The sequence below is a fragment of the Molothrus ater genome, chromosome 12 (assembly GCF_012460135.2).
Source record: "Molothrus ater isolate BHLD 08-10-18 breed brown headed cowbird chromosome 12, BPBGC_Mater_1.1, whole genome shotgun sequence".
NCBI classification, from domain to species: Eukaryota; Metazoa; Chordata; class Aves; order Passeriformes; family Icteridae; genus Molothrus; species Molothrus ater.
The window spans coordinates 16,428,703-16,533,043 of record NC_050489.2 but is presented as its reverse complement, the minus strand read 5'-3'; the positions used below and the strand labels follow the sequence as shown (position 1 = coordinate 16,533,043).

Genomic DNA, 104,341 nt, shown 5'->3' with positions numbered 1-104,341 from the left:
GTGGCCTGGTTACTTGAAAAGAAAGAGACTGGTGTGTTTCCCTGGCACCTGCACAGATTGGTACAGAAGCAAACATTGTTGCATTTCTGGTTTTTAACCTGTCCTCGTAAACACTGTTTCTGCTTCCTCCTGCTGCCTAGGTGGGGCAATGGGACAAGGTGTAACAGATAATATCCAGTTCCAGAGAACAAATTCATTGTTATACCTTGTTATTTGTTCCATTTAATGAAAGCATTAACAAAAAAAACCCCACCAAACCAAAACAACAACAAACCAAACCACTCTATCAAGGTCCATTTGTAGCATCTCTGAGGTAATTAATTATATGTATGCATACCTGGGGCCTGGTTCTCTCACTCAACTATGTATTTTTCCTTTAATGGAGATACTTATCTTTACTATTTTTTATTTGCACTCACTCCATCGAGATTTGTGTTAAGCCATTATTATAATCATTCCATGAATTCTGTGGGGCAAATTTATGACTTAAATTGGTGCAAAAGAAGAATCAAACCTTTCTGGCCCTTGAGATTTCATTCATAGCAAAGGGTGTCAGAAGCAAACCAAATGACACTCATTACCACGTGCCATGTTACCACATCAAAAAAAAACCCACGAGCCTTGCAGCCACTTGGCAAAGCATATCTGCATTTCCCCTTGCTTCTGTCAGCCTGGAAATGATAGTGTGTTACCATATTCAGGGCAAATGTTTCATCAGATTGGTATTGCAACCACTAAACACATTCTTGAACAAATTTGTGATTAGCTGTATGGTTTTATTCCTATTGTCTCTGCTACAGGAGGATACTGGGATTAGCAAATGCAGAATCATTTTACATCACTGTTTTTCTCCTCAGGTTAACTACAAACTTAATGCTAATCAAATCCTGTGTAGTACTGACCAAGGGAATAGGGCACATCTCATTTGAAAAATCATACCCAAGACAAGTTCTTATCATTTATTTTCTGCATTATTTCTACATGAATGTAAATAACACATTTCCTTGCTTAGACTACAGGTTGTTTTTATGATGAGTGTGTCCTCTATCCTGCCATCTTTACCAGTAAAAATTATCTCCTCAGAAGTCAAGTAACTCCTGTATCCAAACCTATGATTATCCAAAAACAACCCTGTGAGTACTACAGAAGAAATTCTAGAGACAAACTCTTAGAAGAAAATCTGTAACAATGGTTAGACTTTTGATTGATTGCCACCTTTTAATTCTAGAAATGTATTTGTGGACCTTTGTTAAATCCAAACTTTTTCATATGAAAAGAAACAACCCCAGAGCTGATGTCTTTTGCCAATATCACAAGTCAGTCTTCTCTTCCAGTACTGGTTCTATATTATTTACAAAAATGGAATTAAATTTCTTCTTTAGAAGATAAAGTTCTATTAAATACTAACGGTAATATGCCTTGGAAACACTAAAAGTGACTATTTCTGCAGACACACCTTACTGCTGAAGTGTTTATTTCCATTTCATGGAACATGTAAACATTTGAATGCCCAAACCTGCATATGTTAACTAGATCTGACCACAGTGTTTGGGTTTTTTTACATTAAAAATAGCCTGAATATCTATATCCTAACAAAGTGCAAAGACTTAAGCAGAGGAACAGAGGTCTGGTTGTTACAGGAACTGTGGATGATGTTGGTTCAGTTCCTGCTCTGCCACAAACACGTTAAGTAATCACAAACAGTTCACCAAGCACAGATTCTCATGTGGTGGGGAGGTAATAAATGACAATTTCACTCTGTTTCCTTCCTGTGAAACACTGTGAGAGGTACCTGAGCTGTGTGGTGATACAGACAGACCAGATGAACACCCAAAATGGATGGATGTGCACCTGGTTTTCTCCATCAGTAAAGATGCCTCCAACAGCAAAGATATCTACAATGAGAAAATAAAATTCAAAGCAAAAGAATCTCACACTTAAAGAAAAGTCAATAACTCAAATCAGGAATACAGTGGCAGGGGAAGGGGTAAGAAATACAATTTCTGTAACACAACCAGTCACACTGTGCTTGGCACTTCACTTTGTGTTGAAATGTGCATTTTAATTGTGACTGTGAGTCAGAGTTGTGCACTTTTATTAGGAAGCATCTGGTACAGACAAGGATAAAAACATGTGAGAACATGGGTGCTCCTAAGCAGACATAAAGGAATGCTCATTTATGGCAATAACAGCTCCTAGTTTCAGCTGCTGTGGGGTTCAGATGAGGCCTAAATTAGATCTTTCACTCTTTCCCTAAACTGTTTTTCACACATGTGTGTCTGAGTTCTGCTAGGAATACACCGCCCTCATTCACATACACACTGCTATTAACAGAGAATAGTGGCAATAGCAAACAATTCTTCTTATCTTTTACACAATGTAATCATCTAATCACATGAAATGCCATGGCAGATATCCTGCCAAGGAAAACTGATTTAAATAATAAAATAAAAACTGCTTAATATTGAATGTCACTATAGTATAATTGAATGCTACATATAACCATGTACTCCATTTCAATAAAGTTACTTGGTTTTGTCAACATACAAGCTAAAAATACACCATGAAATTATTAGAAAAGCTGGAGGAATGGGTTAGGTTCTGGATAAGAAAAATGTAGCACCTCAGGATAATACTTTGGTTATGGTAGAGTTTAAGAAATCAAGCACCAAGAGAATATATTGCCATGAATTATTGGTATCATGGTAGATAGTTTAACATGAGGTTTTCTGGCAGGAGACAACTTTCATTGTCAGCTGCAGTCTTGCAACAGCCCATGGAAGTTACATGACCTGCAGACATGAGTGACTCATGCCATGTGTCAGCCTATGAATACAGTACTTCATTTGCTCAGAAAGCTTTGTTCTACTCAAAGAAAACATTTCTTGTTACCTTTCTCTCCTATTCCTTGCCCCACCAGCTGTATTCAACATTAGCACTTCAATATTGATAATTCTTCTTTTGGAATAATGATATACCAGTTATGCACACAATTATTTGTAATAAAGTCATTTCTGTCTCTTTTAAGAGATTATATGTAGATATCGAGAAGGTTATAATTAGTCATTTCTTATCATAAGAGAAGGCTGTTCCTGAAGGATATTTTCCCACATTCAGTAGAAGGTTATGTCAGTCTGTGCAATACAACAGATTTTACTCAGTCTCAGTTTTCATGTCTTGCTGTGGTATAAACACTCCGTGCAGGTCCATATGCATTTCCACATTCACTATGGCTCGACCCAGCTCTGTGAATGTTTTAGCATCCAAGACAAGTAGGAAGGGTGGGTCCTTTGGATCAGTCTTCACAACACAGGTCAGAACAACACCTGTGACACACAAATGAAGAATTAGAAACATAGGAAAATTTCACTAAGCAGAAAAGATAACCCCATCTCAAAGTGGAAGCATTAACCCAACTTTCTTGACTAAGAATCTTGTAAGATTTAATACAAAACTCATGTAATTCCAGCTTTCAGAATGTTGTCATTATTTTACCATCATCCTCTTCTTTTGCATCAGGGCTGGGAACAAAAACAGGCTCGGATGGCCAGCAGTCATTCTGTCCCCACTGGAGCATTTCCTTTGTCTGGGTATTAAATTTTGCAATCTACATGGTTGTGACAAGAAAAGAAAAATGTCAGTGACCCTGGCAGTGGCTTTTTCCAAAGGTACAACATGAACACACTGCTGGCAGTGGGGATCAGTGCTGAGTTAAGGCAGGTATCATCACAAGAAGAAACACCTGGAAAATGTTACATTTTGGAGTCACATTTTATGGCTGCATAATCACACAATGTTCTTTTGATTTCATTCCACTAGATTACAATTGCACCTTTCATTTATGGGTGTTTAATAGTTCACAAATGCTAACAGGCCACAAGAGAGCCTTCACTGTCAGTAATGCCCCTCACTGCAGAGAGTCCAAGACACAGAATATTTAAGTGACTTGTTCCAAATCACTGAGATTCTGTAGTAAAGCAGGAAACAGGATTTGAATTGCCATTTTCTAATCCTGAGAATTATTTTCCTTTTATTGCTACTTCCATATTGCTCAAGGCCTTCTGCTGCTCAGTAGGGTACATGTGCCAGAAGAAAGGCTGTTCCTAGTGAGGTGTAGAGATCAAAGCAGTGAGGCAGACACTGGTGCTTTCTGAAGGAGCAGAGGGTGGATTTTCATCCCACTGAGTGGCCAAAGCAATGGCCAGAGGGGGTCCCTGGCATTTTCAGTTCACTTACATTAAGGCCTTTTCTCTACCCATAGAGATGCAGTTCTATTCTTTTCCATTTTGATCTTTAGTCAAAGAATATGTTTACACAAAAGTGAAACTATTCAAATTACTGGAGGAAGAATTAGAAAGGATTCTCTCTTCTAGCCAAGATGACAGCACTTTCACTGACAGACTTTACCTAAGGATTAGGTTGTTGTTCTTGCATTCATTAAACTGCAACTGATGTGAAAAAAGATCTTCCTACCAGTGTTTTTTATTATATTTGAGTCAAGCAGAGATTATCTACACTGTAAATAATAACCTTGCAGAATTGTTTGAGTTATTGTCAGATGTGCTGCAATAAATTTTCTTGCATCATGCAGAAATCCAGCTCTATTTTGTAATCAGTTGTGGAAATTATATGCAAGAGCCAACAGTGACTGCAATTTGTGCTGCCTTGTAGTCACAGAACAAGAATTGTAAAGAGTGAGTTTGTCCATATAATACTCATACATTTAAATCTGTAATTTATCTTAATTTTATTTAATCTTTAAATCTTAATTAAATACTTTCCCTGTTAATCTATTTGTACTCCAGGCTGTCTCCTAGAATCATGCACATGTAAATAAAGCATTTGCTACCTCTAATAGAGACCTAGCCAGCAAAATATAAAAAATAGATATTGTTTTAACATTTAAAATTTATTAGGTAGTATTACAATATCTTATTTTTCTGCTAGGTTTCCTAAAGGGAAAAAAATAAATATATACATGTAAATAATACTTCTTTTTCCTACTCTCTTCTTTGTAGTTCCTGGCACATCACAGAAGGTTCAGCCCAGTTTAGCAGAAAAATGAAGGTCTCAGTAGCTATTGAAGAGATTTTCATGGAACATAAAGCTGGAGTAAGAAGCCTGAGTTTATGAACACTTTATGAGGGAAATGGTACAACATGAAATTATCCTTATGAGAATTTAGGCATTTAATGTTTCTTTGCATGTGAATGGCCCACCAATGGGAAAACACTGACTTTATAAATGTTAATTGTACCTTTGTGGGAATTGGACTCCACTGGACTCGTGTTGCAAAGACATATTTGTATTTTTTGCCATTGTAGTCATAGTTGATGCGAGGCAGTTCTATCCCTGCATAAAATAAACTTCAAGACTTAGAAACAAGACAAGAGAAAACCTCAAATGTACATCTATAGAGACACAGCAATCTTCAGGAGGTTTTGCCCTGTAAAAAAACCTTGGAACTACTTAATAAAGGTGTTGTATAGACTTTGAATGTCTGAATTTCTAAGAATCTGAAGATGGGTACTAACATAAGTAAGCCAGGGCTGTTAGTTCAAAAGGCAACAATTTTTTATTCTTAGGGATTCATTAGACTGGAATTTATGAGGCCTTTTCTGGTTTGGGGTTTTTTTTCTTTCTTTATAACTGGGATAGAATTGGAGGCTACCATTCTAAGAAATTACTTCCACCTTAGGTAATTTTGTATTTACATATTTCTGCTATTATCCCCTGATAAAAGGTTAAAAATCCTCTTTCAATGGCAATCTTTATAAAATGCAGCTAAACTTGAAGTACTACTTATAACAGACTTATTTAACTAAAATTACTCTTTTAACAAATAGATTAGCAAACCATACTAATAGTTGCAAGATCAGACTTGGAATCCTGTATTAATATAAAACTGATGTAGCATCAGATATTTAAAGGATGTATCTCACCTTCACATAGGATTTCAGATTGGCAATAGATGCTTCCATCTTTCTCCTTTACAGCAGTTGCAGTAGAGGGAAGTGTCACTAAATTAGAATCCACTACAGCATCCTGAAAGAGAAAAATGCTGGAAATGTCATAGATCTCTAAAAATATGCTTCTAAGTTAGATTTTTCCTGAGTATGGTATTAATATTAACAATTTATGGCATTTTAGATTCTGAGGTTTTCATTAGAAATCTTGTTGCACTCAGAGTATTTTATTATAACATAGAATAATTATTTTGAATCACACTGAGTCCTTAGAAATGTTTAGATGCACATGGCTATGGTCCAGAAGTACCATAAATTTGAGAATTTAATGAATGAAGATGGGTTTCAAGGAACAAGGTGTCAAATTTTCACTGCAAGTCACCAAGGTTAGGTTTTTGCATCTGCTAAAAATCAAGTGCAAAAATAGGTGTGATACACTCTATAATGTCCTACTGCTGAATTCTTAAGATTGCAGAACAGCTGGTGTGATCCATCACATCCTTTGTCATTGCTGCAGAGCTGTTTCTGAGAAAAGAACAGAGCAGCAATGTTCTAGGATGCAGAAAGAAAAAGGTAATATCCATTCCAAAAGTATCAGGCAGAAACTTGCCCAGGTTGCTGGGCAGTATAAAATCTTCCCTGCAAACAATGATGTAAAGTGATGCTTTAAATTAAACTAAAAGATAAAATCTTTTCTCTTCCTGCTATATATCACACTTAAATGATATCTTCTAGTTTTAATTGAACCATTGCACCAGTTGGGAGCATGCATGTATTTTATGTGGGCTTCCAGTGAAGTGTAAGAAACAGATTGTGCAGAACCTGCATGCCCTTGCAGTTAACAGCCAAGTGGGTCTGTCTGCTTCTGTTTGATGGCATATAACAATTAATCTCATTGGGAAGAAAATGACATCTTCTTCACAGCTCTGTTCTCCAGAGTGGATGGTGTCAGCACCAGGATCCAATCCACAGAACCATGTGCAGCTGCCCACTGCCATTTCCCACAGGACATGCAGAAACCAAACCTCCTGCAAGCTCTGGGTATCACAGAATCAGAAATTTACACACGAGGGCTGGCAACTAATAATACACCAATTATTCACACTGATGTATTTTAAATTACCAATCAGAAAACAGGTTAAAAAGTAATTTTCTTTCTACCTTGTCACACTGCAGAGGAACCACAAATCTTCTGCAGGTTGGTATGGAGGTGAGTTTGACATTCTCTTCAAAGTCTTTAGTCAGGTTTTTTAAATAAAACATGTCATATAAGCTATTGTCTGTATAGGCAATAATATCAAAAATAATGTGGCCATCCTCTTCATAAGCATTTATATGGTGAAAAAACACCATAGCATCAGTGTAAAACTTGGTGGACACTTCTTTTTTAGTCCTCCTGTCTATAAAGTGAAACCAAGTCTGAAAGAGAGAAAACATTATTTAAAGCCATTCAGAATCAGCAAATAGTTATTAAGAAAACTGTTCTCTAATGGTAGCCATCAACATTCTAATCCCTGTGTATTTTTACTGAAGGATATTAAGAACTCAGGGTTTGCTGCTAGCAGACAAGGGGTTTCAACCTGAAGAAAACACAGCAGTAAAATGAATGTGGAACAACTTTAGCTCATTTTACTGTTGCAAATTACTATTTGGGCTAGGCTGAGGATTAAAGTTTTCCAGAAAAACCTGGAAAATCCCCTGCTCTTTTTTAAGTTAAATAAATCTGCCTTGGTTGAGAGTTTCTGTGGTGCTGGTGCCCTGTACCTCAGCAAGTCCCATGTGTTGATGCCCAAAGCAAGTGGAAATAAGATCCTCAGAAAACAGTTTTCCCCTCAGTTCCCACAGTGGAAGACTCTTCTTTTGTTCAGTGCAGGCTTTTCCACCAGTGGGGCTCTCCAGCACATGCAATGCAGCTGGAGCAGATCTCACCCACCAGACACAGAATTTTGTTTGGACCAGGAGCAACTGGATCTGTCTCAGATGCTAGAGCAGATTGGAATTTCTCTACTAGCACACAGTATTTCTAGCAATGCCAAACAATCCTCTCTCTCAAGAGCTTCAGCCTCAGATATTATTTGAGCAATTTCTGGATATGGGAGACAGTATTCCAAAACATACAGCTTCTAAAACAACTGTGCAACATGAAAATTAAGGTTTGAAAAGAAAAAAAAAAAAAAAAGAGTGACAACTGAAATGAATGAACCAGAAGAAAAACAGAACAGTGTGGAAGAGGTCACTGGCCTGCCTGATTCCATTGCTCAGCAGAAAGAAAAGTACCTTATCATCCTTGTTAAAGGCAAGGCAGGAAGCCCAGCTCACACCTCGCATGTAAGCAGTTGCCATTTTGAGGATATCCAGTCTGAAGGGCTGCTCTATGAAGATAATGTAGTTCTCTGTGATTCCAAAGCTGTGGTAGTAGCTGGGGTGGAGCAGAGAGCGAGAAGGGACAGAGCAAACCACTTCCAGGTGCTTGAAACAAGATTTCTTCTTTTCGTGTTCTGAAATTAAATGATAAAAATTAAAATTATATTCCTAATAAATTCCATTCCAAACTTGTGCTTGGATTTCTCCCAGGCAGGGAAGAACTGGTTCCTTTCAGTTTTATTTGCATTTTCCTGTTAAGAAAGTGTTTGTTTACTGCTGTATAATTAACATAGAACTTTGCATGCAGGAAGCAATGCAGTGAAGTCACTGCTGCATCCATTCAGGCACAGCCCCCTTGTCCTGGGCTTTGATTCCACTGATTACTGTCTTCAGAAATTCCAGCATGGAGGAGAAATACGTTTAATTAAATCAGCAGCTTTAAAAAGGGGTTCAAATACGTCTGTGGTTTTTAACTCCTAAGGAGACATCCCCAAATTTGAGCCCCAGTTAAAAATTGCAAACTGGGGAGACTGTGGAAGGCCTCTGGATTGTTCCAGAAGGGACAGACAACACAACAGAAGCTGGTTTTCAACAATACACACCAAAAACTGATCTTGAAGGAAAAAGAGCATGGGATTTGCTCTGTGAACAATGGACAGCATTTCAGCAAGGGCCAGTATTGGCCAGGCTAGAGAGGAATTAACTCTATATTAGGTTTTATTTAGTCTCATGCTTTCACTATAATCATAGTATCAGCATTTGCAGAGAAATTTCATTTACAAAGAAATTAAAATTTACAACTTCAAATTATTTGTACTGCCCTATAATTGTTTTAGAATCTTCATCTACAAGTAAGTTTCTTCTTACTGAAACACCCTGTTTACACAGTACTCAAGAAGAGCCTTTGTAACAGCACTTGCCCAGACAGGCTAAGCAGTTAATATGAAGTTCACAATAAGTTGAAATTAAGAAAATGAACACCATTGGTTACTAGAATAGATGTATCACCATCCCTGCCCTTTGAAGAAAAGAAATTGCTAACAAAGTTGCTAGAAAATATCAATAACACATATTTCTTACCTGGTACAGAGGAAGGAATCTTAAATAAAAGGTATTTTGTCTTCCCTTTATCAACTATTGAAGTGCCCATGTTGAGAACATTTCCTGCACTGTCATAGTGGGGGTGAGAAGTTGCCAAATTTACAGCTACATATTTGTTGTAGTCAACCTGGAAAAGGATACAATAAGAGATTTGAGAGATGTGTAAGAGAATGAAAATTGATCTCAGCTAACAGCACAAAACCACCAGACTTTTAGCCCTGGCAGCCTTATATTGGCACCCCATTTACAAATGGCTTTGAAATTTAAATAATTAAACCAAAACACTTCTGTAGGTATTCAAATGAGCTCCTTATTCAAGGCTAAATCAAGTTACAGAATCTGAATTAGAGCCACCTCTCCCTTGAAGCCACATAACATCAGGGAGGATTAGCTAAGCAAGTTATTCTGCAAATGCCCATTTCACCCTGAAAGCACTTTATTTAACAGAGCTGTCTGGCAATCTGCTGGAGCTAAAAGATTTCTATCTTATCTAAAGTTTGGAAATTGGACTCAAACTGTAGTGTGGGCTAGAAAAAAAAATCTTTGTATATATTTCAATATTTCAAGTTCTCGTTTTAATAATTAAATAAAATCTTACATAAGGTCCTTGAAAAGTAGTCATATAACTGACCTACTGATTTTTTAATGACGTAAATAATTTTATAACTACAGATACATAATAATGGCAATCACCCAAAATAATCATGTAACTGTGCAATTATTCCTGCAACCTTCCTAGATTATGTACAAGTGAAATTGCTCAAAGCCCAGCTTTTCCCAAACTAAATAAGATTTAAATTTCAACTCAGGAGTTCTTAAAAGATCTCTTGTATCTTTTGGTATCTTCACTATTTCACTTTACCATGATTTCAAAAGTAAGACAACAGTAGAAGAAAAGCATTTTGTGTCCTGAACATGTTAAAGCATCTTCATGTGTCAGCCTGAAATTTATTCATCAGCAGACAAAGAACCAGAATGACAGATGGTGGTTTGTACCTTCTCCAATGTCTCCAGAGTCTGTGGATTAATTTTCCTGATGAAGTTAGTCTCACCAGTAGCATAAAAATCATCCCCAGCTTTCATAATGTTGATGAGACAGTTGTCTGTGAACTCAGGAATGGTGTGAGACAAATAGGAGAATGCCCTGTCCAGAGGAAATTTCATTAGAGCCACAGAAGCTGGAGCTGCCTTTCCCCCACAAGGAGCACAAGTGACCCTGCAGTGCCACAGCCCTGGGGCTGCCCGTCCCTGCTGCCCCAGCTCCCTGGAAAGGCTGGGAGAGCAGAGGAGATGGATTTCTCCAAAGCCCATGGCCTGGGGGAGGGTTAAGGACATGCAGGTAACTGGTTTTGACACACACATGGGCATCCAGGCCCTTTCCTGCTGTCAGCTCTAGGACATGCACTGGTTTATCAGCATGGATTAATTACTCACTCTTCTGTCCTATCTTGGGAAAATTTGGCCTACCAGTTCCTACCTAAAAGCTGGTAGGTTTTTCAGCTCCATTAAATAGATGGATTCATACACTCCCCAATGGAATACTTTTGTTATCAGTGTTATTCCACATCACAATTAGGATTTCAAAGAAGATTGGACATCCTGTAGGCTTGACAGTTTCCTTTATCAGTGTATGATTTCATCACAGTCACTAGAAGCCAAGACAAAGTTGCTATAACCTTTTTGAACCTCAAATGCCAGAGTTCCTCTATTGCTATTGGAAGAGGGAAGAAAATCTCATGTCAGGGGAACAACTTACAACATATCAGCTCTTTTGCAATAACTGTCTGTGTTTGTGTCCTTACCAAATATCAGGTTTGAGGTCACCAGAGAAAGCTCAGTGGCAAGGAGAGAAGGGTGACCTATTTGCACTATTAGTGAATCCCTACAGCCAATTTTACAAGACCAAGGATAACATGATGGCCTAGACCTCACCTTTCTGTTAAACCATGTTTAATCAAAAAGTTTTTCTAATTTTTTGTAGCTATTGATGCTTCTCTTTTTTTTTTTTTGTTGAATAGACTTTGTATTAATACCTTCTCCATCTCTAAGTCTTTTTCTTTCTTGTTGTTTCTCCCCTTACAGAGTATCAAAATGTTTCACTAGCTGGAGAAAGAAAACATTTGTTTTTTATATAATCCAATTCTGTTACTGAATAAAGCAGCAAATATTGGTGATAAAATGAATTTAAGATATTTGCCTTAGACTAAACCATAAACAGTTCATACCTCTTGGCCTTTTCAATATTTAGCAATTGTAAATTTACAAATCAACTGTTGTATTTGTACATATGTGTCAAAGGTAAACAAAAAGACCTCTGTGCTGAAGAGAGAAGTAGATAGAAGAATCTTGTTGGGAAAAGCATTGCTTACTTGGCAAATATGTTTTTGCATGGATCTGGATAAGCCATAGTCCCAAACTCAGACACCATGATTCTGTTTGCTTCTATGTTACAGTTGTACGTGTCACTTCGGAGATATTTACTTCTGTAGTAAACTTCACCTGAGGAGGAACAAACAGGTCTCAATCACATTTTATGCTTAGTCCTTCAAAAAATCAGCACAGGTAGAGCCAGGGTTTCTCAAGCAGCTGTCCTTGAGCCAACAATAGTTGGGAATAAAACCAACAATACCCCCAGCTCCCTGTTTTAAAGGCTCTATGGCTGCTGAGACTGGTAACAATTTGTCAAGATTTCCTGACTTCCACTACTAATACTGGGGAAATTTTGAGGGGAAAGTAGGGATTTGGATAAACTGTTCCAGCAAATAAAACAATGTGTGCAAAAATGATTAATTATACAATCCATTTACAGGTGGTGAAAAAATCTCCTATATTGGCAAAAATTTAGTTATGGGAGTAACAGATTGCTTGAAGGAATCAACAGTTTAATGAATCTCCACTGTACTTGAACTAAGTGAGCTGTGTTTGCTTTAGGTAAGTAAGACATATTGGCAATTTAAAAAACACTGACTATTTCTTTATAGTTTATTTTTGAAGGAGGTAGAGCTAGACAGGCTAGAGATCCTGCAATGGCATTAAATGCTTCCAACCACAGAAATGGGAACTAAAAAGTAAATACTAGGATTAGAGGATAACAGGAGTAAATCCCATTTTTTAAAATAGATACATATTTTCTGCCACAAGAATCCAGGTGTAAACCATCCTGTCTCTCACTGTGTAACAGCTGAATGGGTGAAAAATGTTTTAACTGAAAAAAAAAATGGAATTGAATTGTTTAGGGTAGAGAGCTGCCTGTCTTTCTTCCATAAGGATGACAGGCAGGAGGAGGGACTGTAGGGTGTCAAATACTTTAAGTGAGGTTTGACATGTGAAGTGACACAGTGGCCCAGTTTCTCTCCTGGCAGCTGTTATAGCTGCAACTAAATCCCAAAAAGGGGAGTGCTGGTCCTCTCTGAAACTGGGCTGTTCCTGCACAGCAGAAGAGCCTCTGGGCACCACAGTCCCTGGGGCTGAGCCACTGGAACCCAGTGAGGTTTTTGTGGGATGGGAGGCAAAGGCTGCCCTGCAGTGACCTGCCCAGGGCTGGGTGTGTGCTGGGCTGGGGTGACAGCAGCACTGAACTTCAGCACTGCAGAAGGAAGGACAAGTAAATCTCCCTGCAAACAGCCCTGCAGAGACATCCCAGCTGCTGCTGTCAAGCGTGGGGTGTCAGGGGGTGTGTGGAGAGACTTCCCCCACAGCAGTTCCCCCCTCACACACCACTCTGCAGACAAAACCCACAAGACCCCAACCCAACTCCGAACAGAATTAGCAACCCAATTCAGAACAGAATGCCAATTAATGTGGCAAATTGGTGCCACATTAAGGCACCAAAATGTGGCTTGTTGAGTTCCTTTCAATCCAATGTGCAACAACTTACCATTTTTAAATGTAAAGCTGTGCAGCAGAGCCATGCCATCGAACCAGTGGTTGTACTTGCTGTCCCCTATGGTGTGCATCCCTGGGCCATTTCGGAGCAGCACCCCTTCCAACCAAGTGGGCAGCTGCCCTGTAACCAAAAAGGAGTTATCAGTATTCATTTAGGCAAGGAGAATGTTCCAGGATATTTTTCTTAAAGGCAGAGGCTTCATGCAGTCAGACAGACTGTAGGTGTGTTGAGATTTCCAGTACCATATAATTATATTGGACTTTGGGTTAACTAAAATTTCCCCTACTCAAAAATGTGGCACTAGTGACAATCTGCATGACTATTGCTATTGGAGATTATTATAACAAAATGAGACTGCTGGAATGTAATTTGTTAATGATCAGGAAGCAAATAAAATTGGACCTTTCTTTCCTGCATTCATATTTTACAGTGATCCATTTAACCCCCTCTACTTGGGCCAGAAAAAGCTCAAGCTTATCAGAAATAAATATATTTTATAGGTTATATGATTTGCACTGGCTTTCAGCACATCAGCTTAGAGTTCAGGCTAAATTAATTCCACTAAAATTTCATTAATTAGATTACACAGCATAATATCATGTAATTTGGGAAAGGCTTTTGTGACACTAGTCATAATATAGTGTTTTGTACACAATAAAGTATATGAATATTGTACTGAAAATACATAAGTGCTGTTGAGACTTGAATCATAAATGTTCCTCATCAAATCCCTGCAAGAGATGCATCACCTACCACTTAACTGACAGAATAATAACAATTAAAGAATGTCAATAGGTTTAAAGAGATGAACAAAGGCATATCAGATATTATATAAAAAGCTTGACTTGCTTCTTTGTGCCTGTGACTCCTGAGGGAACATTTAGGATCACACACTGCTTCTTCACACAATTCCTGCTCTGGGTATTACCTGTGCATAAAAAAGCTCTTCAGAACTTCTATTTCTCCTTATCATTTAGTTTGTGATCCCACATTGATTATGCTGACACACCTTCTTGCTAAAACCCCTTTACAACAGCTAGAAATGCCCTCCTATGGACCTTAAAAATTAACTCGTTCCAACCCCTGCTGTGGGCAGGTCCACGAGACCAGTTTGCTCAAAATCCCATCCAACCTGGCCCTGAGCAATTCCAGAGATGGGGCACCATCATTAGGGCATAACTCCATCAGGGTTACAGCTCTGGAATACATGAGGTACATTAAAAATTGACACAACTGAGGAACTTTCATTATCATCATCATCATTATTGTTGTTGTTGCTATTTTCTAGAAGAGCCCAGAAAACTAAACCTTACTTTCCTTTCTAACACAAGAAACTCCAAGGCAATAGCTGTAGTATATTTTGATATATGATAATTTTGCTAGGAAAGATAAGAAAGGGAAAAAGATCTTTTTAAAGCACTGTGGACTTAATTTAGTTTCTGAAATTTCTGGTGCAATTCCTTGTAATTTCTGACATAATTTCATTATGAAAAACAAGGAGCAAAGGGCCAACTAGTGAGGTTTTCAGATAATTCATCTTAGCAGGAATTAAGCATTTCTGTAAATCACACTGGGGCCCCAAATCAACAACCAAAAGTGCTTATATAGCTTTAAAAATGTGGACCTTATTCTTTTCTGTAATGGGTGAGGACACATTAGTGACACAGTGAAATCCCCAAATATTTGGACGTTTATTAACTATGGTAACAGCATCTCATGCCTGTAAAATCACATGCCTGTAGCAGAGCATGGGTTAAATGGCAGATGATTTTAGAAGTCTGATAGATATTTACAGTGTACATATTGAGTAACAAGGAGCCAAAATACTGGCAGAGTTCAGGACTACCAAAATATTTGAAGGGGTTATGGTTCTCTTTTATTTTCTTTCTCAAAGAAGGAATGTCTTGTATGTATTACGTTACCTTCTGAAATATGCAGTCTTTGTTCAAATAAACTATTGCATAATACAGATCAGGCCTGATAAGTTGTTTGTTTGCAAATAACTTCAAATGTTTTTATAATAAGTTGTTTCCTTGAGAAAAAAAAACAATTGAAAGGCATAAACCCATCAAAGCATGAAATAATTCAAAGGCATTAAAATAAAACACTTTGTCTGACTTGACACAAAATCTTTTCCAATTCAGCTATGAAACTGAACAGGAACAAAGCCCTGCAAGTTTTAAGTTTTGTACTTGGGAATGGCAGATTCCTACCATTTCTTAGACTACATATCACAAACAACACGGCCAAGATTTACTAAGCAGGGGCTCCCAGCAACAAACCTCTCACGTAGCTATTGGGAAAAAAAGTCTTCTGTAAAGTAAAAGAAACCGGGAAAAAGAACGAGTTGGTCGAGTGCCACCCCTAGCCTGGAGAGCCACTTTAAACTGCGTCGCCGAAGGACACTCCCCAGTTTCTCCTGGGTTATTTTCTTTTTAACGCTACCCTGTGGATCCTGTCCTGGTGCTTTGCTGCTTAGGAGTGCCAGGGGTGAAGAGCCCCGATTCGGGAGCCCCGGGGAGCGGAGGGCAGGGAAGGGTTCCAGGGGAGAAAGCGAAAGTGGGAGCGGAGCCATGGAGGAGGGGGTGGCCGAGATGGAATCCCGGGCTCTCCCTCATCACCAGCTTCAGTGAGTCCTGTTCAAACAGACTTTCGAAAAGTACACAGAAATGCTCATGGAGTGAGAAAAATCCCTCAGCAGGGTCACAAATATTATCTGAGATCAGTCCTTTAAACAAATTTCCCTTGCGCCTCTCTCTCAGTTTCCTTTCCAGCGCTGCCTCGGGTGAAGAAGAGTCACGATTTTTACGCATCAGAAAACACCAAAATAGCGGCTGGTTTTACCACAGATTTTCTTTCACTTACCCTGCACCTCAGCTTTTATGGGCTCTGGATGCTCTTCCTTATTCCTGCCATAAAGCGTGTCCATGTCCGCTGGAATCCCCGGTGCGTGCGCTCTGCCCGGCCGCTCCCGCAGGCGCCCTTGTCCCCCCCAGGCTGGGCTCAGAGCGGCTCTTTCCTGTTACATATAAAGATAAGGTCAAAGTGCAGCGGGAGCTGGTGGCCGCTGGCTTATAGATTGACTATTTATAATAGCTGATCTTTAATCCCTAGAACATACACTCTAATTCTTGCACATTCGTATTAAAATTAACTCTTTCGCTGGCTCGAAGGGGAAGTAAGAAATGCGTTGTCTCTGCTGTTTGCTCCTTAGGAGCCTGGCAGAGGGAGGCAGGCACAGCCAGGGGACAGCTGGAGAGGCTGAAACATCTCCTGCAGCTTTCCTGGTCCGTGTTAGACACTGCTGGGGATGCTCGTACCATTTCTGGTTGGGAGAGGAAAGGAAAAGAAATCTCTGCTCACCGTTCTGGATTTGGCACTTTGGGAATGACAAACACTTCAGAGCAGGGGATCATCCTTTTCTTTTCATTCTGTGATTTTAAATTGGGCTGTTCTGTAAATTAACAAATTATCATCACTGAATAGTCATGGGATGTACTTCTTTATGTGCAAGCTGCTCCTGAGTCAACTGAGTGGCACATCTTTGAACTAAATATCTTTTCACTCTACCATATTCTCCCATATGTGACCCAAATCCACCTATGAAAGTATGGCAGGATTCCATAAAACTAAGGCAGATTTTTAACTTCATGCTTTTGTTTCTAGATAAGGTACTTAACTGAATTCGATGTTGTTAATTTTAAAATCCTCTGGAAAGAGAATTATTTCAATATAAAGCATGTGATTGCAGAGTAAATCTTAGGCTCCATTGATCATGAAGGATAAAGAAAATCTTTGCACAATTATATATTATGCAATTTCATATGGGGTTACCCTAAAATCCGATTTTTTTCAGCTGAATCACCGTTGTTCCCAAAATGTTTAACATCACTTCTTAAGACTGACTGATCTCTTAGAACTATAACAGCTATTTTATTCAAAACACAATTTGTGCTACAGACTCTTCTGACACATTTATTATATATTGTTCCTCTTCTCCAAACCTCCTGTCTTTTTGATGGCTGATCTTCACTCCAGGAGATCACCAGGACAGCATGCCTTGGTCTCTTTTTGGAAAGCACTGACAGAAGCACAAGATAACAAAATAAAGAGCCAGATTAGAAGAGAAAATATAAGGTCTTTGTTTGAATTAGTAATACTAATAAACGGCAGGATTGATCCAGAAGGCTGTAGGAGATGAAGGTGATCAAAATCCACAAATATCTGGAGATACAAACATAGACAGGCACATCCACTGTACATATGCACATGGGTACTTGTGTATATGTGAGAGTGTGTGTGTGTGTGTGTGTGTGTGTGTGTGTGTGTGTGTGTGTGTGTGCATTCAGATGTTGATTCCCTTCATGCACAAAGCCAAGGAAGTGATTTTTAAGCAATGTTAGGGACTCAAAAGGATCTGGCAAAAAACCAAAGCTGCCCAACTCTACTCTCACTAAGCCATGGGGACTTTTTCTCTCTCCACAAAGTTCTGTTTTGCTTTAATATGTTTGTTTCAGTGTATCCTCATCCATTTATGTCTGCACTCTTAATGCTGCAGTTTTAATTATCTGACATGTGAGATGTCTAATCTGTAGTGATATTAAGATTTCCATTGAGCAAGCAAGCAATGGAAAGATTAATTCAAACCTCTTTTGCCTCCTCCACACCAAGTGTTCATGTAGTTTAAGGTTCAGCCATATGAGATAGCTGGAAACTGTGTTAAAAGTTGTCTGAATGGAAGAACAAGGAGCTGCAGATATCCAACAGCTTCTGAAATCAACCTAAATGTGTTTGGTAGCTAATTTTAGGTGTCTGTGACTGAAAGTTTTGTCTCATATGTTGGACAACTTAAATAAAGAAGCTTTATGAAGTTAGTTCTTCCTGCTTGTCAGTAAAAAATACTTCATTTACCAGCAAAATAATTTTTTTTGTTGTTTTCCTCACACTAATGACAAATAAGCAGTTTAGTACAGTATGTGGAGATTAATTTTCTTGCCAACTGTGTGATTTCCCCCCTTTTTACATTGAAATGGCAACATATCAAAGCATTGATTTACAATTATAATGTGCAATTCTCAGCAGTAGAGGATGTGGATTAGGTGACTTTTCTAATTTTATTATTTCACAATGTTTCTTCTTGCTGCAAAACCCTTCAAATAGAAATCTTCCCCCAACCAAATCTCACATTTCTCTCCACAGTTTCCTCTCTCTATTCACCCTCCATGATAATATTTTTGAAGTCACCAGCTCCCCACCACGTGCAGATTTGCTTATTTCTCTCTGCCCTAAACAGCTGTGGTGAAGGCCACAAGCTGCTTCCTCTTGGGCTCTTTCTCCCTTTCACTTCCCTCCAGTCTCTGCATGCCCTGAGCTTCTCTCCCAGAATTTAAAAGGGCCATGAAGACATTTTTGGAGCCTGGAGTTTGCATTTTGGGTGTGATCTCTGTGGTTAATCTAAACAAAGCCTTCCAAGGCAGCAGAGCCTGTTAACTGCATTTCTAGTACAACAATAATGTCATTGACCTGTGCCTACCTTTGTACTTTTGGTTCACTTAGCAAGAAGCAAGTTATTGCCTTACAAATCACAAAGAGACCAATTAAATTCCTTATCTACATTGTACTTAATTTATTTTAATCTCAATCTTTTGCTTATAGAAATTAAGTTCTAAAGAAAGCCCATTAACAAAGGTCAAATTGACTTGACATATATCACTTTAAGCTATGCTAAGAACTTTAGCTATCAAGTTATCTATTACTAACAAATAAAACTCCAATAGCAAAACTGATAAGAACTTAGGAGTTGTTTTTGCTGAAATCACACTGATTGCTATCTCACTTTCTAGAAACACAAGTTCTTATCTTTGTTAAATACTCTTTTATTGGCACGATCTCATTTCACAAAACTGCCACCAGACTGCTTAGAACCACATCTCTTGCACTGTCCAGATATAACTGCAAACATAAATTACTAATGTAGTTTGTTCAAATTTAAATAACAATGGTTTTTCTATATTATTCTGACCAGGTATTATTTGGGTCAAAACTGCTTTATCATATACTATTTTGCTCATGATTTGGACAAAAATAATTAATTTCCTTTATAAGATTTTAATTTTGGGGAAGGGGAGTTTTTTGTGGGATTTCATAATTTCTTTGATAAACAGAAGTATTGCTTTCTTTTTTACAGTCATAGTTTTAATACCTACCACGAGAAATATTGAATTGTTCATTAAAATAAATACATAAAGTAACTTAATATTAAAACTCTTCAAGTACTGAGGCATGGAACTGCTGGCCTACCCATACTGAGTACCCATCAGACTGAGCCTCCCCAAATATTTAAACACTAGACATTAAAACAAATAAACAACCACAGTGCCCACATAAACTTCCTTGCTGTAAGACTTCTATAATCCTATTTGCACGTTTCAACATCCTTATTTACATGTTTTAATATGTAAATTATACAGTTCAGTCATGTGTTTTCAAGTGGGCAGGATGTCAATGTGAAGGTTGGCATTCACTTCCATGACTGAAGGTGTAGAAATGGGGTTCACAAATGGGTACAATGACAGAAATTAATGTTGCTGCTCTGTCCTACCTAGTAGCCTACTGTACATCTTTGGGGGAACATAAAGAAAACTCAAAAGGACTCTGTTCTGGTTTTTGTAAATGGCAACTGAGTGTAGGGGGCTTAGCACAAAAACAGCGTTCCCAAACAGGGAGGCTGCTGAGCCTCCAGTCCTCTCATGGGGATTGTGAAGCTGATCTCTTTTGCAAGCTGTTGAATATCTATTCATAAGAGACATTATCAATGAAAAAAACTTGTAATAGAGCTTTTTTCCCCTCTCTGTTTCCATGCCCTGTAAGCTCTGAAATAGCTCATAATAAGCAGAAGAAAAATGTGTAACCAAAGATAATTAAGATAATAATAACCAAATTAAATAAAACAAACAAGAGGTGGAAACTGAAACACCTTGGAAGTCTGGCCAGCTTTCCACTTATGGAAACCTGGAGAGACTGCAGAGACAGTGGCTGTAAATGATGGCTGTAAATTCAGATCCAAGCAATTTATTTTACCTCTGTGTGTGGTGGGCAAAGTTCAGTCCATTAGTATCTACCAGTTAATGTTTTAGCCAAAGAGGGCACCTTTAACACTCTATCAGTTCTCTAATTAAGATATTAAAGCAATGGCAGATCTAAATTGTGCCACTTAGTCAAGTATGATCACAAGGACACATGAGGTGTCATCAGGTTCTTGAGATAGTTCTGCTCCTTTCTGTGTGAACTTGGGGCTCAGTTTGGCCATCAATAACTCCAGCTCAATAAATGTTCTAAGGGGCCCACTCATCCTTTTCTTCCTGACAGTCAAAGTTCTGCTCTGAAGGCAATAACACAGGGGAAAGAGCTGGGAAAGAGGCAGGGACTGAGGCATCAACTGTGGCAGTGAGGGAAGGCCAGCAATGAGCCCAAAGGCAATGCCAGACACTTCCAAGGGGACAATTCCTATGGGAAGACCCTCAGGGACTTATCTAGGTGATGAATTATCCAATTAACCATACACATCTTAGAAACAGAAGTGATGTTCAAACCAACAGCTCCTGAAGTAATCCTACTTATCTTTATCCTGACCCCATCATGCCAGGCATGAAGGTCTAATTTAATTCTTGCACCCTGTACAGATAAGAATTGTTTTCCCTGTTTTTATAAACAAGATAACATCAAAATTGCAACTTGGCAGGGATCACTGGTAAGTTCAGTGTGTTGCCTCATGGAAAATTAGACAGTAGAAGCAACAACAAGACCAAACCCTTTTCAGTCAGCAATAGCTGGGTCTCACCATCAGGATAAACAGCACAGGAGAGCAGCAAGGAAGGAAGTGGGGTTGTGATCCACCTTCTTATACTAATTGGCAAATGGGCATTTTTAAAGCCAGATGAAGAGATGGAAGGTGTAGATGTAGAGTCTGCTCAGGACTCAGTACCTCCTACCTATCAGGGTAACAATGTTCTTCACACTGCACAAGTTTACATGACACAGTCAAATGAGGTACTCATAACCTTGTCTCAAGTTCATGATACCTGAAAATAATCTTTTTTCTACCTCAAAGTCAAAGCAATAGAAATAAATTTTCCATTTTTATGTTTATTCAATTAATAAATTAAACACAGAGATGTTTATATTCCTGATAAAAATCAATATATTACATTCAGTAATATTCAGGAATGTAAAGATGGTAATATCCTCCTATGGAGAGTAAATTTACTTGCTCTTCCTCAAGGCAAATGAACAACAGCCAAAATGAGCAGGGGTGTGATTTATTCCTTCTCTTTGGCAGCTCTTCACTTCCTTAATTCTTCAAATCTAGCATTTTCTGGTCTCTATTATGGATTGTCAAGCTATTCTGCAGTGCTGCAGTTTGAATCCCAGGCCATTCTCAGGCTGTCATGATGCAGTTTGATCTGTGATCTGCACTGGGGCACAGATCAGGACCACTCCAAAGCCAATGACTTCTGGCATAAGAAAGCTATTTTTAAAAAGAAGTCATTCTGTTGAGGAAGAATGCAAAAGACATGTTTCCCACAAGAAGGTAAATTCAAGGAGCACTGTTTCCTTGACATCAAGTGAGTTCTCACTTATGAGTGAAAAGGGTTTTCAGAAGTTCCTCTCTTCCTGGAGACCCTAGCTGCTGATTTTGATGCTTTAAAAGCAGCATTTTCTTTTCATGTAAATGCTTTTCTCATTCTTGTGGCAAACAATAAACTGACAGAATGCTTTCCTGGCATTAAAGTATAAAAAGTCAACAAACTGCCAAAGAGGGAAATTGTCTTTCTTCCACTCCCCATCTGCTGCAGGCAGCTGAAGGGTAACTTATAGCAACCGTAGATTAGGAAAAAAATGCATATTGCTATAGAAATTGCCAACAGTAGACTCACTTGGAGAGCTTGGCTTTATTTGTAGACATTTCCAAACATTATTTGTTCTTTTTCAGGGCCTATTTCAAATTCCATCAAAGCCAGAGACAAGACTTCCATTAATTTCAATGCCTTTGGAGCAGATTCACAGGGGAGAGCCTGTGGCACCCTCAGCCCTGGCATTTTTAGTATGTTCATGTAGTCAGATTTCCAGCAGCAGAGAAAGAATTGGACAAGGCTACAGAACACATTCACCATAAAAGTGAGCTCCTACTGGAAATATCTGTATCACCAAGCCAGTACGTTCAAGTACAGTCTCCTTCATCATGCCTGTGCTTTCAGAAACAGGCTGTGTTTTTCTTAACTAGAAGGATAAAGTGGCAGGGCTGGATGCCAGCTGCTGTGAAGCCTGGCAAGTCAGCAGGGCCCAGGAAGAAGCAGGGAGTCTGAAGAAAGCATCATGCAAACATACAGTGGCCAATTAACTTAAATGCAGCTGCCCTCAGCTTTGGCTGCTGCAACAGCTTGAATATAAAACCCTTGGACTGGGTGTTCCCAAACTGAAGCCTGTGAAGATTTGTATGGGGCCTGAAAGGGACTCCTAATTTGCAGACACCCCCAAGAGAAGCAGCTGATAATAGTAGTTACACAGTCTAATCTGGGAAGGGGATGGGTGTCTGGGCCAATTAGCTAATTAGAATATGGATTGGCCTCCTCCAGAGCTGGGAAATCCAGTCAGAATATTCACATCTTAGCTTCTCCATAAGCTCTCCCTATTAATCAGTCAGAAATTCATGTGGGATCTGCTCCAACAGTTCCATAGCTGAACTCTTGATTTACAGGTATGGTGAGAAGGAAGACATCCAGAATAGTGTATTTTCTTCTCCTTTCCCCTCATCCCCCATTAGTTTTCTACCCATTAAACACTTTCCAATTAACTTTATCTTGAAAACCCTGATAACAGTCATGCTTTTTCCTGCTGAGCAAGACAGCCATAAACTGGAGATCCAGAAAGGTCTTGGGATTGAAGTGCACTTTCAGATATTGACTGGATGCAGTGCATGCACTTGGCTTTGGCAGAAAGCTTTGGAGCTGGACTGGCACACTGCAGGGGTGGGCACTGCCTTCAGCCCAGCAGTGCAGGGCAGGAGGAATTTCTGCACTGCAGGAATCCATCAAACATCAATCCATGCTGACTCCTCTGTGCTCTGCTAACTGGCTCACTAACCCATGTCTAAATATAAGTGCCTGTTCTTCCAGTTTTGGGTTATGGTGGTATAAATTAATAATAATGGCATCAAACTCAATGGAGTTAATGCCAAGGACAGGAGGATCACAATAGCTAAAATCCTTATTTGTACTGTGCTTCTACTAAGCTGGTGGCTTTGTAAACCTGATGGATATCTTTTATAAGGAAGCTGAGATGCATTTAGAGATTTCAGCTCCTAAATGTTGCTGGGCTTGCTTCCCAAAGTCCATCATCAGCCTTTGGAATGTGCTAATAGGGCTCTCAAGTAGTTCTGATGATTAAAGCAATATTTTCATCTTTCCTAAATCATTGATTTAAGTTATGGCCTTCTCTTCTGCCTCCCAGCAGGTATAAATACTGCAGCTCTGAAGAGCTGAGCAGCTTATCTTTTAAGGGATGATGGGAGCATTTCACTTGGGGTGTGGAATTCTAAGCAGACACACCAGTCCAAAATGAAGCTTACTTGGAACAGCTGAGATGAATCTGCACATGCGTAAACAGGAGGGCAGGATGGATCTGATACAGTAATTATAGACATTGCATTAGCATCTAAAGAGGCACCTCAATAATTATTAAAAATAAAGCAATCCAGACCAATTAAATGTATCTAGAGAAGCAGTGTGTTTTCCCATCTCATAACTCCTTCTGTTTCTCTTTTTTTTTATTCTCACTATTTTATCTCTTTGCTGTTGTAAAGACCTCCCAACCTCAATGTTCACACAATGAAGCCTTTGATGTAGGAGCTTTATCTCACTTTTCCACATGTCCAACAGTAGCATATATCAACTTTATCTTCTCTGCTCACAAGGAAAGCAATGATTTCATGTCTTCTCCTCAAACTGATCTAACATGGGATGTGACATTTGTACAATAGAGCTCACAAGGGTCAGTGCAGGGACTCAGCATCAGCACAACACCCCCCAGGCACAATCACAATTATATATTAGAAGTTCTGTTCTGTTCCATGTTCTATTGCTGCTGTTGTGGCAAGCAGCAAAGAGGAAGGAGAATGCTGATGACATGAGAAGGATGACATCTCAAGCTTTTGAAGAAGGGAGCAAAAAGAGTGGTGTCCTGGTAAGCAAGACCAGTGTAATGCACAGCTCTGGGCTGAGAATGTGGCTGGGAATCACAATTCTGATTTCTCTTGCTGTGAGTTTGGCTGTGGAGGAAGCAACTGATGAAGGAATACCTTGTTCAAAGTACCAGCAAGCTTTCAACCATTCATGCTATGAGTTTGTTAGACTTCAGCAAACCTTCACAGGTGCCCAGAGCTGGTGTGAGAGAGGAGGAGGGCATCTTGTCTTTATTCAAAATGAAGAAACTCAAGAGTTCTTGCAAAAACATATTGCTGAGGATCAGGAATGGTGGATAGGTTTGATCTCAAACTCCTTGCTGAATGAAACTGATGGTAAGTGGTTTTAAAATCTCATCTTTAAAATTCTATCAGCTCATGATGCTTTCTTAACATGGTAGAAAATGCAGTAAGTCCCTTTGTAGAAATCTGCTGAAAAGCCTCTTTTGTTGCTGTATCTTCAGGTTTATATTAAGATGTTTAATTGCCTGCTTCACTTCCTTGTTGCATGTTATCACCCTTTCCATTGGCTCTTGTGGTGGTGTGAACACTTGGTGAGTGAGAGCAGCTTGCTGAACCCAGTGAAACAAATGTGCTGGGTTAGGTCTCCAGTGGAAGCCAATTCATCCCACTAGGAAGTGCTGCAAGGTCTGATGCAAGGGAAATGGTGAAATCTTGAGGCGGGGAGGCTGGGAGCACAGCTGGAAGTGGCAGTGTCTCTTTTCATGATTGTATCAGGTTCAATATAAAATGTAATTGAAGATCATTACCCAGACTAAACCATCTCTGCTTCAGCAGGAGCAGGGCTACAATCCTGCTCTGCAGGCTCTGCCTCTAATTGTATTACTGTGGAAAATAAACATTCAGGACACAATTTCTCTGCTTGCAGGGTCAATAACTTGGCTGGACACTTCAAATATCATCTACAGTAACTGGTACAAGGATCAGCCATCTTCCTTCTCATCCATGTGTGGGTACATCCTGAAGAATGCCAAGTATCAGTGGGGTGTGACTGAAAATTGCAGCCAAGAATTTGACTTCATTTGCGAGTTTGGTAAGATGCACAACAGCTGGAACAGTGAAGTGAGTGTGCTGTGATCATGATGGGGCATAAATTGCCTTGTTGCTTTCAAAGTAGCTGGGAAATAACTTCATGAATCTTACTAAATGTGAACAAGCAAAAAGTAATATAACCCCAGCTGGTGCTCTTTTTCCAGTGTGCTGATAAAATCTGATCCAAAGATCTGACCCACAAATCACTGGGAGATGTAGGTGCTCAGCAACCAGACAATAAGGTCCAGGGTTCCAGCAGAGGGTTGATAAAATAGAAACAGATCTGAGAGTGAATATAATGTGTAGCTGTCCACATCTTCAGTGGACATAAGCTGGCTATGTTAAAGCATGGCTACAAGAATAAACTCCCACGGGACCATAATACCTGGGGCTAGGTAGGACCCGTATGGCTGTACCATAAAAACACTTTTTAATGTGTGCCAGAATAATTTCCATTTGTAACTGAAGCAAAAATACAGGCAGGCTTCCAGAGGCACCACTCCTTGCAGCCTGGAGTCAGCAAAAGTGAGAGCAAGTTTTTCTTGTTTCTTCTGAGACCCTTCCACCATGTGAAGTTCAAGGTTTTCCCAGGTTAAGGAAGCAGACAGAAACCTGTACTTCCTGTGCTCAGACAGAAAATCCACAGACATTGTGTCACTCAAATTGTGACTTGGAACAAGCAGTTCTGGAAAGGAATGCTGGCAATATCATCCCTTAAAACATATACATATGAGGGGAATTTGTGTTCCTCCCACTTTGCACAAGAGTACTTTCAACTGCAGCTACAGCTGTGGTCACAAGCACTAGAAGGACAGTCTGGCTGTGGGCTCACTAATGTAAAAAGGCTTCCAATCAAGTATGTAAGTACAGGTTTCCACAAGCCCTAGAACTGCTACTGCCCTGTCCAGCAGTCTGCTACTACTGACATAAATAACAAGTTGTTCTGCAATGAGCAAAGGTAATAAAGTTTTGTTTCCTATCCTGAATTTCTGCTCCACATCCCTTCTCTACTCTCCTCAGCATTCCCAGTTCACCTCCATATCCCCAGCAGGTCCTACCTCTGCAAATACTTTTCAGTGCCTCAGCTCCCTCCCCTACAGCTACTCCAGAGCTCCAGCTGTATGTGCTGGTCACTTGAATTCCATGTCCATGGTATTGATGTAGCTCTTTCTCTTCTCCCTAGATATTGCATTTCATGAAATTTTAGGGTGTTGGAGGTTTATATCTATACATCAAATTTAGCTGAAGATGACTAACATTAAAAATGACTGGGGGAGAGGAAACTGGCAGACAGCACAATCCCTTAAGCTTATTTTTCTTGCAAAGACAGACTAAAATTATTTTTCCATTACAGCCACAGTAGACAACTGTCTGTTTGTAAGGAAACTATCATCTGTTACCACAGGATCTGACTGAGATCCCATTAAATTCAAAGAGCAACAATATCCTACACTACATTCATCATTCCACTACCCAGGAAACCAAGACCAGATCAAGGCAATTCTACCATTTGGTGTTCTGTAGGTTAGCAGTTTATTATAGTAAATATATATGTATCAAAGCAGGCTTTTTACCTAGACACAGACTAAGTTTTGTCCATCTTTCCATGTAAAAGTTGCGGAGACAGCAAATACTGTGAGAAACCTGCATATAGAGAACAACAAAAAAAAAGGCATGAGATAATGGTCCATACTAGAATTTACCAGCAAGTTATTTTTCAAGCTTATTTAGAGAGCTCTAATCTGCAAACTGATCATGTTGCTATAGTTACAGCCAGGCTTAGCTTTAGCCTTTAAATAACAATAGCACACAATTATTGCAGTGTGCACACACTGGCACTGTTAATCAAGGGACTTGAGGGGAATGATCCAAACAACAACGGGAGGACAATGTATTTAAACCTGGAACAGCTGAAACAAAAACATCCTTTTGCAACACTCCCATATGAGAGCAGTTATTCACATCCTCCTCTTCAGGGTATTAAGTATCCTGATTACTACACGAAACTAAGAATTCTGAAAGATAATTAACTGTCCCAGATTAATCAAAGAATGAGGTGTATGTATTTAGAGCTATGACCTTACCCATCTGAGCAGTCCTGCTGAATGAAGTCAGTCAAATATCACACAGGAACAAAGGAGTCTCTGTAGGAGAAATGGGATCAGCTCCCATACTTAATATGCAAACTATTCTCCAAAGCAATTACCTGGATATTATGCAATCCATACATCTCTTTCGGAAGTAAGGAGCAACTTGAAACCTTCCAGTATTTCAGGTCAAACAAATGCTAAGAGTTTTTCACAAAATAATATCTATTTTTATAATTAAAATATTTTTGCTTATTGAAAATGTCCTCAGTATTTAGAGGCGGTAAAAACATAAATCTATTAATTTTTACTATTTTGTAATTTTCTTAAATTTTCTTAATTGTTTAGCTTAAAAGGGAGAAAAAGAAAGAAGGACAAACAAAACAAAATGGACATAGAGTAGAATTGTAGCAAGATTTTTCAGAAATTCAAAAAGGTAATATTTGGGTTTTTTTCTCCTATTAGAATCTGGCCAGAGCATTGCTTGTGATAATTCCAATGCCACTGTACAGTGTGGATCAGGAGAAGTGATTCACATTGAAGAGAGCTTCTATGGGAGGAAGACCCCTCACTACTGTGTGTCAGAGACTCCTCTGCAGTTTGACAGAGATGAAGGCTGCAGCTGGCTCAGGGTCAAGGATGAAGTAGCAGGTGGTATCTCACAGCATTGCTTGTCAGAAACACAGAGCATGGACCAAAGTTCCTCGTGCCTCAAACACTTTATCTGTTTTCCCAGCAGAGTTAGCAAATGGGAAAGTGGATTATTCCTAAAATTAAGGGAATCACAGAGAACTTCTGATGGGGAGGAGGTTGCTACAGGAGGCTGGATAGAAAGGAGGGGTTTTGTGAGAAGTTTCAGAGAAGGAGAGGAGGAGCTAAAGGAGGGATTTTTGGGAAGAGCAAAGATTCACAGGAGGGGAGGAGCAAATGAAGGGCAAGGGGTGTGCCTGACCAGGGTGTGGCTGGCTCCTTAGTGTAGGAAGAAAATATGTGAACGCACCGATTCCTTGACAAATTCAGTGTGATACACAAGGTTTGGCAGAGATGGAAGGCAACACATCCAAACAAAGCTAACTCCAAAGCAGGGGGGGGTGACAAGGCTGCCACCCACGGGGACATGAGGGCAGGAGGGACCTGCTGCTCCCTGCCACCTGTCAGGCACCCACCCTGCTGGAGCCAAGGGCTTGGATTCTAAACAGTGACTGCGGCCGGTCCCCCGGGAGATTCTTAGGGCTTCCAGCCAAAATTAAACGAAACAATTTTTTTTTTTCTTTTTTCTAACCGTACCTTTTCAAATTCAGCTTTGTTCCAATAAAATGAATTGTTGCTAAGAAATGCCACAAAATAAGCAACACACTAAAGTCAAAGTGATGTGGAAATTTGTCTAGAAATCCTTTTTGTTTCTCAATCATCTTTCATCTGAGCTGTTGTGGCAGTAAAGGCAAAAGCCATGTGCTGATCTGAAATGCTCCCTTTGCAGGCCAGTGTCACGGGCTGCAGGCCTGCCAGGTGGCAGCAGATGGCACTTTCTTTGGAGACCCTTGTCCAGCTTTGGGAAGCTATTTGTCTATTCAATACCACTGCAAGGAAGGTAAGAGGGAGGGGGATGCCCACACAAGAAGCCTGTCCTGTTTTGAGCTGTAACACTGAGACCACTGATATTGATCTTAAAAATCACTGTTCCATCCTCAGGGAAGAAACTGGAATAGTGGTGGTCACTGAAAATAGGCACAAAAATATAGATTCCCTGTCCTAACTGAGGGTTCTGGGTAGAATACAAAGCCCAGAAATTCAGACACATAAAACATATTTAAATGAAATTATGTTCCAACAAGAATTTTGATTTCTAGTCATGGAAAAGAATCAGCTCCCTGTCACACCACTAATGCACACAAATTAGCAGCAGTACCAGCTGTGGTTTGGAGCATGCTGGCTCTCAATGCCTGAAAATAAATTGAATTTTGTAAGGAAAGTAGACAAACACTGGCACTGAATTGGGATTTCTGCTTTGCAGGTCTGCAGCTGGTTATGAAAGACACATGTTTTGTCTTTGAAAATATCACGGTCACTTTGATCTGGCTGCTCTCACCGTACTCTGGGAACCTTTCCTGTACCATCAGCACTGGAGATGGTCACACCATTGATCCTTACTACCCTCTAACGTAAGATATAGCCTTCAGTTCTCTTCAGACAAACAGTACATTTCATTGCTCACACTTTACTGAATGTGCAAAGTCTCACAAATGAGATGTTAAAAACTAGATAGCTCAGTAATAGAACATACCTATGAGAGACTTGGATTCTGCAAAAACCTGATTAGAAATCAATACAAAATTTTATATTAAGCTGCCAACCACAATCTTTCTTCTATTATAACAAGTGTTTCCTATTTCCAAGACTATTTATTCCAGGTCTTAAGACTCAAAATTACTGAAAACATGTCAGTAATTGCCAAACTACAAGCAAATATTATTTCCTTAAGTTTAAAGAGTGGGTTTTTGATAACAAAATATAACAAGGACAAATTCTGTAGTTTTTATTTTAATTGCATAGATATCCTGTCTTTAATAGATTAAACATTTTTCTGATGGATTTAAAAATCAGATTTTGTCTTAGTGGTAGGAATGACATTTAAATTAATGAAATTTGGGGATGTGTTATCATGTAAGGTGAAAGACTTCCCAGGATGATCTTTCACAACAAGTTCTCTTTCTATTCTAGACTGGTCAGCAACCTCACATACAGGTACTCGTCTCCTGGGGAGTTTAGTGTTTTTGTGGAGTGCACCAGCAGTGAGTGGCACGTGATGGCCCAGAGGCAGGTGACAGTTCAGGAGCAGGAGGATCAGCTCAGCATTACTGGGTGCTACAGCCAGTACGGGGCAGGGAACAGCTCCTGCTGCCGAACGCTCTATGGGGAGCTGCTCTGGATCCAGGTTCAGCACACTGGAGGTGAGGATCATTGCTCTGCATGATTTAAAGGGAAGGATTATTATTGCTATCCATCAGATAGAAGCAGGATTGTCATGATGCAAAATAATAATTCTTTTTAGTCAATGCTTTCCCACTAATTGTATTCCTGTATTCTCTCAGTTCCCTTGGAGGGGTCCTTTCTCAGAAATATTTCACCCCCTAAAGCATAAGTATAAACCCTTTTTTCCTATTGACAAAGCTGACATGTTATGTACAAGCATAACTTTAGTCACAAAAATCTATGTGATGCCAGTCAGAATATTTCTATATTTGAAGTCAGAAATTTATGGAAATGCTCCTCTGATTAGATTAAGAGGATTCCACTCTGAGCTGGACACATTTGCTGGTGTACATTTCTTTCTCACTTCAAGTTCCTGGAAGCCACATATGTGCTGAAAAAAATTAAAAATGAGTAGTGTATGTTTGAATTCTCTTCTCAAAACATTCCCAGCAGAAAACACGCAATAGATTTGCATTAAGTCACCTTAAGTGACTTTATTAAAAATGACTGCATTGCTGCAGTGTTCTTGTGTCTCCTGTATAAACACTGAAATGCTGCACAAAGCAGCTGGAACTTGTTGGCCTGTTGCACAAGCTGTGAGAAATTTTCATCTGTGTTTTTGCAGGCGATGGAGTAACCTACAGTGTGCTAGCAGATAATATGACACTGAGTGAATCCAGTGCAAAGGAAGGTCTTGTCCCCCATAACCTGACACTCAGCAGGGCCTCTCAAGAGCTGATAGGCCCAGGGATGCACCAGCTGGAAATCCGAGCATCCAGGAGCACGATGGCATCGCAGATCTCTGCGACTATTGCTGTTCATTTAATTGAGCCAGTATCTGGAATTCAGGCTGCAGTGGCTTCCCACACTCTGCAGCTGGGGCAGGATTTGGAGGTGAATGTCTCTGTGTCCCATGGTGCCCCAGAGGAGCTGGTGTTTGAGGTGATTGGATCCAACCAAAGCCAGTGGCACAAAGCAGACGGCCCTCGTGGGGAGCCGCGGGCGTACGGCGTTCCCGTGCCCTGGGAAGGTACAGCAACAGCAGCACCTCCTGTGCTTCCAGGACATCACACATCAGCACAGGTCACATAAACAGGCACAGCATCCTGGGCTAGGGGACAGTAATGCACAGCTGAATTTGTCAGCTTTTCTGACTGCCCAAAGTCTGCAGAGCAGGATGAACAGCACAGTCCTATGTAAGTGAGCTAAAAAATGGAGCAGACAAATGGCTCTGCTCTGCAGAGTCAGAGCAAGGCTTCACCTGATTCTTGCAATGGAAGACACACAGTAAAGAGACATAGGGTTTATTTTTTCATGGCTCCATCTGATTGAAGTACAAATGAGGACATTTGCTTGAATAGCAAAGTGTTTTCCTCCTATTTGTTCATTATGTTTCAAGTTTAGACTGCTCTGCATTTTACATTGAAGTAATTCATAATCTGAGGAGTTCTCAGTAGAGACGACAAAGAAAAGGGGAGTTTTTCTGCACGTCCATTTCCAACACATAACTTTTGTTGGAGTTAATTATGAATAAACATTTTACTAATATTATCCTTCCATTATTACATAGTCAAAGCCTTTAAAATGTGGAATTAGGCAGATTGTGCCTAAGAGTTAATTAACAGTGGCAGAAGATAAAAAAGTTTCCACCTCTAATGAGCTATTCCAGCCCCATGCCAAAGTGGGAACAGTAGAAGCTAATTATGATTTCATTTCATATTTTTAAATTATTCAATATGAAAGTTTTATTTGTTCTCCCTGTACCCATTTGAACATCCCTTCCCCATAGCCAGAAATTTTCAAACAAGATAACTGCGGTCTCAAGATGCTTAAACTCATTTGGCCTCCAGTGTTTGTACACCTCTACTTTCCTGTGTGGTATCATAGTCAGTTGACAAAGAATTGCATGACAAGGGCTAGGAAAAGGGCAGCTGAGTTATTCAGACGTTGAGATAAAGGGGAAAAACATCCAGGAAAAGCCTTTCAGCAGTGGCCACCCATCAGAAAGCCCCCTGAAAACTCTTAACAGAAAAGAAGGGGGTTTCCTTTACAAATTTACCTCAAACCTGTTGGACTGGGCCCACTGCTACTCTTAACTGGCCCTTTTCCTTCTCTAGGTACTTATCTAGTAAAAGTGGTGGCCATGAATGACTTCTCAAACATAAGTCTGGATCTTGGATTCATCACTGTGTTGGCAAACAGCTCCCATAAAAAAGGTAATTACATTAATCTGACAGTGCTGGTTTTCACCATGGAAGTGTCTTTTTGCAATCAGAGCATTTCATGGAGTGTTTATGGTTTGCATGTAGTAATTGCTTTCCTTCCAGCAACAGTGCTGAAAACTTTTGTGGAGGCTTCTTCCTGATGAAGGCAGATTCCCTGACTTTGATGTAGTCATAAATTAGCATCACTCTGTATATGTAACACATTGCACATTTGCTGTTTGTCCTAGAAATAATGAGTGAAGTTTATGGCTTGGGACATAGCTTTGAAACCAGAAAATATTTGCATCACAGCAGTCTCATAAATTGCTGTCACTAATGGCTTCTAGATGGCTCATCCTTACATTTACAAGAGCAGATTATACCAGCAATAAAATAACCTTAGCACTAATTGTATTGAAAGTTTTCCAGTGCTTTCCACCAATTTTCCTTTGTACATCAGTGAAACTCCATCACCTTCTGTGGATATATTTTGATTTATACCATTATGTTTGAAGAATCAGGATCCTCCCTTGTCTGTGATGAGTTTGTTGTTACCATTTTACCCATTTGACTGTGCTGTTTGTCACAGCTCTGGAGTCTGATTCTTACAGCCCCATCTTTCACACTGTCACAAGTCAAATCCTTTGGATTTAAGTCATATTCACTGAGGATGTCTGAAAGTTTTACAGGTAGCACTAAAATATTCTGTTCTTTTTTGCATTAAACAGATTCTGATAAGGAAGAAGGCAGCTACAAAACAAATACCCCAAAGAAAAATGTAAGTATTATTTAAGGACTTTACTTTAAAATTGCTTAGAGACTTTTCTTACCAGTGAAAGTGCTGTATAAGGCAGGGAAAAGAAGTATTTGCAGCACAGTAAATTATGGACTAGATGTTCTGTTCTCCATATGGCTTAACACATAATCTATACCACAAGTCTTGGAGACAAATGTGTTTACAGGCATTCCATCTACAATGCATAAAAAAGATTAAAGAAAATGAACTTTTCACAACAATTCAGTTTTGTAAGTTAAAATATGTTTAGATGAATTTTTAATTCAACTACTTGACTAATGTAAACCTCTCTCTGGAAAGTGATCCTTCAAGTAGAGTTTAATATATTTTATATCGTTCCCAAGTGTTTTCTGCTTTTGTACTGGAGTGTTTAAATTATCTTGCAATGAAAAATCTCCCAGCTTTTGGCAAACTAAGAAGTTAATGACACACCAATTGCTAGCAGCTGTCCAAATTTAAATAATAAAAATGCCAGATAGAATGTTTTATCATGTTAAAAGTCTAGTTTTCAACTGTAACACTAGCAGATAGACCTCAGACATCTGCTATGGGAGATACAAGAAGCCATCATGCTTTACAGATTGCCTGTAAAAATATATTGCATCAGAGGAATATAAATCTAATCCACACCCAAGTTTATCACAGTTTGGTACACAGAAAGACAAACTCACCTACCCATTCTCCTCCTTGTTTATAGCTGCAATGTATCCAATTAAGATAAAAAAGGAATGCACCAGAAGACAAGTGGCTGTTCAAGGGTTAGAAGTCTTGGTCCAGATGTGAAGGTTTAATAGGAATTAATTTCCTAAGTACCTAGTTTTGAAAATGGGAGCTGCACTCCTAAACCAATTCTGCAATTGGGAAAATTTTGCCACACAATTTTTCTGTGCCATCTTCTTCTATTCTGCTTCTACTGCCACACTACCTCTGCTAAGAGAAAGATCATATAGACTACAGATCTGCATCCAGTGATTTGGGGTCTAAATTTCAGACCTTTTTCATTATAAAGAAGCAACATATGTATGTGTTTATTCATATTTGTGTTCTAACTGATACATTTACTTCTTATTTAGGATCACAAAATATATATTAAACCAAGTCGCCATGTGGATCCTTTCACAACTGTTACACTTGGCTGGCCAGACAACAACAATAATTTCAGTTTTCTCTGGACCTGTGGTTTGTGCATTTCCTGAACTTTTTTCACCAACTTGTACTTGATGAGTAACAAACTCACTGTTGTGTCAGATCCAGTGTTGAAAATCTGACTTAAGGATGCTTCATTTTCTGGCTTTAAAGTTTGTCACTCACTGTACATGAAAAATGTCCTTCTACCCAACCCTAGTTTTGGGACCAAACTAATTATGTATATATTTTGGCGTAGTACTCCATTTTGTCTTCTCCCAAAGGTTTCAGTTTTTCAGTTTTTCAAGATCTACCTGTCCTAAGCTTCTCTCTCATAGCCAAGGACTAATCCCAAGTGACTTACACAGGCACTTGCAAAGTACATGTGTCTCAATAAAACAGCAATAATTAACATTAAACATGATGCAAACACATTTCTGGCTGAAAAAAGGATTGGGATTCAGGCCATCTGTGTTCTATCCCCATAATTATCCCTGACCTCATCCATGACTTTGGGAAAGCCTGAATCTGAATCCAGATTACCAACTCTTTAAATTGTGTTCAAGAAACTTGTCTCTAAAGCTCTTTGAAACTTATGGCAGGAAAGTCCTTTATAAGCTGCTGTTCTAACTATAAAGGAAATGTTTCTGCAGGAGCATGCTGGCCTGCCTGGAATGAATGTGTGAAGCAACAGATAATCCTAATCAACCAAAGTGAGGTGCAAATCCCACCTTCCTGCCTTCCTCCTCCAAAATCAGCTGTGACTGTCAAGATTACCATCCAAAACCATGGCAGTGAAGAGAGGCAGGATGAGCAATGTCTCTATGTGACTGCAAAACAAGAACTGCAACTGGAAATCAGGTCTGATTTTAAACCTTGGTATTCACAGGTTAATATTATTACTGCACAAGCATAGTGCAAGGCCACAGTTTCCAATAATAATGATAATAAAGTAGTATTGTACTTTTAGAATCATAGAGAATTAGAATCACAGAGTACTAGAATCACAGAATGCTTTGGGTTGGCAGGGACTTTAAAGATCATCTTGTTCCACCCCTCAGTCACGGGCAGAACACCTTCCCCTAGATCAAGTTACTCAGAGCTCCATCCAGCCTGGCCTTAAATACTTCTAGGGATGGACCATCCACAGCTTCTCTGGGCAACCTGTGCCAGGGCCTCAACACCCTCACAGTAAAGAAAACTTATTGTTCTAAATCCGTTTGCATCTTACCATGGTAAAAATTACTGACCAAATAAGTCTTGCTGCATTTTTCAGTCCATGTTTTTGAACACAAACCTTTTACCAACTGAAACATATTCTTCTGAAAACCACTTAGGGTTTTTGACCCCACTGCAGTGTTGGAGATTTCAATGTCAACCTCACTGAAACAACAGGAATAAATGCCATAAGATGTGTGTGAAATTTCTCCTAGACATCTCATACTATGTGTAACTCCCATCTTACTTCCTTACAGGTGTGAGGCAAACTGCAAGCCAGTGAATGTTAGTGATGAAGTTGTTTTGAGTGTCTCTGGACAGGACGACTCCCAGGCCATATATTATAACTGGTATTTAGAAAACACATTCCAAAACAAGGTGAGAGCACCAGATTTGTCAAAAATACTGCACACACAAAAATAAATATCCACAAAGCCATATGGCCTCAGTGGGATATTTTGTCAAATGAATGCTCAGAAAATACTAGTGAAGATGGAGACAATGAGTGCCTGGATTGGGAGGGGTTACAATGAAGGGCACCAAACTGCCACCCTGCTCCTGATAAATCACAAGAGAAAGAACAGCAAAAAGCCTCTACTGCCATGTGTTCTCTTCTGTCTGATTTTCCAGTCTACAACACTTCCTCTAGCCTGTGGCCTGACTGGTTTCCAGCAGAACTCTTTGAATTTGCTTCAAAGCAACTCATCCACGTTGAGAATGACCAGCTCCTTCTTGCAGACACAGGGAGAAGCTTTTCAGATTAAAGTAACAGGTAGGGGCTAACAGGGTTTTTAGGGTTTACAGATTCCTTTGAGATAATCTCTGCTGACATGACATCATATTGATGTCACACATGCATAGCCTCACTGACAAATATGAAGGTAAATTAGTCCACAAGTTGAAAGTGTTACTTTATATGGAAGTTCTTTAAAATAATGAGGAGATAAGTTTGTTCTGGGGTGTTGCACAGCAGGAGAAATTCAGTTATCTCACTCCAAGCTGTTAATAACTTTGTAAAGGCTCACCTGAAACAAAGTTATGCTAAATGCTTGATCAAATAGTAGCACTTTGCTTTATAATCAGACATTAACATACTGGAAATAGTTCTTTTGTGTTATGGTTGATTCAGTAGCAAGATTTCATTGCTCGTTAGCCCAGCCTGCCGTGTGTGTGCCCGACAGGCAGCCCGGTTACTCGGTGGGCTTGATGCAGACCCGGTTACTCGGTGGGCTCGATGCAGACCCGGTTGCTCTGCACGATGCAGACCCGGTTGTTCGGTGAGCTCGATGCAGACCCGATTACTCGATGCAGACCCCGTTGCTGGGTGGGCTCGATGCGGACCCGGTTACTTGGTGGGCTCGATGCAGACCCGGTTACTCAGTGGGCTCGATGCAGACCCGGTTGTTCAGTGGGCTCGATGCAGACCCGGTTACTCAGTGGGCTCAATGCAGACCCGGTTGTTCAGTGGGCTCGATGCAGACCCGGTTACTCGGTGGGCTCGATGCAGACCCGGTTGTTCAGTGGGCTCGATGCAGACCCGATTACTCGATGCAGACCCGGTTGCTGGGTGGGCTCGATGGAGACCCGGTTGCTGGGTGGGCTCGATGGAGACCCGGTTGCTGGGTGGGCTCGATGCAGACCCCGTTGCTGGGTGGGCTCGATGCAGACCCCGTTGCTGGGTGGGCTCGATGCAGACCCGGTTGTTCGGTGGGCTCGATGCAGACCCCGTTGCTGGGTGGGCTCGATGCAGACCCCGTTGCTGGGTGGGCTCGATGCAGACCCGGTTGCTGGGTGGGCTCGATGCTGCCCCAGGCTCTGCTGGGCTCGCTCCTGCCTGACTCCTGCTCCTTCCTCTCGCAGCCAGGACTGAGCGAGGCTACGGGGAGCGCTGGTTCCTGCTGAGCACCGTGCCCCCGCCCGCAGCCCCCGGCTGTGCCCTGAGTCCCGAGCGCGGCTCGGTGCTCACCGCCTTCAGAGTCTCCTGCAGCGCTCCCGGCTCGGCCGGTCCTGGCAGGCAGCTCACCTATTGCTTCTATGTGACACCAGGTAAGTCCCCAGGCCAAGTGTTTGGCTTCTCCTGACAAGAGCAGAGGCACAAGCCGCCCTGCTCTGCAGGGACCTGCTCACGAGTGAACATGCCCTGGGTCCCCTGCTCTCAGAGAGCAGGAGGTGGCTCTGTGCTGTCTGCTCCCTGACCCCTTCTTTCCTGTTTCAGATTCTCTCCTGGATTGTAGCCCAGATCCTGAACTCTTCCCAGTTTATCTTCCACTTGGAGAAGAGGAAAATGATTTTATTTTACATGTGAAAATTATTGTTAGCAACAACTTTGGTGATACAGTTCAAACAAATGCTTCAGTGAAGGTACACAATAGAATTAATTTGTTTCAAGAACTCTCAAGTGGATAACTAACCCATAATTGACTTTTGGAGTTTCCTCCTCTTTTAGATGTACTACTTCCTTCTGAATGTGCCATAATCACCATTTTTCTACCTAACAGAGACGATTCTCTGTGCGCTCAAGGTCAAAAGATCTTCCACTGCCCCTTTTTCTAGAACAAAAGTCTAAAATAATTGTTTGGATATTGATTGAGCAGTGTAAGCCTATTTACTGAGTATCTGTGTGGGCCCAAAAGCCTCTTGCTTCTTCCCCAGTGCCACAGTAAGGAGATCCTTATCAGGCCATTAAAAATAAAACATTGAAAATGGGGAACATGAAGTTTTATGTCCCACTCTATCTAGGCTGTGATTAAGATGATCATGGAAGCTGTCCAAAGAAAATTATAACAGCCTTGGCAATGTTGAGAGCATATCTGATTCCTTCACCAGGTTGGACCTGCAGATATGATGGATGGGAACCTGACCCTGCAGGCTGTGGTATCTGAGAAGGCAAACACCATCCTAAAAGATGGGAACAGCAGCATGAGTCTCTTCCAGCTGTACAAGTCAGTGGCATCTGTCCTTAATCAGCAGATCCAAGAGGAAAGTTTTAACATGTCTTTACAGACAGACACACGAAAAGAGGTCAGCAAAACACTTTCTTGCAGTAAAATGTCATATAATGGACTCTTCATATTCTTTGACAGCTCTTAAGTAATAAAAAGCTCACATATCACCACTTGAAATCAATGAAGGTTTCAAGTTTCTAGCATCTGTCTCAGTGTTTGGCACAGGTCTCAGCTAGTTTTCACTATTTGTCGACATAAATTATTTGTTTTATCATTCATCAGTAAAACAATTAATTCTCAATTGTTATTTCATTAATTTAAACTAGTTAATCTAAACCTAATTTTCCCAAGCAATTTAAATATCAAATATCAATAAAATGGCATATCTAGAGGGATAAATATCCTATCTAATTTCCCCCAAAAGCACTAGATGGCAGGTAATTTTCTTTAGTCCATTTTAGCCACCAGTTGATGTTTCAGTCACAAGCTGATATTTGTACAGTGCTTTGAGTGCCTCAGATGAAGAGATCTAGAGAATGTATCCTTCAATTAAGATCCATTATTTAAATAACATCAATCACACATGGCTCTGCTTTCTCTGGAAGTGGCATTTACACAGTAATTCACATACATTAGTACAAATTCTCACAAGTAACTCTCCTTGCTCTTAATGGATGTTAAGTGTATGAATTCTCTGTGCTGGGAGGTAACATAAAACTCATGATTATATAATTACTAGGGCAAGTGGCATCTTGTCAGTAGAGCTAATATGAGCTCAAATGATCCTTGTTGTGGAGTCTTACTCTACTGCATAACTTACAGCAAGCCTGGCTGTCAATACACAGCACTATTTTCACAGTCCTAATTAGCATCTTGTTCCTTTGCCTAATTATCCCTTTTCATCCCAAGCTCCGAGGGCTGATGCTGACAACTCTCTCTGTTGTTAACATAACATCAATGCAGACTGCTCTGAAGATGTCAGAGGTATTGAAAGAAATCACTTACAGGAGTGAAGAGCTGTCTGTCTCAGCACAGGTAAGAAGCAATTCATCTTAAATTTCCTCACACTAATAGTAGTGACTCTAATTATCCCACTGACCTTGGAAGAGTTTCAGTGCCTTATAATTATCTGTTCTTACCCATTTTTTCAACTGTACCAGTATGTGTATTTTGACCAGCTGTATTTTGACTCTGTTTAGAGTAAGTAAATTCAAGTCTCAGATATTATCTCAGCAATCTCTACAATCCAGGCTATGACCATTACATTCATCATACATTTTTGAGACAGAATCCTTAACTGTTAGTCAGAAACATGTCAGGGTGCATGTTTTCTCCTGTAAAGCACTTTTAGAACCCTGAAGAAGAACTGCCCCAAGAGGGTTTTTCTAGAATTGCCCACATTCGTTCATCCCTGATCCTGGCACTGCACAAAATGCAGATAGGCAATGGTCAAGGATCATGTCAGCACCCAGGGGAGCTGGGCACGATGTGCAGGTTGGTCTCACAATAGTATCTCTTGAGTCTTGTCTGGAAACAAGGCATTATTAGTAGCTGATGCTATTTATGGTTATGGGGTGAGGATATGGCAGGACAGAACAAACTGTCACTGGGGGAAGTTTCCCAAATATGCAGGCAATAAGAACAGCTGCCCTGATTTCTGATGTATTATAGAGTTGGAGCGTGACAATGGCTTGGAGCATTTCAGCAGGATGTGGTTAACTTTGGCAAGACAAGAACACAGCTCAGATCCAGCTCTTACCCAACAGAAAGGCTGCTCAGCATTCACAGGCTGTGGGGATGGATGCAAGCCTGCAGTGAATTTGCTTGGCTCCTTCACTATCCTGGGCTAAAATCCGGCTAATGCTTTCCCAGTCCCAAAGCTGCATCCAGGCACAAAATAAAAATTGCAAAAATCATTCTCCTTTGGCACTAAGATAGAAACTTATAACCTAATTTACTACTTTACTGTACATCTAAAATCTATCTTTGCCCAGGGTTTGACAGACAAGCTTCTTTCAGATTTATTCATCTTTTTATGGATTATATCTGTAGAAGCAGGCTGCATTTTTCATGCCTGTATTCCACTTTGGTGTACCATCATCTTTATTAGCATTTGAAGTATTACCCCAGCACAAATAATTATAGTAAAAATGGCATTACCCACTAATAGTCTCAAAAGATTACTGATGTTGCAATATTCAGTAAATGACACAAGTGTCACTTCTGCCATCTGTAGTGCCAGCACATATAAACTGCTCCCTGTGTTTCTTCTGCAGGTGGAAGCCAGCAACACTCTGAAACATGTCAGTGCCTCCTTGCTCACTGTAAACACAGAGCACAGCAGAGATGGTCAGGAGTTAAAGGAAGCAGCAAACTATTTGTTTAATGCAGTGAGCAGTGTTCTTAAAGCTTCTGTAGAAATCAGAGCTGGGAACACTTCAGTGCCAAAGGCAAAGCAGGTAATTTAGATTTGGTCCAGTTTGTACTGTACCATGTGTGAATATTTGTTTGCTTTGGGAGGTTTTTAAAATCTCTGCTGTCTCTTGTATTTTTAAATTGCCACTGGGAAAGGTTCATTGTGACACCATGATAGACTTGAATATCAGAGGAAACTTCTCCCCAGTTAGACAAGTTAGATTGGATATCTGTTAATGAAAATGATAGAGGCCTCTTAAGACTTGTTACTTTGAAAGCTGAACAGGACAGGGAACACAGCATCAGCTCTGACCCCTCATTGATGACAAGCATGTTGCGATTTTTTTCAGATTTGCTTCTATCCCGTCCTTTTGCCCCATAATTCAAGGAAGCCACAGGTATTAAACATTCATGATTGCCACCACTACTTCACAACTTGAAGGAGCTCTGGTTGCTGCTGACACTTTTTCAGAAAGCTCTGATTATCTGTTCAGAAAGACACAACTTATCTGTTTTGTCCTGCCCTTTCCTATCTATATGTGAATTGTCACAGCTAACTCTGTGAGTGTCCTGGGCTTGAACATATTTTAATTTCATCACTTCAAGGAAGTAGGGATGAAATAAATCTGAGAGAAAAGATTATCAACTGGACAAGTTTTCCAACAATAACCCACTAATAATACACAACTGACATGTAATGAGGTCTTGCTTTTCCAAGTAACAAAACACTAACACGTGCAGCTAAGGGCATTAATACACAAAAGTACATGAATGTATTGATAGATGTCATGCTTGTAATTTCAATATATATAGGTTATAAATATAACAATATAGAAGTAAAAATCTGTAAGGCATTTATTTGCCACAATGAGAATTACAGAAACTAAATTGCAATAGAATAACTTTCTCTGAGATTAGGAAGCTTATCACCAAGTTTGTCAGCTTAGTAAAACACCAAAATTAAATGGAAGCAATGACAAATAATGTGCAGCTTGATAATCCTGAGTACCTTTGTTGTAAGTTTCCTCCTCCAATTCTTTTCCAGAGTTCAGTGTCACACCGGCTCCTGAGTACAGTTGAAAATCTCCAGAGTGCCCTTCTGTTTGGGAAGGCACCAGGTGATGAGCCAACAGTGCTCACCTCTCCCTCTGCCACAATGTATATGCACAGGTAAAAGATGCAGTGTCCCCCACCGAAGCTTTTGTGAGCTACAAATGTTAATTCCATTGTGCTTAAACACAGTCTTTGAAAGTAACTAAATACTGTAGCATAATGATAATTTCGAGAGTGCATCAAGTCTGTTGTTAGTGACTGATAGTAAGAACAGTTTGGACTCCAGAAGCATCACCTTAGAAATTCCCATGCTGTGTGTTCTTTAACCAGCAGAGAATTTGCTACAATTTCCTGAATGAGGCAGTAGTCACTTACTTTTGAAATTATGTCGAAAACTCATGTCATACCAGCTAAGGGTTTCTTTTCTTTTCCAAGTTGCCAATAATGACATGTTATATGGAACTGTAAGCAGCTTGGCAGAAGCAAATAAAATCCTGAGGAGCCTGATGAGCATTTTCCATTCCCTATAATCATCCCTAAATTGTTCCCTGAGAGCCTGGTTTTCCACATCAAACTGTGCATTCAAATCAAGAGCATGTTCACACAGAAACCAAGGCTTTCAAATAAGTACACCTTGGTAAAACTTCCTCTCCAGATGTGCCAATTCCACCCCTTTTTTGATGATTCTATGGTAGTATTACATGGAGTACTGCATCAGGGACAGATTCATGTACAAAGCATTTACTGGCAGACTTAGAAATAGTTTTGCAAATAAATTATATTCTTGAAGAGAGAAAGATTCCTCTGTAGATATTAAGTCCATGCTATTGATGTTTGGGGTTTTTTTTCTGGTGGCTATTCTTCCTTTTATTATTTTCTTTCTCTTTTATTCTGCTTTGCTTATGCCCAACCCTAACTGGACAGATTACAAACAGAAAGCATGGATAGCACATCCATTAACATCTCCAATTCCAGCTCTGCCAGCTTTACTCTCCCACCTGCTTCCTCTCTCAATATTTCAGGAGTTGATGGCGAAACAGTGGATATAAGGGCAAGTAAACAGCTTTTATCTATCTGTATTTGATATCCAGCTTACATTCCTCATCTAATGGTTTTAGAATTGTTTATCCTTTCACAATGAACACACAAGCACGTGTCCTTCCTCCTGTCATGCCAATAAAATTATTTGAAATTATTGGTCAAAGAAGCCTTCATTTATCTTAGTTGCATGAGGGTGGTTCAGCAAAAACAACTGAACTCTTAAATTCCCCGTCCCATCAGCCCCTTACATACACTTTGATTCACACGTTCATGGCAGGAGCAGGCAGTGGAATCAATCAATACCTCCACATCTGTTTGCTGTTTGTTTACATCTTATGCTCTGAGGGGGATGAAACAGCTCAGAGTCCATATCACGTTCAAACTAACCTACAGCAGCCTTCTTTCATCCCAGCAGGAAACAGCTGAGTGTGGGGACTCAGATCCTGCAGGAGACAAATGTGCTGATGGTAGCACATCCCCCAGCTGAATTAGGACATGGTGGTTTTTTCTCTCAGAACAATAGATTGCATATCATTGTCATATTTTCATAATAAATTTTCTGAAGATCTCTCTGGTTGGTTTGACCCTCTCAGGAAACCCCTAAAATCCCTGCCAACATTTTTTTTTCATTACACCTCTTCCAACTCTACCGGAAAGGTGTCACGCTGTATGAAAACAATAAAGATTGTTGTACACATTCCAGAATAAAAATCATTTTCAAGGTTTATAGACCCACCTTAGAGATAAGGTAGAGTCTTAATAAAATCTGTATGCAGACTTCTTGTAAGTTTACTTCTATTTGGGTCTGAGCTCATTCTTTAACTATTCAGCAATTCAGGGTGTGAATAAAATGAAATATTGACAATAGCTCAGTTGTCTGATTGTTAATATCTCCTAACAGATGGTGAGCTTTGCCATGAATCCCTTTTTCTCCAGTGACAGCAGTTTTGACATCAGTGGAACGGTGGGAGGTCTAAGTCTAACTGGTCTGGATGGTTTGATCATACCAGTCAGCAACCTCAAAGAGAACATTGAGGTAAATCCACTATTTCCTAACTTTCACCCTCCTTTCTCATTTTTTTCTTCTCTCCATTAACAAATTGTCATTTATGTTATCATTTGTGAGGTGAACACAAATGCTGGTAGTGTTCATTACATTAGATGATGTAATGAACACTACCAGCATTTAATGAACACTACCAGCATTTATTGGGGTGAAAAAAAAACCCAAGTATTTCTGACTTTTCTTGAAAATGAGGCATTTTATTCTTCCTTTAAATGAATGTAATAATGCTAATGGTTGTGGAAATAGATTCCAGATTACAGTCATCCCAAAGCAGAATGTGAAATCTGATTTCACCAACCAGCTACTGTATTTATTGAACTACTCTTTGGCTTCCTAGCCCATGTATAAACTGACACGTAAATCATTCATACATGTGCTTTATGCAGCCATTGTCTCAGTCATAATCACAGTTCTCAGTTCAGAAATGCACTAACCCTAACCCTAACCCTAACTCTAGGCTTTGTGATGAGTCTACACAGATTTCAAATTATTTTTTCAGAGGTTGGTTGACATTAAAAAGAAAATTACTTTGAAAGTGGTATTTTTTTCTGGCCATGATTTCCTGATGTTATGAAAAAAGATAATCTAGCATGTGGGCTGCATGCTAAGAAGAAAAATGCTTTTCTGTTTTTAAACCTATGTATTTTTGTTTAAAAACAGATCATGTTACCAAGGCTTTCAGCAACTCAGGAAGATAAGATTCTGCTGAATCTGGGCAGTTATAGCACTTTTCAAGTAAATGTTACCTCAGAAGGCATGTCTGTAGTGATCCACCTGGAATCTGAACACGACATTCCACTAATACTTTACTTGGGCTATGGTTATCACCCAAATGAAACCAACTATGATATGAAAAATCATTTGTTCTATAAGAAAACCTCTGGAGGTAAGAGAAGTGATTAGTGACTCATGAACTTGCAGAATGAGCCTTGACCCTGAGTTCAGGTGTCTAGCTCATTCTTCAAATTTCCAATCTCTTGAATAAAGTGTTCATTAACAGGAGCAAAGATTGGGATGATTTGATCAATGAGTTGCCTAGAATGATTTCACACCTGTTTCTTTGCTTCATTTATTACATGCATGCTTCTGAATTAGCCTTTCTATATATATATGTTGAAACTAAAATATTTATGTTCAAGGTGAGATGAACAGCTGGGTTCTCAGCCCAGAAGAACTCATTTTTGGAGAGGGAACCTACTATTTCATGGTTTTACAAGATATGGGAATGGATTCAACAGTCTACAGTGAGCTAACCATAAATGCCACTTGCTTTGCATCCCGCTGTGTGTTTTGGGACGAGCACCAGGGAGGCTGGAACAGCTATGGCTGTCATGTAAGTAAAGCAAAACAAAACACTGTGTCTGCTACACACTTCAAAGCCAGCCCTCATAACCACCATCTGTAGTAACTGACACCATGAAATAAGATCATTCTGAGATGTTTTAATAAACTCAAGAAGTTTAGTCATGTTGAACTAACCTTTAAACATTCCCATTTCCTGGGATGAACTTCTATATAAGAAATTGAACTATTCTGACCAGGTCATAATGTATTGTAATGCCCATTACTGGTTAGGTGTTAGAATTAACATTCTTTATTGGAACTTGAACAATTTGGTGTGCAGCAGCTCTCTACACTAACTTACCAATCTCAGCACTGTCTTTTCATTTGCTTGGTAAGTCATTTAATACTTTGAGGCCAGATGTTTTATCAAAAATCTTTTCTGGGTTTCAGGTAGGACCAAAAACAAACCCTAGCAGCACACAGTGCCTCTGCAACCATCTGACCTTCTTTGGGAGCTCCTTCTTTGTCATACCCAATGCCATAGATGTCAGCAAAACAGCACAGCTGTTTGGTACATTCGTGGACAATCCTGTGGTGGTGACAACTGTAGGATGCATCTTTCTGATATATGTGCTTGTAGTTATTTGGGCTCGAAGGAAAGACATCCAGGATGATGCCAAAGTAAGTCTCCAGCTAATAAAGTCCACGTATTCAGGCCAATTCCCACCATGCCTAGCCTGTTTTAATAGGAAGTCTTTAACCAATCCTACTCCTTTCCCTGTAACTCTCTGTTTACTGGTTCGTAATCATTGTTCACAAGATCACAAATTCCTACTCACAGCTTTCAGGAATCTGTACTTACAGGAGAGCTAACACACTGCCCATGTTGTGTGGCTCTGCAGGTGAAAATCACAGTCCTGGAAGACAATGACCCCTTTGCTCAGTACCGTTACCTTGTGACAGTTTTCACAGGACACCGCCGGGGTGCAGCCACAACCTCCAAGGTATCAGTGCACTGTGTGGGAGGAGTTTATTTGCTTTGAGAACTGAATGAATAATAGAGCACCTGAGGCTATTGAACAGGAGAACTCAAGTGCACTGTGTGAGCCAGAAAGCCCTTAGATTTGATGAAAGAAGAAATAATCACATTTAGGATGGAGATATGCAAATCTTCATTTTGCCTTTTTATTTTCCAGGTGACTCTCACCCTCTATGGACTGGATGGAGAGAGTGAGCCCCATCATCTAAATGATCCTGATTCACCAGTCTTTGAACGTGGAGGAGTGGATGTTTTCCTCCTCTGTACCTTCTTTCCTCTTGGGGAACTGCAGAGTATTAGATTGTGGCATGATAATTCAGGGGACAGTCCGTCCTGGTAAGTGGAGATCTGGAGATGCCGGGAGGTAAAAACCCACTAAAACCTTTTTATAATGTCAACAGCTTTCCCTTTCTAACACTTGAAAATTATCCTTTCTGCAGTTCTAGAAAGAAGTGTTAAATTCTAGTTTTTGCAGCTAAATAGACCAAATCACTGCCTAAAGTGCAGGACCAGGAGTGTTTCCCATATCCCATGTCCAGTACAGGATGGGATATGTCCTGTGCCTTACAGTTTAGCCACCCCAAGTAGCTGAAGGTCAGATTTTGTCCTCCACAGTCTTGCTGAGCTCTGGATTTCACACACTCAGTGGTATGTGACAGTGCCCTGTGTGTTTTTCCAACAGGTATGTGAATCGAGTATTAGTCCATGACCTGGCATGGGATCAGAAATGGTACTTCCTCTGCAACTCTTGGCTAGCCATTGATATTGGAGAGTGTGTCCTAGATAAAGTGTTCCCAGTAGCAACAGAACAGGACATGAAGCAGTTCAGGTACCTCCTATTTCATGGATTATTTTTTTTCTCTTGATAGCAGTCAGTCTGGAAAAACAAGGATGACAAAAACAGACCAAAGCCCTAGAAAAAAATGAAAACAAGGAAGGTCTTCCACTGTCCTTAAAGAGTTCTGAATAAGGGAGAGAGAGAGGGAGGATGACTACATAAATCATTACCCTAACAGTAGTACCATACTGAAAATATCGGTGCTAAAGGATAGCCTGACAGAACAGAACCTACAGAAACCTACAGAAACCCAAACATCTTCTCTTAAGTGTAATTTTCTTGACACTATTTAATAGGAACTATTTGCTTTCCCCCTATGCTGTGTCCAAAAGAAAAGGACATAAGTAGCTATGACCATGCAAATCAAGCCATGGTATTTGATCATTTCTCCTAATTATTACTTTTGCTGATAGTGCCTAGAAGCATAAAAAGGTTGGGACCCTGAACTAGGGTTTTGTTCTTTCCTCTCCTTTCTACATATCCATTTGATTTCCCTCTTCTTCCCAGCAATCTGTTCTTCATGAAGACCTCCAAGGGTTTCCAGGATGGGCACATCTGGTACTCGGTGTTCAGCCGCTCCCCTCGAAGCTCCTTCACGCGAGCCCAGCGCGTGTCCTGCTGCTTCTCCCTGCTCCTGTGCACCATGCTGACCAGCATCATGTTCTGGGGTGTGCCAAAGGACCCTGCTGAGCAGAAAATGGATCTGGGTAACAATCCTCACCACTGCTTGGGCAGGCAAATAGAGAGACAGCAGAATCTGGAAGCAAGAGTTGATTAAATGGGTTTTTCCCAAGAAAGAGACTTGATCGTTTATTTTGCCTGGGGTTATTTTTCCTTCTCTGCTCTGTTTGACCTTGACAGGTAAGATCGAATTCACATGGCAGGAAGTGATGATTGGCTTTGAGAGCTCCCTCCTCATGTTCCCCATCAACCTGCTCATTGTGCAGATCTTCAGGAACGTACGACCCCGGCCAGCCCAGCAGAGCAGAGAGAAGAAGCCGGGAAAGAATGGCCGAGTGTCCCCAAGCCTGCCTCCCACCCCAGGGGCCACCCAGGCTGCCTGTCTCACTCCGGAGGCTGTGACAAAGGCAAGTCCCAGTGAGTCCTGCACTGCCCTCTGCTGCCACACACTACCGGCTTCCCCAGCTCCACAAATTTCCCTGTTTCAATGCTCTTCAGCCTGTCTGAAGAGAAAACCCAATTACCACTGGTGCAAAGTGCCCACCTAAGTGCAATCCTTCATTAAGGTCTGCCTTTGTACATGCCAGCCCTTGCACAGTTATTGTGTGTGACCAAATCACTGTGTTCAGGGGGTAGAGCAAACACCAAGCAACACAGTGAAGATAAAAGGTATCATGGACCACATCTTCTCAGGCACGCTGCCCTTTTGAACCACAAAAGCTGCCTTGCTGAACTCACTGAAATCTGCCTGTCACATCCAGCACTGTAGGATGTGCTATTCTTATCCATTCTGGAGATTTTAGCAGTTGGTGCAGCTCCCAGCCAGTGGTACTGTCAGATCACATCAGCTTAAGCCACTGCAGCCAGAGTCACTGCTGTGTTGCTGCTGTCTTTCCTAGGACATAAGAAGAATTGCCAACTCACTCTTTAAAGCCCTGAAGACTCTATCTCCCACCTCAGCACCAGACCTTGAAAAATCAGCTAATATCAACACACTCCTGTCATTGGTTGAGGATGTCATCTGTCAGCAGAACAGAGCTGGGCAAGGGTTTTGCGATGACAGCAAGAAGGATGGCCCTATAATTGTCACACTGGGTGCTATGGATATCCCAGGTAAATAACACACTCTGAAATACCTGCTGAAACCCTTGCAATGAAAATGATGATAGCACTGGATGTGATAACCCAAGCTCTTCTTACACTCTGACTCAAAGGCAACTACAGAATCACAGAATAGCTGGGTTAGAAGGGATCTCTGGACCCCACCACGCTGCTCAGAGCAGGGTCAGTGGGAGCAGGATTGCCCAAGATCAAATCAGTCAGATGCTGAATAGCCCCAAGGATGAAGACTCCACAAATTCTCAACTGGAGCAACCCACTCCAGTGTCCAATATCTATGTTTTTTCTTATGTTCAGAAATTTCCCATGTTTTAAGATGTGCCCATTGCCTCTTGTTCTTTCACTGCACCACTGAGCACCCAACTAAGTAAAAACAAATGTGAAATCTCTGTTTCTTATGTTGTAGAATCAAATGTTTGCTTTGGCTTGGGAGCTGGATCAGCATCTACAAATGAAAAGACTCACAAATATCACTTGTTTCACAAACTCTTTGACCTGTCTTCTTTTTTTTCTTGCCTTGTGCTGTTGTTCCTTTCAGTCTGACTCTCAATTAAACAAGAATATATGAGTAAATAATCTCACTGATTTCATTAAGACTCACATTTAGCTTTTCCAGGGAGTCTTCCAAGCTACTAATTGCACAGGTAAACCATGAACAAATTAAGAGTTGATATCTGATCTGACCTATTAAGATTTTAGGACTGCTGTTTAACTCAGTTGCCTTCTGGAAAACGTTGCAGGCCATGCCAGCAGAGGAGTATTAAGTGCTAGTACTAAAGCTGCTTTTACATGTCCTTTCATATGTTACTCTTCACTTCATCACATTCATGATCTTTAGCTCCAGAGAAACCATCCTTTGAACAGATGTGTTCTAATCTATTTATTTTCTCAATAAATAAATAAATTTAATAAATTTATTCTTTGTCTGCAGAAAAAACAAGAAGTCCAACTCCAGAGAAGAGAATTTGTGACCAGCTGAAATACAGTGGTTACCATCGCTGCTTGTACATGCAACTCCAGCATGTAGAGATGGAGCTGGAATTACTGGGCCCCCATAAATTTCAGATGCCTCAGAGTTACACACAAGCTGTTTGTCAGGTTCAGCATATGAAGAACCTCCTGGAGAACCAAATCTGCTCATCAGCATCCATCAGTGAGGGGTAACCCAGTTCTCATTCTAAGTATAAGTAAATTCAGGTCATGAATTCAAAATTGGACAGGATGACACAGCCCAAATAATTGCTGCTTAACATGTGCTAGATAACTATTATTAAATCTGTAAAAATAAGTCTTACTATTATACCACTGCAGGAGCTACAAAGAAATTTCCATGCACTGTGAACTGCACACAAAAGCAGTAATGACAGATCATTGCTGTTTGTCATTTTTGCCTCCAAAGTGGAAAGTTACAATAAATGCCATGTGATAGTAAAGGGCTGGGATAATCACCCAGCTCCAAAGTCACAGAAGTCTTTTAAAATGTATGGATAAAGAAAAATTAATAAGCAGACAAAAATAGTTCTGTGAAATCTGATAATTAAGTTGGAAGTATTGAAAACAATTGCACTAATTACGTCACTTGGCCATTATGGTGATCACAAGAGATGCATTCAGCAGATTTAATGCACTCACAGCTTTGTCAATAATTCTACTGGAGATTCAGTTGTGCATGAACTGAGGAGTAAAGAAACCCATCACATTTATTTTGATTTTAGCTGATCTCTGCACACCTCATTATTTTTTCTCACTTTTTGTGTATGGATACTTTTTGGTATCTATATATCCTATATAACTGCATTAATTAAAAGAATATTATGATTTTATATCATAAGATGTTGCCTGTTCCCAGTGAACCCGATGGCTGCGATTTTGGTTCCTGTTCCATCACAGACTGATTTTTTTCAATTCTCGTTCACTCTCAAGGTGGTCCCATACTCCAAACTTGTCCAGTGATGACAAGAAAAGTTCTTCTCCCAGAGGGCTGCCCTGGTGGTTTGTGTTCATTGCTTGGTTCCTTGTGGCAGCCACCAGCAGTGTGTCCGGGTTCTTCACCATGCTCTACGGGCTCCACTATGGCAAGGAGAACTCCATCAAATGGCTCATCTCCATGCTCATCTCCTTCTTGGAAAGTCTTTTCATCACACAGCCCTTAAAGGTGAGAGCCTCAGAAATGCAACCACCAGTCAAGATGAGCTCATCTGCTGCCATTGCAGGAAGACAGTGTAACACGTTCTAAAGAGCTGCAAGATTTAAGATATAAAATGAGAACTCTTTGCCCTTCAAACAAGAGCAGGCAGGTGGTTTAGAGTTCTGATGGGTTTTGCTGACATCAACTCCATTAGTTTCAACTCCCTTGCTCTGTCAGGGTTTAATGAGGCTTCTGACTAGTGAGGATGTGTCACAGAATCAGTTTAGCTGGACAAACCCCAGCACTGTGCACTGTTCTCTTGTTTATGGGCTTCAGCTGCATGGGTTCAACAAACCCAAGCACAGTTGTATTCCTGCAGTGCCTGGATCCAAAGTGATCCAGGTCAAAACCTGAGCTTCATGATATGAAATGGGAATATGGTGACTCTACAGCTGATTCCTTCCAGGTGCTGGGATTTGCTGCTTTTTTTGCTCTGGTTCTGAAGAAGGTGGAACATGAGGATGAAGAAAACACAGCTATTGATGGACCTTTATCTACACCAGGTAACTGCCTGCAAAGTTAAAAATTATTAAAGAAAGTGCAGAATTCTCCAAGCTTTTGGAGTGCTTAATGAATAATTCTTGACAAAGCTCAACTGGTTTGCAACAAAACCTCTGACTATTCCACAATTTAGTGAAAATAAATAAGTGAACAGTAAAAAATTCACCCTTCATGTAGAGTGGTAGGTCTTTATCTGACAAGCATAACTAAAACCTCTCACAAAGAAATTTCCCACATCCTTTAAGCCCTATATGGATGTTCTCAGGTTACATACTTTTCCACAGCCACAATTATCTGTATTATTCCCCTAAACTGAGCAGTGGCTTCTGCAGTCATAATCATCTCTAAATAAAGCCTTCACTAGCAGACAGGAATCCTAGGGCACAGCAAAGTTATCTGATCTGCAGCTTCCTCCCTGCTCAGCCTCAGGCTATGAATACACCACCTGCTGAGATGCTCAGCCTAGAGAGAGACACCTGGAGCACACCTGGTCCTAAACCCAACACAGTTTTTGTGAGCTCCTTCCCTCTCCACTGTTTGCCTTACAGTTGCTATAGTAATTGTTTAAATCACATCCTCTATTCCTGAGGGAAAGCATTAGATAGAAATGTTTCCTTAGAAAGTCCAAACAAACAAAAAGCAGGACATGGATGATAATTAACTAACTCCAGGGTTCACTGCTCTCCCTCACAGGTGATTCATACCCTCTCTTCGGGGTCCGAAGGGACAGTAGGAGCAACATTTACCGGCCACCTCCTGCTGCTGATGTGGAGAAAATGAAAATCAGCTACATGAAGGAGCAGAAAGCATTTGCCCTCATCAGAGAAATCCTGGGTATTACCCATATGTAGATTATCTTGTTTTATTCAGTAATACTCATCAGTAATTTTACTTCAGTGAAAATATTGTTCTCTTGGGTGACAAAGTTTTGGCATATCTTCTTTCTGCCAGCTTTCTGCCAGCCATTATGATGTACAGACAGGCTGTTCCCTGGCAGCTGGAGCTGCAGGGAGGTGGGAATGTTAGCTGGAGCTAAAAGTGTGGCTAAGGCTTCATTTTATGGTAAAAAAACACATCACATCACACACATAAGAGATTAAAGAAAAGCAGAAAGGATAAAAGGAGGAGGTCAACATTAAAATCAAGCTGAAACCAAAGAGCAGATGGAGGCCATCTTTCTAAAAGCATATAGTATCTATAGATAATGATTTATGCCCCTGTTTATTTCCTCTAAAATCAATGGCAAAAAAAAAATTACCTCAACTTCACTTGGAACAAAGTAATTTTATTTGGAGCTACCATGACTACTTCTATTCAGCCTTCCCACTTCTTTTCTTGACTGCTACTCATATTCCAAATGTGAAACACTTAAACTGCAGCACATTGAAGTAGTTTGGGTGTACTCATTAGCACTGATCACTCAGAGTCTACAAAGAACCTCCCTGGCCTCATGGCTGCTGGCAGCAGTAATCATTCATGAAATCTATTTTGAACAGCTTTGTTAAGCCAGAGCTCACATGTGTTGTTTCTTTCTGTTTTTTTCCAGCCTATCTGGGGTTTTTATGGATGCTGTTACTGGTTGCCTATGGGCAGAGAGATCCCAATTCCTACTATTTAAACAAACACATTGAGGACAGCTTTACAGATGGATTCCGTGATGTCTACAGTTACCAGGATTTTTTCACGTGGGCAAACACTACTTTACTCAAAAATCTTTATGGATCATATAAAGGTGCAGATTCACATTGCTTCCCTTCAGCTTGACAGATTCTGAAACTTTGTTTTTAATACTTATCTCTAACTTTCATATTTGAGTGGAGAAAGGGACTGTGAGTGTATGAGGCTAGCAAGGAATCTTATAATATGAATACCAGTGGATAACAAAACCCCACAGCTTGACCCTAGGTTAAACATCCCCTGATATTTTCCCTATATTTAATATAACCCAAAAGTTCTGCACTGCAATGCTAAATTTTTCACATTTTTTATTACTTACTCCAGATATTCAGATATATCAGAAAGTTTACACAACTTTCTTTGCATAATTAAAAAAAAAAAGGCAGACAGGTGGCACCATACAGCTTTCCCTCGGAGAGTTGTTTGCATCATGACTTGTGTCAATGTGAAGGCAAATTATGCAATACCAGCATGTTTCTATCCACCCATATCCAGTAAAATATGACCCACTTTCCAGCTCACATTTAAGGGTAAATATTGAAATATATTAGCAGAGTTGTTCTTTGGACATGAACACTGCATGAACACTATGGGACTCGAGGTGAGTCCCTTTTCTCCCCAGGCCTCACTTTCCCTGTGTATAAAATACTGATGGGGGTGACACAGAACTCTGTTATTGTGAATATTATTTAAGAACTCAGTTCAAATCAATATGAGGGTTTCATTTTCATGACTATTTTGCTTACAGTGTTTCCGAGAAAAAGAATATCCGGCAAAATATTAATGCATCAGTGAATCATAAATGAAATGAAGAAATATTATTAATTTTGTCATATTGCCAGTGCTGCTCTTTTCCATCTCCTGTTCAGGATTCATTACAGATGGCAATTCCAAGCTGGTGGGTAGTGCTCGAATTCGCCAAGTGAGAGTGAAAGGAGACACCTGCCCCGTTTCTCCCAGACTCCAGCACGTAGTTGAGGAATGCCACGCTCCCTACTCCCTACAAACAGAAGATACATCACTTTATGGGGAGCACTGGAATACCTCAGGCCCTGATAACTCCTCTGACTTGAGCTCAGCATGGCACTATCAGAGTCAGTCCAAACTGAGAGGACACCCCAGCTGGGGTAAATTTGCTGTCTACAGTGGAGGGGGATATGTGATTCACCTGGGAACCGACCCTAAAAATGCCTCCAGGTACCACTTGTGTTCTTGTAAATTATCAGTGCATCCTCCATGTGATACTGTCTCATTCCTGAATGAATTACATCACTGGTTACACATTCTTTTGGCAGAATTCTCCAGTACCTTTTCAACAATGTCTGGCTTGACACCTTCACAAGAGCAGTGTTTGTTGAATTTACAGTCTACAATGCCAATGTGAACCTGTTCTGCATTATAAGCCTGATGTTTGAAAGCAATGCTTTAGGTGAGAGCCTTTCCTAAGTTACACATTTCTGAAGACAGCAAGAAATGCACCTACAGAAGGTAGATTTACACATTATCAGTGTTTTCCTAGTTCTTTCCTCAGGAAACACAAGTGTATTAATAAATCTAATCATGAGAGAATCAATGCAAATTTTTTAAACCATTTAGGAAAAATGCAGCATCTCAGTAATATAGACCATAATGGAATATCTTATGTTTGCTTATGCCGTGGTCATCTGTTCATGAAGAAAACATGACACTGAAACTTGATCTTGAGAATTTACACAACAGGAACAAGAAAAATTCTGTTTCCTAATCACTTCAGCGAATCAATACAATATTAGGACCAAAATGCAAATAATGGTCTGGGTTTTTTGCTCCTGATGACTTCTAATGTATAGCTATGTCATCATGTAATATATAATCTGGATACAACAAAGAGAAGAGTAAAAGCAGATTCTGGTTTAGGGGCTGTAAGAAAACATTTAGTCTGGGAGCAGCCTCCTTAGACTGTGTCCAAGTATTGGAAAATGCCCAAATTGAGCTCATTTTGTGTTTAGAATGAGATTCAGCTTTTTAAAAAAAATCCAAGTCCTCCTGCTGTATTTCTGCATTTGCAGTCCAATCCAAACTCAGTCCTGCTGGGATTACTATTGTACTATCAAACAAGACTCAAGCAGACAAGCACAACCACTCTAAAAGCCTTGACTCTCTGAAATTCCTGTTTGAGGAAAATTTCAAACCCTTGTAGGGTTACTCATACAGTCAAGTCTAAATCTTAGTTTGATGGTTGAATTCAGCCTCACACTGATGTGAAAGCAAGTACAGAAGTCTCACTGGTGAACTGAGTTGTTTGAATGAAGGCAGAAGAAGCCCTGAGGTGACCCCTGTTTTCTTTTTTAGGGGCCTTCTTCACAAGTGCAGAGCTGCAAAGTGTCCGGCTGTACCCCTACACCGACAGCCTCCATATCTTTGTGGTTGCAGCAGAAATCATTTATTTCCTCTTCATTGTGTACTACATGATGGTACAGGTGAGCCCCACTGGAGAGTCTGCTTGAGAGCATGACCTTGTGCCTGCTGTTAATTGCATTTACAAAAGCTTTAGGACTGTACTTGATTTCAGTAGCACTGATGCTGCTACACCAATGGCAAGATTGAATCAGGTACAGTGTCAGTATTAAATAATAGGAAGGCAACACTTTTTTTGGCTTGGATGCTGTTTTTGAGAAAGATAATGAGAATCTAGTGCAAGATGTAGTTTTATTCATGCAGAGCAATCTGCTTTATTGTGGAGGGCATTGCCCTAATCTTCAGAGGTGCATTGTGTGATGTGGAGTCATGAGACTGAAACAGTAAAACTCCTCCCAGGGAAAGCTGCTGCAGAGTCTGAGATGGAGATACTTCCACAGCAAGTGGAATCTCCTGGAGATGGCCATTATATTGATTAGCTGGAGTGCTCTGTCAGTGTTTGTGAAACGGACGGTCCTTGGGGCCAGGGACATCAGCTACTACCAGGAACACAAGGAGGAGTAAGTACTAATGCTATTTACTGCACCTTTTGTTGTTGCTACTTATGCAGAAATAAATCTGTTTTTCCTCTTCCCAGACAGCACCTTTTCTGTGCTAAATATTACTATCCTAGATGGCTATGTATTAATGAAGCCTGTAGTGTCAGGCCTTAGATTTGTATCAGCAATAGGATTTTCTTCTGATACTGCTCAAATAAAATACAGCAGACTTCAGCACCAAGTTCCCTTCCTGTCTGCATCACCCTCTTGTGAACCAACAAGCCTTTCTGCTACAGGACATCCACTCAGAAAACACATAATCTGCCTTGTTCTTTGTTGTAAAAAGCCACTGGTTAGGAGATAATAATGGAATACTTAGTGCAGAATGGAAAATTATAACGTCTTTTAAAAGATCTTTCAGGAAAGAAATTATAGAATCACAGAATAATGAGCAGAATTTGGGCTACAGCCTCAACCTCCTCTCCTTAAAAATGTTAGCCATGCACAACTGAACTTTTTGTGTGCACACAGTAGGAAGTGCAAGTGGGAACACTCAAACAGGAACTCATTAGGTCTCTACTGAAATCCCAGCACAGGGTGACTGGCTTTTCCAGCATACCCATTTATGCACTTCAAAGGATTCTGTGTGCATGGTATATTATGCATTTTCTTTTTATTTTCCTAACAGCTCCATAAACTTCAGTGAAACAGCAAGAGCTGATGCAGTTCTTGGCTACCTGATTGCATTCCTGGTGCTTCTCTCCACAGTGAAACTGTGGCATCTGCTGAGGCTCAACCCTAAACTGAACATGATCACTTCAACACTGAGGAGGGCATGGGGTGATATCTCTGGGTTCATCACTGTAATTGCAGTCATGTTCCTTGCCTATTCCATTGCTGTGAGTACCACAGTGCTTTCTCTTGTCTGCAGTCTGCTCCCGGGTACTGTCAGGTTAAATCAACTATTTTTGAATGCCAAAAGCAACATAGCTTTGCCATGTAAAATGGAATAAAGCTGCCTGTCTATATCTTAGTTCAGCAGCTTGGAGCCCAAGTCTTCTGTATGAGTGAAAGAGAAGTTAAAACATCCACTCTGTCCTTAGCAAACTGAAATTTAGTGAAAAATCAAACACTGAGCTGAAAAATAAGGACTCTTTATGTGCAATAGATGTGACAAAGAACGAAGTACTGGAAAAATTATTTTCTGGATAAAGCTTAAATTGTGGAGCATTAGAAAGTGCCATTTTCTGTTTGGCTAGTTATAAGTGGGAAATAGTTATATTTTTTACATATCTAGTAACAGGCTGAGCACATACAAGACATTCTCATATCTATGATAAAGATCTTCAAGCTAAACACATTTTGCAGCAAGGACTCTGATCATGACACAAGACATGACTTCTGTCCTCTGCAGGCAAACCTGATATTTGGCTGGAAGCTCTACTCTTACAAAACCCTCCTTGATTCAGCAGAGACCATGGTCAGTCTTCAGCTGGGAATCTTCAACTATGAGGAGGTACCACATGTAATTTGGAGAAGTTTGCAGCCATACAATTGGCATCTCAGCTATCAAATATGCATTGACCCAGCAAATAGAAGGACTTTCAATTAGTGCTAAACATTAATCTAATTTTGCAAGCTCCACAGCTCCCTAAGGCAGTCACCCTTTCTGAGCAAGACAAGGACATCCAGTGAAACCTCTTTCATTTTCTATTTTGATCACAAGGAGGCTCATAATGAACCTTTCATTGAGAAACCTGCTCAAATTTCTACTAGAGCTGTTACTAATTGATTACAAAAAGTTTTGAGTAATTTCCTTAGAAAGCTACAGATAGAAATATGAGGAAAACCCTGTGTTTGTTCTGAACACCCCTTCTATCTTCCCAAGAAAGGCAAGGCCTTCCACAAGAGAACTTTATGTTAATTTTTTTGTTGTTGTTATTCTTTATATACCACTTTCAGTAAGATCTTTCAAATATTTCAATATCCTTTTAACATTTTTTGTGGATTAATTTTTGGACGTCTCTGACTGTGAACTCCTCCTTGGTGTATGTTTTTAGACAATGGATCCCATAGGATATGAGTGGCTTTGAAGATCAGTCATTTAGCACATTTGGCACATTTTCAACTCTACATCCCACTCATGTTAATAATGAAAATACATTCCTATGTAGTTTATATAAAAATGAGTGTTTTGATTTTTTACAACCTTTGGTTTACAAGTGTCTCTTACAGTCTGACTGTGCTTCTTTGTAAAGCATACAGTAAAATAAATGACATGCATACAGGGATTTCACCTATTTTGAAAGCTGAGGCATTAGGAAGCTTCAGCTGTTCTGTGGATAAACAGATCTCCAGGCTTGTTAACTTTCACAGGAAACTGGCATACCATTACAATTAAATGCAAATACTTAAAAACCCCCAAAGACTGCCCATATTCACACACATATATATAAAATATTCTGTTGTCTTTGTACTGTATCATATCAACAAAGGGCAATACTAGAGTAGAAAATTTATATATGTGTATAATGAATATGTCATAATTGATTAGACACAGGATTCTCAAGGTGATAGACTTCTTATTGGGTCTTAACTGCTTGTATGTATGTATGTAGATAGGTATGTATGCTTTTTGTTTGTTTTATGTCTTACCTTATGCATTATGCAGGTCTTGGACTACAATCCAATTTTAAGCTCCTTTTTAATTGGATCCTGCATCGTTTTTATGACATTTGTGGTACTGAATCTGTTCATTTCGGTGATTCTGGTTGCTTTTAGTGAGGAGCAGAAGAATTACCAGGTTTGTTCATCTAAGCTCTCTTGCTTTTAACATTTTTTGTTCAGTGCTTACTCAGGTATTCAACCATGGATGAAAGCCATGTAAATTCAGTCCAATCTTCAGAAGGCAACATTTGCTCAGAAAGTACACTTCAGATTTTCCAGATTTACACTGTCTATTCCTGTTCAGATGAGTCCCTGTTCAGATCTGATTTGTAGCCTTCTGTTCACATACTACATCCATCAAAAAACTCTTAGGTTCGTGCTGGGCTGTATTGAAATCAGTGCCAAAACTGCTACTGAAGTGCATGAGGCTTTACAGCTCCTTTTAAAACTCTTACTGTGAGTGCCTGACCCATTCAAGCTATTGATAGTGTGGTGTGAAATCCATCTCAACACTCCAGTACTGCCCAGAAATGTTTTAAATAAAGTCAAGGGAGATGAAAACAAAGGATATGGTTGATAGAATAGAATATATATTTCATTTATCTCATTTACTTCATCTCAAAATGGTGGATGTCTCATTGTGTATACCTTGAGCTGTATGGGAGCTGGCAAGTGCACTCCAGGCTCCTGTAGAGAGATTTCCATGGGATTTGACAGCCAAAATTTCTGTAGTGTCCATACTCATCTGGGGCTTCTGTCTGGATAAAAATATTGGCACAATGTTTTGCTTGGCAGTCACTCATGCTCTGCTGAAAGTTGGCTTATTTCACCTCAAGTACAGATTTTGTCTTGCAACTTGCCCTGGCTTCAGCAGAGACTGAATCCACTTTGGGTGTGCACCTCCAAGTAACATATTTGTTATTATTTCAGGCTTCAGAAGAAGAGGAGATTGTTGATCTAATGCTAATGAAACTCTTCAGTTTCTTTGGAATAAAATGCAAGAAGGAAGAGAAGCCGGTCACTGGCGAACAACTGGAACAACCTGTCAGCAAGTGAAAGAAGAGCATCTTGAAAAGTTACTTTGCTTGTGGGCAAATGATTTACTTGTTTGCTATTAGCTGCAGTGGTTAGTTAGGTTAGGCTGTAGGCTTAGGTTATTACAGCTTCTGATTAAAATGAGTTTACCCAAAGGAATGGCTGGACTTGTGTCAGAGGAGGTTTGTGCTGGATATTAGGAGAAGGTTCTTTCACCCAGAGGGTGTTCGGGCCCTGAACAGACTCCCCAGGGAATGGGCACGGCCCCAAGCCAAGGAGAGCTCATGAAGCATTTGGACAATGCTCTCAGGCCCTTGCGGGATTGTTGGGGTGTCTCTGCAGGGCCAGGAGTTGGACTTCGATCCTTGTGGGTCCCTTCCAACTCAGCCTGTTGCGCGATTCTGGGAAAAGGACGCGGCGTTCACCCCTAAAGCGCTGCCGGCACTACTCTGTAATAATAGCTAAGAAATAGCGGTAACCCTAAGGCGAAACGTCCCACGTGCACTTGCTGTAGACTTGGCGCCTGTATTTATTTAATAAACACCGAGCGGCTGTTGCACTGTCTGGCTAAGTCCTCTCAGTCTCCGCCGCGGCGGCGCACGGAACATGGCGGCTCCGCTCCCTCAGGGCCCGGTGCCCGCTGCCGCCGGGGCGCGGAGCCGAGCCCGGGCCGCTCCCCAAGGGCCCACGGCGTCCCCACGGGTCCCCTCGGCCACCGCCGGCCCCGCCCCGCCGCCATCGCCACCTCCCGCCGGCACCGCCCCCGCCCGCCCCCGGCAAAGATGGCGTGGCGAGCGCTGCGGCGGGTCGGGCCGGTGCTGGCGCCGCGCTGCCCGCTCCTCTCGCTGCCGCCGCGGGAGCCCGCGGCCCGCAGGCTGGGCACCAGCTCGCTGCTGCTGGCCGGTGAGTGGCGGCCCGAGGGAGGGAGGTGCGCGGCGGGCGGGCGGGACAGCGGCCCGGTGCTGCGGGGAGCCGGCGGTGCCTGTGCCCGGGAGGGTGGGCAGGGTGGGCTGCGGGGGCTCGCCCCGGCCCAGCCCGCGGGGGAAGCCCTCGCCAGCCGGGACTGGGTGCGCGGAGCGGCAGGAGCGAGGGTCCCGCTGGCGGCCCCGGGTGGCAGCCGTCCTCTCTCCTTCTATCCCTCCCTCCTCCCCTGCCTCCCGCCGCGCCGTGTCCCGGCGGCCCTCGGAGCGCGATGCTGCAGCCGCCCGGAGCCCCCCGGTGCCGGCGGGGCCCGGAGAACCTCGCAAGATGGCTGAACCCCGAGCGCCCCTCACCTGGCCCGGACGCTGCTGGCACTCCCACAGGAGCAGCTGCACCTCCGTTAGTTGGCCAGAAACTTTTACCCTCATCCCCACGCTGCAGGGTTGAGCAAAGCGGCTCAGTCCCCTCTGGTCCCACACAGAGGCTTCGCAGAGCGGGCCGAGCTGGAGCACGCCAGCTTGCCCGAAATAGCGGAGGGCTTTTCCCGGGATTGCCGCTCACAAACAGCCGGTGTTGGCTCCAAGGAGCACCAGCAGCACGAGAAAGGGGCAGGGGTGGGTGTCTGGCGGAGGCAGAGCCGCAGCAGGGACTGGTGTGGGCACACAGACAGAGCCGGCCAGGCTCGCAGGGCCCTGAGCCGCTCGGGGCTGCGCAGGTTTGGCTCTGGCTCCTGTGCAGCCACAGCTGCACCAGCGGCACGGCAGGGGATGGACCCGTGCATCACTGCTTGCTGTGATTTTTGCCTTTGGTGTAGTTCATTCTGAAAGCATCTGCTGGTGTCAAAGCTCTCTTTGAATGGAAGTTACGCACGAAAGTCTGAAAAACAAAATCTGTGGTACTCTAGCAAACAGAAATGTTTAAAAATTGGGCAAGAAGAGGAGGAGAATAGGCTGTGAAAGTAATGACTACCACTGAGAAGAGCTCATCCACGTGTCTCCAGATATCTTAAACCTACCTGTTTAATTGCCTTCTGCTGCAAGTGAAAGAAATATTATTTATTGTTTATTACTTGCAAACTGAGTTAAGATCTAAGCTGTTCACTATTCTGGCCAATGTACCCATTGCTTTTCTATACACATCACTCAAAGGAATAACAGTGCTTTTGTTTGAGGCAGAGAGGAAAAGCTTTGTATGCCTCTTTGTGGAGGTGTGAGTTCACTCTTCAGGTATATATGAAATACTTAATAGAGGCAGGCTACACTAAATGAAGGGCCAAATTCAGAGTGTGCTAATTAAGCCTAAACCAAAGTCCTGTTGAAGTGAATGAAGCTAGAGTAAATTCAGGTGCTCTTCTGTAAAAGAATGTAGAGAGAGATTTGGTATGCATTGACATTTCATATTCCTTTAGGTTGATTTATTTAATGGGCTGACCACGTAAGCTCAAAGTTCAAATTTTGAGATTACTGATTAACTGTCTTTAATTTGACCTTTACTTCATTTGCAGTGTTTTTTGTTGCATGCTCAGAATTTTAATTTTTCACGATTTTTTGGTTTGGTTTGTTGGGTTTTTTTCTTTTGTCCTGCAAGAAAGTTATGTGCTCTTCTAACTGTTTGGGACATTTCACTGCTGTATTCCAAAGTGGTGTGAAATATTCTGGGTTTTTTTGTTAGCCTTGCTTTATAAACAGATTCCATACACTATTATTATCCTGAATAAAAATGTACTGCTTGGCTTCTTTGTGCCATGTGTAACGTCACTAATGTTCAGCTTGAGTTTGAGATTTGTCAATTGTCATTCTCCATTCTTACACTTCATTACTCATTTCCAATAGAATTCCCATGGCTTTAGCATCTTGACACAAAATGATTTGAGACATTTAAGACTCTGTTCATTAGAGTGTGTAATGAGATTTCTTGTAGTTATAGAAAACCGTGCTAGGTGAAATTCTGTGTATTTTTGACTGATAATTCATAGGAAAATACTTTGTGTTTGCAGTTTACTCATGTTTGTTTGTGTATTATACTTGCAAACTCACATATTGTTCTACGGAGCTCTATAAAATTCAGGCCCTATCTAAGACAAACAGCTTTATCTGAGACTTGCTACTCTTGAACTTTTCAGACACAAGAGGATCACTGCAGCTGAAGAAGCTTAAAGTTTTGACTGTCTGGAAAGATTTTAGCAGGTCTACAGTGAGAGCTTCTGTTTTCCTTCACGTATAATTTTAGAAAATACACAAGGATTTGCAGAAGTGTAGTTTCTCTGGTGTTTGCCTTAAAGAGTTCAGCCCACAGGATGAGCTTGAGAGGAGAGTTGAACTCAAAAGGAAGATGCAGCTGTACTACTGTGGCACCAATCCCTCAGGGAGCTGTTTCAGCAGCAGTTTTTACAACATCCCTTGCCTGACTGGATGGGTGCTGCAAGTGGAAAATAAAAATAAATTAATTAAAATTTAAAAAAAAAAGGTAGTAAGGCATCTATAGGGAAATTGTGTAGAAATGAGAAAACAGACATGGCAGGCTGAAAATTCTCAGAGTAAGAAAAGTTCCAGGAAAAATGTTAGCAAGAAAAATGTTGCTTGCTTCAGTTACTTCTCTTGAAGTTTCTCCACATGACTTTATAAAAACAATTGCCTCTAATAAAGCTGTCTTGAATCTTCCAGATCTGAAATGTAAGGAGAATTGTAACCTTGCTGTGACAGAACTTAACAAGGTTTTAACAGAACTATTTTATAGAGATATAGAATAACAACTGTGTTCTTCTCACAGTAACAATATTAACAGAGAGCAAAGTCTATTAAGTAGCAGTTGTCAGTATGAGTTCCCTTATTAATTTGTGCTATATTAATTTGCCCTAATAATACATAGAGCTGTGCCAGCTTTGCACTTTAATGAGATGCTGTAATGCTCACAGTGTTTCTAGAGTCACCAACACTGGCCTTCCCAGCCACAATAAGTAGTTATCAGAAATCAACACTAAATATGTTTGAAAAGCTACTATGCTTTCATAGACATGTATAACTATGAGTAAAATACACATCTAGGCTTTAGATTTGCACTTCTGTTTGAAGTAGAACTGCTCTTTTTGCTCCTGTACTTTATCAGTCTCCAGATGGTTGCACAGGAGCTGATAATACTCTGAGCAGGACACCCAGTGAGCCTCTGCCCTGTCACTGAGCATGTTCTGAGCTTCTCTCTAAATTGCATGTGCTGGTTAAAATATTTTCCAGGAAAAATGAACAAGCTCAGTGAAAAGCCCCACAGCTTAAGGCTGCAAACGTGTTACTGTGTTTAAGTGAGCAACATGTCACTTCTTTCTGAAATGTCGGGTTTGTTTCCTTTTAGCCCGCAAGTTCACAGACAAGCACGAGTGGATATCTGTGGAAAATGGCATTGGAACAGTAGGAATCAGCAATTTTGCACAGGTATTGATCCCTCTGCCCTTGCCCAGCTCTGCAATATTTATTTATGCCTATCTGCTCTGTCCTTGCTCTTTGGACATTTACGGGGGTGTTTTTATTGTTTTAATTGCATATGCGACACAGTGAGCATTATTTGTGATATTTGTGCCACCTCAGCATTCTGATGAGGTCTTAATGGCCTCAGATTGAACCTATGGAGAGCTGAACTTGGTGGGAGACTTCAATGTTCAGGTCCAAGCCTGAGCAGTTCATGGCTGTGTGAAGAGGACATCGTGTCTGCTTTTAGGTCAGGTTTCCTCTGAACACAAATAGGGTGAAATCCCCCTGGCTAAAGAACAGTTGTGAGCAGATGTACAGCATGGCATAGAGTTGTTACTCTAGGACAGGAGTTCCTTTGGACTTCTGTTCTCATGCTGTACTTGATTCGGAATAGTCACAGGAAAATTCTGGGCTGTATGTAAAACTTAAAAAGGAATGGGACAAGCCATCAATAAATGGAATTAATGTTTCTCAGGACAAGCAGCATTTCTTTTAATCTCAGGTTTCTGTCAATAACTGATACTCTCTGGTGAGTATCTGTGAGATGGGTTACATGTGTCAGAGAAGAGTTGAGCCCATTGTTATGGTGCTAAGGGTCCCAATGAAGTCAGTGAGGACAAACTGTGTGCTAACAGCTCTCTGTAGCTGATGCTAAGATCAGTCAATGTTATTCCTCATTCTGCCAGAAGAAATCTGCAGATGAATTGAGCCTGAGGGTTATTAGCACTGTAATAGAGAAACAGTAATTTGGTGTTTGGGGCATGATAACACGACAGTTTGTTCACATTAAGTGTTTGCTAAGAAAAAGTGAAATATATACAATCTGTAAAGAATGAGAACAATATTTAGAGACAGAGAATACTTATATGCAGATTCTAGAGTCACTGTATCAGTTCTCTCCTGTGTGTAGTTTTGTTAAAGTATGCTCCGATGCTTTTGTTTTTCTTTTAAGGAAGCATTAGGAGACGTTGTTTACTGTAGTCTTCCAGAAGTTGGGACAAAATTGAGTAAACATGGTAAGTTTCAGTTCTAGCTGCTCGTGAAGTGATTATTCTACTCATCCCACTCTTCCTTTGCAAAGATAAATTTTCTGAAATCATATTTACGATTATTAATACCATTATAAAGCTTTTGTATGCAAAATAAATTTAGGTATTTCTACAAGAGACAGCTTTAATTTTAAATTCTCACTGTCAGACTGTGCTTAGCAGCAGAAAATACAAGCTTTTTAAACTGTGGAGATACTGATTCAAAAATAAAGCATTAAAATATTTTTGTGATAATTTTATCTATACTCTGTTTTCAAAATATTTGTACTTTGATCTGAACTTGCAAGCATTGATTTGTAATTCTCCAGTTATGCACTTTGTGAATTGCTTGATGTGAAACTTCAAATTTATATCAAGCTCTAATTTTTCTATGAATATAGAGACTCAGTAATTTTGAGGTATCAAATATGTTCACAGAGTTTTTGCTTGTTGGTGGTGTACAAGTTGTTACATTCTTAATCATTCAATTATGCAACTTTTCCTGTTAAAGAAAGTGAACGTTAACAGGAAGAAATGAAAAGCCTTTTCCTATATTAATGTAGAGAGCTGTCTCAGTAGTATATGAAGAAACCATTGTCATTATTTGGAGACAATTTTTAAAACAGAACTGGGGGTTTATGAGGTAAAGTAGAAGGCCTTTCTTCTGCTATCCTTCTTGTGGAATAGAACCCCATCAAACTGTTTTGGCCAAATCTATTACATTGAATGCTGACTGTTAGACAAAAGGTCTCTCTGTGTAGGATTTTAATTAACCAACTTGTAGTTTTGCTTTATTTGAAGGAATTTCATTTCCATTTAAGTTCTTCTCTTTTCTACCCATTCTGGCCTCAGTCTAATTCCAAGCTTTCCCAGAACAAGTTGTTCTCAGATCCCTTGTCCTGGTGCCTATCTACTCTTGTGACAGCTCCCTGTTCCTTCAGCCTCTGTCTTGTTTGCTTGTGCCTGAGGGCTGCTCTGGATTAACATTGCTCCAGGCACCATTTCCACAACTCCCTACAAAACAGGAAAAAGGGAAGAGCTGCTGGGTGCTTCCACTGTGGTGCTTCTGAATACTAATGTGTGTTTTCCAGTGAGTGCAGATATAACACTTGATAGTGTTTCTGAAGAAAAATGGGATTGCTGAAATTGTGGCATTGTTGATTTTTTAACCAAATTACAAATAAAAAGGTTTAAATTGTAGATAAAAGGCATATTTAAGTCTCTTGCAGCAAGAGCTGGGTGTTGTTCCTTCTAAGTCAATATCATGTGTGCTGTGGGCTTCAGGCAAAGGATTACCCAAATGTAAGGAATTCCTGTCCCTTCTGTAGCAGCCAGCTAGCACAAATTCCCCAGAGTTCAAGAGCACAATCATCAAATTTAATAATGCTGATCCTTGTCATAAAGTGGGTGACTTCAATCTGTTTTCTTGCACAAGATCAGACATTTCTTTACTGCTTGAGTCATCACCAGAGTGTCTAACTGAACAAAGGGAACTGCTTTGTGTTTTCTCCTTAGGAACATTCAATCATATTCTCTGTTTCAGATGAGTTTGGGGCTTTGGAAAGTGTGAAAGCTGCTAGTGAACTCTACTCCCCTCTCTCAGGAGAAGTGACTGAGATTAATGCTGCCCTTGCAGATAATCCAGGGCTGGTCAATAAATCCTGTTATAAAGATGGTAAGATGCCACTTTTATCTTTAAATAATGAATACTGTGTGGATTCTTGCTACTACAAATGGCTCTGCAATTCCTGTTCTTTCAGTTTAATGGTGTGGAGACTTAAATGGAATATACTGAATATAGTTCAAGCCCAGTAAAATTTAACATAAAGCATTATCACAGTGTCTTCTTTGAACAGCTGTTTTATAACATCCTAGTTTCAGATATACACTGTGGCTGAATTTAAATCTGTTTGCCTTGATTGCATTTCTGGGTTCTGGATCTTGTAAGAGTCCATGACACTGAGAGGTCAGACTCCTTTATTCTTTTGAGGCACCATCTCCCTATGCCACTGTCACAGCCAGCACTGTAATTACACAACTGTTCTGACTCAAAAGGACATTTCTTATCATGAGTTGGTTGGTTGTTCATTTTTTAAAATACTGAAATGTTGTTTTGCCTGTACAAAAACCTGGCTGATTCTCCAGTGATCCAAAGCTGGTTGTTCCTGCTGGGAGTACTTTCCTAAGGCAGTAACATGAATGAATTGTTCTTGTAGGATATTAGCAATTCTTTTTAATTTCCTAACTACAGGTTGGCTTATCAAGATGACTGTGGCAAACCCTGCTGAACTTGATGAACTGATGACCGAAGATGCCTATGAGAAATACATAAAATCCATTGAGGACTGAGCTGGAATAATGAAATAAATTCATATAAAATATCTCAGTGTAGTTTGTCATCAATTAAGGAAATACTGAATATCCAGTTTTGGCAACTTGAAAAATACCACTTAAGATCACATATACAAGACTATAAATAATTACAGTGATAAATGTGTTTCATATCTGTGTACCTGTGAGAGTTTTTTATTCTGTTGTCTGATTCATGTAACTCCAGATGTTATCTATAATATTTTGGGAAACAAAATTCACTTGCTGAAATATATAGTTCCATAGATTCATTTGATATCAAATTTAGTAGCAGCAGCATTAACATGTTAATTTTGTCAGAGGCACATGGCTGTTCTCATGACCTGGCCTATAGTTTTCCCTTAAGTACTTTCCTATTGCTCCCAAAGCACTCAAAAGCAGTGTCTTCCTAACCTACTCATGTTCTTCTTTCTTAGGGTTACAAAGATGATACCGAAAAAGGAGAAGCCATATCAACTACCTCTCTGTGTGATTTTTATTTCTTTACACAACTTATTAATCCTTTGCTTTCCTTATTTTTTTTAATTGTGTAATCAAATAGTCTTGCCTGTGAGGCAGGAAGGATGGGGGCCCTGCCTTCCCTTTTCTGTGCATTCTTAGTGTGCAAAGGTCCTGCAGTGATTGTTTATCAAGGTTCTACAGTGGATTATTTAGGCTGTATTTTTGTCTAGTAAACACTACCTAAGTCACAAGTAATTAAGGAATTAATTGTACATCTTTTGCCTGGCAATTGTGGTGATTTCAGCAGAGCAGGTACTTGTGGAAGTTGTGTGATCAGCAATAGTCTGACATACCATGTGCCCATGTGTGTCTGTATTTAAAATCAAGTAGTCAACTGCTCTAATGACATCACAGGACTGAACCCAAAGCTTACCCTTTGCAAACCAGTGAACTAAAGCAGCTCATTCCATTAGACTTAATATTTAATGAATCCACAAATGTCAACTCAAAGTTGATGTGACACCTGAACTTTAGGAAAACACAATAGTACAACAGAGTTTTGGTCTAAAACTTTTCCCCACAATTTTAAAATGGTTGTTAGCAGCTAAGTACAAAATGGGAACAAACCCCAACGATTTAGGTTGATCTAAGAGGAAGCAGGGGAATGCTTAATTTGTGTAAGATGACTAAAGCAAAATTCATATTGCTTTGAAAGTTCCTTCTTTCTAAAGGGATGTGAATCACTCACCTTCTAAAGTGCATAAATACACTGCTGGTAATATAGAAACCTTTCTAATGTGTAAAAAGAGGGTTTCTTTTATGATCTGAAGGGATGTCAAAGTCATTGCTCTGGTGGGTTTTGGGTTTAAATCCTAGGAGCAAACCTTTGCTGCACAAGTCACACATCAAAGGCCTGCCAAGAGAGAATCCACTGTGTATTTAAGATGGTTTCATCTTCTCCACAGGAGTTAAACTGCAAAATGAGTAAGAGGGAAGAGGGAGTTTGACTGTTCCACAGGAGCTCTAACTTGGCAGTGGCCGATAAATAGAAGGCTCTTGTAAACTGAGTGTAAATGTTTTAAAAACTCTCAGTCCTTATCCATTATTCACAGTTCCATGCAGTATTTATTGTGACAACGTTCAGGGCTCAGAGAGCTGGGACCTTGGTCCTGGCCTCTTTCAAACTCCCTGCCTCAGTTTGTCTTTTCCCCCTGTGCACTTCCGAAGGGAAAGAGAAAGTTTGTTTCAAGTACAGTAAGTGTGGGCAAATGGAGATGGGAATGCAGGAAAATGTTTCTATTTGATACTGTTTCTTTCATCATCTTTTTTCCCACTTGGCTAGAGAGTAACAGGCCCTTCATTATTTTCCATGTAACATGTGGCCCTTGTTGGTCTCCTCAAAGAGGTTAGTCCAGAGTACTTTAGTGCATTTTTGTACCATTTTCCTTTAAAATGTTTGTATTCTTTCCTTTTGATCAATAAAATAGTAATTTCTGTAATGACCTAGGGAACCTGGGGAACAATAAAAGCTGGCAAACCTGGTCTCTTCTCAAACCTTGCCCATTTAAACTGTATTAGCAGTTTACATACATCAATGTGGATAAATGACAACTGTCTGGGAAAAGTACCTGAAACAGAATTCAACCTCTCTTTCATGGTGTACAGGTGGAAAAGTGATGTTCTGTTGCTTAAAGAGGATCAAGAACATCTCTATCCCTAATTCTTTAAAAATTTTATACAACTTTAAAGTGACTTATTCCTCTTAAAATGGGAACAATAATACTTAGGTGATTTTTTTTTTCATGTGGTTTATGCCAAGAGCTGTGGTGTTCTGTGGTTTAGGACAAATTATGTCTATTGGACCAAATATTTTTATACCTTTTTACAATTCACTCAGCTACCTGAATTATGCTGCCAAAACAATGTGTTCTTCCTTGTTTGATGTTTGCTACCCAAGCAGAGCTCCCAGCAGCTCATGGCTTCACTAAGTTCAGCAGCAGCAGGAAGCCTCAGGCAGACTGCAGGAGAATGAATGCAGCACTTGCTGACATGAATCCACAATGAACGTGTTTATCAACATCAAAAGATGGAGTGAATGTGCATTACTTTTGGTCTATGACACAATTTTAAGTGCTTTTGTATAAATTCTTGGGAAAAACGTCAAACTTGTTCACCAGTGTGTGCCCCTACAGAAAATTAATAAAGGAGGTGATTTCTTACAAAAATAAGCAGTCCATCTGTGACCTCTTAAGAACTTAACAATTACAATTACAGGATAATTTATATATGTTATAGATTCAATATAGAGGGATTTGGTTTACAGCAAGTTATAATCCCACAACCAAAAATTACATATCTGTATCTCCTGGGGGTTAATTATATCATTATCTTTCTTTGTGCCAACACTTCCTCACTGTTCCACAAGTACCAACCCCTTTATCTCTCCAATTATCTATCTGACTAATAGAAGCTAAACTTGGAACTAAGTTTTTCAGTCCATATTTTATTTTTCAAGATTTTTATCGATACCAGTCCCCAAAAGCTTGAGCACCTTACATTTTGTCTGGTTTTCAGCTAATGGGGTGCTGCATCTCTCTGTGACTCTTGGGCTTGTAATGTATATAAATAGAAATCAGGTATTTGTTACTTCTTACTAGAGAGAGAGAAAAAAATCAGTGTTTAAAACAAAAAGAACTAAAATACTTGGCAGTGTTTTGATGAGCATAAAAGAAGGGCAATGTCATCTTCACTATCACTAAATTAGCAGTGAGACAATCTGTTAAGCAGCTCTGATTAGAAGTGCAGCAAATCTCAGTATCCAATGAACTGGTGTCTGCAGACCAGTGATGACTGTGGCTAAGGATCCTCTTTCCTTTTCCTTCACACTGATAGGTTGGGAATCTAAAATCTCCCCATAGAAATGGTTCCCGTCACTGAGATTTAATCTGCCAAACTGACACAGAAAGGACACAACATCCATCTTCAGCCCAGCTGAGTGAGTAAACTGAACTGGGCACACGAGGCTTTTCTCTGTGCTGTGGGGAGCTCCCACAGCAAAGAGGCAAAGAGAACTGCACCACCTGCACTAAATATTCTGGGGAGGAGAGAGAAAACCTGAGAATATCGCAGAATTATTTAATAAACACAGGTCACCCGTGGAAAAAACTCTTCAGGTCGCAAACGGTGCTCTGACTGAAACGACTGCAATTAAAACCAGGAATTATGGCCCCAATGCACCACACGGGGGCACTTGGAGCCTTGGAGCCGGGCAGGGAGTCCCGGGGCTGCGGGCTCAGCGCAGCTCAGGGGCCACCAACTCCCCCAGGGCAGCTGCAAGAGCAGCAAAAACGATGGAGACACCATTGGAAATGTTTAAAACACGCAAACACATTTGTCATGTAACAAAGAAATTAACTTAAACCTCCTTTCATTGTACCCATTGTTATGTGACTGAACTGGTGGAAAGCAGCATCCTTGGGGATTCTATTTCCAGGGAAAAGGAGCTCATGCCTGTGAGGCAACATTAAAACTCTCGAGCAACGTCCAACCATTGCAAATTACCATCAAGAAATGCTGCAGCTGGCACGGACAAATTCTGAGAGCAGCTTAGGAGTGTCCTTGATGCAATTTTCTCCACTCTCCCCACACTGCTTGAGACAGTCCAGGAACAGTCCTTGGCAGGAGAATTGACTCTGTGGTATCTGGATTGCTTAGAGTTTGCCCACAATATTGATGTCTCTCTCTTCCTGACAAAGCACAATTCAGTCATTTCAGACCTGATCTATTTTAATGCAGTACAAGTATCCTACATCCTTTGCTATTAGGCTGTTTTATTTGTCGTTTGTTTATAGTGGTTAATTATTTATGCTGTTGAATGTATTTTGTGTAAGAAGCATTTAAATGCAGGTACAGCACTTGTACCTTTCTCTGCCCATGAAAGTCAATCCACAGCACAGGAGGATGAGTCTGCACTTCTCAGGACACAAACTTCTTCTTTCTGCCATCACCTGCCTCCCTTCTTTACTGTGTGGGTCTGGATCAAGAGAAAATGACAGAATTAAGTGTTCTTGGCAACTCCTGGCTGTTCTGAGAAGTCCTCACTTGTGCCACAACTGGTAAGGCAAAGCCAATGATAAAAGTGGTGTAATATCACCCTTGTACAGTCCTTTTTCCTGCAGTGTATCACCCTCATCCACAATGATTATTATTATCATCATTAGTAGTAGTAGTACAACTGCCTGAATACTTCACTAATTTTAACTCCTGATATTAATAAGACTATCTACAACATGTAATTCTGATTAATCATCAGATGAATTACCATAGTCATATACTGTCCAAGGAATGGTGAACTAAAAGAAAAATTAATCCAAGAACAATGTAAAACTACGTTAAACTTCATGATAATCTTCACTCAGAACTGTAATCTCATTACTTCAGGACCATTCAAGTATAACAGCAGTTTTAAATTCAAAGCATATTCCTTACCAAAAAGACATCTAAATTACACTCTGTGATTCTAACTAATGCAGTCTAATATTTATGTAATGGTATGCTAAGAAAATTGTTCTGGATTCTGTAATTTATGTGGGGTAAGAGTTCACTTTTACTTGAACAGAAAGATTAGATAAATGTTAAATCATGAAAAATTCCCTCTGGAAAAAAAAAAGGAAAGAAATCTAGGGCTAATATTAATTACTGCACCCTTCCAAAGAAATGCATGCACAAAAAAAAATTATTAAAACATCTAGGCAGATGTTTCTGAAATAGGAGAGAAAAATAAGTTGTACCAATTACATGAGAACAAACAGAGAACATTTTTCTCCTTGTGGCTATATGGCTTTTATCTGTATTATAAAAAGGCTTTAAAAATGTTATTTAAAGAAAAGCTGAAAACTGTTCTTGGCATTGCAAGAGAAGATGCTGAATACACTAAAAGATTGAACAGCAGCACATTGTAACAATTCAAGAAATAAATATTTTAAAGTAGGCAATGAACAGAGAAAGAATATTTGGAAGAATGCTTGGGGTCATTTAGGTGATACAGGGACAGCCTGAGCTCTGCAGTTCAGGCAGCCCTTCCTCAGCCCCAGAGAGCTGACATGGAGCTGAAAGGGTGCTCTTGAAACAAGACAATAAAAACAGCCATGCACATTTACATCCACTCCCATCCCCTCACCAGAACTCCTCCTGCAGCTTCCACTCCATGGAGACACCCCCAGGACAGGCTGAAATATCCCAAATATCAGGTGTTTGTCTCAGATTTGCAGGTACATCCCAACATGCACTGTAGAGCTTTTGGAACATCCTTTCTTCAGATCCTCAACAAAAAAGTCATCATGGTTTGTGGGTTAAATAAAAAAATAGAGTTTATAGTCACCACATGCTCATGATTTGTCTCATTAATCTTTAATGGCAGCTAGAAGCTACAGGCTTATAAATATCTCTTTTTCATAATTGTGACAAGCAGTGACTAGATGCAGTTTTGGTGGAAAATTTTCTGAAATACTGTAAGGCTAGGTAAATTACAAGGCATTATTAGAAAATGTTGATTTTGACTTTTGGTGATATTACATTAACTTTTACAAACATTAGAAACAAACATTATTTGGTGAAATATAAACATTGCAGAAGACACTACAAGTAAAAGTAATTTACTAGTCAAGTACAGAGTTAAGTAACAATTTTTTTTCAGAACGAAGTCACAGTAAATCAAAGAAACAGCAATAAATCCTGCATGTTGAAGAACACTCTCTCCAACAGACAGAACCTGTGTTTGTGTAATGCTACAAGGGAGGAGTTGGCTTTGTTCAAACCTCTCCAAGAACAGCAATTCTGTCACAGCAATTTTCCTGCATTGCAGCCTGGATTCGTGTCTGGATGTTGGCAGGTTTTGCACCCAGGGTGCCCCTCCATGGAGGAGGCACAGGAGGGTCACAAACATTTTTTATACCACAGTTCAGAAACTTGACACAGGAGTAATCACAGCCAATTTTAGTTTGACTACTTTTGATCAGCTTTCCAAACACACTTTGTGTTTAAAAGTGTAGCACAGTCTGGCTTTTTAAGATCCAGAAATACAAAAAATTTTAAAACTCACAACAGTAACACAACTTTTGTCCTAGAAGGTGATAAGTGTAATGTGTGAAACCTGATTATGCAATGTTATGAAATATTGTCTGGTTATTGTTATTCAGAGGAGTTTCTTATGATTTAGTGAAGTCAGATTAGACAAAAAGGAGCCTAAAGTTGTAACACCATTTAAGACACACAGTTTCCTTAATGACACTTTAAACAGAGTATTCTAGACATACCACACTGATACAGGAACTACACCAATCAAGTTAATCCCTATAAAAACAGGTGCACCATAGAATTGCATAGAAAGAAATCCCTGGCATTAATAGCTTGCACTGGAGTCTAGGACTTTCTCCCTGCCTTTCTAGTTCAAAGCACATATGTTTTTAAAAAGCACATCTCACACTTGACATTAGTCTTAGCTATATTCTTTGGAATTACTAGTGCATAAGTAATTTCAAGCAATTTTTATACTTCATGCTATTGTTTAATATCTATAAAGTGAAAATTGCAAGGAAAACATCTCCCTGCCTTCCCCTCCAAAAATCTAATGTAAAATAACCTTCCTATGTAGCATAGAAAATAAAATCAAATCTTTCTCAACAACAGAGGCTTCAATCAAAAGCCAGAGTGATGATTAATGAAGAGGATATTCACATGAGATGGGGAAACCCAGGCTCAGAAATCCTTTCTGTGAGGGTATTTTAAAACTATATTTGTAAGTTGGATAAAGAAAACCTCCAATGATTTTATAGCTCAGTGTCCACTTTGCTCATGGAAGACCTACATTCAAGCCCATACACAACTGTAAGGAAATACTCTTATCACTTCTTTATTTTAGGGCAATTCTCTCCCATCAGCTGAACCTGAGAAAACCTTCACTGAAACAGGTGTGTTTCCCTGAACATGTTTAATTTTGAAATGCACCACTGTCTTCCATTTAAACAAAATACTGATCAGCTCTTCATAAGGCCTGGGCTTTGTTTTACAGCAATATTGACTATATTTACTTCTTGCCTTGAACTATTTATGTTGGAAAATCCTTCATTTTAGTGCTCAAAAATATTTCCATTCCATTAATAATCCTTCCATTTACTCCAAGCATGATGTGGATGATGTGGAGTAGGTACAGGAAACAGAATTGCTGGGGATTTGCCAAAAAGCCCTGCAGAACAGTTGGAAGGTAAAAGTAATTTACTTCAGGTATTCCTTGCACTGAGCACTTTTGTTTCATGATATAAATCCTGTGGACAGATTAAACCCATCAAAGAATTTTAATAATACACCTTATGCAGCATCAGATAAGTAACAGTAAAGTTGAAAAGGCCAGGTATCCAAGAACACATTTTGTAGAAAACTAGAATTTCTGGCTTCAGAGAGAATATATATTTAGAGTATTTGTGCAAGAAGTGAATATATACAACAAACATACTCTGTTATGTTAACTGTAGTCACAATTGGTTTTGTTTAGACATATTTCTGACTGACAAATCTTTCACTGTATTATGGGAAAATATTACCAAATCCTTCTGGCTGCTATAGATACATGATTCCTGGCACAGCTAAAAATGTGTCAGGAATTAGGATTATTGTATTTTTGTAAAAATTTCATTTTAATGACAAGTTCATTATTGGACTTGTGGTGGGAGAGCTAAGGAACACATGAGCTTTATTTCTAGGAAATGCTGAAAGGCACATAAAAATTTGAATATTTCATATGTTAAAAAAATCAGATTCTGAGTATTTCTGCAGGTTACTTTACATTAAAATTAGCAGCTGCTTGCCTGTTGGCATTATGGAAAAACATTTCACATATCTGTAAAGGGATGATGCTCATGCATGAACAGACATTTGTTCATTCAAGTGATATATTTGCCCCTCACATCTGCTGAAACAACTGAGTGTGCACTTACTCTGTTGTTTACTGAGATACTGAGGCATACACATTCACATCAAAAAATTACTTACAAATGGTAAAAGGAGAAAGAAATTAATTTACCCAAAATTATGTACATTTAGTGAAAGTAAGTACAACACCTTCAGTTATTGATTTTATGCTTATAAATAATATGTTTAGCTAGCTGAAATTCCATTTATGATCACTTAATAGTTCTCATTTGTTTTAGGATTTTTAGTAATTAGGGTAAATCTCCAAAATATTGCCACGGAAGGCATAGAGTCACATGCAAAAACCCTCCCAGTTCCAGTGGGAAGCAGCGACCATCCATGATCCATGTCTATCAGACATACAGGACAACCCAACTCGCTGGATAAATGAGCATTCTCGTGCCCACAAAACAACATGGCACATTTCATAAAGCTCCAGCTCTGCACCATAAATGACAGACACATTTTTACACCTGCAGAGACACAAGCAATGAATAATTCACTTTCAAGGGAAGTACACAACCAAAGGATTATTGCCTTGCCTAAACCATCCTGGTATCACTTGCCATTAACCCCATTCATGCATATAAAACAATTTTTTTCCAGAAGCAGATTGGTTTGAAAATTTTCAAGTATTTAACTTTGCTTGTGAAAGTTTTTTCTTGAACAATATTGTTTAGAAATACAATTTTGAAACAATGTTTTGCTCAAGCTAAGCTCCCAATAAAATAATTGGTGTCCTGCCAACTTGAAAATGACCCCCTTTCAACACAGGTTTTTCTCCTCAAAGTCATTGTTTATGTATGATATAAATATCATTTGACATTTCTATTTCATCTCCACTTATCACAGTGCTTCTAGCAAGTATTAGATGGAATAGATGGGCTCAGATTGAAATCTAATGGATTGAAAACTACACGAATGCTGCCAGTGGAAGAATACTCCCAGCCACTGAACTGAACACGTATTTGAAAATGTGAATAAACCTTTCTCAGAAATAAATTCATGTGTCAGAAGTGCAAATATGTAATTTAAGTAGTGCAGTTTTGGCATATGCAAATGAGAACTTCTATGAAAACACCTCAATCTCCTTCCACAGCCTTCACCAACAGCATTCTCTGGTCAAAGCTGGTGCAGCTTCCCAGGCATTACAATGGAGTTGTCTCTAAACCTCCTACAAGACCATGTCTTTCACTGGACTTGCATGTGTCTCATCAATAATCTCTGACAAAGTTACTCACAAAATTTAGGTTCAGGTCAGGATTAACTGCTTGAAAGCTCAAGAGACTGTTTTGCAAAACACTATCCTGATATGCTTCAAAAGGTTGAATATTCAGATTTGTGTTTGGCAAAGGTGGCCATAAATAAAAGAACAATAATAGCTGAACAGTATTATAGAGCTGTAGCCCAACTCTGCCTGCAAAATTCCAACCAAGAACAACAGAAGTTCACCTAAGTCATGATCAAAAATAAAGTGAAATACAACAAACTCCTTGTGCACTTGATGCAGGTACATCCACTTAGGTAATCCAGATTGAAAGTGTTTAAGCCACAGCCTCCTTCACCTGCTGGAAGGAGATTTTAAAACTTTTTTAGAGACTTTTTGAGAATTTTTAGAGACCTACATATGCTGCATAAATCAAACGACAATGAAAACGGCATAAATCAAACAACAATGAAAACTGCCAATCACTGGGAAATAATTTTGGAGTTCTAGAATTGCTCAGTATTAAAAATGGGTTTTAGAGCTGTCCATGTTTTTTAAAGCCATTGAAACAATTAACAGAAAATCCTGTTAAAACTTCTTAAGCAAAGTTGCAGCATCAGTTGATCTAAAATGCATAGAAACTACTTTTTCTCCAAGCATTTTCATTAGTCCACATAACTGCTGTTGGTTCACTCTGTCAGTTAAAAAGGCCAAGCTTTGGAAAGCTACAACACATAAATAAATGATGGTTTGCTATATTTCTACCAGATTTCAAAGTGCTTTCAAATGGAGACAAGTCCTTTTCCTTCTCTCCAGTATTAAGGCTCTTATAAAAGTATAAAAGTTCAACTAAAAGACACTTGGGCTTGCTTTATCAAATACACCACTTAGTATGTTTTAATCATGAACATTTTAAGATCCTATTTGTGCAATTCTAGCTTTATAAATGTGTTCTAGTAACTTACAGGATTACTGCATTACAAGATGGAGACCTTAATATACTAAAATGTGAAATACTCAGTAGATGCTGACAGTGTATTTCTGTTAGGTTTAGTTTCATTAAAAGCACAGGGATTAGAACAATGACTGGGAAATTAAAACCAAGCCACCAATACTACATAAAGCAGTCTTGCTATTACTTCCATTAAATCAGAACCAGTAATCTATAGAAATGAAATTAAATGCTCTTTTCCCATTGAGTTTCCACACCTCTATTTCCCCCAGAATTTATAAGTTTAATTATTCTGACTGAATCCAACCCTCAGGAGACAAAACTGCTCCCAATTCTCACCAGAGTCAAAAGGTTCTGTGAGAACTCATTACTCCAGACATTACTCAAGCTGCTTGGGACATTTAACCCTTTTAAGAAACACCAAAATGCAGTTTAAAAAATTGCATTTCCTCCTGAAATCTACAGAAAATTCAAAAGCGAAATGCCTGATCTTACAGCCCTTCACAACCAGAAATTCACACTGACATGGCTTTACCACTCTCATTAGTTATATTTGCAGAGGCCCCTCTCCAGCAAACACATTCATGCCTCAATCCTGGAAAATTAGCACCCAGATTTGGCACCAGCACAACCTGTATTCAGCTGAACTCCTGAAAAAGCATGTTAAAAAGGAAAATGTTTTGTTTAGTGCTGATACAATTTAAAACATACCTTTGAAGGCAGAAGTCAGTATGCTGTGTAATTTTGATTGATATACTTTTATATGCCAAGGTAGTACTTTCTTTGATTTCTCTGATTAAACCTCACCAGTTTTATAAAATCCATCACTTACTGAAATTATTATGAAGAATTTGGAACAGGAAATTCAGAAAGCAGGCTTCTGCACTGATACAGTTTAATTAAACTGTCAAAAGGAATAAAAATGAAGGTGTTGCTCATGATGCAGACTGGAATTACGGATTCAACTCTTGTCGTCTCTCGCTCTTTTGGTGCAATTCCACGACTTTCCTGCTGACCTGAACACAAGCAGCTCTGTGGGACCAATCCTATTGAAACAAACACCAGATCCTGACAAACTTTTCCATTAACCTACCACATGAATTCTAAACCAAAACACTTTCTTTTAAAAACCTCTCAGTGAGTTGCCTTTCAAATAGGATGTGACACGATTTTTTTGCTTTCTAAGTATGATTAAATACCCGAAACAGGGTTCAAAAGTAAAAAAAAAAAATCTTGCTTTAAATTTAATACTTTCACTGCGTAATGAAACAAAGCTACGCCTTGGGGCATCCATACTTTTGTCTTTTTGGGTTCAGACTAACCCGCCCCTCTGCAGCCTGCACTATCAGGCCCTTGACCCCGCGGGACAATTACCAGGCGCGGGTCAGCGAGGGGCTGAGGGCGGATCCGAGCTTTGCCTGAGCAGGATTAGGCAAACACGGAGGATGCCCTGTGGCAGTGCCTTCCGTGTAAGCTGCGGAGGTGACAGCAGCTCAGCCCGACCTCCGGGGCCGGGAGGATGCGCACTCACCTGCGGATCCCGGTCCTGACCGGCGAATCCCGCACATTCCCGGCCCTTATCACAGGAGCCCGGCCGGCAGCCGCTGCTTTGGTGAAGCCACAGTGCTCGGGACACTGAGGGGGAACCCGCGCCCGGCCTCCCAGCCCACACCCCGTGAGCGCCTGGGAGGCGAGCCAGGGTTCCCCCCGGCCCCGCTAGAACACAGAAAACACAAATTCCCCCCTCTGTAAACGCAACTCGGGAGAGCTCCGGGCGGCTCGTAGGGAGGCGGCGGGGCAGGCTCCGAGCCCCCCGGGAGGGCTCCCCCGGCCCTGCGCGGGCTCCGCGCTCCCCCCGTTTCAGATGAAGTGGATCCAGGCAGAGCTGTCGGGGTCCTGCGGGGGCCCTGGGGCGGGCGGGACGCGCTGCCGGCCCCGCAGCCGGTAGTTCTTGCCTTCGTTGTTGTCCCAGTACTCGGCGCCGGCGACGCGGTAGCGGACGGCGAACTCCAGCGTGGTCTCGGCGGCGGCGGCGCCCAGGGGCAGCAGGAAGGCGAAGCGGTCGCTGATGCCGTCGGCCGGCGCGGGCGGCTGGTACGTGGCGGCAGCCTCGGCGCAGCTGGCCCAGCCATTGAGCGTGTAGCGCACCGACACCACCTTCTCGTAGGCGAGGTTGAGGACGCGCACGGCCCCGCGCAGCCCCGCCGGCTCTGCCCGCACCCACTCCAGCCTCACCTTGTGCTGCCGCACCCGCTCCGCGAAGCCGGGGCTGGCGCCAGGCTGCGGCGGGAACAGCGGCTCCAGCAGCGGCGGCGGCGGCCCGAACAGCACCGGCTCCAGGTCGCCCAGCGCCGGCGGCTTCCTGGTCTTGAGGAGGTCGGCGGGGCGCGGCGTCGGCGGCGCGGGCAGCGGCACCCGCGGCAGGTCGGCCTCGCAGAAGAGGTGCACGGAGGTGAGCTCCAGCCCCAGCGAGTCGGCGAACCGCACGGTCTTGCGGCGCGACGGGCTCTGCTGCAGCGCGGGGCGCAGGCTGCGGTCGCCGGGCGTGGGCAGCGACTTGGCGCGGCGGCGCTGCGTGGGGCTGGGGGGCACGGCGGGCAGCGTGGGCTCCCGGCCGCGGGTCGGCGGCGGCTTCTCGCCCGCCGCTTCCCGCACCACGGGCGTGGGCGCGGCGTCGCCGTCGGGGCTGCAGCCCGCCCTGCACTGCTCGGCCAGGCTGCCATAGAGGCAGGCGCTGCAGCTGAAGTTGCGCGGCAGGTAGAGCCGGGGCGGCGGCCCGGGCACCGAGCTGTGCAGCGAGCCCGCCTTATCCATGGGGTGCCGGCGGGAGCGGCGGCGGTGCCGGCGGCTGGCGCGGCACCCGGGGCTCCTCCTCTCGGACCGCGGCGTGCGGATGGCGAGGCGATTTTAGCGCCCGGTCCGCGGGCTCTGTCTCTCGCGCGGACCCAGCGAGATGCCCTCGGCACTGTCCAGGTCACGGCCGGCCCCGGGGGATGCCGGCGGGTGCATGTGTGCGGGGGCGGCGGCGGGACCGCGGCGCTCTGGCTGCTGCCGCCGGTGACGTGCCGCGGTCAGGCAGCGACACACGCCCCGAGCCATCCTTCCTTCCCCATGGCTCCCACCCGCCCCGGTTCCCGCCTCGGTGTCGCTCTGCCACGGTCCCTAACTACGCCCCGCGGCTCCCCCTTCCCGCTCTCCCCGGTACCGCGGCTACGCCGTCCCTCTCCTCCTCCTCCTCCGCCTCCTCCTCTCCTCGCTCTGTTCTGGGTCTTTCCTCGAGGATCTCATCCAAAAAGAGGAGGCGGCAGGGATTCCCCAGTGGAAGCATTAAAATTCATAGCGGTGCTCTCGCTCGTCCGATCCCGTTACAGAAATAGCTGCGAGAGGAAGAGGCAAAGCCGGGCTCGGGAAGATTACACGGGCCGATAAAAAACAGCTGGCTTGCAAGTTGGATCTCACAGTGTACATTTAAAGGAAGAAATCCAGCTGATCTGCTGTAATGCGTTTACAGTACATCTGCCGAATGAAGATACACCTGCCGCAGTCCTGCCACGCGTCTCCATCGGGGGCAAAATGAGCTCCGGCCGAAGCACGGGGCGTTGATTGTGTGAAACGTAAACTGCGCCGCCTCTCCTCAGAAGAGCATCTGGAAATTGCTGAGCAATATTCAAATAAATTACATTTTAATGACAGACTCTGATGTAGCCTGTTCAAGGAGCTAAACCACCACTTTAGTAAGCCGCTTCATTCCAGACTTTCCGTAATCTGGGACTCATTTTTAATTAGTAAATGGCATTAAAAACAATGATCCTACCATCCTGCCAGAGCCTGAGCCTGAACTGTGTTGACATGTGATTCTGATTTAGCTTCTGAGCAGGAGCTTTTTACACCTCTAGCATTTTATCTTCAGCACTTGGTGTCCCTTTGACAGTCTAGGCAGTGGAAATGCGGCTGATAAGATTAAGAATAGGACAAGTAAACCTGATAAGGACTAAGAGAGAAAAAAAAAAAAAGCGCCACCAGAACACAGGGAGAAGTTACCCACTGCCTCATATTAGCACAATCAGCTTTAATTCCTTTACTAATAAGTATGAAAATAATTCCTAGATTATTGCTGCTGGCTTCCAAATATTTTTTATGACAGATGATTCATAAGTAGAGAAAATTATGCCCATTGGTATGAAATTTGACACCATTATGTTTCATTGTGCCATTGTCTCACATTTGCAGCCTGATTAGAGGTCTTGAAAAATCAAATAGTAACAACATAAATAAGTACCTCTGAATTCATTAGTCCAGAATCTTTAAATTATCTCACTTGTCCTTTAATGCACACCATGGGAAAGATATTTTTAGGTCTCCTCCTGTGTCTCCCTCACAGAAATGAGTATTTCAGTAAAAGAACATGAACTCATGTGTGGTTTTTGTCTACTCATGTTAATATGGGGACAAGAACAGACTCAAATAATTGTCAAATAGGTTTTAAGGCTACATCCTTTTGAATTAATTTTTCTGTAATTTCTCTCTGTCATAATGAACATTTTCTAATGAACTAACACTTGGTTTTGCTGACGTTCATTTCACTTAAAATTGAGTAGAGAACTTTATTTTTTACATCGATATGCAAAGTCTTTGCATTCTTAAACCTCTGTGAAACTATCAGCACAAATAAGCTAAATTGGTTTAAACCAAACTACACATTCCATCAGGTCTGGATGTTTTTGTGGTACTCCTGGGAACACAACTTCAGAGTAAATTGGCTTCTGCTGTACTTTACACAATTGGGGTACCTTTGAAAAATTTCACTTCCCCTCTTCTGGTAATGTTAGTTGCCCAACTTGTTCTTATCATAAACTGTGTAATACTGTTGCTTTTTGGGTTTCTCAGGTCTCCTCTTTCCTTCCACAACCATGGTATTTCATGGAACAAAAACCCCAACTTCCTTCTTCTCTGGTGATTACAGGTGAGGTAGTTCATGTAGCTGAGTTGAAAATAAAGATTCCTACAAAGTAGTAAGCAAAAAAAAAAAAAATAGCATAAAACCTGAGAAATCACAGTGAAAAGAAAGGAAAAAACCCCCAAACCAGCACAATAACCTTTTTTTTTTTTTTAGCCAGATGAAGGCAACATGAGATGCAGGGGCACCTCAGCCTTGTCTCAAGCACTGTCACTGTGTAAACACCACCAGAATTCTCACAATGGTATTTCTCACTTCTCCCAATCCAAACATTCCCAGCAAGTCTCACTGAATCTGAGGATGCTGCTGCTTTCTTTTTACTCTTGCTCACTTCGCCAAGTGTGCTGTGGGGACTCTCACCCACGCCTTTCACTTCTGAGGGTGTCCTTACTACCAGGCTGGTCTGCCCCCTCTGAAGAATTTTAAGACAGATGCAGTAAATGAAAGTCTTGAGCACTGAAATTTAGCAAATACACACGCAGACATTCCCTCAAATAGCCTGCAGCTTTGTGCATCCTTCTGTGATGTGGAAACTGTGGTTTGAGTTAGAGATGGGAAGCATCAGGCATGGTTTGTAAAAGGAAATTTAAAAAGAAATTTTGGGTTTGCCTACTATAAATATTTGTACACAGCAAATGCTGAAATCCTTAGAGGCAAGCAAGCAGTTCCACACACAGAAACTATGGTTTAATGTATGCAGTAGTAGGCAGCCATCCACCACCCCCTCAGTCTTAATTTAGTTCACAACATTTTGAACACTGAAGTTTCAAAGCCTTATCTGTCTCTGCTTTTATAGTGCTATGGTAAGGACATTTTTCAAAATAATACTGTCAAAACCAAGCTGATACAGAAATCATTAGTACTGCCCTAGCTACCCCCTTTAAAGAAATACCTATTATCTCTTTGCTGGAAAGTAGTATTTTTATGACAAGATAAATTTGAAGGTGCCAGCAGTAACTGAGACAGCATCCTGTAAATTCTAGAGCTATTCAGGTTTGCTCTATTACAGGGCAGGAAGAACAGAAGGTCTTAAATTGCAATTAGTGTTGACAGCCTTAGGAAATGGTGCTCAGGCATGGTTTCCATTCCTCCAGATTCCTCTCCCTCTGCAGATTTAAATAGCACGGTCACAGGATAAAGGTTTGTCCTAATTAACATTGTCCTAATAACATTTTGTTGACCTGTCTCTGTGTCTCTCAGCTGATGTCAAAATTTTTAAAGACAGCCTCGTTTGCCTATGTGAGCTGAGTGCCCCTGACATTTCTGCCATGCCAAAGTGCATTTAAAATCCGTCTGATGCTTGACAATTTCCAGCTAAATGAACAGACACGTTTGGTCCCGTTTTGTTAAAAGATTTGCAAGAAAGAGACAGAACTGTAGCAGAAAGTGAACGGGGAGCTTTCTTCTGCTGCTTTTATTGATTGTGTGAGCCCAGGTAATCGAGGAGAAAGCAAACACCGGTGCTGGGGAGCATTAGGCAGAACCAGGATGGAACCATTAATAGGGCAGAGTGTCTGAGTGCTGGGGCTTATCCAAAGTGGCCCCTGTCACATGTGCACTTTAACTTTCCAGAACAGGTTTATATTTAGCAGGCAGATAAAATGGATGTAAAGGCGAAGTGCATTACAGTTACAGCAGCTTTGGAGATGAAGTTGTGACTCAGTACATGAACTGTAAAGGTCAACTGCTACTCTCATTTGTGCAGCTCCTCTGAAGCTGATGAACTATGTAGGTGTTACATGAGAATATCACCCCCAAATTTAATAATCTTATGTGACTGCATGAATGTGACAATGGTATTTACACTGGCAGTCTGTAAGCCTTGTGTGATACAGTTGTTCTGCATGCTTCTACTTTAAAAATACCTTCCCACACTGATGATTAACTCAGACTTTATTTATTTCCCCAAGAAAATATCTTAGTCACATCTCAAGAAGTGCCAGATTAGAATTAGATAGTGTGCCTGAGGTATATAAAAGAACAATGGTATTGATTTCTCCGTCAAATATTATCTTTACCAACCAGGTTATGCAGTCTTTATCTATTAAGGTGAAAATTCTTTGATTCATTGAGTTGTATCAAAGATATTTGATGTCAAATCAGTGAGCTGATTCCAGCAGGCTGAAAGTTCTGCTAAACACTGTGACACTTGGAAAGGGTGCTTTGTGCTTGGGTATTGGTTTCTAGGGTATTGCTTTTGTTTTTGCTTTTTTTTTTTTTTTAAGTATTGGGTTCCAAATGAAGATAGGGCATTAACAAGAAAATAGAATTTTAAGAGTTTACCTATGTTCATGACCTTGTGAATCTGTCTTAGAGTATAGTGATGCTCCCACAAAATTTTATTAATTAAACATTAACTGTCTGTTGACTCTTAAGTGGCTTAAGAATTTTGAAGAGGGCAAAAAAAAAAAGCCCAGTTACGACAGTGAAAAAGAAAAAATACCTTAACATATACATCACATTTCTGGAGAAAATTAGAAAGAGCATTTATTTTTCTTACATAAATAATTCTGCATTTTTTAGAAGGATTGAATTTTCTTAACAAAAAGTAACAGCAAGCAGATTTGGGACTCTTTCAGTCCTAGAACTTTTAATACAACTGTTCACACAAGTATCTGAAAAAATGCACTTAGGGATGTCCCCAAATCCCATCTCCTGGTAAGAGTCCTTGTGACTCAGTCTTCATGCCATGCTGTTAAATAACCACAGGGCTTTCTATCAACTGCAAATGGTCTCAGTGGCACTAGTTCATGACTTTATAGAACCAAAAATAACCTTGTTGCACATATTATTTTTTTTCACAGTTAGAAGAAAACAGACCATTTTCTTCCCTTCTTTGTACCTTCCGCCATAGTAAAATATTTTCTGTCTTCCATATTTACATACAAAATGCAACCTCTACAAAAGCATCCTTCACAAATAGCCCCAAGATAAAGAAATTCATATATACTTGTTTCAGTCACATTTTCCACCAAATAGAAAATGCAAGATCGATCTATCTATCTATCTATCTAGATCTAGCTGTGAAACTAGAAACATTTTTCAAAGTCCAGAAGGAGATAATTTCTTCCATTCAGACAACTGAAAATAATGCTGCTTCAGTGAGAAAGCTGAAAAATGAATGCATTACCAATTAAAAGTAAAGCTGAAGATGTTTGTTATATTAATTTTAAATTGCAGCCATTGCAGACAATTAGTTTTTTAGGGCTACATAAAAAGAAAAAAAAAAGTTGCAGGGAAAACTGTAAATATTATTTGCATGCTTTCCAGTGTTTTATACCAGGTAAGAGTTTTGCTGTGTTTTTTGAAACTGTCAGATTAGAGAGAGCTTTTACTACAACCTGATCCAAGAACACAGACTACACTCACAGATTACTCTACAAGACCCTCAGCAGAAGGCCAGAAAGCTGCTGATTAAAGACCTAGAACAAATAACAAAGAAACAAATACACAACACTTCAGCCACCATAAACTTAATCAAGTTATGTGCCTTTGAATACACTGGGTTCTTCCAGCAGAGGAAACAGCAGCTTCTTGTTTTTGTGTTAAGTTCTCTCAAGAACAACACTATTCCTGCTCAAGGAAAGAAACAAAGTTACAGGCTGGATCAGCCAGAAGTGCTTCCTCCATTCAAGGTGCCAAAACAAAACACGTGAATTGCTGACAACAATGTGAAAATGCAATGATGGAACACCTGAAAGTTAAATCAACATTTTTCTCCTATTGTTTTAGGTCCAAACATCCAAAGGATGGATTCACTGTCAAATCCTGGAGCCAGAAAGAAAATCAGCCTCTGACTGCATTGTTCTGATGGAAAACAATCAGCTTGCCAGCATGAAATTTCTTCAAGTGAAAGAAATTCAGGAACTAAACACAAACCAGTCAGGAACTGCCAGCAAAATCTCAGGAACAACAGGCAAGAAAGTAGTTTGAAAATACATGGGGCTTCCCTATCTCTGAACAGCCACTTTCTTCTCAGTCTGTTCTCAATCAAAAGTTATTTCTTCCTGACTTTTGGACTGTCTACCATTTGTGAAAGTTTCCAGAGGTGCAATCTGTCAAAATAGCTGATTTCTGCCTATAAATCCATTCTGAATGATGTAAAGCCTCAAATAACAGCCTAATTTAAAACAGAACCATCCCTATGATGGGAATAGGGCTGCTACTCCAGAAGCATCTTACACATCTGACTGTTCCATGATTTTAAATGCTCTGAACAGGAATTTAGTTTCTAGATATTTATGACATCTTCCCCTCTGGAAAACCTTCCTTTCTCCTCCGGAAATACCTGAATGGTGCTGTTTGCAAATGCTTACCTCAGGCTGTGATGGGGCTGAACACAGCAGCCTCCTGCTGTCCATCAGGGAATGCTCCATTCATGACTACAGCTGAGGGAACAGTGCAGACAAACCTTCAGTCATGAGGCTTCTGGTCATTCACCTCCTCTGAATCACACAGGCAAGACTTACAGGTAACAACAAAAATCAGCACTTTATATCCTCCAACTAACAGAAAATGGTGGCATCATCACTAAGCATGGGAGCTGTGCAGGAAGAAACAGGACAGAGTATGAGACATGCTCAAATCAAGCCACTCTAGGGTTTGGGGTTTTTATAAATATAGTAGCAAAAAATATTTTCTCAGTTAAATAAAATACATTACAAAATAATAAGGAATAGAATAGAGTACCTTGAACACCAACCATCATACTGCCGGTGAATTTCTACTGGGTGTTAGGACACTAGAGATCTTAAATCACCTCTACAGGAGGGGTGGATGGTAAGGTTGAGGAAGAAAGCAAAGGAACCCTGTCCTGAGAGTTTGTTGTAGAGGTGAGGCATCTGCCACAGAGCTGAAACTGCAGAGGTTCCCATTCCACTGCACGTACAAGGTAAAGATTGCATATTGTGCTGATGTGAGGTTTGAGACAGAGAACCTTTCTGCACCTCCAGAGATCAAGAACTGACATTGTAGGATATGTTTTGAAAGCTTTTCAGTTGGTAGAGATTTTGTAAACTAAAACTAAGATATTCAGGAGCAATGGGTGGTACTTGCCAAGAGGCACTGGATCCCCCACCCAGGCCTGTGCAGACAGAGGTCATGGCCATTAAAACAGAAGGCAAAAAATGATTGAAGTTAACTTTATTCCAAAATATGTATAATTTACAGGACTGAATAAGTGCTTCATTTGTGAACAAAACATTTCAATACTTGTGAATAACTTACTAGTAGCTTTGTGTAACACTTCAGTTTCCAACAGAGGGAAATATGAAACAGTATTTTGGCACAAGGTTTTCTCTGCATGCAATAATGTAATTACAAGTTTCACAGTTACTAGGACAACATTCCTTCTTTGGGATTGTCACTTGTAAAATAGGTCTAAGAAATGAATGCTTGATTTTGTCTGGTCACTGCAAGTTTACTGGCTTAAATAGCAAGAATTAAACATGAACATCCTTTGAAAACTAGATTTGTCCACTAAATAAAAAAAATCCCACCAGTAATGAAAAGAAAAATATTTTAAGGACATTTCTCAGCCTTGCTGAGATTAACTCACACACGCTTTGGGAAAGACTCACCCACATGAGATTTATTACTCATTCATTACAAATAATTACAAACTTAAATGAGATTGTAATCAAGTGTTGAAGTCATTAAGCTGTAAAGATATGGCCATCTTTCATACCTAGCTTTATCAGAGATGCACTTGCAAATGTCTGTAGATAGAGGTACTGTCAATCTAGCTCTGCATGCAGGTGCTTGAAGCATGTAAAGCACTGGATGTTGTGAAATGTAGAGCTGGCATCACCACAAGTCATCTATTATATTCCATAGCCAGTTGTTGCAGGCACTGTAAAGCCAGCATATGAAAAATGGTCACAAGTAAAGGGACTTCTGTTATTTAACTCAGCAGTTCCTTGAGGCATTTCCACCACTTCAGGCTGTCTGGTTACGTTTTCAGTGCAGAGTCACACACACAAACACAAACATTCCTCACCCTGACTGCGGGGCTGAGCACTGGGTTCTGTTCATTGCATAGCAATGGCACTTGAAACAAGAGAATTCAGTCCTGTTCTAAGCAGCAAGTCCTTCTTGCACATGTTTGAATTCACATCAACTCTTAAAAAACAACAACAAAAGAAACAGAAGATGCATGATTGCACCATACACTGGTTTGCTACCATTAAACAGCCAAATCCTCACAGTGTTCCTGTTCTCAACGGCAGCCTGGTTACTGGAGGCCCATCCTACCAGGACACAAGCATAGCAGCACCTTAAACCAAACAGGAATGAAAGAGCTTGCAAGGCCCAGAATGTTACCAACAGTTTGGTGTGAATGTATTTGGAACAGTAAATGGTACATTAAGATCATGTTTAAAAAATCAGCACAGTCAGAAATATATTAAAGCAAAGGAAGCTGTACAACCTTAATGATAAAGGCAAGCACATTTGGTTCACCTCAGAGTTGCCATTTCAGGAACATGTTCTTTTGCAAGTTGAGCACCCTATGTTGATTCAGTATCAGTTCTATTAAATTTCCCTACATTTAAAAGGCTATTAAACTTCCTCTAGCCCCCTAAGCCCCCAGTCCTGTCAACTCTTACATTTCTACCCAGGTTCACAAAAAAATCAATTCACATCTTAGCAGCATAAGGATTTAGAACAGTGGAAGGCAGCCATTGTTCTTTGTTCTCTTGCTCCTACACAACTGGGGTCCATATGACTAACAGGGAAATTCAGCCTCTTGTTTCCAACAGAAAAAAACCTGTGTATTGTGCCTTGAAATAAAAATTTCTAAGGAGTTAATTATGTACATTAGTTACAGACATTGATCAAGTTGTTCAAAACTAAACGAGGTTTCACAAGGTTTCTTTTACAGCTGTTTAATTCACAGCTGCAAGTATTTACACATTTTTTAATGCTTTCATACCCTTTGGAAATGAGACTTTTCTAAACTCAAGCGGCTTTGCATAACTAAGAATACGTAGTGCTAGCAAACTCTGACTTAAAACTACCAATTTTTCTAGGCCAATACAAAGTTTTGGGGAGGACTCCCTCCCTACCGACAGCAAAAAGTATTTACAGGCGTATTAGCAGAAATAGACACAAATAAAGCCATAAGAAGAAGAAACATCTACTGTCAGACAAACTTTTAGCATTCTGGCAAACAAATATGGAAGGCAACAAGACAGACCTTTCATTTTTCAGCTTATTTGTGCTTATGTTCTCACAGAGTGCAAGTTCCAAATCTGCTGTTTCCTTTGTTCAACTGTTTATATATTAAAGAAAAGCACAAATGAAACTACAAAAGTACTAATTCAATTTTATGATAGTGTTACACAGGCATCCAGATCAAGATCCAGCAATCACAGCTTAACAGAATTAAGCAGGAAACACAAAGGGTAAGTACACATAACATTAGTATCACTTCCAGATAAAAAAATGTGCTAAGAGGCTACAGAGAATCTGATGTTACTTTTTGTATAGCAGCTCTAATGGCAATACAGGATACAAAAAAGTGAGATAGTAAGTCACTGCTGACCAATACTTACAATACAGTGCCTTGAAAATCAAATCAGAGACAAACTGCAGAAAAAGGGAGACAAGTATCATTTTAGTTCTACCCAGAAATAGTTGTGTCTGAAATTTATTTTATAACAAAGGCAAAAATAGAAAATCAGCCTTTTTCAAGAATTTGTTTAAATGTGAAGAATTCGTAATATTCAGCTATAGTGTTTCAGATCAGGTTTCATGAAGTTTTCTGTGGGATTCACCAAACTATGAAGAGCTGGCAATCTTCACATTTTCACAAAAGCACTTAATAAATCCAAACTGAGTGACATATGCCAGACATACATGATCCAAACCTGTTTTTCACTTTAATGAATAATTTATGGAGAACCAAATAAGTGAAGAAAGAAGTTAATTTTGGTCAGAAGTTAATTTCATCTTTCCTAAGCCAGTGCAGACATGTAATAATTTCTTAATACTGCACTTTCAATAAATGACTTCAAGTTGTAGTAGTGAGTTCATCTAATCAAAGTACAAACTGTATTAAACAAGTATAGATTGAGTGAAAGGACTGTGATTTGAATGTTCTAATAAAATACACAAAGCTCAAAAAGACTTAATTATAAAGTACAATAACTGGGTAATGATTACATTATAAGATTCTGTTGACACAAACTTTTGGGTCTTTTCCTGACAGTCCCTGATGCTAAGGGCTTTGGCTTACACAATAACATGGCAATTATCACTCTAATTTGTAAATTAGTTTCAAAGTACTTTAAACCTCGCTGGTCTCTCAGTTGGTACAATTCAAACCCTTCAGTAATTCTGCTCCTCAGCACCCAAGATTCCTTCTCTTGCCTTGCTTGCAGAGTAAAGGCTGACTTTCTAAATTCAGAGGTAATGAACAGCTTCTACATGCTTCTACTTGCACATGGGAAACACAGAAATCAGTGTATGAAGAAGCATTCTCTGGCATTCCAGAGGAGAAGGAAAAACACTTTAAGATGTGAAGTTGCAACATTACGAGAAAGATATTGCAATAGAATAAATTAACTTAATTTTGTTCTTTATCTTATATCTTAATTTCAAAGTAGGCAAGTAAATATGAGTCAGTCATCTTCACAAGAAACAAAATTACAAGTGAGGCCTTCCTCTTTTAAGTTTATCCCACCCTTCAGATAAGAACTCTACAGACATTGTGAAACCTGGGGACATTCCCCACAGCAGAGTGACTTTCTCCTGAGGAACTGCAAGATTCCCTTCTGCAGTTTCTTCAGCCAGACTGGAAGTGTCTGAAATCATACCTAGAAATGTTGAAAAATCAAACAGGCAACACAGATGGGGTTTCAGGAGGAAAATATGAGTTCCAGGATTAATCTGAAGAGATTATTTCAGTAAAGACACTCACCACAGCAATATAAAGACTATTAAGAAAAGAAAAAGGGAAAAAAAAAGGAAAAAAGAAAGGTATTGCTCATCTGCAACAAAAACAAGCTGGCTGCAATGGATGAGTAACTTAACTCCCACATTCTTGAACTGAGAACATGCAACACAAAGCATAGGGAGTCCTCAAAACCTAAGGCTTGGACATACATTTGCTGCTGAGCTGCACAGTAAATATGCAGCCAATACCTCTCCTCTAACAATGGAGGAGTAAAGTCTGTTACAGGCCCAGGAATTTGACACAAAGAGTTTTCCTTTAAGGTTACAGAAACTAAAACCTGTCCAGTACAAAACCAGAGACCTACAATTCACAGATATTATTGTAAGAGATAAAAATTACTTAAGGCCAAATTCCAACATACATTCACAACTGGCTCAATGTAAATGAAAAATACTGCAAACAGTGGCATGAGGGGCAACCAAAACATTAAAAAAAAGGTGCCAAGAGGTCATATGCTTCTTCTCTGAAAAATCAGTTTGTGTGAGTTTGACTATACTCTGGGAAACTGTGAAAGCTGCAGGAACTGAGGGCTGCAGATCAAAGTGCAAAAGCAAGATAGAGCTGTTCCGGAAGGGCTTCTGTGAGCTGATCTCCCAGCTCTGCTGTAGGGATTCCAACTGTTTTTGGAAGCAGGAAGTCCAAAACCAGAAGTCAAGGTGAGTGTTTTAAGGAATTTAATTGTCCATTTTTAAAGATTTCTCTTAAGGTAGTAAACCACTGTAACATTTCTGAACTCGTATCTCAATAAAGCTAGGAGAATTTCAGCAAAACCAAATGATTCCAGTCTCTGAGGCACACACATTGTAACATTTGCATCTTCAAGACAGAGATAATTTAAGCAAATCCCTTCTGAAGACTCTAAAAATGTTAGTCCCATGTATTACACTAGCTAAAAGGACGACATACTAATTTTCCCTACAATTACGAATTCCAAGTTCTTTTCCTACCCTTCAAAGAGCATCAGTGCCACTCAGGGAAAAAAAAAATACTGCTTTCTACACACCTGTTTAATAATAAATATTTTCAACAATTCAAGAATCTCTATGTGTCTAGTGTGTTGGACAGGTATTTGGAAAATGTCAGCTTATGCAGGAGAAAGAGCTGTGAAGGCATAAAGTAAAAGAAGACAATAGGGCTGATTATGTTCATGCCGGATTTAAAATACAAGCTACTAAAAAAAGTAAACAGAAGTAGCTTACACTAATAGAATCCTCCCCCGTAAGTTCAGGGAAGCATCTCAACTGAACAGCTCAGGGTTTTGGTCCAGCACATTGGAACCCTGCATGTAAGCCAGGAATAGAGAGATAGAGAGAACAACTTTAAAAGTTCTTCCACTTAGATGAAAGCAGTAACAGCTTCGTAAAGAAGTTTGAGGAAAAAACATAGGCACCACATAATTTTTTAAGGTTCAAATGTACATTAACATGTTACAGCCCCCCCCCCCTTCCCCTCTATTTATACACACATAGTTTATGTAAAGTTACATATTCAATAGAGTACCTTCAGCATGAAAAGTCTCTTAGGTCAACTGCTCGTGACAAGTACATTCAATAATGCAAAGTGGATCACTTGGTAAAGCCATCTCTCCCCACCCCAATAAGTTAAATTGAAACCACAAGAAACAGTTATATTACGTAGCACTCAGTGGCTGGGCTTGTCAGAGCCCTGGAACAAGGAGCACAGCTCTTCACAGGTCTGTGTTTCTACTGAACTGAACTGGGACTCCATTGTATTCCAGGCTAAGTCAGCCAGGAGGAAGTCATCCATTGCTGTCTGTGTTTCATTGCTGGTAAGGAATAAACTCCCCAGATTCTCAAAGCAGCTATCCATAGTCTGGGTCTCAGCACTGCTGAGCTGGACTTTGCTTTCAATATTCTGAGCAGGTGTATTTTTAGTAGCCATATATACTTCTGTCTGGGTTTCTGTATCAGATGAGTCAGTGCTCATCGAGAAACTGGACTGTTTCAGAATACTTCCTAAAGGCAGATGGGTAGTACTGTCCAAAAAGAAATTCAAGTCTGTCTGTGTCTGTGTATCAAACATCTCCAAACCTAAGAAGTTAGAATTGCCTCGGCAGTTATATGATTGAGTAGCACTATCTGAAAATAAGAAATCAGTCTGAGTTTCAATGTCCAGTGACTCCAAAACTGGCTCAGAGTTCAGGGTACCAAGCTCACTCTCTTCAGTCTGAGTTTGGATGTTGGATGCTGAAAAGAACTCTTCAATGTCGAAGTCTATCCCTGTGCTCTGTGATGGAGCAGATGGAAGATGTGTGTCAGCATTAGAACTTGTCTCAGACAAAAGGCCACGATTATCCAGGGTCTGGCCAGACATGTTTCCTGAAAAAATGTTTTCCAGATCACTTAGCAGGTCCATTGTCTGGGTTTGATTATCTGTTGTATTTTGAGGTGGAAGTATATTAGTCTGTGTATTGAAGCTGATAAGGGATTCAGACTTAACCGTATCCTGATTCAGGCTCTTGCAACTACTTCTTTGCAGCAAGGTTTGATCTATATTTGCAGGCATTAAATTGTTTTCTGGAAGTTCAATGTGAGTAGAAACATTATATGATGAAGGAACATTGTCAAAAATGTCACTGCACATTACAGCCTGGTCCATCTGTACTCTTCCATCAATACAGTCCTGTGTCCTGCTGGTTTGAGTCTCTCTGGAAATGCCACATGTTGGAAAACAGCCCTGGCTGAAAGCATCAGTCTGAGCAGCTATGGATGAAGTCAGCTTGGAAGCAGGCAGCAGTGTCTGTGTCTGTACACTGATGGGTAATGAAACCTGGGAACTGAATGACAGATCTGTCTGAGAACAAGAGGACACAGAAGAATTGGGAGTCCAGGCTGCAGCTGGTACAAAGCTCTGGGAGATGTAAGATAAGTCAGTCTGTATATTTATTGAAGAAATTTTGTTCTTGTGACAAACATTCCCCAGCTCTTGTCCTGGGTTATTTGATGTCACCTTGTCCAATTCAACTTGTACACCAGTACTCACTGGCTCACGATCACCAGAAGCTGTCACCTTTGAAACAGGCATACTGTCCTTAAATACAAGTGTTTCTGCCTCCAGGGCTGGAATCAGGATTCCTATAGACTGAGGCAATAAATGAACAGTACTTACAACTGAGCCTTGATTATCAACAGCCACTACAGCAGGCTTGACAGAAGAGTCTGTTGCAGATACATACACAGGCAAGTGAGCAACCTGCATCACTGGAAGTTTAACCAAAGCCACCTTGGGCTTGGGTAAAAGCATCTTTGGTGCACATTTTGGCTGGATTTGGTTTGTGAAGTTAGAACTGCAGGAGCCTTCAAGAGAGGCTGCTACTTTCACTTCAGAGGACTCCAGTTCCTGAGTGCCAGGAGCAGTACTGTGTGTATTGCTGAACGCTTCGTTTGCCTTCTCTGCCAACTGCTGATTATGAACAGAGGACTCCATTTTCCTTTTCTTACTAGGAGGATCCCTGTGAACATGAGATCAATAATTTATACTTCTTTCCAACACAGAACATCTGCCTTCCATTCTTTTGAGTCACTGCATTGAAAATACCAACTGAAGTCACAGATGAGGTTGGATATGAGAAGACAATTAATCCAGATTAAAACATAAAAAGACTCCATGACGTTCAATTTTGCTAAATGTCATTCCTCACTCTCTCATTATAAATAAGAATAAATACTACCCCTTACGGAGACCTATTTCCAAATGGATGTGCAAGTTCAGATGGTGTCTTCCCCTCTTACATTAAGCACACTGATTTGAAGACTTTTAATGTGTTATTTTGACACTGACTCAGACTGAGGCTTGAAGGGACAGAGCTCTTAAAATATGTATACAGGTAATGGTCTCTCATGGAAATAGAAGATAAAAAATAGCAATTCCTCACACAAAACTTAAATTTTGCAGCAGTTGAACCTCAAAGACAGGCTAGGCTTCAGAAAGTAGATTGCCCTTTATGAAATATATGGACATATTGAAACTATAAATCTAAACATAGGTGGTAAAAAATACATCCACCAACAATTGCAACAATGACTAGACTGTACAAGAAAGTAACCTGAACTGCATTCCACACCTCAGTTACCAGCTATAAATACCTCCAAATCATGTCTACTCTCACAGAACTGTAAAAGCAGATGCAACAAGAACCAGCACCACTTATGCCAAGCACTGCAGTGTCATCAGTACTTTTTGTTTTCTCTGTAGGGAAACCAGATCTTACTGATTAGATGACCACCACTGCTTTCCACAAAACAGAAACTCCTAAAAGCAACAAAGAAACTGCAAACTGCTTTGCAGCTAAAACGCCATGATCCTAATTTCCTATTTAACCAACAGAAAGGAGACAAAAAGGCAGCACATGAGACACACAGGACTCAGTGATGAATCATCATTATTTCACTGCTTCACTTTTACCTGTGTTCTGCAGGGATTTCATGGCCAGTTCTGTAAATGTGAGACAGTAATGCTGTTCTGCTGGCATAAGGGCACCCACAGGTACACTGGAAAGTCTTGCCACAGACCTCTATATGCCGTTTCAAATACCATTCTGTGCCATAGGAGTTACTACATTTATCACATTTGTGCTTCTTTTCAGCATGCATTTTCATAAAGTGCTAGAATACACAAGGGAAAGTAAACATTAGCATTCAGTGAAGATTAAAAGAAGAAAATCACAGTTAAAGGAGAAAATATCTGCAATTTTTTAGTTGCTAAGTAGCGCTGAAGTGCAGCATTAATTATTTTTTTAAAGTGTTACTACAAATAAATTTAAAGAAGTCAATAGAGAGAATCTGAAGTTTGCAAATCTGCTGATGCTACATGCATCTTAAAAACACAGGTAAACATCTACCCATTCTAACGCCACTGAAGGATTCCTGTGGACAGCAATAAATCCACAGATCAGCCTTGCCCAAAGAGCACAGTAAGTCTGTGCTGCAACATGTGCACACTCCTGAGGATCTACAGCTGAGCAAATAATACAGGTCAACACCAGAGCTAACACCAGAATTCTTCCTTTTCATTTATGGCACCAAGTGCCAGCCACTCAGCTCCTCCAGGAAACCCCAGCTCAGCACAGGTAACCAAGTGCAGCACAGTGCTCTTTTTGCTCACTAATGCAGAAACAAGTCTTATATGTTTCCTTAAACAGGTTAACTAGTAAACAAATGCATTTTGGTATTAAAGTAGAGAAAAGCTCTTAATCCTTGACCACTTGAAAAAGCAGTTAAAAGCATCAGCCACAGTTTAAACCTTCATCAGTTGCTACTGTGATTTTTTTTTCCCTCTCTTCTTTAATCTTTCTCCATCTATTTCATTTGTGGAGAGGGACTCTGATCTAGTTTAGAAGAATATACTGGCATCTGTCTGATCAAAAGGTTCAAGCCCTCTAATATAAACATGCAAACATGCAAACTCATGAATCACATGTGCACTTGGAGTTGCTGCACACAGTTCTCTAACTTCTGCCTATGTGCTGAGAGGTTATGCTTGTATCTGTAAGCAAAAGTGCACACTCTTTGGAGCAGAGACAGGACTGAATCAGTGTGAAAATACTTCAGGAAACAGGAATACCTGTTTTACAAGAGAAAATTGGGAAAATGGTCTGTTTGGTCCTCTAGGGCAGCCTTCAATAGGACAGCAGTAGAATTTCTGTGAAGTTTTCAAACCCTTCCTTATTGGTGCATTAAGTTTTCCATCCTGAAAAAGAACCAGTTGAGAAGTTGACAATTCTACAGGTTTCCATATTCAAGACAATATTCAGAAAACACATCAACTATGGCTCACTGAGTTTACACATCTCAGTGAGTTGGAGGCACTTTCCTATGTAATTTGAAAGTTCAAATGGAATTTTTGCCCTGTGTGGATGCCACTTTGCAAATATCCCAACAAAATTACCAGGTGCAATTACAACAAGCTCTATGGAGCAGTGGTACTGTACTATTTACTTTTACCAAGACACTCCCTGTCCCATGTTTCCTGTTATTTGAGCCAAAAAAAATTTGCCTACAGATACTACCCTAGACTGCTGATTCAATGTGGTTTTACTTGTTAGCAGCACAGTACATGAAGCTCCATTAAGATCAGTCACTGAAACACAACACTTCCTTGATGATGGAATTCTGTTAGCACTGTTTAGAGTTTACTTGTAATAAAAATGAAAAATGCCAAGTATGCTCTGCCACTTAATTTAGATCATAAACCAAATCTCACTAAAGTCTATGAAACAACTGGTATGCTAATTCTGACCCTCCAAACACTGTGACCCATCTATCCAGGCATCCATGTGAGCTGTTTCACTGACCCTCACATGAAGAAAGCAACACAATTTGCTCAAAGAGGACCTCAAAGTACGTATAAGAAGGACATACTAGTGGGATTGTCCAGATTGTTCAACCACATAGAAACCCTTCCTGCTGAGGACACTGGCATGGAAACCAGACAAGACATATCCCTCTAGACATACCTTAACTGAAAGGGTCTCAGTGGAAGCATCAGGCATCTGTATCTAAGTAAAAAATTAAAAGTGAACTATTTAAAATCTGATGCTCAGAGTGGCTGTGAGTCTCCTTCCATGCTGAGACTGAACTGGAGGCCAAACACAGTCCCCAGAGGCAGTTAGTGTAGTCCATGATGGCATCCCCAAGATGATTTTTCAGGGAAGAAACGGGACCATGCCCTCTTTGAACTCTGCACCTGATATTCCTTAGGCATGAGGACAGTGAGCACAGTCAGTAATGGAAGGCTGATTTCACACCAGTGTCCCTAACTACCTCTTTGGGCAGATCTCCAGCTGGTGCTGTTTACACAGGTTACACCAAACACAGGGAATGCACAAAGCACAACAGTCCTCCCAGTGTGAAGCAAGGCAAGTATGTCCTCAGCTGCCAGGCCCCAAAGGGCTTCACTGCTCACACCTGCACCTTGCCCAGCTGCAGTTACTCACAGCCCAACAATGCTGTCCTGAGCCACCCATGCCTTGCTTCTGAAGTCCTCTCATTTACACCTCAGGAAGCTGGGCAGGGGGATATTTCAATGATTCTGCTTTCCCTCAAATCACCTCTTAAACTATAGTGATAATCCCTTCAAGCAACGTTTCAGTTGTATTTCCACACAACACTGCTACTTGCTGCCATTGGCACAAGTTCATTTTTATTATGACATATCAGACTCAAGCAATGTTTAGAGCCTCTTGACCAAAATGATCACCTGCCATATCAAGAAAACCTGGAAGAAGTCTCTAAAAAGGGAGTTTTCACATAACATTTTTACCTTCTAAGCACCTTGTACAGCAGTTTTCCCTGTGGACAGCCCATTCATAAACAGGCCTGTTCTATCTCTGCTGAATCATCACTGTGACTATTGTTGTACCTCCTAGAGCCACTGCCCTAAACAGGAACATGACACAAAGAAATCTAGCTGCTCCAGCCCCAATTCCACTTTTTAACCCTGACTTTACACAGAACACTTTCATCACATTTTAAAGTCCTTAGGAAAAAAGATCTGCCTTTAAGTCAAAGCTATGCTTGGCCTCTCCCACTGCAGATGATACCAATATGCTGAGTAACTGGTAATTAGAGTTACTTATTCCTAAATAAAAAGTTATTAAGTGTGTTATATTTAACATCACAACCCAACAACTGACAGGGCAATATGGGAAACATGTTCAGCCACTTGACAGGTAAACCTCAGTCAGGTTATTTAGAATGACTGAAATACTAAGGTATAGAATAATACCAAGTGTTTAAAAGCTTTATAGACACCAGTAAGATGCTTTTTTAACAGCTGGAACACAGCCTTTAGTGGCAGAGACCATAACACATTAGTTGTGACAAGTTGAGACATACTCTACACATATTAGATATTGTATATGGACAGTAATCCTGCTTTGACCTTTCCCAAGTCCTTGTGGCTCTTAAAGGTTAATCCTGCATCTTCTCAAAGCCCACCTGGCCAGTCCTGTTTCAGACATTCTCACAGCTTCCTTCCTTACCTATCTGATTTTATGTCCCATGTTTCTACAACATCCACCCACCACAATTATTGGTAGATATTGGTCCAATGAACTTCTCCAGTGCAGACACTTGCAGTGCAAGGAATACTGCCATGGCTTGTGACAACAACTGGGAAAGCAGGAATTAACAGTCCCTGCTGCAGACTTAGTCAAGGTGAACTTAGTGACGTCTTGCTTTCCTGCCCCAGAAAGGCTTACTCCAAAGGATTAATTGGAAATGATGTTGCAGTGGACTGTAGTCAACCATTTAAAATATGGGGGTTTGGCAGCAGATGCTCGGCCATTTCTTTACTAAATAGGATATGGAGAGAAGTGCATTTATTCTTATGATAACAACCATTGTGCTGGTGCAGTATTTGAGTAACCTACCCCAAGGGTGTGCTACCCTTTCAGTTCACACTGACTACAGCCTCCCAGTTATCACAGTAATCCACAGAATCCTCTCCTTACATGAGCTTTCCTAGCTCATTTTAAACTAAACTCATGTAGTTTCCCTTCTTCCCATAAAATAATACAGCCAAAAGACCAAAGAATTAAAATAAAAAATTCAAGTTTATATCCACTGCTCTCATTTTTAAAATTAGCTTATCCTCTGTCAAAGAGCCAAAGAAAGATTATGTATCAACACTTCTCCTGGTTCATTTAAACTTATTTGAATCAGATTCTTACCCTACAGTACTGACATAGAATATCCCTCTGCCATTTTTTAATTGCCCTTTTCACAGCAGCTTTACCCTAAATGCTCATTCGTGTATGACCAAATTATTTTGCAAGTGTTTCCCACCTCAGGTTACTTCTGTTACAAACCAGAGCTGATCAAACTGTTTGATATCACTTCACAAGACTAAAACCTGGTACTGCTGCACTTGACTCTGTTTTTACGGGGCAGTCTCTGTGTAAATGTCCTTCCTTTGCCACTGCAATCCCTCTTGGGTTTTGGTATAAAAACATCCTACCGGCTGCTACTTTTATTAATGAAAATTAACCAAGTTATCCTCACTTCTCTTCAGGAGTACTGTGTTCTCTCCTTCCCCAATAGCTTCTTACCATCTCATTTGCCAAGTTGCCTCTTCACTAATTTAATACTTCACTAATAAATGCAATATACTAAATTATTTTTATCAGGGAAATCAGCTACCTCTTAATAAGGAATACCAATATTAAAATATTTTGTCTCCCTTAAGCCTCAACAAGATTTTAGTCTCAATTACAATGCCCTTGAAACAAGCCCAGAAGTTTCTGAAAGTCTGCATCCATCCACGTTTCAGTATTTATTCCAAGCTGTCACCAGATTCAGTAATTAGGTGTATGGAGTTGCTCTAATTCTACAGGCACTGGTGGCTAACAGCAAGCTGGGTGAGAAAGCAGCATTTGCTCACCCATCATAGCCTGAGTTATGTAACCCACCAGCTGCACTGCACGCTCAGAGCATCAGCTCACAACCAAAATGACTCTGCTGACCTTAAAGAACACTTGGAACTTCTGCTGTACCTCTCCCCTCACAGACATGTGGGATCTAACACATAACACACAGTAAAGCTGTTAGTTGTCATAGGAAATGAAAGGAAAACATCCCAGAGACACAAGACAGCAAGTACGCTTGACACTATTTCCTTTTGTGCCTCACCAAGGAGCACGTGTGACCCACACTTGACTCTGTAGCCATTTCACAGAACAGGGATGTTTATTGTTCACCCACTGAGGCTGCACTTTCAGAATGCAGCTATGAATGCTGCACTTGAAGTTTTCCAGAAATACGATTTGTCCTTGCACACTTGGCATTATAATTTTGGGAAAAGCAAGGATATCTTTCCAAAAGGCCCACTCTCAATGTGTGCCTGCTGAACTGTGGTTCTCCTCCCCCCCAGCACATGCTTAGCTCAGGAGTATTATGGAAATGAGGGCTTGTTTCCAAAATGGCATCCATCTGTTTTGCTGGGGTTTTTTTTAGCTCAGACATTAAAAAAAAACAAAACAAAACCCCAGCATAACAGCCCTCGGCGTTGGGATGGAGATGGTTTGCCAGCTGATAAGGTTAGGAAATGCTGCATGTTTGCACAGCACCTCACAAGTGGGGCTTTAAAGTCTTACTGCAGAAAGATTGGTGATAAGCAAGTAAAACAACAGAAGCTGTGTCCCAAAGAACTCCTAACTGCCTGTGGTATGTTTACAAAAATGTGCAAATTTGGTTATTTTCTGTAAGTAATTTTAGAGGAATCCTCAACACAACTGGCCAGCCCATTCACATACACACTTTTGTATTTATACAGGGACCTGCAAGGGCCTTTTACGAGTGGAAATTTAAACAATAGACAACGAGAAACATTTCATTATTCCCATCTGGAATCACAGAATGGTTTAGGTTGGAAGGGGACCTTGAACATCATCTTGTTCCATCCCCGTGCCACAGGCAGGGAAACCTTCCACAATCCCAGGTTGCTCCAAGCCCCGTCCAACCTGGCCTTGGACACTTCCAGGGATGGGGCAACCTGTGCCAGGGCCTTCCCATCCTCACACTGAAGAACTTCCTCCTAATATCTGACCTAAACCTACTCTTTCCATTTGAACCCGTCCCCCCTTGTCCTGCCACTCCAGGCTCCTGTCCCCATCCTTCCTGTGAGTTCCCTCCAGGTACCAGAAGGCCTCAATGAGGTCACCCCAAACAGCCTCCATTCCAGGCTGAACAATCCCAACTATCTCAGAATCTCCGGGAAGAATCCCAGTCCTTCTCAGGGTGGGGAATCACACCGCCCCTCAGTCTCACTACCAACCAAACCCCAGCACAGCCAACACCGCAGCCGCCCCCCGGCCCCGGACCCGAGCCGGCCGCAGGCCCCGGGGCGGAACACGGCGCTGCGCCAGCCAGAGCCACGGCGCCACGGTGAGGGGCCGAGCGGGGCCGGCCCGGCCTCACGGCGGTACCTGCAGCGGGTGCGCCTTGCTGAGGTGCATGTTGAGGGCCGGGCTGTTGGGCAGCACCTTCCCGCAGCCGGGCACGGTGCACAGGATGTTGGTCCGCACTTGGGACAGCTCTGTCACCGAGGGCCGCACCAGCTCCCCGGCGGGCGGCACGTCCCTCACGGGCGCGGGGGGCCGCCCCAAGCCCCCGCCACGCCGCCCGGCCGCCGCCGCCATGTTGCTGTCAGCTGCTCGGCCCCCGCTCCGCTTCCGGGGGCAGTGGCCAATCGGCGGCGGCGCTGCTGAATATTCATGAGGCACGTGGCGCGGCCCCGCCCCCGGCCGTCAGCGCCCCGCGGCGGCGGCTGCGAGCGGTGCGGCTGGGCCCGGGCCCGTGCGCGCTCCCGCGGCACAAAGCGCGCACACGGCGCACCGGGACACGCGGGGCAAACGGTGAGGGGCAGCCTGGGCACGGCCCCCCGGCCCGGTGCACACAGCTCAGGTGGCTCCGCACCTGAGGGGCACGGCGCAGGGGCTGCAGTGCTTGTGCTGCACCGGGAAGTGGAGAGGAGGCACCGATGTCTCCGCTGGTCAGGGCCGGGACACGAGGGAACGGCCGAAGCTCCGGCGGGAGGGCTGGGGCTGGGGATTAGGAAAAGTTCTTC

At 40.9% G+C, this 104,341-nt stretch overlaps 5 protein-coding genes and 1 long non-coding RNA gene across 8 annotated transcripts; 3 read left to right on the top strand and 3 right to left on the bottom strand.

Moving 5' to 3' along the window:
* Positions 1-945: 945 nt before the first annotated feature.
* Positions 946-46,389, bottom strand: BCO1 (beta-carotene oxygenase 1). Its single transcript, XM_036390501.2, has 12 exons — positions 46,320-46,389; positions 16,183-16,336; positions 13,309-13,437; positions 11,801-11,930; positions 10,428-10,575; positions 9,411-9,558; positions 8,244-8,464; positions 7,128-7,385; positions 5,943-6,045; positions 5,258-5,352; positions 3,496-3,607; positions 946-3,326 (listed from the first exon to the last, which is right to left on the bottom strand). The coding sequence occupies exons 1-12, from the start codon at positions 46,356-46,358 to the stop codon at positions 3,154-3,156; spliced, it is 1,710 nt and encodes a 569-aa protein (XP_036246394.1). The 5' UTR covers positions 46,359-46,389; the 3' UTR covers positions 946-3,153.
* Positions 24,446-60,522, top strand: LOC129046813 (polycystic kidney disease protein 1-like 2). The gene is given in 44 exon segments (XM_054516177.1): positions 24,446-24,485; positions 24,488-24,892; positions 25,446-25,610; positions 28,162-28,347; positions 29,177-29,287; positions 29,711-29,858; positions 30,418-30,647; positions 31,295-31,699; positions 32,787-32,885; positions 33,602-33,651; positions 34,743-34,848; positions 35,448-35,655; positions 36,270-36,390; positions 36,643-36,784; positions 37,873-38,058; positions 38,228-38,373; positions 38,839-39,033; positions 39,867-39,992; positions 41,234-41,416; positions 42,418-42,542; positions 43,350-43,476; positions 44,368-44,502; positions 45,193-45,418; positions 45,672-45,865; positions 46,267-46,497; positions 46,719-46,820; positions 47,013-47,191; positions 47,538-47,684; positions 48,201-48,400; positions 48,555-48,781; positions 49,274-49,487; positions 50,425-50,653; positions 51,417-51,648; positions 52,088-52,184; positions 52,876-53,016; positions 53,729-53,914; positions 54,729-55,056; positions 55,155-55,288; positions 56,191-56,318; positions 56,656-56,816; positions 57,484-57,694; positions 58,210-58,311; positions 59,467-59,598; positions 60,393-60,522. Coding segments are annotated over 44 exon segments (7,566 nt in total). The 3' UTR covers positions 60,519-60,522.
* Positions 60,523-61,270: 748 nt separating this feature from the next.
* GCSH (glycine cleavage system protein H) lies at positions 61,271-68,288 on the top strand. Its single transcript, XM_036390518.2, has 5 exons — positions 61,271-61,400; positions 64,764-64,843; positions 65,832-65,895; positions 67,451-67,582; positions 68,159-68,288. The coding sequence occupies exons 1-5, from the start codon at positions 61,280-61,282 to the stop codon at positions 68,254-68,256; spliced, it is 495 nt and encodes a 164-aa protein (XP_036246411.1). The 5' UTR covers positions 61,271-61,279; the 3' UTR covers positions 68,257-68,288.
* A 4,263-nt stretch (positions 68,289-72,551) lies between these two features.
* On the bottom strand, positions 72,552-81,954 carry LOC118691474 (protein phosphatase 1 regulatory subunit 3E-like). 2 transcript variants are annotated; one of them, XM_036390689.1, is made up of 2 exons: positions 80,374-81,954; positions 72,552-72,751 (listed from the first exon to the last, which is right to left on the bottom strand). In XM_036390689.1, exon 1 carries the CDS (start codon positions 81,654-81,656, stop codon positions 80,703-80,705), a length of 954 nt encoding a protein of 317 aa, XP_036246582.1. In that variant the 5' UTR covers positions 81,657-81,954; the 3' UTR covers positions 72,552-72,751; positions 80,374-80,702. The 2 variants fall into 2 exon arrangements, with proteins under 2 accessions (XP_036246582.1, XP_036246580.1); XM_036390687.1 differs by lacking the exon at positions 72,552-72,751 and adding an exon at positions 74,106-78,248.
* On the top strand, positions 80,670-91,190 carry LOC129046808 (uncharacterized). Its single transcript, XR_008508578.1, has 3 exons — positions 80,670-81,294; positions 87,532-88,270; positions 91,134-91,190. It is a non-coding gene; the product is annotated as an uncharacterized LOC129046808 (long non-coding RNA).
* ATMIN (ATM interactor) lies at positions 88,927-103,913 on the bottom strand. 2 transcript variants are annotated; one of them, XR_004981006.2, is made up of 5 exons: positions 103,701-103,913; positions 98,339-98,464; positions 97,181-97,380; positions 93,955-96,227; positions 88,927-91,386 (listed from the first exon to the last, which is right to left on the bottom strand). XR_004981006.2 is itself a non-coding variant. In XM_036390686.2 (4 exons), exons 1-4 carry the CDS (start codon positions 103,911-103,913, stop codon positions 94,397-94,399), a joined length of 2,370 nt encoding a protein of 789 aa, XP_036246579.1. In that variant the 3' UTR covers positions 93,413-94,396. The 2 variants fall into 2 exon arrangements, 1 of the variants encoding a protein (XP_036246579.1); XM_036390686.2 differs by lacking the exon at positions 88,927-91,386 and having other exon boundaries at positions 93,413-96,227.
* Between the last annotated feature and the right edge of the window lie 428 nt (positions 103,914-104,341).

Coding starts and splice junctions, on each gene's coding strand:
- BCO1 (XM_036390501.2), bottom strand. CDS start 46,358: ATGGCATTGGGTATGACAAAGAAGGAGCTCCCAAAGAAG. Junction 8,465..9,410: donor GATTCCTTCCTCTGTACCAG/GTAAGAAATATG, acceptor ATTTAATTTCAG/AACACGAAAAGAAGAAATCT. Junction 6,046..7,127: donor TTCCTCTGCAGTGTGACAAG/GTAGAAAGAAAA, acceptor TTTCTCTTTCAG/GATGCTGTAGTGGATTCTAA.
- GCSH (XM_036390518.2), top strand. CDS start 61,280: ATGGCGTGGCGAGCGCTGCGGCGGGTCGGGCCGGTGCTGGCGCCGCGC. Junction 65,896..67,450: donor GACAAAATTGAGTAAACATG/GTAAGTTTCAGT, acceptor TCTCTGTTTCAG/ATGAGTTTGGGGCTTTGGAA. Junction 67,583..68,158: donor TAAATCCTGTTATAAAGATG/GTAAGATGCCAC, acceptor TCCTAACTACAG/GTTGGCTTATCAAGATGACT.
- LOC118691474 (XM_036390689.1), bottom strand. CDS start 81,656: ATGGATAAGGCGGGCTCGCTGCACAGCTCGGTGCCCGGGCCGCCGCCC.
- ATMIN (XM_036390686.2), bottom strand. CDS start 103,913: ATGGCGGCGGCGGCCGGGCGGCGTGGCGGGGGCTTGGGGCGGCCCCCC. Junction 97,381..98,338: donor AATTTTCTCTTGTAAAACAG/GTATTCCTGTTT, acceptor TGTGTATTCTAG/CACTTTATGAAAATGCATGC. Junction 96,228..97,180: donor GAAATCCCTGCAGAACACAG/GTAAAAGTGAAG, acceptor TCATGTTCACAG/GGATCCTCCTAGTAAGAAAA.